Source organism: Aulonocara sp. 'chitande type north' Nkhata Bay, linkage group LG8, assembly GCF_057382095.1.
Source record: "Aulonocara sp. 'chitande type north' Nkhata Bay isolate Kocher_YH1m ecotype deep benthic linkage group LG8, A_spYH_male_GT1.1, whole genome shotgun sequence".
Classification (NCBI taxonomy): domain Eukaryota; kingdom Metazoa; phylum Chordata; class Actinopteri; order Cichliformes; family Cichlidae; genus Aulonocara; species Aulonocara sp. 'chitande type north' Nkhata Bay.
Window position 1 is genome coordinate 25,192,333 of NC_141351.1, and position 144,179 is coordinate 25,336,511.

A 144,179-nucleotide genomic window follows, 5' to 3' on the forward strand; every position below is an offset into this window, starting at 1 on the left:
AAATAATTTATCTCTTTAATTTCTCTTTAAGCTGGGAGTGTCAAACATAAGGTCCGGGGGGCCAGAATTGGGCTGGCAAAGACTCCAATCGGGTCCCTTTTTTTAATCTTATAATAAAATATCTCAGCAGTTAAACATCTTTACACTGACAGAGAGAAGAGCTCCACTCATGTGGCCCACTCACGATCAAAGTGGCATGTACAGCATGTGGTGTTCTTTAACATAGATGAAGTCTGAAAAAAAAGCAAGTACTAAAACCAGAGGTGGAGCATTTATGCACCAAGAACTGCTGTGGTTTTACTGGGAAAGCACTCCAGGCAGTAACACCGCCCAACTAAGAAAAAGTCTGCTGAACCACAAGCAAGAAATAAGCATTAACTGGTGAGCATCAAAGATGGCGGCAGTAGGACGCTGAATTCTGTTGTACCTTGGGGAGGTAGGGTCATGCTGAGCTGAGAGATCTACCACACACACACTTGAATCAAAGGTCAGGCCGGATCTCCACATCGTGTAGCATCACATCCTCTTATTTTCATTGACAAACTAACAACTTCATCTGGAGGAGATTTCAGGTCTTTTTTTGATCAGGAGAAACAAACAGTCCACACGAGCGAAGCATCTGTAACGGAGGCTGCTCGCTCCAAAAGGTCCATTACCCGCACTTGCTGAGCTGGTCTTTGGCTGAGCTGAGGGGCTGACCTGAAGTGAACTTCAGCCACATCAACCTTTGAACAGCTTTGGGTTTAAATGGATCGATGAGTCACTAGAGAAAGAAGCACAAAAATAATACAGAAGACGACACTGTATTCAGTTTTAGAGCTCATGTCGGGAGTAGTTGGCAGATAAATGGGGAAATAAAAAGTCCCTTTTGGGGATTTGTTGACAGACCTCCAATCAAACCCTGCACTTCATCTGATTTACTTCCATCTGTATTTACAGAGTGAAACACGGAGCTCGAGTTTTTCAAAAGCAGTGAATCTATTTTTATTGTTTTGTGTCTTGCTAGCTAATAATAACACAGATTAGATGCTTTAAAAGACCTCAGAGACTCGCCGGGTGTCTGATTTATCCCCAGAAATGAATAACGGAGGTTTAGGGAAGTTTAGATAAACTCGATGTGAAGCCAGAGTTCCTCTAGCTGAGCTGCCTGTAACAGCTGGAGAAGAGCAGCTGCTCCATAATGAGGTGAGGACACTGTTTAGACACCAGCAGCTCCATTAACTCCTGGCGCCTTTACGTATCAGACTAAACGAGCTTCCCTTTATCCTCATGAATGTACGTTTAAACTGCTGTATGTTTCCATTTCTGTGCAGCTTCTGATGTATGCAGAGGGGCTGCTGAGATTATTAATATTATTATTATTTTCACTCCCACATTTATGTGAAGACGTTTCCCTTATTGGTCTTTATTTTAAAATAATGTTAAACCGATTTTATTATTTTCAGTCTTGAAGTTTATTTTTTCCAAAGGTACCTGCATTCATTTTATACTTGGTTGTATGTATTAAGCTCTGTCTTTGGGCTGCGTTACACGCCGCTCCTCTGAGACAGCAACACCCAATCTGAGGCAGAAGCTTTTTGGATGGAACTTTAGATCTTACTAGCATCCAAAGGAATGCATTATGAATAAAGTCATGCCTCTCCACAGTTATCATGAAAGGAAATTATCCGTAGAAATCAAAACCATTACTTATAGCAGGAGCTAAACATGTTTATTTCTGCTCTAAACTTGTACATTTTAACATGAGAGTCTATGGGGACCGATGGAGACTGAGGCATTTTTGGAGCCCCCAGTGGCCAATAGAGGAACTGCACTTTTGGCATTTACCCTTCATTTCTGAGCCCAGGGGGCCACACTACAACTACTTGGATGGTGGTGTGCGTTTAAAGCTGAGTGTGGAGCAGCATACACTCTGAATGGTCACTGTCTATTACACTGGTGACTGTCCCACGTGGCAGCGGCAGGTTTATGGCCATGAAACGTGGCATAAAAAGAAACCGAGAAACTCGCCAGCCCTACAAACAGATTAAAGTCTGCTAGAACTTGAACATCCTCAGCATGCACGGGAACACAGACACTCCCTGATGGCTCATAGCTGAGCTGGTGAAACAAGGTCAACACACTATTAGGCAATGAGTTTTTATGTGATACAGATTTGTATGGAGCTGCTTTATCCTTCCCCACAGTTATGCAGTCAGCCCCCCCCCCCCCCCGAGAGCAGTCCAACTTAGATTCATTACTGCAGTCTGAGTGAGCCAATGGGGGACGTGCTCTCTGCATCGAGCGTCCACTCAGATTAATCACACATCTTATGTAACTCTTCACGGTGCTAAGGGACTGATGCTCAGGAAATCATGACCTAATGACCAGCGAGCACCTCACAAGAGTTCGTTTGGAGAGCCTCCACCCGATGAAACCACTGCATGAAGAATGGAGGCTTCTTCCAACTGTAAGTCAGGACAAAGTGCCTAAAGGGAGGCACCTACGTGTGTGAGGAGGCTTACAGCATACAGCTCAGTGACACCTAGTGGACACACTTGCACATGCACTGCTATTTCTCTGTCTACTCTGGCATGTGTTGTATTCACTGTTATCTGCGCTTCACCACTCGGAATGATTACAAAGTGTCTCTGAGCTTACCTCAGCATGAGACTGTATATAAAAGACAGAAGCCTTACACTGGAGCCAGAGGTCAGAGTTGGTCTGCAGGACACAGGAAGTCACATGATTTATCAGAAATGTTAAAAATGCACTAACAGCACAAAGAGGTCCATTTCAGTGAGTCCAGTTCTCACAGCAGCATCACACATACACCGATCAGTCACTCGAGGAGCAGAAGTGCAAACTTTGAACCCTCAGGATCTGCCGTCATTTCCCAGTCTCAGCCAGCACCGCACATCCCTGTGGTTTCACCTCCATGCACAGGCACAAGCAGGTCCCGCACAAACATTAGGCAGGTGTTTTATTTTTTTGTAGTCCTGTAGAAAATGATACTTCCTGTTTGAATACTTCTTTAAATGACTGGTTCTCGTATGTCTCCAATAGGTGCAGAGATGTCATAAAATATTGAATTCATGATAAAATTCAGAAGCTAAAGTCTAAAATCAAAAGCAGCTTTTACTTTTTAAGGTCTTGTGAAATCAGCCTGCACGTCGGTGTAAACCTCAGTGGCTCCAGCAGGACTAAACTTTGCCCTGTTATTTGTCCTACAGTAACTTCCTGTTTTACTTTGAAGTTTAGTTTTCGCATTATATACTGCGCAAAAAATGAAAGCAACAAATTGGATTATAGAATCACATCAGTGAAACTCCTGGGATATTGATGGTCGGTTGCACAGGTAGTCCAACAGCCAGAAGGTTCGCTGTGTCTCTCAGCACAGTCTTAAAGTCAGTGACTTCAGGAGAGCTGCACGGCGACCATAGAAGGCCATTAACCCATCATCAGGACTGGTATCTGCTCCTTTGTGCCAGAGCTACAAAATGACCTCCAGCAGGCCACTGTTGTGTATAAGTCTCTGACCAAACCATCAGAAAGAAAATTCGTGGCCTGAGGGCTCGACACCCTCTAGTGGTCTCCGTGCTCACTGCCCGGCACCGTGAGGCCGGTAGAACATCAGCTGTTGCCCTGAGCTTTTCACAGATGAGAGCAGGTTCACCCCGAGCACACGTGACAGACATGAAAGGGTCTGGAGAAGCCGTGGAGAACATTACGCTGGCTGTAACATCGTTCAGCTAACGTACAGACCTCTACAGGCAACGGCACCCTGACTACCATTAGGTGTCAGGATGAAATCCAGACCCCACGCTGGTGCAGTGAGTGCTGGGTTCCTCCTCTCTGGCCAAGTCACGTGCTGAGAGTATGCAGGTAGATTCTAGAGGATGAAGCAATCACTGCCACTGACTGATCCCCACACAGTAGGAGTACGCCCCGATGTTCTCACAAATGCATGCTTCCAGCACATCGGGGCTGTCCAAACTACTCAGGACCATTTTCTGTTGCTGCAATGACATTTCAGAAAAACTGACCTCCTGCATCACTTTTTCAGGGTTTCTTTGAATTCAGCCCTCTGAAGCTTGATCATGTTCATGTGTTTTATTTTGTTCCTTCTGTCTTCATTGGATGGTCTCTTCAGCCTCCCGCTTCCTGTTTGTTTTGTTCAATTTCCTTCTCAACTTTGGCAAAAGTGCCAGAAATGTCGTCTGTGTAATAATTAGTGTGCAGTCCATAAAAGTAAATGGCCTGTATTTATATAGCGCTTTACTAGTCCCTAAGGACCCCAAAGCGCTTTACTTATCCATTCACACACACATTCACACACTGGTGATGGCAAGCACAGCCACCCTGGGGCGCACTGACAGAGGCGAGACTGCCGGACACTGGCGCCACCGGGCCCTCTGACCACCACCAGTAGGCAACGGGTGAAGTGTCTTGCCCAAGGACACAACGACCGAGACTATCCAAGCCGGGGCTCGAACCGGCAACCTTCCGATTAAAAGGCGAACTCCCAACTCTTGAGCCACGATCGCCCCATAAAAGTAAAGTAAAGTAAAGCAGACACATGAACCAGTTCAAATTATTCCAAATTTCTTTTAATAAATAGAGTACATGTTTTTAGAATCATGTTCACACTAAAAAGGGTCAAAAGAGCTCATCGTTATATCATTTTTCTTAGTAAGAACAAGGCAGGCACTTTAACCAGCTTATGGTGAACGGGGAACAACAGGAAGGAGGGCCGTGTGCGTGCACTCGCGCACACGTGTTTAAAAAAACTCAGTAAACAACATATATGTTTCATCACTGTAAATAATATCATCATAGAAACTAAAAGCACATCGAAACCGAAGAAAAAGAAACACCCACAACCAGAGCTCGCAGCCGGACGCCGAGAGGAACGAAAACCTGCCGCCGAGCGTTAGAGTCTCATTTACACGTCCAGTTTGGTTTCACGTCCCCACATCTTACAGCCAAAGACTGAAACAAATACGGCATCAGTTAGAAAGCAGTACAGCGGCGCGGATGTGCAGTGAGGGAGAGGACAGAAGCAACAGTCACACTTGGAGTCTGAACACAGCTTCAGCCAGACTCATTTTCTCTTTTGGATTTTAAAAAAATATGATAAATCTGGAAATGTGGCAAAGCAGCAACTGGACCGCAGATGGAAGGTTTCGGCTTTATTAATAAGAAATTAAATTCACTGCTGAAACTGGACAGAGCTGAGATAAAGAGCGCTGTGCGATCTCACTAATTACAGCCGCTGCAGTTTCAACAGCCGAGCACGTTTTCAGTCCTGACGCCAGAGCAAAGATTCCCAACCGCAGGATTCAGAGGCGTAAACGTCTGAAGACTTAAACTCTGTGGACGCACAAAAGTCGACAAAGCCTCGGGTGCTTCAGGGTTATTTAGTAATCATGGTTGAATTTTAGGCTTATGTGCAAGTCTGAGGATCAGATAACATGAACAGGAATCAAAGTAAGAGGCACCGATTCACATCAAGCCATCTCAAGGCGCTTTAAGATAAAACCCAGACGATCAAACAATCCCCTACAAGCAAATAAACGGAGAGAAACTCGTTTTTGAACAGCTGGAGGCCTCCAACAGAGCCAGGAGAAGGACTTGACCTTGGATAAAAACAAAGGACAGCAGAAGCTTTCTGTTAAAGCCCATCTTAGATTTTTCACCTCCTTGATCAGGCTTCACTCGCTTAAAACAGGCCAGAGCGCCGCGTTTTACCACCAGAGGCGCTTTTCTTTCTTTCAAAGCTGCACTGGAGTCTTGCTGATGTTTGGAGCACCTTGGCGGCTACTTAGCAAGCTAACTGGTAACGTGCTGGTGCTGAGAGACAAATAAAAAAGCTTGCTGGTTTGGAGATACCAGTTAGCATGCTGGAAAGAAGAAGTAACCTCACAGACGTTAGCAGCGTTCTCGAAGGACGGTGATGAGAAACTGAAATAAACCTTCACTGACTGCAGCTTTCAAATAAACTTCTTTGGTTAAATAAGCGCTTAAAAAAGGAGGTGGAAACGCTGCAAACAGAGGTCACGACACACTTGACAAACGGAAGTTCCATCATAGCCTAAATTTACCGGTTATTTGAATTCTTATTACAGTCATTCCGAAAGTGTGCGCCCCCTGGTGGACTCCGGAGGTGCTACAGTATGTACAGTCACATATTAATATAAATGTATTTCTTTATATAACAAGTGATTTAAAATTGCTAATATGACATGGCCAGTTAGTGATATCACTCATTACTCTGACCTGAATTTACTGCTCGGTGCTGAAGTTTCACACATTGGAGCCAATTTGATTTTTGTATTTTTTTTTTAAATATAATTTTTAAGCAAATACATCACTTGTATTTTGATTTTTGGTGAAGATTTAAGATTGGGCGTGCTCCATGTGAGTTTCCCGTCTTTAAACGGGCTGCAGCACACTTCACTTTGGGAATGCCTGCTTCATTAAAGAGCTTTAAATCTTCCATAGCAAACATGAAGCAGATGATTGTCTTTCATCGCAGAGGCTCTAAAGCACTGTAGTCGCGGTGACCAAATATGAAGTAAATGAACTAAAGCTGGAAGCTTAATCAAATCTATCGGGGGAGGCTTCTGCAGAGGCGTATTTCCTCTATTTTCCTTCAGACAAACAGCTATTATTTTATTCTCAAGGCTAGGCCGTCCTTCTGCATTTCAGGGATCAGAAGCCACCCAGAGTTTCTCAATGCGGGACTTTCCCTGCAGCAGGATCACCCGTGGCGGACACAGATGCCTGCATGACCCTGCTGCGTGACTTGTGTTCAGTGCTGTCTTATGAACGAGACAGACCAGCATCTTTTCTAATCTAAGAAAATGACACATTTTTCCATCACTGACGACGGGAAATATTCAGTAAGCGTGACCTCTGGAAACCTGCTCATGAAAGCTGGCCGCTCAGCGACCTCTGCTCAGTGAATCTGGACCTCGAGCTTCTCTGCGCGAGTTTAAAATGAAAAACACCGAGATGTGGGATTAGTCAGTCTCTCAGTCAGTCTTCCATGCTGCTGGAAGCAAACACACAAACTTTGGTGCATCACAGGAAGTGAGAGTCGCGGCGCCGCTGAAACGTGTAACAGCAAGCCGTGTTTGTCGTTTGCCTGGAGTGACAGACTGTAGGATACAAGGGAAGACAAGGAGAAGGGAAAACAGCGGAGGAAGGTCCCATCCCAAAAAAACAAAACAAAGAACTGGTCCCAGGAGGTTCAGCAGGACACGCAGAGTCTGACAGTGTGCACAAGTGTGTGTGTGTGTGTGTGTCCATTAGAGTTTGTCAGAACAGGGTTATGTGCACATCTTGATCCTCAGCCAGGAGGAGCTGGGACCCGGAGACACCGCTGGGGCTTCCCCACGCCAGCTTGTCCTCCTCTTTCACTTTGAAGGCTGCAGCGTCTCCTGCAGGGACAGGCGGGAGCGCGCCGGGGGAAGGGGCACCATCACGGACTGGACCCCGCTCAGCCTCCAGGGGAGGAGGCCCAGGAAGTTGTCCCGATGGCGCGTGTCCAGAGCGAGGCTGAGCACTCTCTGGGGACTGCGAGTCTTGGGGTTCCTCATCGACTGGGAGGTAGAAGGTGGAGGTGGAAGGGGAGTGGTCACTGTGCTCCTGAGGAGACGGAGGGAAGAGAAGGAGGAGGTGAGGCAGAAGCGGTGACTATGAATGACAGATGGAGAGATGGATGGATGGAGGGCTCGGTGGGTGGATGGATGAGTGTGTGATGGAGATGGAAAAGAGGAAACGCTGTCAGAGTCATTCAGGCCCGAGCTTCCCATCAAGCTGCAGCTCAGCCACATTATTTTTCTTCCTCTACAGAAAACTGAAAGTCTAAACTAAAACTTTGCTGCTAAAAACTTGACGTTTCCTACATTTTCTTCAAAACAGCATTAAAACTAAAACTCCGTGTCTTTGTGTGACCACATGTCCTCGTCAGCTCCCTGGATTAAAGTAGACTAAACTCCTGAAACTGCTCTGGAAAGTATTGACATTAGACTCCTTGTGTTGGCTCAGGAAAATGTAAAGCTCGAGTCACAGAATCAGTGAAAACGTGGAGCTTACAGCCAATTTAATCGGAAACATCCGGATCAGGCTCTGTGAAACGAAAGCTGCTCGCTTGATATTAAAGATGCTCATCAGTCATCACCATCTTCTAATCCTTATTTTAGATTAGAATCAGACCTGATTGATCAGCCTGCATATTTAGGGTTCCCATTAAATACACAATAATCCCTATTGCTAGGCAAAAGTAGCAGACAGACAAGTGGCAGCAAAAGCAAAGAAGCTTCCTCAGTGTTATAATAATAATATTAGTTGTTATTAGGCAGTGCTTGGACAGTAAGCTTTCAGGGAGGGTGCAATGAACACTGTAAAAGATGATGATTAGTTACTCTAGCAAGGACAGCTTACAGAGGTGAAGCCAAGGACGTTCTCTTTGATGATTTAACAGCACGGGCAGCCACATTAAAGCACCGTGACCTTCTTTTGCCACTTTAATGGAGAGAGGGGGTTCTAAACACTACAGTACCCACAATCCTCCAGCTGGCTAACCTGCTCTCAATGGACAAACAGTTACACACGAGTGAAATGCTGTGAGTTTAAACAAGGCTTCATGCAGATACAAGCAACACGTACGAATGGGTGGCGCCGCAGCCGCCAGGGAGCAGGGCGGGATCAAGCAGCAGGTGCTAAGAAGCTGAGGCATCGGGGCTTGGTGATTGGACGATGAGCAGCAGCAGGCGGAGGAGGAGGGACAGGAAGAAGGCGGCGGTGGGGCTCATTTGGGGAAGGTTAGTACGTCACTGTCACACCTTACTCTCTGTAAGGCAAACGCGCGCACACACACACACACACACACACACGGAGGAAAAACAGAAAGACAAAGTGTTAGCGGGATAAAAAAGAGAGACTCGGGATGAGTTAGGCTCTTGTGGAGTCCTGCTGGGAGTCGGGAACGCTGTAAATCTGAATCAGGAGTGAAGAATGAAACAACGTGAAACCCTCAGAGATGATGGTGCAGGTGGTGCAGGATGATGTTCATGAGCGGGTGGAGCTGAAGTTTCTGCCTACACGAGAGCGTGTTGGATCAATAAAAGAAAGACAGAGAGACGAGCTGTGATGTGAGAGGATGGACGTGTTAATCCAAGGCAGTCGATGGAGGACCAGAGAGAAAAGTCAACGTGTTACGAGGAGGACGCTGCCAAAACAACAGTGTACGAAGAAATCGTCAGTGTCGATGTGGAGGAAGCATCTCAGCCTGTGAGCTACAGTTAAAGGTCAAAGGTCAGCTGATCAACTCAATTTCAGAGTTTTTTCCAGCTGCATCAAGCTGAGGGCAGCACGACTGTGACTGGACAACACTGTGGCACAAACCCATCCACAGGATATAAATATGTAAGGAAGACTGGAAATAATCTGATCATCTAGGTTGTTCATTTTTTTAATCATGAGTTTAAGTTCAGTCTAATCTGGATGTGAATCATTCAGAAGGTCTGAAATGAAGCGTCAAACCCAAAAACCCTGAATTATTCCATAAAGTGGCTTCTTCATGAACAAAATGCATTTCGATGAAGGCAGAAAGAAAATCTGAACTTTCACTATTTAGAGCCATGAGTCACAAAGTGCAGGCTGTCACCCCCTGGTGGGCTTTAAGGGTACTGCACAAGGGTCTACATGGGTCATTTCCAATAAATTCAATTAAGTATTTAATTAGATTCAGATACCATAATCCTGTAGAATAAATCTTAAACATTTAGATTTGAACAAATGAAACAAGGCTATGGATTTAAAATCCCTTTTTTATTACTATTCTTACTTTTTCTAACCTGTTTTTGATACTGAACTAGTCTTATATCTTTTCATTAGCTGAAAAGAACTTAAATCAACAGAAGATCTGAATAAATCACATAAACAGGAAGGAAATACTTGATTTTTATGCTTCTGTGATAATCAGAGTTCTGACTAAAGGTTTGGGTGAGATCCAGGCATGAACTGTAAACTCTCAAACTCTGAATGTTTCTGAGATTCATCCAAACGCACAAACTATCCAGCTGCACGTGCTGCAGGCTCCAGATGTGGCTACAAAGACCTGCTGCTTGAGCAACAGCTGGAGTGACTGTTCAGCCTGGCTGTAGCTTTAGGATGGATGAACACTACAGCGTCGACGCACAGAGAGCTCAGAGTGAGGAAGGACCACAACGCGTCTGTTGTGGTGCGCAGGGTGAAGGCTCGGTGAGGGGGAAGCTGTGGTGAATGGGTCGGGGTGCAGGGGTTGGGGGTAAAGGGCACGGGGGTCACATACGTGCTGCATTCACCGCTGCAGAATGGCGTATACCTCTGTATACAAGGACTGGACAGCCTTCTGGCCTGACGGATCTGAAAACAACAGTTTACAGCACAACTCAGTTACAGCGCGGAAGAGAGCTCCTATTCAAGCGAAGCCACACATCCACCCATCCATCCATCCATCTATCCGTCCATCCATCCACCCATCTATCCGTCCATCCATCCACCCACATATCCATCCAGCCATCCACCCACACATCCATCCATCCATCCACCCATCTATCCGTCCATCCATCCACCCACATATCCATCCAGCCATCCACCCACACATCCGTCCATCCATCCACCCATCTATCCGTCCATCCATCCACCCACATATCCGTCCAGCCATCCACCCACACATCCGTCCATCCATCCACCCACACATCCGTCCATCCATCCACCCACATATCCATCCAGCCATCCACCCACACATCCATCCATCCATCCATCCATCCATCCACCCATCTATCCATCCATCCATCCACCCACATATTTATCCAGCCATCCACCCACATATCCATCCAGCCATCCACCCACACATCCATCTATCCATCCATCCATCCATCCACCCACCCATCTATCCATCCATCCATCCATCCACCCACATATCCATCCATCCATCCATCCACCCACATATCCATCCATCCATCCATCCATCCACATATCCATCCATCCATCCATCCACCCACACATCCATCCATCCAGCTATCCACCCACACATCCATCCATCCATCCATCCATCCACCCACCCATCTATCCATCCATCCATCCATCCATCCATCCACACATCCACCCATCTATCCCTCCATCCATCCATCATCCACACCTTACACAGACAGAAACCAGCCAACCTGCTTTTATTTCTTGTGACAAACATCTGTGTGAGGTGTGATCCAGACATTCTGAGGACAGCTCAATTAAAAGTTGCTAATCCCCCTTCAGGGTCATGGTTACTGGAAGTTTAGGGCCAGTGAAAAGAGTGAGGAGTCTTTTGGAATTTTTTCCCAGAATTCTGAGAAAGAAATCCCCAAATTCCCCCATTTTTTTCAGCGGCTGTAATCCTCTTCTGGGCAGGTTCACACAGCTTCCAGCTCTGCTGCTGTTTGTGAAATCTGTGCTCGGACGTCCCGTTCTGAACACTTGCACTGTGCAATCGGTGATTTCACCATCAGTCATGGACTTCTGCTTTGGTCGGCCTGAATTTCCTCTGATGGGGGGACCTCTGACTACAGCTGAGCAGTTTTCACTTGGAGTTAATAGTTTCCAAACTTAGTTATAGCTTCAGGCGAGGAGCGTTACCGGGAGAATGGCGGGTTTTTATAAGGTCTGATACACTGGAGCAGCAATCACAGATGCACAAGTACAAGAGGACATGACGGGACTTTCACAGAGAGATCTAAGATAACAGCTGCCCAGAGGTGCTTGTTGTCTAAGCTGTCTGTGGTCTGCTTCTTCCACCAGTTACAAGGGTAAAGATAACAATGTTGTTTTGCATCAGAAACCTTTAAAATGTCTGAAATCGACGTCTTTTAGAGCTTTTCCATAAACTGGTTTGTTTTTCTCTTACAAACCAGTTTGTGTGTGTGTGTGTGTGTGTGTGTGTGTGTGTGTGTGTGTGTGTGTGTGTGTGTGTGTGTGTGTGTGTGTGTGTGTGTGTGTGTGTGTGTGAGAGCGAGAAAGATTTAACAGAAATGCACAAAAACACATGCATCAGTCACGGTCATCATCATCTGTGAAAGTGTCACAAAATCACGAGCAGGGTATTAAAATCACAAACACACAAATGACTTCACACTCAGTCTCATCCCGAATGACAGATTTACAATTAAAATATTCCCACACTGGGTTAAGCACCCAAATCATCTGAAGATTGTTTTGTTAATAAAAATCTTTGAATTAATTAAAGAAATCTAATAAAGGTTTACAGAGTTATAGACCTCATTAAGCTGCTGCAGTGCTGTGTTTCTGCCACATGGTGGCACTGCTGCACTCGCTCATGCAGCCACATGTTGCTGCAGCGTGAAGTGAGCAGGAAGAAACACTTCATATCATTTTAAAGACCAATGAGAAGAAGGAATGCATCTTCAATTATGGCAGCATCTTTGTACCATCTTAGTTAAACTGAATTATTCATGTTCTAAAACTGCTACATCTGTCCTGCTAAATCAAACTCATCCTTTTCCATGTCACCTAAACCTCTTTTACCAAGTAGCTTCACCTGAGATGATACGTACAGTGTTAGCGGAGCGCCCGGGACCGCGCTGGGCCACGATGGCGCCTGAGATGGCCTTAATCCAGCTGTGCATGTCCTCTGGACTGTCAGCCTGACAGAGAGAAACACAGGAATGTAAATGAATGCACGCTATGATTCTAAACACGTACATATGACATAATACGGTGACTTTAACTCGATTAAACAAAGTCTTCCTGTCAGTAAATCACTCCTTCTCAGTAGTTGAGTTAGAAGAGTTGGAAAGAACAAAGACGACCAAATGTCCCATCAGTACATCCTCATCAGTATCTCATGTGGAGACAGCGGAGAGAGTAAATCCTTCAGAAGATGGAGGCGTGGAGCAATCATCCAAATGTTGAATCTAATTTACACTCATTTGGCTCAAAGCAGAACAGATGAGACAACGGTGCAGAAAGAGCTTCTCCTGACTGATGACCGCGTCCTCCTCATGCGTGTTACCTGTATGTAGAAGGTTCTTGAGCTGGTGACCATCTCGAACAGGTTGTCCCTCATCATGTGCTCGCTGGAGGACACAGAGGAGACGTTTTAGTGAACTTCCCCTGAATCAACCCAAACACAGAGCTGACAGGGAGGCTGACTGACCTCTGCTTGCACTCCTGCACTTTGTGGATCTCCTTCAGCGGGATGGCTCTCAGCGGCTCCCTCTCCTGAGACGACAGAGGAGAGGAAGTACATATCAAAAGCAAACCGAAACACGTGACCTCGTCACGATGGGTCGGGTAATATTTAGTGTCTGCGTTTGATTTCATTTAAATTTTGTGAGAAAAAAACCTCTGCTTAAATCTTTGCTGTGGTCAGTCGAGTGAACAAAACGTCAGTCGTCTCACAGCGATTGGAAACGCGACTCTAAGTCAGACGTTTAGATATCCGACACAGCTCTGCAGCGCGGCGGCTTCACTGCAATCAAAGGACGACTCACGCCACGGCTGAGCTGACGAACTTTCATATTCACACTCTGTCAAACCACAGAAGGCAGTGAGCGGCATGCTTTTACACTGATCAGAGATCATCACCTCGGCTTACACCAACATACATACATAACATACGCAGCAAGGGTGTCAAACGTAAGGCCCAAGGGCCAGAACCGGCCCAGCGAAGACTCTAATCCGGCCCACTGCAATAAAATGTGAACGAGTGCATCAATTTTAGACTTTTAACTGTATTTTTGAATCAATAAAGACCTCGCCATGGACACTCATGGTGCACCAAGTAGTAAAATAATCGTTAAACAATTAAATGACAGAAAAGTTCCTCTTTTTCTACTATCCACTCTGCTACAGACGTTTTTGATTTTTTTACAGTGGCTCCAGGGTTAAAAAAAGGCCATGTGAGCAATGAGCTGCCAGAACATTGACTGTAATTTTACACATTTATCAGGTAGAAAACTGAGATGTATTGTTGAACCTGCACTTATATTTCATGTATTAAGACATTTCAGGGATTAAATGTTTGATGAAATGTCTTTACGCTGTCAGAAACACCACCTTCCCTGGTTTGGCCCAGTTAAGATCAAACTGGGGCGCACGTGACCACGATGGAAGATTAGTCTGACATCCCTGATGTGCAGCATCACCTGGCTTAACGAGCTGCCTATAATCAGCACTTGGCGACGCTAACTAAGTAAATCACCTATAAACGGTGCTCAGTGTGTGCTATTGCTGAAGGCTGGGGTTATTTGACTGTCAGATAGTTCGCCCGTGTGTCATTCGGATCAGCATCCATGAAGACACGCGTGTGCTGATGATATGCATGATCTAAATGCTTGATCGTGTCGGTCTGTATGACTCGCAGTCAGCGGCGATAGCATGCAAACAAATGTCCTCTGCAGCAGCTGCACTCACTCAGGACATGATTACACATAAAAAGGTGTGAACACTCAGCCAGACACACATATATGTACGCACACACACACACGGGGTGTGCCCATATATGTGCACAGACAGGCCGTAGTTAGGGCTAATCTGTCCACACGTAGATGACATGAGGAGGTATTCAGGACGCATGCCTCTGCATGTGGAGACACGCAGCAAGTTTTGCAACAAGCACAGATTTTTTTCACTCTCTTCTTCTTCAGTGTCTGTTTGGGAGCAACGTGATGCGTCTTTGAGCACTGATGTCACCGTGTTTGAGCTCTTCACCGTTTCCTCACCATGTCAGTTTTGTAGTAGTTGAGAGAATTTTCATCCAGGACGAAGTACCGCCTCTTCCAGTTCTTCATCTGAGAGGAAGAAGCAAAGCACGTTTCAAAGTTTCTGTTTAGCTGCTTTCTGTTTTATTTTGAAATACAGTTAGGTTAGTTCTACGCCTGCCACTTCCTTCTGTTTTCTAACATTTTTGTGCCGCACCTGTACATACGGTGTATTTATAAGGCACCAGACTGTATTCTTACTGTGGTTATTGTTCACTTTTGGAAAGAAATATTTTCTGTTAAAAAACATTATTTTAATATGGCAGGTAACTGCAGCGAAAGGTTTACTTTGTTTTTCTAAGATTGAAACCAGTGACAGAGTTATTTTCAAAGATTTTTCTCTTCTGAACATCGACTGTTGCTCATTAATAACACAAAAGTATTTTTATCTGATTACTGTGTGAGATTTTATCCAACCAAACGTGATGGTTCATTATGACGACACTGAATAACCCTGAGTGTGTGTGTGTGTCTCACCACAGCTCCTTGTTTCACACAGTATCCCGCTTTGATGATGGCCTGATCCTGCGCTCCTCTGGACAGGAAGTAGGGCATTTGATTCTGAGCCCGCTTTACGCCTCCACGATCAGCTCCATTGTGCCCCTCTCCCTGCTCCTTAAACACACACACACACACACACACACACACACGAACATTAGACTTCATCTGGATTCATTTTACGGGATTTTCTCACATATATAAAACACTGAAGTCTTAAAGTTTCAACTGATTTCTAAAGTCGTCCTCTGCTGAAGAGTTTGTGGACTTTTTACTTCCACACTGAGCCGTGTCCAGTCAGCACGTCCACACTTCATTTCTCCAATTCAAACTGCTCTGAACACTCAGTTTCACACAGTTTTTTTTTTTTTACTTCTGACACCCGGTGATGTCATCGAGAGGGGATACCCCTACCACGACACACCGGCCACCTGCCAGCCCATTGATCCAATCTTGCGTTTTGAAGGGCAGCCAATCAGAAGAAAGCTGAAAGACTTTAAGAGGGAGGAGCTAAACGTGTTGTTTTCACACAGAGGATGAACTGAGGGGCAGCATGAAAGCCCGGTGTAAAACAAATAAGGATTATTATGAACTCTGAATCATCCAAAGCTACTCTAAGAGAGTCCAAGAATAAAAATAAGACGACAGTCAGCGATGATATTTTTAATCCATGCATTCTTCCTGTTCTTGTCATTGTTTTCAATGATATATTACCCATAATGCAACTCCTCTGACTGGGGTCGCTAGTCTCAATCATAAACAAACGATGGATTACAAAGATTTTGCAGTTTTACTTCCTAAAACCGGCGTAACAATCACAGATGTGCAAAACTGTCAGAGGTCCCCTTTAACAAATAAAAACAAACCTCAGCTATCAGCAGCTAAATGTCGATGCGTGTTCCCCTCGATATTTTTAAAACCTCCGACTCATAATTAAACCAGCCTTAACTCGCCTGTGTTCCTGCGAGCTGACTCATATTTGCAGCTGCATACCAGCACAGGCAGGACCGGACCTGCCGAGCTGCTCCTGCCGCTCGCAGCTGTGAGCGTTACCTGAGTGGCCGTGATGATGGGGACTCCTCCGATGATCTCAGTTTTGTAGGAGACCTGTTTCACGGTTCCAAGCAGCTCCTGGGGAGTCTCTGCGTGGGTGTTGTGGCCCTCGCCAGGCTTTGGCACCTGAAAACAGAGCAAAAAGGCTCCACATCTCACTATTTTTAAGAGCTTGGGCTTTATTTCACCTTTTTTCTTAACTCTCTGAATGTTATTTATCATAGGAATTCACATTACATTAGCAATGCTAATTAAATAGAGATAAAAGCTATTAGGATCAGTTATTGGCTTTGGTCTTAAAGAGTGACGATGGTTATTTTCACACCTTGAACTGGAGCAGAGGTCTGAGTCTGACAGGAAGCTCATTCTGCAACCAGCATGTTACATATGTACCATTCCTTTAAAGGAGAGGTGCTCACAGCTTAAAATAACAAGCAGACACCAGAAATTAACTTTAAAATCAGTGCTGTTTTAGACTCCTTCCTGGACTCTGATAGATGGAAAAGGAATAAACGATAAAAGGATGGGTGGTGTGAATCTGCCACTCCCAGCTAATCATTTTTCAGTAAGCAGTGTTACTGCTGTGATGGGTATTACTTTTCCCACTATGCTCCCTCCACCCCTGTGATTTAATAACCTCGACTTTGTAGTTTAGCAGCCAATACTGTAACACCCTGCGTGTTAAGGCACTAAAGCCTCACAGGAAACATGACATTACACGTACAGGTGGTCTAAACTGTATGAGGACTGACCTGGTGACTAGTTATAGAGCTGTTGTTAGCCTAGTATAAGCACATCAGCACAGGGAAGACATGACGAGGATCGCTCTCAGTAGAAGCAGAGGTAAACACTGAAAACAGACTTCAGACTTCAGCCAGAGCGTCTGAGGTTATTCATCCACAGCATGGCGTCGGTCAGCCTATTCTAGCTGCTACTGAGACTGCACATAGTGGCATGACATCTGCTGGTGAAAACCACACTGTGGTGTAGTTTTGGCAGCAAGTGCGCCTTTCTGCTTAGCAGCCGGCTAATGCAGTAATCTAATGCAGGTGGCCTGCTGGGTTTTAGCGTGTACGACTGTCAGTTTTTACCACCAAAACTCGAAAGTCAAAATCAGGAGCAAAGTGATTTCAGTGGTTTTTAACATCTCCTGTGCTGACGTGGATGTACTCCGGAGAATAGCCCAAGGACCTTAGCGCTGGTATAAATGGTACAGAGCTGTGGCGACGTCACTGTTTGCACGTAACCCGACCAATGCTGCGAGTCCTTTAGTGAGGCTAATGCACTTGCTGTTGTCGCCCTTGCAAAGAATGGTGCACACAAAAAGGAAAATGGCATCTGCTGACACAAGCGACGTCTCGGTGTCATTTCAGCTGGCCGTGCATCTCTACAGGACCCTCCATTTGCAACCCAACAGATTTTTGCCCGCCTGCTCAACTCAGCAGCGGCCAGCGCAGCACGTGCGTCGATATCGGCGCACGAGTTCGGAGATTCCTTGATTATAGAGAGGCAGGGAGTTTGAAAAGGTGAAAGTGTGCACAGAAAACTTGTCAGCTGACTGCAGACCACAGCAGCTGCAGGTGGCCTTAATGCTGTTGTGTCTTTACACGCTGCTACGCCTGCACTGATCTTTATCACAGTGGCCTGATGTGTAACTTTCCATTTGCTGCAGCCCGAGGCTGAAGACAGAGCGACACACAACAACGATGGATCTGTGTGTGTGTGTGTGTGTGTGTGTGTGTGTGTGTGTGTGTGTGTGTGTGTGTGTGTGTGTGTTGCTCACAGTAATCTTGATGGCATTGTTGAGAACACTGATCCATTCTACCAAATCCTGCTGGTCGTTGGCCTGTAGGTAAAACTTCCTCATTCCTGCATTTATAACTGTGAACGAATGAGAGGGAGAGAGAGGAATGTGTAAGGCTCGAAAGCACAAGAGGAAGAAGAGAAACGAGCTCCATGGGTATCTAAAAATATCGTCTTATTTCTGTTTCAGAGCCAGAGGATGTGTGTGTGCCATTATCCCATCCAGATGCAAATACACACACAGAGGTCAGGTCTTTGTCATTGTACAGTTTCCTCCTATTGAGTGACAAAGGCCTACTGTTTGACAGCAGAGGAACAACAAGTAGCAAGGGACAAAAGAGAGGAAATAAACCGCACAGATGAGGAAAAGAGGGAGGAAGGGAGTGAGAAAGAAAAGAGGTAGGGCAGAACGACGAGGAAGGAAGGAAACAAGGAAGGATTGAGGACAAAGGAGACTGGGAAGGAAGTGAGGAAGGAGTGGGGTCTGAGGGCTCTGTGCAGGCCGGTTGTGTTCTCGTACACAGCTGTTTGCACACAGGTACATTGTGATGTTGAAACAGGAAAGGGACAATCTGCTGCCACAAAGTTACAAGCATGCTATTGTTTAAAACGTCAGCGTGTTGGAGCACCGATAGTTCCTCTCACTGGAAACAAAGCCACACACAAACAGGTCAAAAGCAAAGCAAAGAGAAATGTATGTGGCCAGAGTCACTACGCAGGTAAAGAGGAAGGAGGCAGAGAGACGCAGTGCAGGGTGAGAGGGAATAAAGATGAACTTACCAAAGCAGAACTCTGCCTTTGGTCTTTGTTTGGTGGCATCATTGACCTTAGCGAGAGAGAAGAGTAAAGGGTGAATGTGTCAGCACAACCCACCAAAAACATGAACCCACTCATCTGTGATAATTCTATGCTGCTAATGGCAGAGTACGGGACGGATAAATCCTGGCACCGCTGTCATTTAGCCGATGTAAGGTGGACTTGTGGCTGGGACAAGACGAATGTGGCCTACAGAAAACCACACATTTGGGAAAAACTCAGGAAAACGACATCCATCCATCCATCCATCCGCTTCCGCCTATCCTTTTCAGGGTCGCGGGGGGCGCTGGAGCCTATCCCAGCTGTCATAGGGCGAAAGGCGGGGTGCACCCTGGACAGGTCGCCAGTCTGTCGCAGGGCCAACACACAGGGACAGACAACCATTTGCACTCACATTCACAGCTAGTGGCAATTTGGATTATCCAATTAACCTATCCCCACAAACTGCATGTCTTTGGACGGTGGGAGGAAGCCAGAGAGAACCCACGCAAACACGGGGAGAACATGCAAACTCCACACAGAAAGACCCCGGCCTGATGGTGGAATTGAACTCAGGACCTTCTTGCTGTGAGGCAACGGTGCTAGCCACCGTGCCACCGTGCTGCAAACGACATATCATACTATAAAGATGCTACACTCACAGCAGTGGTCTGAATCTTAGCTGTCAGACTCCAGTTTGTTCACACGCTGAGGTTAATTATGGAGTTCCACAGGGTTCAGTGCTGGGACCAGTTCTGTTTACATTATACATGCTTCCCTTCAGCAGTATTATTACAAGGCACAGAAAACATTTTCACTTCTATGCCCATCTTAGAATAAGGTTTAACTTCCTGCTTCAAAATTCATATAAAAATGTGGTATCTAAACAGATGCTAACTCTGGATGGCATTACCTCGGCCTCCAGTAACACTTTGAGGAATCTCGGCGTTGTCCTTCAATGCACATATTGAAAAAACTGTAGGCTTGCTTTCTTGTATTTGTGCAACATCTCTAAAATTAGAAAAGTCCAATTTATTATTAATCGCTGGCTCTCTTCCACAGTGTATCGTCTGTCCTGTCTCCCTCACCTCACCCCCAACTGGTCGTGGCAGATGGCTGCCTCTCCCTGAGCCCTGTTCCTCTGGAGGTTTCTTCCTGTTCTGAAGCATCTATTTACTGTGTGACTTTCAAATGAATTTCTGAATTTATTCGGTTGTTGTGATATAACATTTCATTTTTTTGAGTTTAAAATCCGGCTGACGCCACAGGAATTCGACAGGCTTTAGGATAGAGTCATGAAAAGGAAGAGGCGATAATCCAGCAGATGTTCTGTTCAGTCTACAGCTGGTAACAAGAGAAATCACACGCCAAAATAACAACGGATTTTACAGATTTAAGCACGTTTGTACGCACAGAGAGTGCAGGTGAAACGGTGTGTGTGGAAGAGTGAGGACTAACCTTGGAGATGTAGGAAAGATTGAGAGAGCCCACATTTCCTGCACCTTTGGGCAGATTCTGAAGAGAAAAAGCACAAATGTACACAAATGTATAAGCATCAGCCATTCATGATTGCATCGAGAAGACGTAGAACTAACAGAAGTGAACAAGGTCGTAGCGCTAGCATCACTGCTGCCTGCTATGATGGAAATCAACAACAGTATTTCCTGCGTTTATTTACAGATTTCACAACATGATATTTAAAAACATTAATTATTCTTTTTCTTAAATTTATGATCTTAAGAAGAGTTTGCTTTTTTCCCCTTTCAGTAATGTTCAGTAAAAATGACAAAATAATGTAAAAGACGATGATGTGGAGTCATAAGAGAGCTTAACTTCATCCAAAGAGTCAGATATGAATAAAAAAAATGGTCAGAACTGGTTTCAGTCTTCTCTGATCTCACAATACTTGTTATAAACATCTATGTGGGAAGATCATCTGGAAAATACCAAAGCTCTGTGCGCTGGCAGTCCGACCAGCTTTCTGCATGAGGATGCGACGAGTTTTAGAAATTCCCCAACAGTAGGAAATCTCAGTGCTATCGCTAACCTGTTTCTGTTCTGGTTCCCGTTTGTCTGCTTGGTTTCATGCAGAGGTGAGACTACTCAATCAGATTTCAGATTTGAACAGTGAAGCCAAGGAGGAAGTGCCCTAATCCTGCATTCTTTCTAAAGTAACCGTTGCTTAACAAAACCCTTTAATGAAGTATAAGGTGCAGAAAAGCCAAAGTGTAACGTCCTCATATGAGGGGGGAGGGTCTCAGGGGGCTGTACGGCTCCAGCGCCTCTGAAAAACACATCAGTGGTGTGATTCACGTGTCTGACATGTCCCTTCATCACAATGAGCTCGCACACAGAGGAGTTCATTTTGACTCACTCCCACACACACCATCCTGCTGCACAGCAGAGTGTGAAAGTGAATTAAAATGTATTCCCCGGTGCAACAGCGTCTACTTCCTCCTGTTGCAAAAAAGCAGTGGGCTTCAGAGTCACGGGCAGAGACGTCTGCAGCACCTTTTCAGGTAGTAGAAAAATGCAGAACAATACGAGAGCCGAAAAATGCTGCTGTAGCATAAAGACTTTGATGCTTCATGCAGCTGATTCTTAAGGTGCATCTAAAATATGAGCTGTGCAACAATGTGATGGATTACATCCCTGAAGCGATTCAAGTCCCTGCATGATGATTTTCACGAGCTGTTTATTGCCACTTGGAGGTAAGAAAACCAAAGTCAATACCTGTAATGGCTTCTGAACTTCAAAATAAAAGGCCTACATTTATGTTCTTACTACACACCCCAAGACATCATGACCCAGACCTCAGATGAAAACACCTATAAAAACAGTTTCTTTTCAGATGATAAAGATGTTTTCAGCTCATAAACAGCCTTACCTGGGGGTTATCCATGTACCACAGCAGGCTGCCCTGCTCAGTGTCCAGGATGAAGTAACGGCGCAAGAACCTGCCGCTGTTCTCATTCTCCTCGATGTCCAGGAAGCCGCAGAAGCGATTCTGTCGGTCCACGTAAGGCATCGCAACCCCGACCAGCTCAGCCCGCTCTGGGGCATCACAGGAACTCTGCACACACATTTAGACACAAGTGTCAAGGCAGGTTAAAGGTGCTAGGTTTGGAATTTATGACTGATCTATGGCTGATCTATGACTAGTGAACAATGCACATTTCTTTACACTGCTGACTCAGTACAGACATACGGGTCTAATTAACAGTGGTTGGCAGCTTGGGTGTTTTTCTGTTTTTACAAAGTCTGTTGCTTTTCTGTTTTATCTTATTGCTAAACTTGTATCCCAAAAACATGTAGAGAAAGTGAAACAAGTGAAAGTTTGTGTTCCATTTTTCCAGTAAGGATGGGAAGACTGGTTTGCCTGCCAGATCTGGTTTTTCGTGACGTCCAGCTTCCAGTTTGCCGCTGAGTAGGTAAAAACTGACAGGAATGAGAATGAGCAAGTCTGACGTCACTCTGTAGTGGGAAGGAGTTGCTGCTTTAGGTGGAGGAGTTCAAGTATCTTGGGTTCCTGTTTGTGAGTGGGTGCTGCAGAGCTCAGTCCTTCAGCAGGAACTCATGGAGAGCTGCAACTCCTCCACAATAAAAGGAGCCAATTAAGTTGGTTTGGCCTGGTTCTGGAGGAGGTCTCTTCCTTCTAAAGGGGAGTTTTTTCTTTCTACTTTTGCCAAGTGCTTGCACATTTGGGGCGTTCTCATTTTTTCTTCTTCTTTGTATTACTGCATCGTCTTTACCTTTCCACATAAACTGCTCTCTCTGTGCACTCTCTGTCCCCAAAGTTTTTTTAATGTTTCTGAAGGGTCACTCTTCCAGTGGGAGTGGACTTTACTGGACTGCATGTTTCACCTGCTTTTAACTGTAACCTCAAAGTTTAATTTTAAATAAAAAACAATTACAGCAATTTACTGCCGGCTGCTAAGATTCATGTCTTTCAAAAGCCTCAGTCCCCTCCGAGTTTCTACTGGCAGGTAAGTCGCTGAAACGCCTGCAGCCTTTTCATAGCTAATGAAGCCCAGCATGAAGTTTTCCAGATAAGGAAGATAACACTAATCCAACCTTCACTTTCAGAATCTACTTTTTCTTCACCAGTTTCCTTCATGCATAGTGCATACCACTGTCTTTAAGTAGGGGAAACATGAACGCTCATTCCTGTGCAGAATCCTTTGTGCACCGGATTCCTTTCATACATAAATGACAGTTTTCTTCACATCAAATACACAACGTGTCATTGAAACATGCAGATGTAAAGTGTGGTTTGTCACACTAAAAACTTTCAGGCACGCACGCACACACACACACACACACACACACACACACACACACACACACACACACACACACACACACACACACACACACACACACACACACACACACACACACACACACACACACACACACCCCCTAAGAGGTAAAAGACTATTGTTTTCCATTTCCAGCTCTGTGATTTACTCTCACACTGCAATGCCAGAATCAACATGTCTGCTGAAATCAATCATACAGACATTTATTTTGTGTCTTCACCCCAGAGCGGCTTCAAACCTCACCATGTATCAACATTTTCAATGACTGGTTTAATTGCCTTGAATGTCTGGTCCAAACTGAACTTCAACTTTGCTCCAGCCATCAGGAGTAACGAGATTTTTGCATTTCACGTTTCTTATGTCATGTCCAGCTTTGCTCAATTTTCCTTTAAAGCAGGAGGAAAAGCCAAACGTGTTCCCTTTCTTTCCAATTGCTGCCTGAGCATTTTGGCCAACAAAGAGTTTTAACACCCAGATTCAAGTTCAGATACCTGCAAAATTCTAGTTTAGCTACTCCCACGGGTGTTACAATAAATACATATTATAAACATATTCTCACATTCCCAAGAAAAGGGAATATACAACATTAAGCCAAGTTACAATTACAATTAAATTATCTAATTGGTTTCCATCTGAAGATGATATATCTGACTTAAGTATTTCTAAAAAAAACACTAAACACGCAGTTCTGCTTTAACTTTGGATGTAAACAAAGATGAAAACTAACCTGCAGCACTTGAAAGGTTAGTGATGCCTGGTGACCTACAGAGCTATGGTTAGGCTAATATTCACATGTTAGCATCTAAAAAGCAGATAACAAAGATGGATGTTGAGAAAAAAAGATGTTAACGACCCACAAAAAACTCTCTAAACATAGTCCAACTGCTAACTTAATTTAGTACTTGAGTAAACATTTTCCTGAAGAGTTTAAGGCTTCAATCGCTACAACAATGATGTTCGTTTTGTCATTTCTGCAGACTTAAACAGGCAATAAGGCCGGGCATGCTTCAGGGGACCGACCCCCAGATGGTGTCCAAGGAACAATGGTGTGACTTCAGACAAGAGTAGGTGAGCCTTGAATTTTTTGACAGCCATATATCACATGCTGTATTCTGCATAATGTACTGTACTGTATCAGTACTTTATACACAGTCACTTCCCCTAAAATACTGCTTTAAAAAATGTGTGTCAAAGGAAAACCACAGCCCATTCCCATTATTGCACAATGGTGGGAATTATTAGAACATAACACATCAAAGGCCCTGATTGACAATAAAAGGGAAATAGATCATTTTCTTAAATGGAAAACTGCAATTTGCCAGTGCAGCTAACAAAGCGACTGACTAAGAAGTGGGGGGAAAGCTAAAGCTACTGGAAGCTGGAGTGGGGATGTCAGTCATTTTCAGAGTGTGTTATCTGGGTAATGCTAACATAGCGCCGAACAAACTAAACAGCCAGTCTGAAAACAAACATTCCCTCTGAGACAAACTTGGTCTAGTCAAGTCTGAAGCAGACGCTGCAGGACTGGTCCACTGAGCTGTGTCTGATAAGACGTCGGAGGCAACCTTTATGCTAATGCGTTGGCATAAAAGAGTCGTGCACGGTCAAGAAACCACAAAAGACAATCAAAAGAACAACTGATGGCACGCTAGATGACTCTGATGTTATTTTGAGCAGAAAACAGGTGTGGCTTCAAATTAGGGCAGACAGTTTGCTGTGGCTTGTGCACAAAAAGCCTGAAAACCACTGCTTCAGGGTGTGACTACCCTGTCGCTGACGAGTCACCGCTGTAAGAGTGTGCAATTTCCTCAGTGTCTCAGGCACACCCACCCATCATGGGATGAGTAAAATTTGGTCCGTAAAAGCCAAAAAAACAGCAGAAGCAGGTTAGAAGTTTCACAGGGAGGCGGCTCGCTGTCACAGAGCTCGACTTTGTGGTTTTCATTTTCAATTTCAAAGTGAAAAAATCCTGTTGGAACAGTTCAGAGCACCGCCGAAGGATGAATATATCTTACACCTGATTTCATGCCTTTAGATTTCTTCAACTTTCTTTAAATTTGGTGAAAATGCCTAAACAATGACAAACTTGTATGAATATTAGTTTAATGTACACGGTTGACAGTGAGGTGATGCTACAGTTTTAAGGGGGAATGAATCTTGAATGATCTTACAGTTTTAAGATCTCTATTGACTTAGAGATCAATAGAAAACATGAAGCCATGAGAGTTTTAGAATAGCACAAAAATCAGAAAAACAACTAAAAATTAGCTTTTTTTCCACTTTAACCTTTTGTTTGATTAAAGGAAAATAACATAACGCAGGAGTTGCTGAAAGACAGAAAGCTAGCAAAGGTACGGGAATGCAAATTTAGAACACAATAAGTGTGAATGAATGTTAGCAATGCAAGTCCATCCATTCATTTTCTTCCACCTACCCTGGTCTGAGTTGTACAGCAGATAAGTGGCAGACACTCATAAGGTTCTCTTTCTAAAAAGTCTCTAAGAGCTTCATACTGTTGCCTTTCCTTCCTCAGCTAACAGGGGAAGTATTGGTGTCACCAGTTAGGACTGTTTGGATGAGTGTTAAAAAACACAAACGCAGTTCCTCGAATTTTCACTTTGAATTACTTGAGCAAAAAAAGATTTGGGTTATTTTTGGAAATGTGCAAATATTCAGCACACGAGTAGAGAAGGAGTAAAACAAACTGGGATCAGGTAAAAGAAACGGCTCAGTGCAAAAGTCTCAAGACACCCCTCATGCTTCTTACAATGTCTTCAGCCATCTGTGAAACACAGTGAAGGCTCTGTAACAGTTTGACGGCAGCTTTGTCAAAACTGATGGAATTATGTAATCCCATTACTGGAACTGAAGAGCTCTGAATGTTCTTGGAGAAGCCTGGGGAGATATTCCCGAAGACTACTTAAAGAAGGGACAAGAAAGCCGCCTCAGAGAGTTCAGACTGTGTTAAATAATAAAAGAGGTCATACCACATGTTGACTTTCACTTGTCATTCATTCATGCAAGCTCTCAAATTCAACAATGGCAGATGCAAAGCTTCAAAACCATAATCCACAGACCAGTAAGTGATGTCACGGTGGCTATTTTAAGTCCACGGTTTTTCCGGCTCAGCAGCTCCTCAGTGATTGAAATCTTAAACACCAAAAAACCCAGTGACACTCAGGTAACTCCCCCTTCGTTCGTTAAATTAGCACAAATTACAGAGAATTAATTGTTCTGTGTTAAATCTGTGTTGTACTCTGAAACCCTACACTGTAAATAGAAATATAAGCAGATGATGCATCTCCATCGAATTATTCCACTGTCCAAACTACTAGAAGAGAATGGATCGACTTGAAGGCAGCAATTCTACCACCAACTAGTGTTTTGGTGCCAACACAGCTTTTCCTTTCTTATTATTTTGCATATTTATAACTACATAGTAAGTATTGGGCGATCGTGGCTCAGGAGTTGTCAGTTCATCTTGTGATCGGAAGGTTGCCGGTTCGAGCCCCGGCTCGGACAGTCTCGGTCGTTGTGTCCTTGGGCAAGACACTTCACCTACCGCCTACTGGTGTTGGCAGAGGGGCCGATGGTGCGATATGGCAGCCTCGCCTCTGTCAGTCTGCCCCAGGGCAGCTGTGGCTACACCTGTAGCCTCCACCAGTGTGTGAATGTGAGAGAAAAGGGCTATATAAATGCAATCCATTATGATTATGATTATTATTATTATTATTGGAGCTATTTGCTTAACAGTATTCACATTTATAAGGTCTACAACTGAAAATTATTAAGCCCCTAATGATGATTGTCGTAAAAAAAGAGTGTGCAACACCCTCGGCCTCAGCTAGCTGTCTATGGTTACCCTTGTGACAAAGTAATTAGCTCGCTCTGAATTAGCAGGTAGATTTGTTAGCTAAGCGTTTCTTATTAATTAATAAAATACTGATATTTGGTGTCCCTGTATTGATACTATAGCTGTGTTCTATATGACAGGAAGAGCAAACAGTACATGGAAATTACTGATGGGGGTTAAACAGCAGCTTTAAAATCCTGACCCAAGATTCTTTTTTAAATCCTCCACAACGATATTTTTCACTTTCAGTTTTAAGACGTGCAGAAGGCTTTCTGTTGAGATCACAAGGTTGATGTACTGTTACTGTAAACTTGTTAAGAAGTTACATTCAACTGCTACTTCAAGTTCTCAGGGGAAAACACGGCTATTCTCTTGTTCTCACATCTGACTGATGATGTCACAGTACATACTGCTGACCTGATGACCCCTAACTTTGACTTTAAAACTTCTGTGCTTATATAGGACTATAATTTTTGATTAAGCAACAGAATAGACTAGAATGAATGTTTTTGTCATCGTACAGGTGTACAATGAACATCTGCCCGAGTGATGCATTCAAATACGGCACATCAAATAAAAACTTTATACAGACCCTACAAAGACTTCCTTTATGAAACAAATAAAATACATGTATAAATAAAAGAATGTAATAATTTAAAGTAAAGGGAAAATAAAAAGTATAAATTCAAATACACACAAAGGAAGGACAAGAAGTGCACTCGATTGGACACTCTTATCGATATTCCACAGAAAGCTCTGAGTCTAAATACTCGTTTCACGACCTGAACAATTATTCAGAACAAAAAATTATTCACTTCTTCTCGTGTAAGAACATTTGCATGAAGCCACAGGGCAGCACGTAAGCCTAAAAATACCTCCTAATCTTTTTAATACTAATTTTCTACATTGTATTTATTTCAGATCAGGTATTCTGATTTCCTCTGGGCCTTCAATATATAATAACTTGTTTATCAAAAAAGATGGAAAAACTAAAACAAACAAAACAGCCAAAATGAGCTGAAATCAAACAAATAGTAAAACAAGAAACTAAAGTAAATTAAACATTAATAAAGTTAAAGACAGAAAAAGGAAAAATAAAACATAAAGGACAAAATAAATCTGAAAACACGATGTAAGAGCTGAATAACATAAGTAGCACAAATATTAAAAATCAAGTACACTAATATATAAGTAGTGTTCTTGGTCCCTGTGCCACCCTATGAGAATCCTACAGTCGCTCCTGGTAATATATGAACCTTTTACAGACAAAGCTGAATAAACCCTGATTTTACAGCTCTTTCACCTCATGAATCAGATCAACCTGGATCAGTTAAGGTGTTTCTGCTGTGAATCCGCTGCTTTTCATTTCCCGTGTTTGGTACAGATATAATACTCACGGTGGTAAATATACCTATTAAACTGTCACCAGTGCTCAATTCCTCCCCGTGGAGCTCAAACTGTAGTCACAGGCCTAAAAACATCGACCCATTTCCTCTCCCGCCTACATTAACCGTCTCTCCGACAGCCTGTGGCCCTGAACCAGGCCGCTGCTGCCCGGGTAAACCATCCCTACAAACACGGTCTGACCGTCTGGAGGCAGGAAAAGCGACGGATTTCAGGTTTACTTACACAGTCCGGCTCAGTCCGAGTCCAGTGTGGAAGCTGTCCGGCACCAGCGTCAAGTTAAACCACAATAAACCCACACTGCTTCCGCTTACAGCCTTTAGAAATAAAAGCTTCTGCTGACGACCGCGTTACGTCCGTCTGGACTTCAAAATAAAGTAAATAAAGTAAATAAAGTAAACGTTTGCTTCAATTTTCTTTCTTTTGTCTGAGAATAGTTTTGCTCTCTTTTTAAATTGAGCCTTTCCTACTCGATTGTATGGGATTACATTCAGTTTTATTATCTAAACTTAAATTCTTAAATTATTATTATTATTATTTTTTAATACTGATGAGATATTTTATTTTGTAATTGTGTTTTATTGCCTTTTTATTAATTTTTTGTTACTGTTTTCTTCACTGTTTTAGTTCCTGTAACACAGACAGCTGATGTCATCTTACCTCATTGAAAACCTTGATGATGAGTTTAATGCACAAAGTTTAAATGAAACAATTTTTCTAATTTATGGGGGAAATGTATTTTATGTAAAGGGTGCTAATGGGGAGGCTAATTCATGTTTTCCTAGTTTACAGTGATTATGGGGGAAAATCTGCTCAAACACTGTTTTGCCAAATGTCAAATTTCTGCTGTAAAGAAGAAAAACCTTAAACTATGTCATATTTTATTCACATTTATTTTTGAAATAGCAATACAGTCCAAGACAGACAAGTGAATGAATCAACATAGGTCTACATTCCTTTCTTTATTAAAATTTTCACATATTGTTTCCAGTGCTCATAATTCATAGAAACATATAAATGTAGTCCGAATTTTGTCTGAATGGTCACATTTCTGCTTTTATTTTGAAGGGAGCATAGATGTGACACATTCCTACTGTTGGCAGCTTGATCATGTTGCAGATTTCCAGCCAATCAACTGAGATGAAGTTTTTTTCCCTCCTCGTCTCTCGCTCTCTTTGCAAAGGATTATGGTAGATGCACAGAAACAATAACAGAGCTGTAAGCACGGAGGCCTGTGCAGCAGGATGTCAGCAGGTCAGCTGAAGGACAGCGAGCACAGAGTCTGCGACGTGCTTAAGAGGGGCTCTTCAGCAGGACGTATTTATCCAGATCTATGTGCACAAGGAAACGTTTCAAGCTGTGATATTACAATCCTGAGGCCTGGAACTAATGACTGTTTGTTTTAATGTTTTATGTTACTGCAAACATCCAAAGTAAATGCATACCCCACATGATCTGGTATACCATTTCATACACAACCAGGGGACTTCCCAGAGCCCGCGACTGGCCTTAAGTGTGTGTGGGTGTTGTTTCATTTGTTTGCTCGTGTGGATAGTCTCTTTGTGAGGACGATGAGGAGGAGGAAGAAAACAAAACCAACACACACACACACACACACACACACACACACACACACACAGGACGGAGCCGAATAAACAGGTGGGCGAACAAACGTGCAAACACACACAGGCAGGCGGTGTTTACAGTCACCTCTCTCAGACCTGATAGTCTTCATTTGTCTAAACTAAAGGCTGCGAGCACTTCTAATAAAAACACTCCCTTCTACACAACATCTTCTTATGAACTGAACATAACATGTTTGGACGGGCTGCCAGGAGAAAACATCTGCTGTCTAAAAAGAGCACACAGCACCTATAAGCACAGTGGAGCAGGCATGATGATTTGGGCACCTTGTCACTCATTTGACCATGAACTCGTCTGCATAACAAATTATTCTTGAGGCAAATGTGAGGCCACCTGCTTCACAGCTAAAGCTTGGCCAAAATGAGGTCATGAAAGCAGAGCAGCAAGTCTACAAGAACATGGCAGAAAAAGAACTGATGTGGTGCAACCTTCAGAGAGCTGTGCATAAACGAACACTGAAAACCTCTTTGAAGTCAAGCAGTGTGAGACAAAATTCCTCCACAGCAACAAAGTCGTGCAGACATCAATGACTTTGACTTACTGCTGCTGAAGGAGCCTCTACAAGCTGCTGAGCTGTGGGTTGTATTTCGTTTTTCACAGCACTGCAGAGAGACCTGTGAAAGTTTGACCACACATGAACTCTAAGCCTCAAACCAACGACAGGTAACATTAAGACACAATCATCGCGTCATTGCTCAACTGTGCATTTTGTGCTCCCACCCCAAATATCCAAAATTTTTATTTTTCCCTGATTTTTTAAATGCAACTCATTCTTTTTTTTTTGCATTTTTTAATATTTTCCTTTATATGCTATTAGTATGAGAAGCTGTCACAATGCACATCTCTACCCCTGAAACACACTGACAGAAACTGAGACATCAGCAGCTCCAAAATGAAGGAAAAATAAAAAGGCTGAAGGCAGAAGAACAAGACGATGAAGCAGAAATAGATTATTTGTAAATTCTGACATCTAGTGGTGAGAGACTAGAATCACAGTGACGAAATGCCTTTTCTTTCACATCTACAGCTGGAAGTGTTGCAAAACTGACCCAAACTTCCCCGAGACTCCTGCTCAATCACAGCATAGAATAGCTAAAAGCTTTCTTTGAGCTCACTCACTCTGTGGCAACATGACTGCAGTGATAAATCCATCACTAAGGCCTAACAGGAGGATGTACCTGTGTATATCTGTGTGGAAGGATGTGTGAGGGGGAAAACATGTATTTAGAACCACTTTCAGGTCGATCAACATTCCTGCCTTCACCTACAGCACAGCCACAGACTGTAAATAGTGACTGAAAGCCTGACAGTCATTGAAGAGGCCCACAGGGTAGAGCCTCGTGTCCAGCTGGGAGGAGCAGACCTACAACCTGGGAATGCCTCTGTGTCCTGAATGTTGTTCGGTATGTTTCAGCTGCTGATATTATGGGTTTTCAGCCACTATGTATGTGTTTTACCACCTATTAAAAGGGCCCAAACAAGGCTTTCCATGTCACTTTTTGTCCAGAAGCCTAATATTTCCAGCTCTGAGGGTCTTAAAATCAAACTTTAACAGAGAATAGGTTGCATAGTTAGCCAAAAAAACAAAAAAACAAAATCTATATTGGTTCACATCATAAAAGCCAGGAGCAGAGATTCATTTATTCAGATAGTTTTGCTTCCTTTGGTAAAAGCAGTCACTAACACTATGATCCAGCTCCAGTGTAACAAAGCAGTTTGTGAAATATTTGACGTGGACACTGAACACCTCCCACTTCCTGTTCATGCTGTACCTCATTTTCTTCACATAAAAGCTATTGTAATAAAACAAACAGGCTGCCTGTGAGTGTGATGTTTTGCTTCGTGACCAAGCTGTCTTTGTTAGTTTAGTGTTTTGGGTTTTTTTTTGACAAATGGTTATTCTGTAACTAAAAGTTTCTTTGTATGCAGACGATGATTTATTATATGTCAGTTTCAGCCCTTAGATGTTTGTTCTGTCGGCTGTTAGCAGACTGACTGTATTGCCCAGAATCCTCTATTTTAATCTCTTTAAGAAAGTGAGTTGATTGGGTGGTAAGTCATTTGGCTGCACTCATCTTTCTCTTTGTCTGTCTGCCGAATGTCAAAGGCCTAATTGTTTTTAAAGAAGCCACTGCCAGCGCTGCTGCCAGCTGCTGTGCCAGCTTATTCTTCAGAGCTGTGTGAAGCCTGAACTCTCCAGGTGTCACTGCAAAGCTCTGCCAGGTTCTCAACAACCAGCTCCTGCTCAGGGAGCGTTTGGCAACAGCGCGAAGATCTGAAATCTGTTTATTGTCAGAATATCAAACCCCCACCTCCTCCTGGTACAGTAACTTTTGGTCTGAAGGCTGGCAGGAAGGCTGATGCTGGCACAGGGGCCACAGCATGCCACTCAGGGACTTCATCCAGGCTTAGTGCTCCTCAGTAACTGTTGGAAAGATTTTTCAGGGTCGCTGCCAACATGACCTGAGTGGCCCGGAGAAACAGACAGCCACAGCGGGGTGCATGTCAACAAGTACTGGGACATCCATCCATCTCTGATGTTGTCCCCCCATCTCTCTTCAAAAACTAGTTTTTCACAAAGCATTCAAATGCAAAATTCTCATTTGGTGCTCAAAAATAATCATTCTGCATCTTAATCTGGGCCGCATCCATGTTATGGACATTATGATTTGAATCTTTGGCCATATTTAATACAGACATCCACCATCAGAGGTGTACACAGAATATGAGGAGAAGCAGAACAGATCACATTCAGTGACACATAATGGAGGCACGGCTTCAACTTCGTGGAAAAATTTTGCTTCTTGAAAATTCTTGTTTGCTTTATGGTAATACATCTATGGTGTAATGCAGTAGCATGTAACATGTAGCCTGCTGGGTGTGTGTGAGGCAGGTCTGACTTAGCGTTAGTTAGGAACATACCGGATAGCCCAGTTTTTTGCCTCCTCCACACCTTCCTCCTTTTAAAGTGAAGTTGAGTCAGCATACCTGCAAGCTTTGTGTTCAAGCTGAAACACTTTCCACTTTAACATCTCCCACGTGTTTCTGCACATGCAGCAACCAAAGGGAAGCATCTTCAGCTCCCATAATTTGGCTTTTTTCAAGCAAAACAAACCATGTCAGACATCAGAGCAGCAGAGCGTGTCTGCAGACAGCATGCTCGCTTCTTAGAAATGCCACTGTACTGCAATTTATTGAAATGACACCAGGGGGTGCGCTGTGAGATGGACAAAATAAATATGTGGAACAAAGCTCCTCAAACTGTGTGCTCAGCCCCACCGACATGCAGCAGGTGAGGCAAAGACAACCAGGGAGAAAAATAGGAAGTCATTGTGTATTTAAGTTCAATAAAGGAGATTTTTGTGGCAAACTAACCAAAAAGGAGTTTTCTTACACTTATTGAGATGAAAACTTTACAGCTAAAACGTCTTGATGCATTCTCAACCGTCCAGGTAAGTAGATCCCAGAAGGTTGATTCTGTTCAACCTTTGGAGATTTACAGCTGAAACAAACATATTTAAAGCCTGAATAGTTTCTTTCTGCAGCTTCGCCTGGATACTGAAGTTAAGTGCGTGGTCTCTTTGACTGACAGGTGTTCTGACACAGCTTGGACCTCTCCAATGTGCTCGTGCCGCTTGGAGCATTTCTTTAAAGGAATTCTGTGGCGTACAGAAGCTTCCATTTTTAGAGAGTGCACTTTTCTTATTTATTACTCCGTTACTTTGCACTGATTAGCAGACATCTGTGTTTATGGAAGAAGCTGAACTTATCAGTCCGCTCTCTCATCCAAGAGATGCTGTAGATCTCATGATCTCATTTAACGGATCTACAGCATGCTCACACATGCCGCTGGTGTCTGTGCATGACTGAAAGCTAAGAGCATGTGGAAGGTGCAAGCACCTGCAGTTTCCAGAGAGCGGTGTAAGAGAAGTCTCTGGAGTGTTACAGTTATTTGACAGAGCTCCACCCACTCTGGCTCACCTGACAAACACGACTATCAGGAAACACGACTTCTTGACAGTAAAGGGAAGGAAAGCGTCACCTTTACACTGACGCGCTGAGCAGCAGCAAGAATACCGGGAGCACTGGGATCTTACAAATTAAGAACGCTTGAAGGAAAGATTTTGCCGAAGACTTGTTGGGAAGGTTTTGGCACTGCCTCCTCCCTGCTGTCTGTCTCTGCCAGGTGTCTTTGTCGCTGAGGGGAAAATGGCTTTCCGTTCAGAGGAGGATTTATGCTGCCCTGCCTGTCATGACATTTTTAAAGATCCCGTCCTCCTCTTGTGTAGCCACAGCTTCTGTAAAGCCTGTCTGCAGAGCTGGTGGAAAGAGAAGCAAATCAAAGAGTGCCTGGTTTGTCGGACAGTGTGCGAGTGGAGTGATCCACCTTGTAACCGGGCACTGAAGAACCTCTGTGAGGGATTTTTGCAGAGTCAGAGAGCTTCATCGGGGTCTGACAGTCTCTGCAGTCTGCACTCTGAAAAGCTCAAACTCTTCTGTCTGGACCATGAGCAGCCCGCGTGTATCATCTGTCGGGATGCAAAAATCCACGCCGACCATCAGTTCAGACCCATTGATGAAGTTGCACAGGAACACAGAGAGGAGCTTCACACGTTCCTGAACCCTCTGCAGCACAAGCTGAAGCTTTTTAATGAAGTTAAAGTGAACTTACATCAAACAGCAGAGCACATTAAAGTGCAGGCTCTGCAGATAGAAAGGAGGCTTAAGGAGCAGTTTAAGAAGCTTCACCAGTTCCTAGAGGAGGAAGAGGAGGAACGGATGTTAGCTCTGCGGGAGGAAGAGGCGCAGAAGAGCCAAGTGATGAAGGAGAAGATGGAGGCTCTGTGTAGGGAGATGGCGAATCTTTCAGACACAGTCAGAGCCACAGAGGAGCACCTCAGAGCTGGAGATCCATCCTTCCTGAGGACCTACAAGGCTGTGGTGGAAAGAGTCCAGCAGCACCCCCAGCTGGATGATCCACAGCTGGGCTCAGGAGCATTGATAGATGTGGCCAAACACCTGGGCAACCTGACCTTCAACATCTGGAATAAGATGACAGACATGGTCTCCTACAGTCCTGTGATTCTGGATCCAAATTCAGCCAATCCAGAGCTCATTCTGTCTGAAGATCTGACTGGCGTGAGGCACGGAAAGAGAAGGCTCCTTCCAGAAAACCCGGAGAGGTTTGAATTCTGGGATTCTGTCCTGGGCTCTGAGGGCTTTAACTCGGGAACTCACAGCTGGGACGTGGAGGTTGGAGACAACAAGGACTGGGAGGTTGGGGTGATAGCAGAGTCTATGTGCAGGAGAGAATTTGTGGGCTCCACAGTGTGGAGCGTAGAATGCAGCCATGCCGGATACAGAGCGTTCTCCCCAACCAACAAATACATCGCTCTCTCCATCACAGAGAAGGTCAAGAAGGTCAGAGTTCATCTGGACTGGGACGAAGGGAAGCTGTCTTTTTTGGAGCCTGATACAAACACACACATTCACACTTTCACACACATATTCACTGAAAAACTGTGCCCCTATCTTTGCACCAGGAACCCACAGCTTCTGAAAATAGTGCCTGTAAAAGTGTGTGTGAGAAAGCTGACAGATCAGGAGGAGTGAAGTTACGGCTAGCTGGGCTTTAACCATGTAAGAGCACAGCTTTAATCACAGATTAGAAACAGGACAGATGGAGGCACAGTCACGATTACACAAATCTGGCATCCTTCGTCAACGTGCTCATAGCCCGAAATGGTTTCATAAAGCCTTGTCAGGGCGCGTTGTTACTGTGTAAATACTGCTGCTCTTCAGTTTGCACATGCTGGCAAGCTGAAGTGCAAATATACACTATATACACTGTGCTACCTTAGTTGACATTTCGTAGTTTGCTACCAGGAGTGTTTCCAGGATTGTTCAGTGACCAGAACTGGAGCAGAAAACAGACTCGTGCAGATGATAAGAAGTGTAGTCAATAACATTTTACAATGACTCTTTACCTAAGCAAAAGTAATAGTAGTACAAAAGTTTAAGCAGCAGATGATTTTACCAACGTCTATATGAATGTGAAGCTTTGTCCCCCACAACACAGCACAATAATTTAATAGATCTATATTTTAAAATTTGAAAAATAAGAATTAGCTTAAGCTTTAAGTGTAGAATATAATGGTTGTAAGTAGAATGAAATAGTAAATAGTATTTAAATAAGTTTCCCGTCACACAGGCCTAAAGTCAGTGAGCCCCTGGGTTGTTCACGAGTGGCTTACAAACTTTGCTGGCACGAAAGTGTTTTTTAAAGAAGTGCATGGAGCTGCACCAGGATCTCCTCTAAATTGTTTGATCATAGCAGGTTGCCGCGGTAACCAGTAGTTTCCATAGAGAAGGCCAAATGTTCTGCCAACTCTCACACTTTTACTAAAGTTTTACTAAAGCTCGGAGAGTAAGTGTGAAGTTTTTGTGTCCTTAATGCAAACTCTAGTTAACAGCAGCAGTCTGCCAGCGACCGCAGCAACAACACGGAGAGCTCTGTTGCAGAACTGTCTGCTACCAATTTCACCTGGTGACAGCCAGAAGGTCGAGCAACCAGGTGAAACTGGTACAGGTGAAAACACGAGAAAATAAGGAAAACTAGAACAAGAATCATACAAAGGTATTAATTAAGGAACGTTTCTTCACTTTGACAGATTGTAATTGCTTAACAAGTGTGAATGTGTGTGTGAATGGGTGAATGACTGATTGTAGTGTAAAGCGCTTTGGGGTCCTCAGGGACTAAGTAAAGCACTATACAAATACAGGCCATTTACCATCACTCTCCAAATGGTCGGAGAATACAGATTTTTCCCTAGCAACCAGAGGTTGCCAGCGGGTCTCTAGGCCTGTGTGATTGAGGCCTAAAAGCACTGAGTTAAATTCCACACTACTATTCAGTGGTGTAAGATTAACAGTAGCCCGGCAGCATGGGTGTGGGTGGCATGGGCACAAATTATATTTCCAGGTGAGCCGGTGACACCCTCTGTGGAAACACTGCTGACACAACACAGCACCAAGTGCGACAGCCTTCAAAAGGAGCAGAGACCTTTCAACAATAACTGTATACTGATGATGGCCCTGATATTCTCCAAGGAAGTTCCAGTAACTTGAAGAGGTTAAAGCAGAAGCAGCACTCGGAGTTTAAAGTGTTGATGAAACGAGTAAGTAAAGGATTTGTTCAGTGCACTTCCAGCGTCGCTGGAACTTTATACTCTTCAGACTCTGTGCTCGACTCCCTGCACCAGCAGGTGAAGTTGTGCCGAAAACATCTATTGAACTTCATTAATTTTGGAAAAGCAAAAAGAGAGGCTTCTCCATTCTGTGACAACAACACCGTAGAACTGAAAATCCAATAGTCCCATGTTTTGGGTCACCACAGAGGGAATGCTCATTACAAATTAATGCAAGGTTGTTTGAAGTGATTATTTTTAATCTTTGATAAAGCATCCTTTCCTAATGGGAGGGGTCTCTTCCTGGATGACAATACAGTTCACATAGAGCTCAGTGATCATATGCTGTGACCTTGATCGTCAAAGCACCAAATGGGGGACCAGAAGCAGCGAATCTTCTTAAGACTCTTTTATTTGTCATCGTTCTGTCTGTTCCTCAAAGAGACACTCATCACCATCACGAATATGGATTTTGACACAATTATATGAAGTATAACTACCATCTAGTGTTCAGTTGTTTCATCATCTTAATGTTTCTTTTTTGATGCTATCATTAATCTTATGTAATCTTTTTGATTTTCAGGGCATATCACATAATCAAAGTAGCGCTCAACAGTCCAGAATACAAACACAAAGATGCTGCTTCATGTTCTGAGATGTTATTCTTTCTATCGTGTTTGATGGATTTAGAGAGAAGAGAAGAGTGTGTTATATTTTATTGATAAGGGGAAGCTTGTCTTTGAAACAGTGGACAAATTGTCACACAGTGTAGCTTTTCCATTTAGAGACAGGACATTACCCCCTCCACCCAGCACAGGTGTGACAGTGGCATTGTTTTCCTCCAGCTAACGAGTTTCAAGCCTCTAACAAGTAACGTGGAGACTGCCGTGGCCTCAGTCTGGTTGATCGATACCACTCTCTCATGTGGGACTGCACCACGGGACACAACAGAGGATATTGAATATTTCCATCCAGAACTGGGCCAGTTTGGGTTACAGCTGTTGCATGAAACACACAACAGAGGAACTATTTGTGTTGCACAACAAATGATTTTGACTTTAAATGTAATCTTGCCAAATGTTGTACCTTAAATGAACACTTTGAAAATATTTATAAGACCTGTATAAATCACAGTAGGGATCTGTTTACAGAAGGCAACAATGAACACTGCTGCTTGTTCGACGCTGGTTTGTGTATTATTTATGTGAACGGCTAAACAAGGTGCACTAATGAATTTGAGTATTTTTGCATTGATTCTGTTGCTTTTTATTTAAAAGCTGATGAACAGCCTGGTGAACAGTGGAAGATTGCTTTTTCAGTAAACTGCTCATCGTGTATATCACTGTGGTTTTTCTTTTTTAAACTGTGACTACCAAGTAAACAAAAAGTACAGTAGTTTTGCATTTTCAGTGAATTATTAACAATAAGTTACTAACAATACGTTAGTAATTCACTAGATTGGTTTAAATTATTAACTTGGTGATTCTTGAACTCATTTGGATTTTTTTGCAGACTTTAAAAGCCTCTACAATTATTTGTGTCGCATTTAGTGTCTACGATAGTGAATTTTGCGAGTTTACCTGAACGCAGCATTTGAAACGATAAGATTCATGAAGCCACTTGTGTGAAGTTTGAAACGTAACGTAAAGCAGTTCCGCTTAATGTAAAAAATGTAAAATTGGACAAAAAACTTCGCTTTTACAGAAACTTAGCAAAATAATAAATCCGCGTCACAGTGAATAATATATAGACGAATAGTTCACCATTAAATCCACATTTTCGAATTGCTCCGTCTTTACAAAAGCGTTCAGATCAGTTACTTTTAAAGGAAATTACGTTCACATGCGCCAATTTTACGCTTTTACTTTGAAATGTCGGCCGCGTGACTTCCGGTTACAGTATTTTCGCGGCTAGCTTGACACCGCGGGGGAGTCCAATGGAAGCCTTCGTCGCAGCCCGGAGGAGACAATCGAGTGAGATTTAACTCGAAAGCAGAGCTGATTTCATTAGATGGATCTTTAAAGGGCTTCTTTTCTCAACAGCCTTGGTCTGTGGTTTGTCACATTCGGTTTCAAACTCACCGATCGGCCTCTAACGGCGTCCGTTCGGCCTTGTTTATACTGTGCAGGGCTGCTTGAATCGGGGAAGCAGGCCCGGCTCTCCTGTGCCCGTTTAACGGCCGTCCTGCGGCTGGAGCGTGTTTTGTGCGGATCGGCCCTTTAGCTCACCAAGTAAGTGAAAATACCAGAAAACAGACAGCGCCAGTTTTAATGCAGGATATTCTCTGAGTTTTTCTTTTGGAGTTTCGACGTAACGCCATGTCAGTTTTTAGTTATTGTTAGCCATTAGCCTCGAGCTAACTCCGCTCTCTGTGTTGAGCTTACTGGTTATGCTAACGGCTGACACTCGACTTGCTTGAATACCAACTTCAGGGATGTAGAAGAGCTCTCACCGCGCATTTAAATGGAAACCCAGTCTGCTCTACGTGATATCAACTTGTAAAATTTGTTATGTTTTCATTAATATTTATGCTAGCGACCAACCTGTGCAGAAAGCTGCAAATGAGCACGGTTAGCATGGTGCTAAGCTAATGGTAGCCTTGTTTTGTATAACCAGCTGGCTGAGAAGTACTCCGGCTGTTAGCTGGCACTTCTGCCCTGTGTTAACCTAAGAATAAACGACTTTCTTTTTCAAAAAATATGTTTTTTTTAATTGTCAGTTTGCCTGTAAATAAAATTTAAAAAAGCAGAGCTTCATTTTACAGATGTTGATTGATTCTGTGTATTTCTCTTGGCGGCTCCGGATCAAGTTGTAAATTACATTTAGAGAATCACATACATGTTCGTCTCGCCTAAGATGCCCTCTCTTTCTACTCCTTGGTCCTCCTCTTTCAGAGAATATGACCCAGATGCAACAATGACATCTAGATTTGGTAAAACCTACAGCCGCAAGGGTGGTGAGGGCACGTCCAAGTTTGACGAAGTTCTCTCCACCAAGAGAGGCACCCTGAGCACCAAATGGGGTGACACCACCTACAAGGCCAAGGTGGGCTCAAAGCGTGCTGGCGCTCCCAAGAATGACTCAGTCCTGGAGGTGTATAAGAGGCCCCGTCCATGCGGGGAAGGTTTGGATGACCCGTTTGGGTTTGACAGTGATGAGGAATCCAAGCCCGTGTCGTCCCGGAGCGGGAGCAAGTCGTCTCCCGCCAAGCCAGCCTCAGCAGAGCCGCCCCAGGCAGAACGACCTGGGGTGTCCCCGGATACAGGGAGCAGGTCCAGCTTCCAGGGAGCATCTAAGACCCAGCCGAGGGCGATGGACGACACCCTTCGGTTCTTCAACAGCAGCAGTGCCAGCACAGGTAATACACAGTCTGTTAAGATTTTCCTGAAAGTTAAATCTGCAGTGTGTCAGTGTAACGCCAAAGAGGTGACATTCACAGCCTTGCTAGTTTAAATGAGCCAGCTAGTAAGCTCAGGACACGGGTGTCTTGCATCGCATGTCAAGCACATCAGGGTGAAGTCATTTAAACTTGGAAGAAAAGTCTAATGTTCGTTATTTTCTTCCAGCTGCTTCCCTTTCAGTTGGCAGTGATATCATTTCAGACACAGAGAAATCAGTTTCCCCGTTTGTACCCCTCTCAGCCGTTCCCTGTCAGCTTGACTCGCTTTCAGCTTTCTGTGACTGCTTCTGGCTGCCTGCCAGAGATGTGAGCTCGCTCCTCACAGCGAGCTTTGCCCCAGCGAGCACCTCAGATGGCTCAGAGGGCTGTTTTCACACTGATGGTACACCGAGCCACACTGACGGGAAGCTAGCATGACACTGAAGTTAAACCCTGCCATAAACATGTGTATTATCTGCATACAAAGGCTGCAGATGTTGACTCGATAAATATGATAATGTCATTGATGAAATGGTTCTTTTTATAAAATAAAGGGCTGACGACGGCTTCTTTCAGAGTGGTCTGTTTGTACAGTTAAACAAGTCAATAGCACGTGGCTGTGAATCAAAAGTACATTTAAGCTTGTCAGCTTACAAAGGGCTGTAAAGATTGTGAGTAACAAGCACATTTGGCTGGCTTTATTACACCACAGGTACGCTGAACGTGCCACCGTTGTGTTTGCAGTGGTGAGATGAGGGGTATTGTGGTTTTTAAACAGACTCCAGCAAGGTTAGCTGCAGGCTGTTTACTTTCCTGTTCTTGAAGGCAGATGTCTAACCCTCATCACTTTCCTCCTTTCAAACTCTAATGTCTTATGGGACCTACATAACATTGGTGTGGTTGTATTTAACAAGGATTTAATATGAGCAGAGGCACACACCTCTCTCAGGTCTCCTTCAGCAAAGATGTCACAAAACAGCTCATCCAGGAGGCGTCCTGTCGGATTCCCGAACTGCTTTATCAGCCTCATGGAAGAGCAGCAGCTCTACTCTGAGCTCTTCACCCTCTGGAGTAGAATTGTGGTTGAGTGGGGTTAGCGTCTTTGCAGTCCAGTGGCGGTCTGTGGATGGTCCGTCTACCTGCAGAGAAAGCTGTTGTCGATTGAGGTTGTGCTACACAGGTCTGAGCTACCATCAGTCAGCTCTGCAGAAGAGCAAAGTGAAGAAGAGTGTTAAAAACAATGAAAAGCGTCCACTGCAGCCACCATCTGCTTTTCAGGCTGCATTTTTGATCTTCAAAGTTTTTCCCACGGACTCTGCCGTTGTTCTGTTCCCTGTTTTGGCCCATAAGAGTGCGCTGAAGTGAGGTTTTGCCTCATATACCCACAGATATTCGCCGCCAGCATACAACTCATAGCTGATTCGAGTTACTGAAACATTTCTAGAAATTGTAGGAAGTTCTGTGATTTGTTTTCCCGCTCTTCCCCGAATGCTCTCCTTTTTTATGTCCATATCGTCTGATCCTCAGCAGCATTGGGAGACTCCCAGATGATTACCTTCTTCAATGCAAAATACAAAACAATCTGACCACATGCAGGACTGGTTTACATATGTGTACATGCAAACCTGAATAATTACTGGTCATTTAAACACCATATATTAAGTTCAGTTTCACCAAACAGATTTTTCCCTTAGAAAAAGCTTTCTGTGGAAACAAATGTCTAAAACTAATACGAGTGCACGAATCGCCCGATACGCACAGATCACCTCACATGTCCTCGTGGTGCACAGATGCACGAATGTAGGCTTTGTTGACGTCCCAGTGTAAAACTGGGACCTCTGCAGGGGCCTAGAAAGCAGGGATAGGCCACTCCAGGCCTCGAGTGCCAGTGTCCTGCAGGGTTTAGATGTGTCCTTGATCGAACACAGCTGATTTAAATGGCTAAATGACCTCCTCAACATGTATTGACGTTCTTCAGAGGCCTGGTAATGACCTAATCATCTGAGTCAGGTGTGATGACCCAGAGTGAGATCCAAAACCTGCAGGACACCGGCCCTCGAGGCCTGGAGTTTCCTACCCCGGCTATAAAGGTTAAAATATTATTTAAATAAGCTGCTGCAACGTGCTGGTTGTTTTTCTGCTGGGTCAGTGCACAGCTCCAGATGGAGGGAGCGTAATGGTTGAGCTCTGCAGTGAGTATATGCAGCTGATCTCTGTACCGTTTGAATATACATGTAATCCAGGCAATGGAAATAGCACTTTGATGCTAATCTTACTATTCTGTAATAACAGCAGGCTTACATTATTGTTAGCTTAATGTCTAATCCTGAACATTTCAGGATGCAGCAGCTTATTTAAGCCATGTATTAACTGTCACAGGCTAATGAGTAGTTTCTGTAATTGTTAACTCTGTTTCTAGTCGACGGTCACAGGCTGTTCTGTTTATTTAGGATTGCCTGCTTTCTTTGAACAAACAAACAAAGAAAACCAATAAATCAGCAGCTTACATTTGTGGATCTGTGCAAAGCTGGCAGCATGAAATTTGTGTCCAAACCCCACGAGGGCATGTGACGTGATCTGTGCGTGTCAGGCGATGCGTCCACACGCAGTTAAGCTTTTGTGAGTGACGGGGATGCTACGTTTAGTTTTAGACATTTGCGTTCAAAGAAAGGTCTTAGAAAGAGAAAATAATCTGATTAGTAAAGCTGAACTTCAGAAATTGTGTTTAAGTGATCAGTATTTATTCAGGTTTGCATTGAGGCACGTTTTACGCGCAGTTAAATTGCATCATAAGCCGCAGACGTTTACGAGTCCTCAAACGTTGCACACAAATCACTACACATATTTGTAAATCTTTGCGTACGCTTGTGGATCATACCGTAGCATTAGCTATTTTGAGTCAAATTTCTCCCCATACCGTTCGCACTTAATGATGAGGAAGTGCTTTCTGAGATGTGGTGATGTGACGGGCAACGATAGAAACTAGGGCTGGGTGTCGTCACTGATTTCTAGAATCGATTTGATTCCGATTCACAAGGTCCAGAATCGATTTTAATCGATAAACCGATTATTAAAAACCCACCCCTAATAGAAACTATCAAAGACTCGCCACTGATGTGAACAGAGGAGAAGACGGTTCAGGATTCAATTTGCAGGAGAAAATGTTTTAGCGGGATCACTCAGCTGAGCTCGATTCTTCTGTTGCCACAGACGATCAGAAATTGGGCTTCTTGTGTCAACATTTACTGAGAGTCAGAGTCGGGGGAAGAAGGTGGTGGTGGTGGTGCAGTTGTGCTGTTTTGAAAGGGCGCTCTGAAGCTGAAGGGACTCGGATTGTCCGATAAACTGAGCAATTCGAAACCAGGTGGTTAATAATCAGCTGAGCAAATGCAAACTACTGTACTGTACTACTGCAGTGTGAGGGTGAGTCAGAGTGAAGTCTTTCTTTTTTTTTTTTTTTTTTAAGATGCAGCTTTATTTTGAACTTTAATGAGAAAATTTGCTTTGTTTGTCATATTTGGCATTCTGAGAAGCTACACCTGTTCATTTAGCGCTGCTGCGTCATCGTTTAAAACCGTTTGGAGGAATAAAATTAAATTTATCTGCCACAGAATTTTTTTGGGCAAGTTCAGATACAATGAATCTAAGAAGAATCTTAATGGTTACATTCACTCTTATCTGCCCGTCACAGACGTGTTGCGCTCTCAGAGTTCAGAGTCACTTTCTGTGACGTTTCACTGCTGTAGAAAGAATCCAACTTACTGGAGCTCACAAAGTTGCTGCGTTTGAAGGCATTTTAATAAAATGAAGACAAGTTATTGCCAAAGACGAGAGCCTAAACCAAACACTAAACTCGGTCCTAAACTAATGCTGATTTTAAAAAAAAAAAGAAAAAGGGGGGAAAAAAAAGGGAAACTAATGAAGCCGACTGGTGACAAACCAAGTCTTCGTTGATGGGGGAAATGGCTGGCTCCACAGTTAATGAACACGGGTTATTAAATGATATTGAGGGTAACAGAGAGTAGGACTCTTCTTCCTTTAGTGAAGGAATCTTTAAACTTTTAGTTCAAGACAAACATTTGGAGGCTCGTGCAGGTTGGAGCCCAGAGTCCTTCTGACTTGGTGGTTCTTACCTGGTTAAAGATTAAACACAGAGTACCTCTGTGCTGCCTAATTTTTGTTTTTAATACACCGCTCTGCAAACCCTTTAGACAGTCGCACACCCACACAGGCTGGAACACATACTGACATCAAGCCCCATCTGCCTCGCAAAGCCAAAGTACGCAAACTGCCGGCTTTGCACCTTCCCGAGGTGTCACCTCTCCAGACTCTTATTTTTATCTGCCCGGCTTTAAAGGAATGCAAGGCGATCAGCTTCCATCATCAAACGGCTTCAGAGCAACATTTTGAGTTTCTCGTAGGCTACAGAACACTGTGTGTGTGTGTGTGTGTGTGTGTGTGTGTGTGTGTGTGTGTGTGTGTGTGTGTTGCTCCTCGCTCTGCCATCTGCCAAAGAACTGAAAGTGTGTTAATCACTAGAACATTTTGCAACCGCGTCAGCAGTAAAAACAGCACATGACTGGAAAAACAAACCCGAGCCCTTTGGTTTCCAAAAACGCCAAACTCAGAGCTTATCTGGGGATCCTTTAGTTAAGACTTGACGTTTTACACGTGCACGTTCAAAAGAAGGGGATTGGAGGGCGCTCAGAAAGGCCTGCTTCCAACCCTGCTTGTGGTTAGCCGTCATGAAGGTGTCCGATAATTAATTTATGTGTTAGGTTAATTTAGTCAGAATAACTTGAGTGTTTTTCGTAGAACTGGCAGACACTAATAGCTAACCCGTGTCTGTACCTGAGTTGTAGCCACGGAAACCCTCAGAGCTGCACGGCGTCGTTCACGTGGACTTGTTTTGATAAAGTTAGAAGAAATCGTTGGAGGGCTGAGAAGAAAAGACTAAATGACTCATCTGCAGCTCTCGGTTCACGTCACGCTTTGAAAGGACAGTAAAATATTTGAAGTCATGGAGGAATCATAGCACTTTATACGTTTTACACTCAGTTGATATCAGATTAAACACTTTGGGGAAAAAACGAACAAACAGCATTTAGATCTTAACCAGAAAAAGACCTGTGTCCACAGACGTACACACCTTGGTGGCGTTGGAGTGTGGGGCCTTTAAGGACCTTTAGCAGTCCTCTGGGGGCCTCGCTCGTTCTGTGTGTTTGATCTTCTCTCTTTATTTTTAATTTGTCAAATAAAGTCTGAATCATAAGCTGAAGTAACTGAAATTGCCTCCATTCCAGATTTGCTACCAATCAACCTTGAATCAAAAACCGCAGAAGCTGATATTATGTGACGCTACAGCGTGAAGCAATTTCCTGTTTGCTCAGAGGGGAAAGTGAAGCATTGTGAGTTATGTGCCACGGCAGAAGTGACACAAATAACCGGGGGTGCTAATAACCAAACGGCATGAATTGTCCTGGAAGTGGCTCCAGACCCATTTTGATTCTCTTGAAGAATTACAGCTGCTGGCAAATGACTGTTTGCTGTGAGACCTGGCTGCTGTTCCAGGTGTGTGTGTGTGTGTGTGTGTGTGTGTGTGTGTGTGTGTGTGTGTGTGTGTGTGTGTGTGTGTGTGTGTGTGTGTGTGTGTGTGTGTGTGTGTGTGTGTGTGTGTGTGTGTGTGTGTGTGTGTGTGTGTGACCTGCTTTTATTGCGTAACGGTGTTTTTTGAAATGGTGTAAGCTTTGGGTGCATCATCATTGTGCCGAGGTGTCTGTGAAGTTCAGCGGTAAAATGTAAAGTGAATGTAGGGCATATAGAGTGTGTGTGTGGTTGGGGGGCTTTCTTTTTTCAAATTTAAAGAAATAAAATGAGGGGGAATTATTTGGCAAGCAGATGTTTAAGCAGATCTAAGCTGCTTAAACAAGTTTGAGCATTCGGTTTCAAGAACATATCATGCAGAACCACGCGGTGTCTCATTCCTTCGAGTCCGGCTCAGAGAACATTGGAGGTGGAAGTTGGCAGAAAAGTTTCTCAGTTTAACCAACATGTTCTTGTCTAGTTTTTAAATTCTGTGTTTTCTGGTTTGTAGACAAACTGCAGCAGGTTTCAAAAGCAAAGCCTCACCTTTAAACCCTGAAGTTTATTGTCAGTTTACTTACTGATTATAAGAGTAATAGTCACAAACTGCAGGGTAAATTTCCTTCAGTAGCATAAATTCCAGTTAAAATTCTAATGAACCTGAAAGTCAGTATTGGGTGTGGCCACCTTTAACCTTCGGCACAGCCTGAACTCTCTGAGGCAACTTTCCTATCGTAGTCTTCAGGGATAGTTTCAGTAACGTTGAGGTGTGTGTGTGTGTGTGTGTGTGTGTGTGTGTCCAGGTGTAATGCATTGGCTGTGTGTTTGGGTTCATTGTCATGGTGAGAATGAAGCTGCAGTTATTATATTTTTTTTAATTAGTTGTTATTATGATTATTCCTATTTTTCTGTTTTTAATTCACTTTGCTGGCTTCAGACAAGGTTCTGTGTGAAGGTCTTTTCTTTTCCCCCCTCCAGGCATATAAAGACTGACATTTTATGTGTATATTTATCTTCTTTTCATTATTTTTATAAGCACACAGGTCTAGTTTTTATGTTTTTTCAGTCAGCAAAGATGTATTTTCATTGTTGTTCTAGTTATTTGTGCAGCACCTTTTCCTCTTTCAAATATTAAAGTTTAGTCCATTTGATCTTTAATACAAATTTGCTTGTGAAAACTGGAACTGGACCAGCATAAAAATGACCGGTACCTTCAGTGACTTTGATGCACTGACTCTGACTCTGTTTTCATTCTCAGGAAAGTCCAAGCAGAGCTTGTTGTCCTCGTCGTCAGAGAACCAGCACAGCTACACGTGGTACCAAAACGTTTCTGAGAGCGACAAGAAGCCCCTCGCCCAGACCACCACCCTGAAGACTGGCTCCAAGGCAGAATCCACCTATGACTCGTGGGATGTTATAATGGGCCTCCGGCCACCTTCTCCCACACAGGAACCCCGCAACCCTGCCCCTACTCTGTCATGGGCTTCGGCGGGCGTCACGACGGCAGGCGGCTGTGACCCGGTGCAAACTCGGCACGAGAAGACCCCCTCTCCTCCACAGCTGCTCCTCAGCGACAGCGACGACCTGCAGGGCAACCCTGACCTCACTGAGACGTCGGATTACTCCCAGATGTCGACCTCATCGTCACTTGAAAGGAACTCGAACTGTCGGACATACAGGAGGCCCAACAAACAGGGCAAAGCCTCGGACTCCAGCAGCTTCGCAGCCACTGTTTTTGGCTCAGATCTTCCCAAATCCGCATCTGACAGCAATAACAAAACGACAGGTGGCAGAGGGAGCCAGGGCAGGACGAGGGACTACACAGTGTTGCACCCATCCTCCATATCTATGTGTAACGTCACCATCCAGGACCGAGTGGTGGAGGAGTTTGGGACTGATGCAGCACCCGCTTGTGGTAGCGGTAGCGCCGGTTCAGGCAGCACGACGCAGCTGGGAGAGGCCGGGTGGCAGCGGAAGAAGTTGGAACAACAGAATACAAGGTTGGTTAACGGGCACCGGCGGTCCTTGTGTGTCAGGGTGTTCCACAGTGTGGACAGTTTGATGTGTAACTGCCTACACCTGCTGATATCCCACAAGAACTACAGGAAGTCTAAAGTATCCCAGTTTTCCATCTAACAGATTCAATTCAATTCAGTTTTATTTATATAGCGCCAAATCACAACATAAGTCGCCTCAAGGCGCTTCATAGATACAGAGAAAAAAACCCAACAATCATATGACCCCCTATGAGCAAGCACTTTGGTGACAGTGGGAAGGAAAAACTCCCTTTTAACAGGAAGAAACCTCCGGCAGATCCAGGCTCAGGGAGGGGCGGGGCCATCTGCTGCGACCGGTTGGGGTGAGAGAAGGAAGACGGGATAAAAGACATGCTGTGGAAGAGAGACAGAGGTTAATAACAGATATGATTCAATGCAGAGAGGTCTGTTAATACATAGTGAGTGAGAAAGGTGACTGGAAAGGAAAAACTCAGTGCATCATGGGAATCCCCGGCAGCCTACGTCTATTGCAGCATAACTAAGGGAGGATTCAGGGTCACCTGGTCCAGCCCTAACTATATGCTTTAGCAAAAAGGAAAGTTTTAAGCCTAATCTTAAAGTAGAGATAGTGTCTGTCTCCTGAATCCAAACTGGAAGCTGGTTCCACAGAAGAGGGGCCTGAAAACTGAAGGCTCTGCCTCCCATTCTACTTTTAAATACTCTAGGAACAACAGATCGACCTCATCCCTCAGTCAAACAACTCGCTCTGTCTCTTTTTTTTCTTTTTCTTTTTTAAGTAACTGAGTTGTGCGACATCTGGTGATGGACACAAAGCTTGATGATCATTCTCTTGAGTCCACATCCACAGCAGACCTGTAGAAAGTGATTCAGTAGGTCCATAAACAGAACCTGGATGCTGAACATGCCAGCACGAAGCACCCAGAGTACTTCATTTGAAATTGCAGCCACTAAAAGCATATTTTGAGTTTTAATATTTTATATTAAACTGCTTAATAAAATATTTGTAACAGACTTGGAGAGAAAATACAGATTTAAATCAGACTGTTTCAAAGTAGTTTATTATAACAAGCAAAGAGTCATTTAATATCAGGTTTGAGACGTTTGAGAGGAGAAAAACATAAAGCAAATACATAAAAATGCATGTAGGTAGTTGTTTATGCTGTGTGACTTCTCACAGGCACGGGGACATATTATTCAGTGAAAACCATCTATGATGCCTTTCATTTCACACATTTTACATCTTTACCATATCTCCGTCTCAGCGTGAGGCCGTGGGCCTCTTTGGTCTCATTTCAGTTGCTGAGACTTCATTTACTTCCACTCCACTGTAATATTTTGGCAGTTAGCGTAATGCCCTTTGTTTTGCCAAGAAGAACGAGCGCTCGGTGATTTAATTTTTTTCATTTGAATTAAATGACCTTGGTCACAGAAAAAAGTCCATCCATCTGAATTGCAGGGTTTTTTTTCTTTTAAAATGCTGCAAGAAATCAAATTGATATTGATTTTGCTTTCATTACCTGGGCTGAAAACGATACATTTTATGAGGGAAAGTGTTAACTAGAATATGGTGGTTTGCCATTTCATGTTCGTGCTAATCATGAAACACGTTAGACTGAAGCCTGAAATGAAAAATCCTCTCCACAAGTATACTTTTACACATTAACATTCAGTTTTAATTAAGTCGTCTCAGCAGAATATTAACGCCGTTCCTCTGGATGTCCTCTCCGCAGGTTCAGGCAGACCCAGACCAAGTCGAAGAAGGACAGTAAGCTGGACCTGTTTGGCTTTGAGGACTCGGAGGCCCAGCAGGAGGAGAACAGTAGCGACAGCGCGGATGGCCGGTCCAGTTACAAAATCAAATACTTCGGTTTCGACGACATGAGCGACAGCGACGGCGCTGAAGACGACGGCGGCAGGGCTAAGGAGAGGAGGAGGGCCAAAAAGAAGGCCGCCATCACCACAGCGACCCCGGTGGTCACCATAGAGGAAATGCCAGCTGATGACCCGCCAGATCCGTTTGAAAGGCTGGAGGTCCAGGAGATGCTGGAGGTCCAGGAAAGGCCGGCAGTCAAGGAGAGCAAGAAGAACTCTGAGAAGCAGGAGAGCAGGATACGAACAGGTTAAAACACCAACACTGCCTGACTGATAACGCCGATGTAGTGATGAGGATATCTCGTGAAACCACCTTTTTTACAAAATCAGCCACAGAGCCGTGTGCAAAGTGTTACGGTAACATGAGCAGGCTTGTTGTTTTAATCCTGTGCATATCATCCAATTAATTAAGGAAGGACTGAGCTGAGTATCAAATAACATTCTGATCCCAGCTCGCCGACCTGGATCAGGTGTCTTGATTATGGACCTCTCCTTCAGTTTGACCTTTCCTTCAAGGTCAACACATTGATCTGCAGGTCAAAGTGATGATAATGATTTATAGAGCTACTTAAAAAGCATTCTCCGAGTGCTTCTTGTCTTTTCATATTTAAAATTTCTGATTTAAGTATAATCTGTGGTAACGTAAGCCAACACGACTGAAAAGCGTCGGCTCGACTCGCTCACTCGATCTCTTCAGTGTAACACTTGTTGGGAAGGTCCTGTTGTGTTATTTCATGTCTGGCGCCTCTGTTTGCTTCACACTGTGTGTGAGGTGTGTGCTCAGAGAGCAGGGAGAGGGGAACGGACTGCAGCGACAGCAGTGAAGACCGAAATGAAACTCTGGCGAATAAATTGGTCGAATAACATTTATTTGTTTTGCAAAGTTGAAACGATGTTCAAGTTTAGTTGGACGTCGCCTTATATGTGAAGTAGAGCTGGGCGATAGAACGATAACGATATGTATCGCGATATAACTTTTACTCGATAGAGAAATTAAGCTATCGCGATAGACCTCGCCGCTCTTGTCCTCTTAAAATAAAAAAAAATAAAAGTTTAGCCAATCCAAACTAAGTAGCACAGAGCCGAACCAATCACAGCCGCAGCGTCACGTCGCGTGACTTGTTACGTACAGCACAAGTGCCAAGCCGCACGTGTGTTTGTTTGGGAAGCAGCCAGCGGGTAATGGAGGAAATGAGTGTGCCGACTAGAAAAATCAACCGAGCGTGACCGAAGAGAAAACAGATGATGGTTCCAACGCCGGAGAGATTGTCGAACGGAAGAGCCATAGAAGTTCCGTAGTGTGAAGGTATTTCGGCTATTTCAAGTCTGACAAAAACAGAGTAGCGTGCACTGTAAATTGTGCCGAAAGCAAGTCTGGAAATACAATAAACTGGTGCATGCGTCACACTGTGCGCCACGTTATTGTTTCGGTGAAATGAATTTCTACAATACTGTTAATTCTACTCTCTGCAGTGTTTAAATGCTTACATATACACACAGTTACTGTCCCTCCACACATACGACTCGGTTCTGCTTCTATGCCCCAGCTTTGTTTACTTTTTCCCACCGAGGCTTCTAGACTTCTGATTGGCCAACATTTCGGTACGGTTAGGAATCTAGCGCCACCTGCTGCTTTGGCATGTTCATAGCAGCGTTTTCCTTCATTTCTGCCTTTATGTGTGGACGGGATTATTTTTTAAAACGAAAACGGAAAATCTCCGTTTTCAAAAATACCCGTGTACGTGTGGACGTAGCCTCAGTCTCTGACTGGAAGCGCTAATTCGTCATTCGGCTTTTGTCAGACTAAAGTAACTGTTACAACTGTTTGAAAAGCTAAGCTATACAACAAGGAGAGATTGAGAATTTCCTTTTAGTTCTCAGTTTATTTGATGTTGACAAAAGTTAGTCAGTTTTGTCTGTTCTTCTGTAAAACAAACTAAGATTTATTTTTAGAATTAATATTTTGTTTCTAAGTGGAATTGACAATTTAGTCTGTTTCGTTTGTTCTATTTTGAAACTTAAACGCTTTAGCGGCTGCCTTTTGTGTAGTTTGCAATATTTGCCTTTATTTATCTGAAAAAGTCTCATGTTCCTTAAGTACATCTACCCTGTTGAACTTATTATAGGAAATAAATATTTAAATAAAAACAAGCTGCTGATTATTTCACATTTTACTTGTGAGCAACGGCACATTTAAATCTTACAAATATAGTTATTTGGCTTATATCGTGATAGATATCGTTATCGCCTGAAATGAAAAAAACATATCGTGATATGAAAAAATCTCATATCGCCCAGCTCTAATGTGAAGCGATGATAAAACGGGGTTGTTGCACGCCTGCCCTGAGCCTGTTGACACATGCCTGTCTGAGTCTGACTGGGAAAACCCTCTGACACCAGTTTGCCAGTCGCGCTGTTTCTGGAACAGCCTTTTAAAGAGAGAGTGAGATTCTTAGCGGTCCTCCAGTGAACACAGATTTTTATTTTGTCATTATTTTAAGGTCACATCATAGAGTCTGTAGCTACGACAGTGTGCCGTAATTCCATATGAAATGGAATAAGATGAGATACACTTCATTTATTCCAAAAGTAAGGAAGTTACTGTGTAACAGCAGCCAAAACATTAAGCACAGCTTGTTTAAAAAGGGAAATGCAAAGATTTTAATAGGTTTGAACAGTTTATTTTAGTGGGTTAGCGTCACAAAATACACCAACACATTTTGCCCTGCACCTCATTCAGCTCGTAGGGTTTTTTCTTTTTCGTGTCTCTTGCACACTAAAGCAAACACCTTTTATTACATCAAACTCTGAGTCTCTGAATCTGGATTTTCCTTTTTATTACAGTATTTCCTTCTATGAGCGCAGGTGGTTTGAGGAGCATTCACATTACTCATCTTAAATGCAGAAGAATATAACAGCTCAATAGAATATATTTACAAAACGACAAGACGAAAAAAGCTGAATAAAGTAAAAATGGCACGATCGGGTGGAATAAAACTGGAGCTGTGTGTGCTTTTCTTGTTGTTTTGTGTATGGATAAACATTAGAGAAAGCCAACACGCCAGCATAGACTGAACACACGGACACACTCTAACAACAAACACAATCAGCTAATCCTGTTTCACTATCCAGCAGGCGCTCACTGTTAGGACTGCTGGAAATGAGCTAAAGCTCACAAACACACAGTTTCATTTGACCTTGTTTCTAATAACATCGTTTTTTTTTCTCTCTCATGTGGAAAAACTCCTGGATTTAAACATGATGAAGAAGCGTGTGCTTTCAGATTCAGGCAGCTCATGAGCATATTGCTTCTTTCTATGTGTGCTGTTAAAAATAATTAGTTTGGCCAGGAGAAGGGCTTTAAAAGTATAAATAGATGTGACATAATCTCAAATTTAATTACTTAAAAAAAAAATGTTTCCCTGCAGATGTCCTGGACTTCTCAGAGGACAGCCTCAGGGTGGTGGCCAGCGGCCCGAGGAGGCCGCCTCAGGGCAAACCTGCAGAGAAGAACCCGGACACCCTCCGGAGGATCTTCAGTGCACAAAAGAAGGTCAGACGTGACACCGCTGCTGAGTCACATGAGGGTTTGCAGTGTTTATGTGACAGGCTGAGTGACTTAAGTGTGTTGAAATGTCACCTGGATGCACTGCAAACGTGTGGGCCAGGAAATCTCGTGCAGAGAGCCAGACTAAAACTTTATTTTGCCTTTATTTAACCAGGAAGCCCCTTGGCAGTAAAATCCTTTACAGCGGAGACAGGTCCAAAGAAGCACACAGTTACAGAGCTGCAAAGATATGAAACATAAACATCAGAAAACATGGAGGATAATAGAAAGTCTGGCTCAGCAGTTACACAATAAAGGTCATACAAGTAATGGTCTAGTTAAACTTAAGAGTTAGGATTTGAGGAGCCACTGAGAAGAGCCAAAATCATAATACGGTTCATGCATTATGGATTAGTAAATAAAATCTACTGGTGCTGTTGTCTCCTTTAGGCTTAGTTAGAGGCCAAGTAGCAGATCATTGCGTACAGTTGTAATATTCGTGCTGGATAATGAGAAGGATAACATGAATTGTGATATGCAGAGATTAGAGTCAAAGTGTCACCATAATTATAATCAGGAGCATTTAACAAAGTGCTCACTAGAAGAAAGCATGTCATCCAACCTGATAGCAAACATTTGTAGGATGAATGAGAGTGAAGAGCCCGTAAAACCAATCAGTGAACATCTTCATAAAACAAGAATTCAGACGGAATGAGCGGATGAAAATCAGCTGAAACCAAACACAAAGGAGTTTCATCAAGAAGCTCGTTAATCCATATGAACCTCTTCAGAGAAACATCCTCATCTCTAAATGTAAAACCAGGACTTGTTACAGAAAGAGATCTCAATGTACCTGTGGGGACGAGACTGTCCACCCACGTCCTGTATGACTCAGTACTGTGTGTGTGTGTGTGTGTGTGCGCGGGGGCGGGCAGAGCTGAGGTTTATCAGTGCATCGATGAGGGACAGACAGAGTTGTTTCTGAACATTTCTTGACTCCTAGTCTTTTATTTATCTGCCTGCTAATGGCCTCTACCTCCCCGTCTGCAAATCAGACTATTGATCTCATAAGAGCCGGGTCCCCGTTTCATAGCGAAGACGGATCGATGCTAGCGAGCCGCAGCGGTGGAAGTGCACATCTTAATATTACTGTAAATGAGTTGCCAGCGTCTCATACCTGAGGCGGTGTTTATCTCCTGTCCTCTCATCAGGTGAAAAACTTGAAGTGAGAGATTAATTGGACTTACTTGCATTAAACTGTAGGAGTGTTTTTAATCAGGCCTCTCTGCCGCTTCCGTACTTTTCCGAGTTTGTCCTAATGAGCTCTGCGACGCCTCTCTATTACAGCCGCGTGTTAATTGTGTTCTCTTTAGTTTGCAGGCGTTTTAACTTTGTTTGAAAAGGTGACGTGTGATTATCGTTTTAATTAGTAAGACTGATTTCTGCATCCAAATTAGTTTTGCGGCAGCGTGTCAGGATTTGTTGGAATGTGGTAATTTGTACCAGAGTTTCTGCCTCTGGAGTTAATACCGCAGGCTGCTTTTGCTCCGCTGATTGTCCTTTTAGTGCCCTATCTTTGGGAATCTGCTGATCCAGTATTGTTTTCCCCTCACTTTAACATGCTGCAAATGCATTGGAGTCATCTTATTATAAGGTTGTGTAAGGCAAAGGACTGCTGCAGCACTGTGAGCAGACTCAGCAGAGCCAATAAAGGAATTAAAGTTGTAGCTGAAATCCTGAAACTCGATTAAAAAGAAAGATGTGTTGATCGCAGCTGATCTTATCTGCCTAATTAGCCTCATATTTGCCTCATGCAACCTCATATGCTCTTTCAGCATGTCAGGTGGGTCCCATGCCAAAATGATCTATGTGAGGCATTATCTAAATTAACTTTCATTTCAGTGGCAGGGGTTTTCCACCTGGAAGTTGTTCTTCCATCCCATCTTTGCAGCTGGAGACTTGCTTTCAGCTCAGGATTCGTTGAATGTTCGATGTCTCTTATACTGTCAACAAACCCTCAAGTTAAGAAAAAAATCTGCAGTTCCTCTAATGTCCACTTGAGGCTCCCTCTAAAAGTTACGGTTGAATTTTGCAGCAGGCAAAGACTCCATGGTGTTCTTCTTATTGCTCACCTGTTTAATTTTTCCTATAGAGGCATGACTGCTTTCAGTGATAGCTACCTGTGTTTTAGCTTTTTGAGTTTTCATGGCCTCCTTTCTAATTATTAGGGTTGGACGATTGGACGAATATAACGACTACTTTTTACAAGGGGGATTTATTTATCTGATTGCCCATGAGTGAGTTTGCTAATAATGATGGCGCTAATAAAAGCAGTCAACAGAAAAAAAAAATAATAGCGCTGTTTTAACAGCACCCTCTTTCATCTGCGAGCAAATGCCCCCACCTCAGCGTGCGCCCAAGTGCTTGTTGATGGAGCTGTAGAAGCTGGTGATAGCCTAGCATAGCACGTGCATGCTCATGCAAGTTAGTAGTGTTTGAGTACTTTGCTCGCACCATACATCTGCACGAGCGGCACACAGCTTTGGTTACATCCTTTGGCTTTAAACCAAATAAAAGACGTAAACCTAAGAAATCCCAAATTGGTGACTTTATTATTATTATTATTATTTTTAGCGCTGTCAGCGTTAATGCGCCGTCATCACGACTAAAGCGATTAACAATTAACCCATCTGGAGTCAAAATCCCTGAAATGTCTCTTGTCAACGCATTTTGGCAGTTTGTCCTAATTTTGTTAATTCTGCGCTCAAGATGGGTCGAGAGCGTTAAAAATTGTAATCGTGATGACCGCGTTTAAACCACGTTAGCGCTGACAGCGGGTTTTTGGGGGGGGATTAGTTCGTCTATGTTTGGACGACTTCTGTGTTGTAAACGCACAAATCAGTCTGCGCGTGATTACATTGCTCCGCCCATCAAAAAGTCTGCACATGCGCGAATATATCGTCCATCGGCGATTGTTGGACTGACGATTGCGGGTTGGCAAATTTGTACATATTGCCCAACCCTACTAATTATATGTAAACTTTACAGTCATACCTCATAGATCTCCGATACATACAGGTTGTATGACATGAAAAAGGAACTTTGGAGGTGGGAAACATACTAACTTCACACCGAATCACAAGACACTTTAAAACTGAAATTCTTCAGAATCCACAGCACTTCCAGCAGCCTTCTTTTATATACAGGCTTTGCTTTAGAAAGGGGAAATGCTTTGCTCATTTTGCTCCTCGTGTCTTCTGCACAAACGTATTTATTGCACTGCAGTCTAGTTGCACGCTTTGAAATGACCTGATTGGTTTGCTCTGATAGTCTGAAGCCTGTCCTGGGTATGAGATAGCTTTTGAATCTGTGCACCTGCAGAGAACTTTTGAAGTGCCAAAGTATGAAGTTAATTTCCTCCCTGTTACAGACAAGCAGTAATGGCATTAGAAGACACGGTGCCCATAGGAGCATAATAACGCACTTAATGTACTCTCTCATCCTCTCTTCTTCTCCAGTTTCATGCTCTGACTCCTAAAATAACTTTCCTCCCTCTCAGTTGAATTTCTGTCTCCATCGCTTTGTCTTGACCGCTTCATCATACTATTTACCTCCCTGTATTACCCCCTCCCCCGGGCCGCAGTACAGCCCAGATCTCGCTCCATCTCCCATTAACGTGATCGAGAGCGAGAGAGGAGTGCAGCTCATTATAAAAATAATAACCCTCGGAAGTGAGCGGCCTACGGTGGAGTCGTCAGAACTCTGCTTTGATTACAGTAAACTGTACGTCTGTGCCATCAGATGAGCCTGGGCGTTGTTAGGTTATTGAGCTGAGGACTCTGGGAGATATTAGATGTTACCATAATGACAACACTTGGACAGGCTCATCCATATTTAGGAGATGGCGCTGGCTTTGTTTGGGGAATGTTTTTAAGGGACGAGCGGTTATTACATCCATAACAGTGACCCTCTCCACTGTCCTAATGTCGTTCATTCCACTGCTGTACCATAAAGACTCTTGTATAAAATCTACAAAATTACCACACACACACACAGGATGGGTGCTGGGGGTGAAACAAGCACACAACAGCATAACTGGAGCGTGCCTGCTCTTTAACACAAAGTAACACGCGGCATCGCCGCCTTAACTTCCATGGTTCGGTCACACGGCGCTGGTATCCGCTTCACATAGGATTTGATTTTACTTTCCGCCTCCGTGAGTCTGCTGCTGTGCAGGTGGCAAAGCACCAACTGTGCGTGTGCTCTAAGCAGTGAGCTCCAGAGAAGGATGACAGGAATGAGTAATCACCCGTCCTGCCGATGGACACAGTCACGATGACGTCGCCACGGCAAAGTTTTTTTGTGATTGCAGTCCTGATGTTTGGGGAGTCTTTACTGCAGACTGAGTGTTATTTACGGCCCAAACACGCAGAGAGGAGCGGACAGACGGGAGAAATGAAACGATGTTCATCAAGTTAACATCAACGTGTTACGTTGGCGCCAGTGCAGCGAAAGCTTACCAATCAGTGGTAACCGAGCATAATGAGAGGGAGAAGCTGACGGGGAGAGAAAAGTTTATCAGAGAAAATCTGTAGGCATGCATGAAATGTCTCCAAACTGTTGGCCCTTTGCTCTTCGCTTTCTCAGTTCCATGTTCACTCTGGCACTGGGCCCTGGTGGGAAAGCCAGAATCAGAGAGCTGTCCGAACCAAATATGCTCCCCACACTACACTAGTTTCATATTCTGATCATGGTTTTCCTGCCATTCTGACCCCTCCGGTGAAGTCGGGATAACTAATTCACGAGGTTTGGCAGTGAAGTTGTAGTTTGCTCCTAATGCACACCCGCAATGCCAAAAACAGCGTGTTTTTGTTTTTTCTAATATTTTTAATCTGGCCCATAGCAGAGACACGGCACGTTCACCCCCCTCTCATCTGTCCCATACTTCTTAGCAGCAGGTGGGCGGGGCGGGTGGGCTGGGTGTCTGCCTGTGTCATTCAGATTACTGTCGCAGGCTTTAATTTGGTGTGTTGATGTTCCAGCACAGCAAAGCTCATCCCCAAACTCCCCTTTGTCTCTGCTTATTAACCCCGCGGTGCAGAAATCCCCTCCCGCCCCACCTCCTCACCGCTCCTCTCCTCAGCCAACTCTCTCCGCTCGTCCTCTTTTGTTTTTCATTATGAATGCCCCGGCAACCACCAACCACAGGTTTGGCAAAAATATACAAAGAGGACAGGAGATGAGCCAAGGATGAGGGTGGACGGTGGCGTGGGAGGCTGTGTGTGTTTGTTTTTTAAGTGTGTGTGCGTGTGTGTGTCCTGCTGTTTGATCAACGCTGGCAAACTCTGCTCAGTTTAATGCGCTTCCCCTCCTCCGTTTCTGCTTCACCCTGAGCATCAGTTTCTATCCACTATGTTCTCTTTTATTTATCTGCTCTCCTCGATTGTTTCAAGTCGATTTTATTTATTGATTTTTATTCCAAAAGTTCTTTTAAAAAATCATAAAGATACAAAAGAACAGTTGGTCCACGGTGAACAGCAAAGGCTTCTGTCTGGTGACACAGTAAAAATACAGAACTTGAAATATTGAATTTAATATTTTTAGAAATTTGGAGAAAATCAGGAGTCAGAAAAGGTTTAAAAAATATAAATTAAGTCAGTTTTCTTCTTCTCCCCCCCCCCCCCCCCCCCCCCCCCCTGAGAATGGCACGTCGACTGCACGTGTGCAGAAATGCATGTCATACCAGTTATAACAGGTTCCAGATAAATGGAGCGGAGTTCACAACGGCTGCTTAGTTTTTGTTCTCATTTAAAATAAATATTGACCCTGTACCATATTGCCCTAAAAATCCTCTGCTGTGGGTTCTCACATTAAACACTTTGGTTCAGAACATGTCTGGATTCGAGCGTCTTGGTTTCTGTCTGTTATCCACCAAACTCTCCTGAATTTGAGATGCTTTGCTTTAGTAACAGTTGAATTATTCAGTGTAATCTTCTCACACTTTAGTTTTGTTTGGTTTGTTGGCTCCGGTTTTGAAGCCTTGACTTTAACTACGGTGTTAGATTTGTACAAGTGCATCCTTTTGCTGGTGCTGTGCAAACACACACATATTTGTGTGCTCAGTAGCATCCCACGACACAGCAGGGCTCGTTGTTTGTCAGGTATTTCATTAATACTGCTGTAAAAAGCACCCACAGCACAGTGCACGCTGAAGCCTCAAGTGGCCATTTGAGGAACTGCATGTCTGTTTCCAGCTTCTGCGATGTTTATGTTTTTATATGTTTGTTTGTTTTTCAGTCTCCCACCAAAGCGGTGTACAACGCCAGGCACTGGACATTGGAGAGCGAAGAAGAGCCCCTTCCGCCTTTCTTCGCGCGATCACAGACGACTCCCGTAAGTCTCGCTTTCAGACCAAACATTCGATTTCAGTCTGCATCAAAAACAAAGCAGCTGCAGCTTACTCATGTCAACCTTGCTCCGTCTCCAGGCCTCAGCCTCAGCTGGAGGCTCCAGTAAGGAGCCCTCTAACTCTCAGAAGGACGATGGTGTGTTCAAGGCTCCGCCCCCTCCTCCAAAGGTCACAAAGTGTGTCACTGTCCCTACAGATCCATACCAGGACACCGTCACTGCACTCAAGTGTCACAAAGAACATAAAGAGGTGCACAGAAAATGTTCTCCTTGAGCTCGTTGCACATCACGCTGAAGAAACACCAGAAACATCAACATGTCTCTCATTGTGCTTTGCAGCTGTACACAGTCGTCCAACACGTGAAGCATTTCAACGACGTGGTGGAGTTCGGGGAAAACCAGGAGTTCACCGATGACTTTGAATACCTAGCTACTGGTTTGAAGAGCGGACAGCCTCTCAACACGCGATGCCTTAGGTGAGAGTCTCCACGTTCCATGGGAAGTTAAAATGTTCCCATATTTACCAACAACAGTCCAGCAGCCAGTGATTACAGGTGATATTTACACCCCTCGTACACTCACTTTCTGGTTATAACAACAATACAAATGAGATGAAACCAGCTGTGGAGGTTGCCTTGCAGTGTCTAACACGTATCGGAGTTCAGATTTGGGAAGTGGGATATAAAGTGTTTGAAATTTGGGATGAGCATCGGGGCGCTAATGAAGGAGGCAGAGCGTTACATTTTCAACATTTAAACCTCGTTTTCACACTTACAAACACTCATTTTGTGTGTTGATGTTCTGTGTTGTGTCTTTAGTGTGATCAGCCTGGCTACACGCTGCGCCATGCCCAGCTTCAGGATGCACCTCAGGGCCAGAGGGAAGGTGGCTCAGGTCTTCAAAACGCTCAACGATGCCCCACAGCACCCGGTGAGGGTCAGCAGCTGAGCACTGAGCCCCGACTCAGTGCTGTTCACTTTTGTTATTTGTTGTTTTACATCCAAAATTCAGAATTTGTTGTTTAACAGAATGAACAAATAATTTGGTGAGAACTGATTCTGGGTCAGGTTAGTGAGTAAATACGCTGAAATCCAGTGTCTGTAATCTGGAAACAAATGTTCAAAAAAACCAAAGAAGGCGACCTCTGAGAGAGCTGAAGGAAGTTTGAGAACAACAGTAAATAATTTAAAGTTTCTTTTTCTGTCTCCTCTGCAGAACTTGGCTCTGTGTACAGCCTCTCTCATGTACATCCTGAGCAGAGACCGGCTCAACATGGATCTGGACCGGTCCTGCCTGGACCTGATGCTCCGCCTGCTCGAACTGGACCAGGACCAGGGGGGCGGGAATGGGGCGGACTCCACGGTCCATTTCAGTGCCAAGGAGATCGCCAAAATAAAGGAGAAGATCAGGAAGCTGTGCGACACGGTGCACAACAAGCACCTGGACCTGCAGAACATCACGGTACACAAACGCACGCGGTGGCGACGTTAACATTACACGTGTTCAGAGGGCGGAAAAAGCTTTGAGCGATTATTTCGACTGCTCCAGTCGGGGTGACTCACAGACTCCCACATGTGTCAGGATGTTTCTCACAGATCTGTTAGAGATGAGCCAGAAAAACACAAAATTCAACTTCTACAACCACAGGAAGCGGCCCACGGTGCACAGAATAACTCCAACGTGTTAAACGTGTGAAGTGATGCTTGAGAGTTTAGATTTAAGCTCCTGACTCCTCCTCCTTCTCCCTACAGACGGGTCATTTGGCCATGGAGACGTTGCTGTCTCTGACTTCGAAACGAGCAGGTGACTGGTTCAAAGAGGAGCTGCGGCTGCTGGGAGGACTGGACCACATAGTAGACAAAGGTCGACCATTACACAGAAGTCCAGCAGAAAGAGGAAAACTGTCAAGCGTTTCATTTCTCACCTCGTGTCCTTGTTTTGGTTTCTCTGCCCACAGTGAAGGAATGTGTGGATAACTTGAACCAAGAGGACGATAAGGAGAAGCTGGTGTCGTCTTTGTGGGGGGCTGAGCGGTGTTTACGCGTGCTGGAGAGTGTAAGTGCCAAATCAAAATAAGAAAAGACGTGACAGGGTTTTGTTTTTAAAGTCCACTTGTGTTCTTTTTTTATAAGCCTGCGAGGCTCAGAGCAAAATGTAATTGGAAATAAAAAAACAGATATACACACACATTATTACTTTGATGCCAAAAACAGAGAATATAAAGTATCAAAGTGAAAAGAAGCGTTCAGTTAAACTCGGCTGGTGCGAACAGGCGAGGAAGTTTGAGCCGACATGCTTCCTTCGCTGGGAGACATGTTTGTTGTTCTACACAAAGACAAATTAAATTATGGGAGGGGGAAATGAACTGTGAGGAAACCTTATTAAAGTTTTACAATTATCTTTGGGCCTGCTGACGTCCACTTACTCAAATGTTTTGTACCAGTGACGACCGTGACAAGCAGACCACCGACTACAACCTCTCAGCTCCCTGAGTGTGGCAAAGTGGCATCGCTGCACAAATGCTGTTTACACCCTGTGCCCCTCCCGATCACATAGTACGACTACGTTAAATCTGTAGTGTTTGTTTATTTATTTCTTTACAGCTGAGCCAGAAAGCACCAAAAAGTTTGGTCTGGCCAAAAACATCCAAACAACAGAAATGCCTCCTTTCCACGAGCACCTGCTCTGCTCGGCTCCACTCGCCTCTGGTAGTTTTCTGTTACGACTGAGTACCACTTAAATAGGGTGCTGTTGTTATAGCAACGCAGACCAAAAGCCCCGTACCGTCACGGCAATGGAGGACGCCGAGGTGATGCTAAATCAGTGCTGGACCATGGCACTGGTTTGTGTGCGGTCATTTCCCTCGTTGTTTGGGGGTTTGATTCGTGCGGCGTCGCCGCTCTCATGACTCATCTAGTGATGTCACTCCCTGGCCAATCAGCAGTTTGCTGTCTGTTTATTGCATTCTCAGCTTGCTTGGAGCCCCACCTGAGCAGGCACCAAAACCAGGCTTTACCACCTAATGAGCAACGCTAAAAACCAAGTCAAGCCAAGCTGAGTAGGTACTTGTGGAAAAGAGGCTTAAGATGATACTGATGAAGAGTTAGGTTCTTCCTAGCTAGCATAAAACTACTGGTTCTTTTGAACCATCAATGAGCTATTTGCTGACCTCTTTGATCGTACAGCTGGGGCAGTTTGATTAGACGTGGAGGTCTGGGTCCCACCCGCTCAGTCACGTTGAAGCTTCTGTCAGCTTCTGCTCGTCGTCACGTTTCCCGACATGTTTGTTCAGAAAAGGTTTAACACCTGTTTTGATGTTTGAAAATCAAAACCATCACTCAATTTGACAGTTGGCTTGAACGTGATGATGGTGTTTCAAACGTATTCTGTTTGGAGAAGCGTCCTCACACTGGAGCAGAGAGCCAGGGTAAAAATAGCGAGTTCATTAGTGCTCTCCTGCTGACTGTGTGTTTGCACTCATAGGTGACCGTCCACAACCCCGAGAACCAGAGCTACCTGATCGCCTACAAGGACTCGCTGCTCATCATCTCTTCTGCAAAGTGAGTGATTACACACGCTCCTCACCCCTGATGTGTTCGTGTGGAGCCGCTCGGCTCTGTGTGCTTAGATGCAGCAGTTTTTATCAGGTGGCACGTCTGCTGAAAACTTCTACTTTGTACTCGCTGTTTTGTTGCCTTTTCCTCTTTTATCATCTTTTTGTGCCGTTCCAGTCGGGTTTCTGAGCAGAGATGGACGCAAGCTCTCCACTGTTATTGTGAAAATCAGTAAATGTGGTGATGTAACAGCAGAATCTTTAAACCCGGTCACATTGAGCCCAGATTACCTCAGCTGCTGTACAGGGAGTGCAGAATTATTAGGCAAGTTGTATTTTTGAGGAATAATGTTATTATTGAACAACAACCATGTTCTCAATGAACCCAAAAAACTCATTAATATCAAAGCTGAATGTTTTTGGAAGTAGTTTTTAGTTTGTTTTTAGTTTTAGCTATTTTAGGGGGATATCTGTGTGTGCAGGTGACTATTACTGTGCATAATTATTAAGCAACTCAACAAAAAACAAATATATACCCATTTCAATTATTTATTTTTACCAGTGAAACCAATATAACATCTCCACATTCACAAATATACATTTCTGACATTCAAAAACAAAACAAAAACAAATCAGCGACCAATATAGCCACCTTTCTTTGCAAGAACACTCAAAAGCCTGCCATCCATGGATTCTGTCAGTGTTTTGATCTGTTCACCATCAACATTGCGTGCAGCAGCAACCACAGCCTCCCAGACACTGTTCAGAGAGGTGTACTGTTTTCCCTCCTTGTAAATCTCACATTTGATGATGGACCACAGGTTCTCAATGGGGTTCAGATCAGGTGAACAAGGAGGCCATGTCATTAGTTTTTCTTCTTTTATACCCTTTCTTGCCAGCCACGCTGTGGAGTACTTAGACGCGTGTGATGGAGCATTGTCCTGCATGAAAATCATGTTTTTCTTGAAGGATGCAGACTTCTTCCTGTACCACTGCTTGAAGAAGGTGTCTTCCAGAAACTGGCAGTAGGACTGGGAGTTGAGCTTGACTCCACCCTCAACCTGATCTTTGATGATACCAGCCCAAACCAGTACTCCACCTTGCTGGCGTCTGAGTGGGACTGGAGCTCTCTGCCCTTTACCAATCCAGCCACGGGCCCATCCATCTGGCCCATCAAGACTCACTCTCATTTCATCAGTCCATAAAACCTTAGAAAAACCAGTCTTGAGATATTTCTTGGCCCAGTCTTGACGTTTCAGCTTGTGTGTCTTGTTCAGTGGTGGTCGTCTTTCAGCCTTTCTTACCTTGGCCATGTCTCTGAGTATTGCACACCTTGTGCTTTTGGGCACTCCAGTGATGTTGCAGCTCTGAAATATGGCCAAACTGGTGGCAAGTGGCATCTTGGCAGCTGCACGCTTGACTTTTCTCAGTTCATGGGCAGTTATTTTGCGCCTTGGTTTTTCCACACGCTTCTTGCGACCCTGTTGACTATTTTGAATGAAACGCTTGATTGTTCGATGATCACGCTTCAGAAGCTTTGCAATTTTGAGACTGCTGCATCCCTCTGCAAGATATCTCACTATTTTTGACTTTTCTGAGCCTGTCAAGTCCTTCTTTTGACCCATTTTGCCAAAGGAAAGGACGTTGCCTAATAATTATGCACACCTGATATAGGGTGTTGGTGTCATTAGACCACACCCCTTCTCATTACAGAGATGCACATCACCTAATATGCTTAATTGGTAGTAGGCTTTTGAGCCTATACAGCTTGGAGTAAGACAACATGCACGAAGAGGATGATGTGGACAAAATACTCATTTGCCTAATAATTCTGCACTCCCTGTATATCCTGTGTGTGTCATCGCCATCATCTTTTTGTTGCTTCATTTCCTGGTTGTGACATCCTGTCAGTCATAGCGGTGACCTTTCGACCCTGACCCCTGCTGTCAGCAGAGTCTCCGCTTTGGTCTCTGTTCATTCTTTAGTGTGTTTTAGTCGTCGAGGTGTTCTGATTCATACAGACAGACCAGATTTTGTGCGTTTACGGTTTATTTTATACATTGGTTGAATTTAATTATAATTCATACTAAATAAACAAAGAGAACTTATTAGTGAGCTTCCTCAAACTCTAAGTTTGAGGAAATTTTACAGCTGGCTGTGTCAGCGCTGCTGTCTACAGCAGTGAAATGCTCTGTTTTGTATTGAAGAATAAACAGTTAAAATCTTCCCTCTAATCATTTGTGGATTCATCACATTTCTGTCCTGTGACGTCTGATTTTCCACCAGCTTTCCAGGTTTTACATGTACGACTGGCACAAAGTGCTTTTCTGGTCTTTATGACCACTTTATCCAGCAAGTCGCATTCACCCGTTCTCACATTCACACCTCTGGCCGTGTTGCACCATTTAATCTCACCTGAATCTTTGGCCTGTGGGAGGGGCTTAACGCAGTCACCTGGAGAACATGCGCGGCACAGCGAGGCCCAGCTGATCCGACTACGTAAACATGAACCGGTCAAGTGAGCACCTGACGTCAGCCCAGCCTCGGGTCCCTCCGTCGGTAAACTGAAGCTCCTCTCAGCTGCAGAATGATGCACCAATCTCTGTACTCACTGTTCATCAAGTCAAACTCCAGCATCTGTCACGCTGCGCTGAGTTAATTTACCTTCTTGCGTCCTTTGTGTGACCGGACCTTTGCCCTCTGCAGAAGGTCTGCAGTGAGGGTGGGGGTCGAGGAGGATGAAGGTCGAATGGCTCGACAAAGAGCTGCTGTTCCCTCAGGCGGGTGACACAGGCCTCAGTCTGAGCCTTCAGCTGTCCGCTGCGCTAACTCGATTAACCCCAGAAACTGCGGGGTGAGTGGGAGAGCGAGCACCGCCATCTAAGCTCTCTCTCTCACACACGCAGCTGAAACTGTGAAGTTACTCTCACACACTCCAACAGTGTTTACTCTTCATCACTCACTCCTGTTTTCCTCCTCTTCCTCCTGACTCCTCCTGGTTCCCGCACACGCTGCCCTCATTGTTTCAAACCAAACTCGACCCTGAGCTGCTTTGAGACTTTCAGCTGTCTGCAGGATTAATTTAATAAGCCCCGTAACAACCCCATCTCTCTCTCTCACACACACACACACACACACACACACACACACACACACACACACACACACACACACACACACCCCCGTCCTTTTGCTTATTGACGAGCCTCGTCTGCATCTGGACACAAACGCATCACTCTGTTAAATTAAGCAGAGCGAAATGTAAAAGTTGTGAATATGAAGCCTGTCACAGAGCGCCCAGCTGTGTGCTGCACCCTCCTGACCCGGACTCATTGCTGATAGAATTATCATATAAAGGAAGTTAATGATGCTCCTTGTTTTATTTTTGCCTGCACTTGTTGTCTTGACTGTATTTCCCTGTAAGTGAACCAGAAGAGTGAAAGCCCAGCTTAAGGCCAGACTTAGCAAATCTGGAACTGTTGAACTCTGATGAAGCACCTCTGAGCTGCAGCGAGACGATGAATGCGATGAGCTCGTTCAGTCCTGGTGTCGGTTCCACGCCCCATAAATGGGAGATTTAAGGCAGGAGGGACACTCGGCATAAACTCTGTGTCGGAGCAAACCTGCTAACAGGGCCGTCTGTAGCGTGTTTTAACAGATGGATGTAGCCACCATACAGTCACATCTTTGACCCTTTTTGTCTCAGTGTTAGTATTTTGGTCACAATCATGTTGGGTTTTCCACCCAGAGGCACTTAGCTGAGCTATCAAACAACACAAACAGTGTTGTTCATCACACAGATAACCTGGAGCTCAGGTTTCTCGGATGGTCTTTGAGCAAAATTAACTGCACAGCAGGTCTTATTATTTGACAGACAATTGCATTAAAATGCTCTAAAAGGCTACAGTAGCACAAGCACGGTGCAGAGGTGCAGTTCACTGACGGCCATCCGTGTCAGTACAATGAGTCGCGCACCTAATAATGCAAACTTTAAGCCTTAAAACAGTTTAAATGTCTTGATTTTCAGAAAGGGGTCGATTGAGAGGACTAAACCGTATTTCTGTATCAGGCTGTGAACATGTTCATTCCTGCTGTACAGTTGGATATTTGAACACTGCAGTCTGTGGGGACTGACTCACTCATGGAGCCGGCCCCGAGTGGACATTTGAGGAACTGCAGTTTTTAGCATTTGCAAGTTTCCACGTTAATTTTCCAAAGGTGGACCAAGTATTTCTGCCTCATTTTTACATTCATGTCTAAGTCATTTCTCCTCTTTTCCCTTCTCTGTACCCCACAATCAGTTTCCTGTGACACACCACCTGCCATTTTTTTTTTCTCCTTCCTCTCGTTGTGTCCTGATGTTCAGACTCTGGTTTCTGCTCTGTTTTCAGTCACCACTGTCATTAGATTTAATTTGGTTATTTACATCAGGCTGCTGCCCTGCCTTGCCCCTCTGCGGTTGCAGCCGTCCTCAAGAAAGAGTGAGTGTGTGTGAATGCTGCTCTGTTTTATGATGGAGTAGAAAAGGAAGCAGGCGAGTCATGTTCAGACATCTGGATGTGAGCGCAGTTTGCACTGATGACGATCAAGTGACTGTAAATGAAAAGGAGGACCAGGTGAACCCGCATGGACCGGCTCATTTTAGCTTGAATTTCTTGGTAACACAAAGGTTTATGGGACATTTGTTCAGAGTTATCAGTGTGCAGCCCTTTCAGTTATGTGTTTAGCACTTGGTAAGTAAGGTCAGTAATTATTTGGAAGAAATATTGAGCCTAGTTCTGTGAAGTTACCGGGCCTCTCTTTGTCTGTCAGGGCGCTGAGCAGGTGTGAGGAGATGATCCAGCGTTACAGCAGGGAGGTGAAGTCCGACAGAGCCGCGGTGGGGAAAGCGGTGGAGGACTGCATGAGGGCCATCATAGGAGTCCTGCTCAACCTGACACATGACAACGGTTAGTGCACCAAAACACTCCAAACACACTTTACTGCGGCTTATTGAAACACTTAAACATTATTAATCTGATGGATAAACGTGTGTGAAACTCGGTCTGCAGAGTGGGGCAGCACGAAGACGGGAGAGCAGGAGGATTTGATAGTGACGGCTCTGAACTGTGTTCTCAAAGTCCCTCAGTATCTTCCTCAGGAGCAGAGGTTCGACATCAGAGTACTGGTGCGTATTAAACATGAGTGATGTGACCGTTTCCATCACAGGTTTGGGTTAAAATTAGACTTAAAGTGGTATTAATGTTGACAGCAGTGAAAACAGAGTTAAAATGACTGACCCATGAGTGCCACTGTGTGTTTGCTGCGTTCAGGGTCTGGGTTTGCTCATCAACCTGGTGGAGTACAGTGCCAGGAACAGGTACTGCCTTATGGAGATGGAGATGGAAGGGGGCCAGGGTCCCTGCGACTCCACCGTCCTGCTCAACCCTCAGCACCAGGACATCGCCAGCACGGGCCCGCTGAGCGCCATCGCTGCTCTTGTACAGGTACAAACTCAGGAGTGGATGGAAAAACCCAAAGAAGAGTACGATAAACGTGTGTGAAACTCGGTCTGCAGAGTGGGGCAGCACGAAAACGGGAGAGCAGGAGGATTTGATAGTGACGGCTCTGAACTGTGTTCTCAAAGTCCCTCAGTATCTTCCTCAGGAGCAGAGGTTCGACATCAGAGTACTGAAGTGAAGTCGCCACTTTACAAACATAAATGTCCATATTTTAGGAACAAACTATCAAAATGTTTTGTTTTTGTAAATCCGGTTATTTTTTTTAAAGTTTTCGTTTGTATTAAAACTTTCTGCAGCTCAGAGAGGAGCGAGTGTGGATCTGCTGCACTCTCTGTCACTTCTGTTGGTTTATTTCACCAGAAAAGGGGAAATTTCCCTCCCAGAATAGGCTCTAAAATAATACTGGATGCTTTTAAATTCTTTCTCACATGCCGACCTTCATTCAGATTCATCTCGGTGCTCAGTGTGGACCCTTCTCAGTTTGGAAGGAGAAAATAAACCTTTGTATGAGCGACGTCTCGTCGTGGGTAGTTTTGGTGTCATCTGTCAGGTGTAGAGTTTAGTTTTCTGCTTCCCTCTAAAACAGTTAAGATCAGACTGAATTGAATTTGTCTCCTGGTGTTCAGACGATTCACAGCATTAAAAGAAAAGGCTGATCATTCCCTCACTGCGTCTTTGATTAATGGAGCACAATCATGATTAATGTCTCCAGCAGCAGCTGTGAGGAATATTTCAAGCTCACTTTTATGTTTTAGTGTGAAAATTAATGCTCGCGTGATCCTCTGAGTTGAGTTTGTCTCGTCTGCGTTTTGTTCTCTTCTGCCGTCTTACTCAGCGTTTCCCATGAGCTCCATTAAGTCGGTCCTAAATATCAGTCACTGCCTGTCAGGAAACCATCTGTGAACTGTTTTCATGGATGTAGTTTCTGCATTTGAAAAGTGCATAAACCTGCTCTTTTATTCTGTCCAGCAGGGGGCGACCCCTCTGCTGTAAAAACAATCAGATGGTATCGAAATCTGAGAGGAAGTTATTGGGAAACTTTGGCTAGCTTCAAATCTTATTGAACACAAAATGATGATCGTGTATATACAGCCTATAAATCGCTTGGCGTTGGTTCTGATGTTCTCTGCCGCCCTCAGCTGTTCCTGCAGCGGGAGCGGGCCGCCGTCCTGGCCGAGGCCCAGACCGACGACCTCATAAAGGAGGCGCCGAAAGCTGCTTTGGACCAGAGCGGCCAGTGGCAGGAGACGGGCGGCGAGATCCAGTGGGTCGCCAACGACAACGACTCCGACAAACAGGACGAAGGCAAGAAGAAGAAGGAGGACGAGGAGGACGAGGAGCTGGACCTAAACAAAGGTACAACCAGAGTGTGGCTTTGATCACTCCTGACGATCGTTACCATCGAGCAGCAAAAAGTGAGACATGATCCTCGTTTCTGTCCCAGCTCTGCAGCATGCAGGGAAGCACATGGAGGACAGTATTGTGGCCTCCTACACGGCACTGCTGCTGGGCTGCCTATGCCAGGGGAGCCCGGTGAGTCTGTCACACACACACACACACACACACACACACACACACACACACACACACACACACACACACACACACACACACACACACACACACAGTTGTGTATCTGTAAGTTGAGAAGACGTCACCCTGACTCATTTATTTCCTGGAGACTAACATCAAAACATGAATGAATTGCATGCTGGGTATGTGCTTTATGTCCCCATAATGCGACTCTGACAGATTTGTGTGTCTGTAGGCAGTTTCTCAAAGTTTTCACCTGCATTTTAAACACAGTAGAAACACATTTACCCTCAAAAACACATAAATGCAGCCTCATGACACACTGAGGCGTACAGTTCACAGCAGCACTTGTTGTTCTGAGGCTTCAGAGCTCGTTTGTATTTGTCTGATTCATCTTCGTGTGTGTGATTGATTTCTTTTGACTGTCCTGCAGATGAATGTGACTACTGTGAGAGAGAACCTGCCTAAAGGAGATTTCTCCATCATGACAGAAATGCTGAAAAAGTTCCTCAACTTCATGAACCTCACTGTGAGTCACAGCTTCAATAAAAGAATCCCTGTAATGTGTTTAGTTCTGTTCTAGTGAGCACGGAGAGAAAAGTCCTGATGACTCTGATCCAAACGTACTCTGAATATGTTTGGGGATCATTTATGTATTTTTTTAAATTAAAGCTTAAAACTTCTTGTGGAGATGATCATCGTTTTACATAAAGAAATGTTGCTGAAGCAGATAAGAAACAAAAATGTTGAAATTTTGACCCCTGGCCTTTTTTATAAGCTAGTTTATCAAATCACCGTATATCCTGCTCATGTTGGACACATAAACCCGGAAGCGCGGGTCGTTTTACCCAAATACATGAAGGGGGGAAGATTTCAGAACCGAGCGAGTTTGTAGAAACGCATCAGAGCTGCGAAAAAACACGGTATAAAGGAGGGACGTCGCTACGCTGACGCCAACTATTCTGAAGCCATCTTGTCACAAAAAACTGGATGTGACAAGGAGGGGTGGGTCTCATCCTGAAATCACTTGCTCATTGGCTAAAGACTTGTCAATCACAAGCCATTAGCCAATGAGCAAGCACCACTGGCTTTGTTGAAACGTGGCATGACCAAGATTTACGAAAGCAGGAAATTGTGTACTGAGGCTTAGACGGGGAGCCGTTTTCCCATAGGATGCTTTAGGACCACAAGTCGACTTGCAACCACAGTTATCGCCATCTGGTGGTCATCAGATAGAATGCAGGTTTTTAGGCACTTCGGAACTGGCTTTGTTTTTATGAATGAAGCTACATCTACGCTTGTTTTCACTGTGAAGGCAATAAAAACGGCATACGTTTACTCTGACAGCATACTGGCTGTTATGCGTTACATTAATGGACACATTAGCTACAATTCCAGCATTTGCTTGTTCAACATAATGTGTTTATACTAGAGATGGACCGATCCGATATTACGTATCGGTCCGATACTGACCTAAATTACTGGATCAGATATCGGAGAAAAATAAAAAAGTAATCCGATCCATTAAATATCACGAAAGCACCTCACAAAATTTGCAACACGCCGTAACTCGCCTCAGAACGTTAGCACGTCGGAGCAGTATGCATCACGTGATAGAGCGGCTGTGGCATGCGGGACCTGTCGGTGGTCTGGATAGCATTTGGAGCTTCGCTACCAACCCGGCATTTCATCTCCGACAAAGTTATCCCCGAGAGAAGTAAAGCAAGTGTGTAAGTCAATCTCTGAATGTTTGTAAAGCATTCCTGCGTTAAGCTTAACAAGCGACTGCCTCTCGCTCTCCGGCTGCTACTTCAATCATGAAACTGCTTAAATGATCAGCTGATCGGCTCTCTTGTTTGTTTTTGGCCCACTTTGCACCAGAAAGAGGAAACCAGCGGCCGAACAACAGCAGCACGTTTAAGCTTGATCAGCTGTTGTTAGAATTTATTTAATATTACTTTCTACTCCAGGATCTTTTTCTACAGCTGACGCTGGTAACTGTGCAGGGGCGGATCTAGCAAAGTTTAGCCAGGGGGGCCGATAGGGCATTAACAGGGAAAAGGGGGCACAAAGACATACTTTTCTTTCTTATTCTCATTTAAAATGTCGAGCTTTTAATAAATAATTATCTGACAGCCAAAGTTTTAATTTGATGTAAAATGAATAGAAGTCAATTACTGTATATAGTAACTATTAAGTCTAATATATATACCCTAGTAAGCTATAGTACATTTTCCTTTGGGAAGGTACCATCTGTGCAGTCTGCAATTTTGTTGAAGAAAGATGTTGAATCTATTTAATATTTCTTGAAAAATAATTGATTTCTGTGCATTTTTTTTCACACTGCATCAAATTAAGGTTGATTACGTCGATTAAGCATCATGAGGTGGAGCGTGAGGGGTGGTTCCCTATTTTTTATTTTTTTATTTTTGTTGTTGCTGGGAGTTGGAACCCTATTAGTTAGGTTGCTTAATATTTACGCTAAGTACTCTTTAAAATACCAGAATAGGGAGGATGGTGTAGGTCTAAGTTTATTAGATTGATCAGTATTGCTGAACTATGAAATATTTTTTTTGCATACAGGTATAACAGAATAGCTTTAGTGTAGTTGTTGTTTTAAACTTGAGTATGAACTTATACAAAATGCAGCAAGATATTTAAAAAAAACAACAACAATTTTGTTGATTAAAAAACACTATATCGGATTCATATCGGTATCGGCAGATATCCAAATTTATGATATCGGTATCGGACATAAAAAAGTGGTATCGTGCCATCTCTAGTTTATACATCATCATTACCTCCAAGCAGAACTATCACAGCTGTTGCTGACTGCGAAACGTAGTCGCTGTTTCACAAAGGTGGACGTGAGGCTGCTGTAAGTCCAGACTAACGCAACACTGAAACTCGTTCCACAATATCAAACTGATATATTCTGATTAGTGTTCGACGTAATCCTTCATCTGCCCTGTGCTGCTCTCCGCCCGACGTCTGTCAGACGCAGACTAATGAGAGAAAATGCTCATTATTCAACGACGATTATCAGACAAGTTTATTCAAGAGTAAAATCTGTGATTTAAATAAAAAACCAGCAGTGAGTTTGTTGAAATGGTGAGAAAGAAACGATCTGCACGTCTAATTTTCCAGGTGTGTGTGTGTGTGTTCTGACCCCTGCTTCCTCTCTGCAGTGTGACGTCGGCACCACAGGACAGAAGTCCATCTCCCGGGTCATTGACTATCTGGAGCACTGCTAGAGAGAAGTCTGTCTCAAATACGTACTCACACAAAAAGACACATACAACACAACCATCTCCTTCATCATCGTTACCACCATCACCACCACCTCAGAGTCGACCGCTGGAGTAAACTAACGGGACGTCGTCCTCTTCCTCCTTTTAAAGGAGCTTCACCTCGGCAGCGCTGGAAACAGCTCGTTTCCTCTGTGACTTTAAAGGATAAACCCTTTGAAGCTGCAGCAGAGATCACATGCTTTTGTTTTTCTGAAGAATCCAAGTCAGTATTTGGTTGTTATTTCTTCCTTTTTCCTCAGTTTAAAAAAGTTGCTCAGAGCGATGTTTTTCTTCTTCTCTGATAAATTCCATTTCAAAGCGTCTCCTCACCTTCTCAGCCCCTCCCTCGTGAAAACCCCTTTCGTATTGAGCAATGGCAGATTGGAGTGAAGCTGCCCCCCCCCCCCCCCCCCCCCCCCCAGCCTGCCATCAAAGCCTCGCGGCCCTGAGCGCGGCCTTTTGGAGCTGATAACTGCCAAACAAACAAGCTGAGCTCTTTAAAAAGAAGAGATGGCTTTTACTTTGAAAACGTCGACCCCAGCTCCTCACAGGCCGCCTCATTTCTCTCACGCTGTGTTCTTCTTCTCCTCTTTGCTGCTGTAACCTCTTGGCTCTGTTTGAAGGAGGTGCTTTAGCGCTGAGAAACCACGCGTATTGATCATTTGTGGGCGGAGGGTGGGAAGCCTGACCCGCGGTGAAGTCGAGGTGGGACTGCTTGCCTTTGTATGACACCTCGTTTCGTGGCGGCGCCTTTGTGCCGACTTCACACCTGACTCTCAAAGCTTTTGGGGGTTTTAGAAACTTTGGACAACCTCTGCTTCCAAAAAGCAGAAAGTTTTTCCCTTTCAAACGATCGATCTCGCCCAACATCAAAAACTTCGTGTCTCAGCGGGTTCCCGAGCCCTCTGGGCCAGAACCGGTCCTCCTCCTGCTCCTTTCAATTACCGCCAGGCCTTTGAGCTCGCCGCTCATGGTGGAGACTTCAGTTACAGTAAAGACGGCCGAGTAAGCCCCCCCAGTCTGACAGGCTCGTTGCTTTTGAACTGGGCCGCCAGCAGAGGGGTTTTCACAGAGGAGGTCGATTGTTTGTCCCTCCTGCTCAGGTGTTTTTAGGAGGAAACACTGTAGCTGGAGCTCAAGATCCTCAAACCCGCAGTTTAACTCCAAATCCTGTGTTTGGACTTTCCAAGAGTGCATCACTCTCTAACGTACATTTCAGCGATGCTGAGGTTGGATTGGGAATTTGTAAATGATAGAAATCGGCCCCGTGCTTTTCCGTTGGACCTTCTGTGGTTTTCATCTTTGAAGCCTTTTCAGATGGCGCACCTGTGAAGAAGTCAAAACTCCAGCAGCGCTTACAGTACAAACAGCCACTCATTACACGTCAGCCATTGCACTTGTAGCTTTAACCCGCCCCGGCCTTTCCTGTCCTCTGTGCACCGTCAGTGCAGCTGAAGTTCCAGAGATGTTCCCTGATGGGGGAAAGGGAAGTCTGGAGCCTTAAACGAGTCATTTCTGTTCCTCCTTCCTTCAAGTGCAGCGTTGTAACTAAAGGCTTTATTAATAGAATAAATAGATATGAGTTAGTTTGAAAAGATTTCCAGCCTCATTGTTGTTAAAAAGCTAAAAAAAAAGTTATTTAAGTTTAGTGTCACATTTCGTCAGTTTGGAGACTCTCAAAAGAGCGAAACTCCAGGGGAACATGTGAGTCTTTCACACAATAGAAACACTGTTTTTTCCAATAATTTCATTGGAAGATGTCTCGGATAAGCCCCGCCCACTCCATTAAAACCATACAGCCTTGGTCTAACTCTCACTGGGCGCCTCAAACTGAGGCGTCCCTTCAGTTGCTTTATTAACCCTTTAATGACCTCCAGCTAATAAGCTTGTTATAAAGGAAACCTGAATAAGAAAGAAAAGAAGAAAGATGGCCGTGAGCATCGTTTTAGTGTTGGCTCTTTGTCTGCAGCCACGCTCAGGTCCCCACAGTCGCTCATCAACGCTGAAACGCAAACCCGTGGCACTAAAGGTCACTGCTGTGAGATAAAGGACACAGACGCTGTCCATAGAGGCCAAAACAGGTTTTTAAATTCCAGCAGGCTGCGCGTGTTAATTACTGCTGTAAATCTGTCACATTTTAATGCGAGTGTGTGGGGACCCACTCGCTTTTGGAGCCTCAAGTGGATGCTAGAGGACCTGCAGTGGTTGACGCTAGCTTGGTTTCCTTCGTTCCTGCTTTAAGCTAAAGATTCGCCTTTGAATTTCTTTTCTCGAAAACAGATTTTTTTAAAGGTCCAGATTAAGAGAGAGAGAGCATCGTCTGAGCAAGCTAACGTTGAAAGTTGTCACGTCTGTTCCTTTGTGCTCTGTGGCGTTTGTCATCAGCGCCGTGAGCTCCTGCTGCTGTTTGATTTCATCTTTAGAGCTGGAAAAAAAATGACATTGAATTGACCTTTAAAGATTGTGTCATTGTTCATGTGGTTTTGTATTTGTTTGTCTGTGGACATCAGCGCGCGCGCACACACACACACACACACACACACGTTAAAACTTCACACTCCTTTATGAAAAGTTTACAAGAGCTTTATTCACAGACGTCTGGAAGAATGAATGGAAGAGCTTTTTGTACATAGTTTCCTGTAAATAGATTGGACCTCCTCATGTAGGAGGGGAGCGATGGAGGGAGTTTGGGACGGAGGGGGCAGTTTGGGGAGGGTCGTGGGTGGGCCGGGGTTAAATTTAAATTTAGACCGTAGACTCTACTTTTCTGAATCTGATTCTATTTTTTCTTTTTTCTAAGCCTTTTTCTCCCAGCCGTGTTGTTGTTTTTGGACAGACAGAGAGCTTCTTAACGAGCCGCCTGCAGGAAAACTTGATCTTTGTACCAATTTGCAGACCGATGTCTTTGGTTACCTGTACATAATTTTAAAATAATAAAAATTGATACTTTGAGTAATTCTGGCACAGAGTTTTTCTTTCTGTCGTCCTCGGTGTCTGAGTCCTCGAACACGTGAAACACGTTTTGGTCCTTTAATGTCTGACGCTGAAAGAATCACAGATATTCACGTCCCCCCTGCACGTCCTCCTCGGGGCACCCCGGGCCTCCGCCGCTGCTCCTGGCCGTGTGGAAGTGCCTCTCGGGCCGAGGCAGATCCCCGGCCGCCGGCGCTTTGTCGGTGCCCGGGCTGCGTGCTCCGCCCGCGCCCTGCTGCAGCAGCTCGCTGAGGGTGGAGATGTAGATCTGCGCCATCTGCAGGGTCTCGGACTTGGACAGCTTCCGGTCGCTGTCCGTGTTGGGAATAACGCTGCGGAGCCGGTCAAAGGCCACGTTCAGTCCGAGCATCCTGCGCCGCTCGCGGGCATTGGCCGCTAGACGCCGGCGTCTCTGTGCGCGCTCTAGAGCGCTCGTGTCCGGCGGCAGGTAATGCAGCGCGCCCCCGGCGGGACCAAGCCGGAGCTCCACGATGGCGCGCGGGGGGTCCCGGTAGTCCCCGGAGCGGTCCGGTGCGAGGCTCCGCTGCAGCAGCGCGTGGAGATCCGCATGGAGAGCCGAGGCCGCGGGACCGCACTCAGAGTCCACGGACACGAAGGGAGCGAAGAGGCTTTTACGCGGAGGCATCTCTGCTCCTCCTCCGCTCTCCCCTTTCTCCTTGTCCTACTGTCTACTTCTTCCTCTTCTCCTCCTCTTGTCTCCTTCTCCTCCTTCACCAAACGGCCACAGCCGCTGAGCCTCACCGGGACCCTTCACGTTTCTCAGCATTGATGGGAGAATTTATGGAGTGGGGGGCCTTGCGTGCTTCGGGGGCGTGGACAGGGTCGTGTGCTGCTCAGTGAACTTTGCCAGATGCGCAGCTGGAAGTCGATTAACCGAGTTCATCAAAAGAGGATTAGAAGCGTCTCAGTGCGCCGCTGAGGGCTGAAGAGGAGGAGGACGGAGAGCGCCAGCAGCCACGGTGTGAAGTTTCACTCACACAAACTTCACGTTTGTAATAAGAGTTTGGAGCTGAAAGCAAACTTGTGTCGTGCAGCAGATCATTTAAGAAGCAGTGAAACATTTTAGCGCTCAGATTTAAAGAAAACGTGTTTGTATGTTAGTCTGAGTACAGCTGGTACACTTCGCACTGCTTCCATCACCACACAGATGTTAGTGAAGGAAGTATTTCTCTGTTCTGTCACCAGAAATCTGCACAATTAGTTTCTTTCCCACACAGAAACATTCATCCCAACATGGAACAGTTGGAACAATCATTCATGCTGAGAAGCTGCACGACCAGTTTAATGCAAACACATTTAAAAAAAGTCAAAATTTCAGTTATGAATTAATTTGATGAAGATCAGTGAAAAGGGATCATTTGTAAAACAAACAGCAGATGAATAGATTCTCTCTTCTTCATTCAAACATTATTACTCTGCAGAGTAAAATTAAAATAAAAAAACAAACATGAAAATAAAACCGAAAAGAAAAAAAATCTACATGTGGTTTGGGACCAGAACTGGCCTGCCAGAGGGCGCACTGTGGTCCACACAGGACGGAGCATCATTCATTCAGTATTCAAAGATGAAGGAAATTCTACATCAACAATTTTTTTTCTTGTTGTTTATGTTTGTTGTTGTTGTTTTAAATCATCCTCCTCTGAAGGTTTTGTGTTTCAGAAAATCACATTTTAAATGTGAACTTTGTAAAAGAGACGCAGGTTATTAACTCTAAGGTTCAGCTGACCATCGAGTGAAGGTTTGGGAGCAAATAATTAATAAATTCCCAATTTGCGCATGTTTAAATGGAAAGTTTGAGGCCGCCCTGTCACACAGCAGCCATGTTTAATGATCTCTAATCGTGATTAATCAGATGTTTTCACTGGTTTTTGTCTTATTTTCTGTTATTTGATTGAAAGTTGACATCACATCTGTTTCTTTTTCACGTGTTGAGGCAGAAACTTTATTCAAATTCAAGATTGTACTTGTTTTCTTACTTCTGTGGTGATGAAACACCGGCGCGCTCAGTGAGGAAGAGTCCACAGTGTTTATATTTCTTACAGAAATATAATTTCCCTCATAATCGGTCATTTAGGATCTTGTTTTTCATGTGGCTTTTTTTAAGTTACCTGTAATATCCCCACATAATTCAGGTAACTTTTTTTTCTGCGAACACATTTGTCCTTCAGATCAGAATTAATCTAAGTTTTGTCTGTAATGAGCTGGGAGAAAACTTCAATCCTTCTTTTTGTGTCCAGACTAAACAGATTCTCCCTCCATGCCGGTGTTGGGACATTTAAGCTTGCAGCAGAGAACCCTGGTTTGAAAACTGTGAAACAAATGATGTTTGGATCATCTTTAGAACCAAGTTCTAAGAAGTTAGGCCTCTTCTCTGTTTCAGCAAAGGACAAAAATGTCTCCCCGCCTCTCTACAGGTGGACAAGTCGCCTGGACAGGTGGAGTAGAGGACATGATGATTACTACATCGCCTCCAGGTCCCTGGAACAACATCTGTTTCCTTAAACCGCACTTTCACTGGAGAAATCGTTTTGACTGCAGTTGAATAAATTCTTATTTTGTTCCACTTTGCAACTAAACGTGTAAATATAGATTCAAGTCTCCAGCCAGCGAAGGACTAAGGAAGAAGAAGGTTTTCGTCCCAGCCTTGTAATCCTGTCCGACTTTGGGCTGAGCATTAATTATTCATGCAACAGTGACATGAATAAATGCCACACAGAGCACGTAGGTGAAGACATTTTCTTGGTTTAATAGTATTTTTTCCTAAATGGCTGGGGGATGATGTTAGCATCACACACTTGATTAAAAAGCTCAGCGTTTCACGGCTGCAGCGTCCTTGAGTTTCCCTCTGCAGGCTGCTGAGACATTTGTCTGATGTATTAAAGCTCGTCACTGGAACTTGCTTTTAAGGTTAATTAAAAGTGTTGTGCTCCCGGAGGTTAAAGCCTGACGATGACTGACAGCCGCTGGCAGCCTCGTATCCTCTGGACAGACTCTAATGGGATTTAGCAGCGTGTCCCGGCCGCCGTGTGCCAGCGCTCTGGCGGGCCGGGCCTTTGCAAACGCCACAGCGTGCCACCGAGATGCCACAAAAATGGCTGCGTGACACACGGGAGCATAATGGACTCCTTATGGCCGGGGGTGGGGGGGACCCTCGCTGTCTGGGGCCCCTGGCTCATTTTCCTTTTATCCTCCAATCTGGAGCACGTGGGGAGGTTTGGCTTCACGCCTTAGCTGACAGTTGCTGGCACGCTCCGCTTTATTAAAGCCAATGAAACGGCTCATTGCAGCCAGAGAGCGGACACAGCCGCAGATCAAACCCTCCCACCGCTGTGACGCGCCCGTGCAGATGACACGTACACGCCACACCGACCTGCTGCACATCTGCAAGTTTGGCTTTTTCTGGGCTTGTTGCAAAAAGTTTAACTTCTAATTTTTTTAAAGTTAAACAGAAAAACACTTTGTGTGTGTTTCAGCTGATTTCACACAGATCCACAGATCTGAAAGCGCACAAGCTCACATGTTTAAAACATTCCTCTGATATTCTCAAGTTAAACTGATTCTTTTTGTTTAATTCGAATTACTGAGGGGTCTTTTTTTAGCATGCTATTGTTTTTTGGGGAAACTTTATCATTAAGGCCACGACAAACGCTACAGTCTACCTGCAGAGTAAGATGTGCAATTATTGTATTTTCCCACAAAATTACCAAGAAATTACACTGTACTCAAAATTACTTATGCACAACCTAACCTGACATGTTGTTCTGCTTTGTTTGCCTTTAAGTATTTATATGCCAATGCAGTTATTATTATTATTATTATTTGGAAGGAGAGGAAAGCATACAGGTGATCTGCTCCTGTAGATGAAACGGGTAGCAAACATGTCACATGTGCCACCAGCTACAGGTGGGAACATCTTTCACCTTCAGCTTTATTTTTGTTTAAGTTATTTGTGTACACAGTGCAATACGAGGATGTTTCCATTAGTTTTTGGACAAAAAAGGTTTCGAGGCGCGCTCAGTTCACGAGCTGCTCTCCTAAACTGATGTGCAGGTAATTTAACAACAAAAAGCCCTGAAATGAAAAGAATGAATTGCTCTCTGATGCTGACAGAAAGCACATCTGCATTCCTCTGTTTGGGAAGCAAACATGGAACGAGCGGTTATTAGTTAGAGGTAAGAGGTTTGGCTTCACTCGTTAACACGCTGCGCCTTATTAAACCCAATGAGACGGCTCGTTGGAGCCAGCGGACCGACATGGGCTGCAGATCAAACCCTTTTCCCACAGAGTCGCTGAAGCAACACAGCTGAGCTTTCTCTCCACAGTGGACTTTAACACAATAAGTCATTTCTATCCAGATAAACTCAAATCTTTTACCCCACATTTATTCACCACCGTTCAAAGCTACCTGATCCTGGCTCGAGACGGTCACGTTATCACAATGACTCCATTTTCACTGCTGCTGACAAAAAACTATAAAATACCAAAGAGACATGAATTATCTCACAGCTGTAAATACTGGGACCAAAAAAAGATTTCTAAAATCATAAATGTCCGCCTGGGCGAAGCATGCGTTTCATCTTTGTCTGCTTCTTTTTGTTGAGTTTGGAATAAAAGCCTGCAGTGTGAACAGGAAGCCCAGCGTGTCAGTAACAGACAGGCTGAATGTCAGTCACCATGACCGCAGTGGTATCACTCTGTAATTTTTAATGTTCATTTCAGTGTCTTGTGTCAGAGACCAGCTGTCTGATAAATGCTTACATTTTTTTGCTTCTCTTTGCAGGTTATTTTCACTCAGTCTGTCGACCTGAAAACCCATCTGCCAAAAGCTGAAATCTTAACAAGCTTCCTCATTTTTCCAGGCACCATTACACTCTAAAAGTCACCCAAATTGGCTAAAAAGCAAACCAGTCTGAGTCAATTTAGCACCAAACACACTAATGTGATAGTTCACTCCGGGCAGAGTGACCAGATCCCGAAACGTGAATGTGGAGCAAAGAGTGTGTTTTTGTAGGACGACGTGAGAGCTGTTACTAATGCTGAGAAAAGTCAGAAGTTTGTGATAAAGTTTGACACTTTCATTAAAAAAGACAATAAAATGTATTTAATTCTCAATTCAATTCAGTTTTATTTATATAGCACCAAATCACAACAACAGCCACCTCAAGGTGCTTTATATTGTAAGGTCGACCCTACAATAATACACACAGAGAAAACCCAACAATCATATGCCCCCCTATGAGCAGCACTTTGGCGACAGTGGGAAGGAAAAACTCCCTTTTAACAGGAAGAAACCTCCGGCAGAACCAGGCTCAGGGAGGGGCGGGGCCATCTGCTGTGATTGGTTGGGGTGAGAGAAGGAAGACAGGATAAAGACATGCTGTGGAAGAGAGACAGAGGTTAATAACAGATATGATTCAGTGCAGAGAGGTCTGTTAACACGTGTTCAGTGAGAAAGCTGACTGGACATGTTTAATCCCAAGACTCAGTTTCAATGAGCATTAATGGAATTAAAGGTCTTGAAGGTCCCCTCCTGCCTATCACAGTAACTGGTTTGATTTAGTGTGAACACTGTTCTCATAGATTGGCACATCACTTCTGAGTCACACCCTACAAAGCAGGATTTCAGTTGTGGTCAGACATTTCTGTCCAACCATCGGCATGAAGGTCAGAGTCATTCTGGGCCTTTAATTAATTTTTTTTCACATCATGCTGAAGGTTCTACAGTATCTTTGACCGTGATTGACTAACATTGGTAGTTTCTCTTTGCAGCATAAAAATGGCAGCACTCGTTGGACTGATGAATACTCAGAACAGTTTAAAAGTCCAAGTAACTCAGTGGAGATCAGAACTGTCGAAGTGTGGAAGCTCTCTTGGAGCCATTTCTAAACAACTGCAGATCCCAAAATCAAACAATTCACATTTGTGAAACAAACAATTTTACGTAAGAACAATATGTATGTATTCTAGTGTGTCATCCAAGTAACTTGGCTCTTCTTCTAGAACTTGCCAAACTGTCTTTTGGTAAAGTTTTGTACAGTCAGATAAAACTACTGTACCAAGCATGGTGGTGGAAGCATCGTGTTCGGGGGCTGTTTTGGTACTGGTGACACTGGCAGAAGAAGAAGAAGGACCACCTCCAAATTCTTTAACTTCACCTCAAATCAATGGCTAGATGGAGAACAGCCAAGCCAACTTTATTTATAAAGCACGTTAAAAACAGTGAGCATTCACATGGAGTAGTCATTTTTCTTTTTTTATACTTATACTTAAGTACTTATACTAAGCCCTTTAAGACTGTACCTAAACAGTGACAATAAACCAACTAATTAAAATCAATTCTAAAAATCAAATATCCACCAAGAAAATGCCAGAAACTTGTTGATGGAAACCAAAACTGTCTGATCGAGGTGTAATTTAACCAAATGTTGGTATATTTGAGCCTCTATGTTACCTTTGAACCTGTGTTGTTCCTGTAGACCCTGTAGAAAAATTCAAACTTGTGCACCTATTTCGTGTTTTTTTTAAAGTCATTAAACTTCTGACCATAACTGTATGTCACTAACCGTCGTCTACACATTATTGTAACAGCTGTGGAGAGAACAGTGATCTTTTATTTCAGGAATTTTGACCAATTTGAAGTTTTGATTTTGAACCGAAGAAGCGTTCGGAGCTGGAAACATCTAAAGATGTCGGACTGAACGAGGAGACAGAACTAAGAAAGAAGGAAACAAGCCGAACCAGCCGACCATGTTCTGTGTGTGTCATCTGTCTCATATAACAAACATGACTACAAAGTTTCGGCTGCACAAAAGATGAAAAAGAAAGAAAAGGGAGCCAATCAAAGAGGTGCAATTTGACATGCTGACAGAGCCACACAGGAAGCGCTACAGGTGACGGTCGTCCACACACGACGGCCGCCGGCTCGGTGTGTGTCAGGAGTGACAAAAATGCTTTGATACTGTGATTACACAGGAACCACCAACACACACACAGAAAACAAGCGCAGATCAATAGCCAAACACCTATGGAAGAACAGCCTCACACTACAGTGAACACACACATACACAAAGCCCCCGACACACTCATTTGTCTCATTTCACACCACTGAACCTTCCTTCCTCCCTCATTGTGTCTTTCTTTAGATGCACACACACTTATTTGTTTCACTACACATCACAGGAGCCTCCTGCTCTCTCTCCCTGCAGGTCCAATCATTAATCATTGATCAGTCCAGCTCAGTGTTGTGTGTGTGTGTGTGTGTGTGTGTGTGTGTGTGTGTGTGTGTGTGTGTGTGTGTGTGTGTGTGTGTGGCCACGAGGAGTTTAATCAGGCGTGTTGCCCCACTAATGAAAGATCGGCCTCCTCTATCGCCCCCTCAGGACGTTTGCAGTCTCTGTGTGTGTGTGTGTGTGTGTGTGTGTGTGTGCATGTTAGAGAGTAAAAAGTGAGTTTTTATTTTATTAATGGTTTGTTTCTCGACTGTGCTGTGATGCATTCACTGTCACTCCTGAAGCAAATGTACATTTGTGCTTCTGTGTTTGCAAGACTCCTTGTTGGCTTATGTCACAGTCACATTATAAAGAGCAGCAGTTGGAGACTGCAGCAAAATCCCTCGACTGTGTGCATTAAAGTTGCAATAGTTGTTTTGAAAACAGGGACTTTGTCTGTGATCACTTAAACTTGATTTAGACCAGTGGTGTCCAAACCCAGGCCTCGAGGGCCGGTGTCCTGCAGGGTTTAGATGTGTCCTTGATCCATCACAGATGATTCAAATGGCTAAATGACCTCCTCAACATGTCTTGAAGTTCTCCAGAGGCCTGGTAATGAACTAATCATGTGATTCAGGTGTGCTGACCCAGGGTGATCTAAAACCTGCAGGACACCAGCCCTCGAGGCCTGGAGTTGGCCAAGCCTGATGATGTCGTAACTGGAAATGCCTTTTATCCGTACACCGCAACCTTCCGCAGCATTCATGTCATTGTGGACCCGATGTGTACTTAAATTTATCAGGATCTGCACGTCAGGTTACGTAGAAGGATGATGTGTAGGGTTAAAATGGGGTTTCAGTTGTGGCATAAGTTACAACAGTGGTTCCCAAACCTTTTTTGCTAGCCCCCCCCCCCTTTGTTTTACAAGAAAAATGTTCGCGCAGTGCTCGTTTTTAAAACTACTCTTTTGCGTTTACGTGTGGACGAGGAATACAGAGTTCGTCACGCAACGTTGAAGGTATGTGCCTTTTTTCACGTCACGCTGTGCGCCACGTTATTGTTTACATGAGATGAATTGCAGAATAGCAGAAAAATTAACAGTATTTTGTCTCTATCTTCAGTTTTACACGCTTACATACACACGCAGTTACTGTCCCTCCATTTAGAACCCTATCTCTGAGTTACAACATGGCAAAAGCAGCTAGATGTAGCTGTTGTTTTCATTTGGTGCTTAATAAATAAAATTGAATTGAATGCAACATATCTCTGATATAGAAGTATAATTCCTGTGTCATGGTCAGTTGCCATCTTCAAAGAGACTTTGGTGCATAAAGGCAGTAATAAAACAGCATGAAGACAGACAGAAAGACCTCCCAATTCAAGTGAATAATCCTCACTACGGTGACTGCTATAGGACAAACAAGTTTTAGTCAGTCAAGAAAGATCAAGGGTAGTAAATACAGACTGTACTTGCTGGTTTCTCCTACTGTTTGAATAATATCAGCACAACTAAATCAGGAAATAAGACATGGATCCGCTCCATTAATGGTCAGTTACACATTTTGCAGTATTTTACATTTTTCACCCCAGTGTCCCTGACAAGCCTTCATCTGTAGTAAGTGCACTTAAATAGCAAAGTGACTCTGGACTGGATCCAAAGTTTTTCCATAGCTCTGCAAGGCTGTCAGGCTACTGTTTACCTCAGCTGACAATGCCGGGTGACACATGTCCTCCTTTATTTACTCTGGGGACGGCTGTAAAACTGGGAAAGGAGTCTAATATGAGCCGAAGAGTCACTGAAGCTCACTTCTGTCCAGTGACATTGATACTGCGGTGAGTTATCGAGCATAGCCTAAACTTTTCTCTTGGTAAGCTGCTGCTAGTCTCTGTTAGCTGCTGCTAGCCTGCATCAATTAATGACTTTGAAGTTTATCTAACATTGTTGTCTTTTAATACTTAGTGAATAAACTCTCATATCATGTCAGAACATAACCAAACTCTTTATCACAGGGAATCTGTGATCTTTAGGACACTTGAGTCTAACATTAGCTGGCATAATGTTAGCTTATAACCAGCTGTTGTTTAGTTATAGGACATCGTGGATGTTTGAACACCAACGACTTCTGTTGTCTTTCACTTTTGGCATACTACACGTGTGTCTGGTTTTTGGCCAGATATGTAAAACATGGTTAGTTGGAATGTATATTTGTACTGTCTTTCCCTCTTCACACTGCACAGAAGAGGAACCGGCAGCAAGGTTCAACACTTTTCTTCCATCAAGACTCTGAAGACCATTACTCTTTGTCCACAGGTTTAATGATGTAGAAAGTGTGAAACTGAAACAAACATAACACAATTATAATTACAGTATATTCTTTAAATCTTACATATACACTGTACCTACAAGTCTACAATAATCTAAATCAACATAGCGTAGCACTTTAGCTGCAAGAATAAGCATTAGCCGTGCTCTAAACATGTGGTTTCAACAACGTATCAAAGTTACACATTAAACTTCCCTCATGTCACAAAATACAACCACAGAACTACAGATAAGCATCAAATAAACAATATACATACAGACGATGCTCCAAAAGACAAAGGATTGAAGGCAGATGCATGTGGATTCATGGCAGTCTCCTTGGCCATGTGCAAACTTCACTAAACCTTACTACTTCCTGCTTCCTGTGATGTCACCAGGTATCAGAACTCTTAAAGGGACAGCTGCCCTAACACTATCGGCACAATATTCATCCTTTATTCTATTAAATAACCTCTTAAAATGACTAACTATATGTAGCATATCCACCACATATTTAAGTGCAAAATCATTTAAAGCTTTAAACACAAACAGTGCCACTTCGTACAGGACTGTAGTGCACAGGGAACCAGTGCAAGGCTCTAACACTGCAGGGATGTGTTTTTGTCTTAGTTGGCAAACGTTTTGCAGATGAGTCACACTCATCAACCAACTGACTCAGATCGATTGGAAGTGTTGCCAATCTGTCTAAATTTGAAACCTGAAATGCAATTACGTGCAAAATAGAGTGTAATTGAACTCGGTCTGAGTCAGACTGCTATTGTTTGGAGACAGGTTGCCTCCCACCAGGTGACCTGGGTGATCAGGTGGAGATGTTGCATGCTCAGCCTCTGGTTGGTCACCAGAACTACCTGCAGTTCATCTCTGAAAGCAAATAAATTCAGTGCAACAGGCGATTTATCCCTGTCACAAGGAGGTTGTCATCCTATCATTGAGTCAGTTCTTTTATTTCTCAGCCACCGAACATGACGAGTGAGCTGGCTTTTTACAAACGCATCTGCTGAGTCATACTGAATGTTTGAGCCATAACAGTGTCCTCACAGAATGAAAGTAACATAACTTTGGTGCATAAGAGAAATGATGCCAACGCCCACTTTCACCAGAAGACGCCGTCCTGAGATGGAAACATGTTATGACTGCCTGCATGTGACATGTTAGCAGAAATCTGCAAACTGCAGCTATAACAAACAAAGTGTTTGTCGTTGCACCGACATCACTCCCACCTCCTCCTTTGTACCTCACATCCCACCCTTCCACTCCTGCTGCTGCCATTTCCAATTTCCTTTTATCCGCTGTTTATTGACCTCGCTCCTCCTCCCTGCCACTCTGAACTCTGCGTCTCTCCCACTTTTCTCAGCTGTCTCCGCCTTTGACAGACGATCCGTGTTTTTCTCACTGTGATAACTTGACCCTCTGGCCTCTACCTGTTTCTCCCCGACTGACGCTGCTCCTGTAACCTCCACCAACCAGCGATTAATTATAGAAGCGCGAGGCAGGAGGGAGAGGAGATGACAGAAACGTCAGCCTGGATTATGAATACTGCCTGAGAGGAGAGAGAGGGAGTCCATCAGAGGAAGCGGAGTCAAATTACAACTTTGAATGTTCACTTTTCTCTTCGTGTTTCTATTAATGTGTTTCTGCCTTAAAATAATTGTGTTTGTAAGTAAAATTAAATGGAGGATGTTATAGTTGGATGTTTGGATATGAATATGTAGATCTGGAAAGCGAGGGACTAGATTTTTGGGTTGTATAAACTCTTCTTTTGTTGTCCAAGATCATCAAGATGGCTCTTTCTTGCAAGCACAGTCAGCCTGCTTGGATAGCAGATATCCATTTTTACGAGGGTCTTCTAAGAGCACCATTAGCCATATTAGGTTCCCTTTATTGGCTCATACAAAATCTTAAATACCTCGTAGACGGAGGTACCGCTCTCTGTGTGAATGGGAGGCAGAGCCTTCAGCTATGAGGCCCCTCTCCTGTGGTCATTGGATGGCTGGGCTTGGTCCTGTTTGAGGTCTCTTCCTGTTAAATGGGAGTTCTTTCTCCCTACAGTTTCCAAGTGCTGCCCATAGCACATAATGTGAGAATAATACATTCAAAACTTTCTTGAATAATACATTTCATAGACGACAAATGACTCGATGATGATCATGATGATGCCTGATGTCAATATCTCACCTCCATGCTTCCCAGCCTCTCTCCGTTAATGATGTCCAATGAAACCAACATAACTTGGAAAAAAGGGAAGGACATGTCCTCATTTAGAAATGAGGACATGTACAGAAAATTTCAAAATAAAAAAAAAAATGGATAAAATGTCAAGATAATTTTTGGGAAGTTTAAGAAAGGTGAGAGAGCATGGGAATCTAACAAGTGCGCTGCCAAAATGAGGACATTTATGGAAAGTAGTGATAATCAGACCGAGATCCTTTTGGAAGTGAAGAGTTGGGGAGAGTGGGATTATTTTATACAGTTACCTCAGAGGGGTCCTCACAAGTAAAAGAGTGCACGAGCGATCCGAAGGAGGGAGCTGTGGCTCTGAGAAACTGTCTGACAGGACTGAGAGGAGGAGGAGGAGGAGGATGGGAGTCTTTAGGGCTTTGTGGGAGAGACACAGAAACATGTTGAGAGGATTTAGTAGTGAATAGTGAGCTCTGACCATTTTAACACTTTCATTGTTGTTAATTTAGCATGAATGGAAACATCAGGTGTCCAAAGGTCCCTGAATGCACCAAAGGAGGCAAATGACTGTATTAGAAGGTGATATTCTTTAAAATGAAGTAGAATTATTGGAAGTACAATACTTCTAAAAACTAAAAAAAATAAACTAAATACTAAAGTGGATGGCAGGACTGGATAAATCTGCCTCTGATGTGTCGTATTATGTGTTTCTAATAAATTGGAAACCGCACCTCCCCTTCACTGTGCACTGTGGTTATAAATGATGCTGTACTGGGTATAATAGCTCCCTGTGTGCAGTCCAGGAGCATCCATCCTGTTTAATGTGACAGTGTGTGTCTCCGTCCCGCCGGGTCGATACCCTGAATGAAGACAGGGTGCTGCGTTCAGGCAGCGTGTGGAGTTATGGCCACAAAATGAGCTTTAGTTTAGTTTCCTGGTTCTTATTCTTCGTTGTAGATTTATCTTAGAATATGTTTCTTAAAAATCACATTTAGAGATCTTTGATCTGAGGTGGTTTGGGTACTTCTGGGTCATCCTGGGTCATCCGTGGAGGAGCTCAGTCCACTCATTTGGAAGTGAAACAAGTAGAATCAGGCAGATAAAAAATATTACATCAGTTATGAACAACTGAAGAAAACTTTGACCTGAATTTTTAAAAATGGCAGAGGTGGGAAGTAGCAAAGTAGAATTTTCAGGTATCTGTACTCTACTTGAGTATTTATTTTTCTGACTACTTTATACTTTGACTCGTGACATTTTTAAACAAGTATCTGTAGTTTCTACTTCTCACACTTTAAAAACAGGCTTTTGGTTTAACGGATTTTAGTGGAGTTATTGTTTGACGTCACTGCGAGCCTCTAAACATCAAACTGATTTGAGCCTAAACAGGAAAAACGTGAAAGGAAGTGCTGTTCATTTATTAATCACCAGGAGATCAAAGCTGTGTGTCATAGTGGGTCGGGTTGTCTTTCTTTATCTTTGGGCACAACACTGGAACGACTGCAGGTGTCCCATAAGTTGTGCTACCTCAGCATCGAGCTAGTGCTAGAGAAAACAAGCGAGTGTTTTTTAAGTGTTAGGTAATTTGAAATGCAGCATTTCTATCAGCAAACACACAAACTGTTTGTGTGCAGTAAACACTCTTTCAGTGATGAGGATGTAACATCCTGGACAGGGAGGAACGCTGGTTTGAGGGCGGAGTCAAAGAGGCCATTGATGTGAAAAGGGAAAGACCATCTCTGAATCGAGGAGGGGCCTAAGGGTACATCTGTCCCCATCTTACAATGCTGTGATTGCAGCCATTCCCCAACTCTCTGTTAATGGGACTCATGGCCATCGATGAATGATCAGTGGCTGTGGATAAAGGAACTGCCCTCCCAGCCCATTGTTCCTTCACTGGGCTGGTTTCAGTCATTATGCAAATGTTCTGTTTATAAGATTGAAGCCTGCAGTCAGCTGAGACTGAAGACGTCACCTGGATGAGTGATGAAACGTTTCTCCCACTGAAAACGCTACATCCAGATGAACAGACTCAGCCTTTTAGGATGCTTGTGTGCAGTTTGTCTCACAGTGTGTTTCTAGCAAAACTGCTGTATTTCAGGGGGAGAGAAAAGAAGGAGAGCAAACGTCACTCAGAGACGGAGAAAGATAAGAAAGACGGGACAGGAGAGGAAGAAGAAAGCTTAGATTTAAAGGGAAGGACTGCTCCAGGCGGAGCGTGCTCCTTCTCTGCGCCCTCATGGCCTCCATATTTTATTCCACAGCTTAGACACTCTCATTATTATATCCTCATGACACGTGCACATAGGTCCTTGGGCTCAGCCCACTAGCTCCCTCCCTGACGGGGCCTGGGCCCCCTGGGCCTTTCTGTTAACTTTCTATCTTAAAAAATATTAAGAAAGTTAAAAAGTACAAATTTAGTCAAAGGAAAGGCAAAACTAATCTTAGACCTCTTTATGCACTTTATGTGCCTTGTAATCAGGGGAAAACAACGTCACTCCGAGAGGGGGAAGGACTGAAAACACAGAACTTATTTACAGTGATGTAAAGAAACAGTTTACAGTGTCCTTCAAAAAGGGAAGACATCCACTGTCTCTGTGTACAATATCCAAGCTGATGATTGGATAGATTCCACTACGTCTCTTTTTCCTTGTGGAAAACAGGTCAGGCTCCTGGACAGAAGAGAGAATGATGAGAGGCGCGCACACATGAACACAGGTGAGCATCTACTGCACCTAGTTTAACACCTAATCACAGGCTGAAGGAATGTTCTCAGTCAATCGGTCAGATGAAGAGCAGGTGAGTTGATTACTCCTGGTGTGACAGACAGGAAGGCGGGGACTAAGAGGATCCCGCCTCTGAAAGGTAGGGCGCTGTTACCATGGACACATACACAGAGAGGAGAGAGAGCGTGAAAAACAGGCAGGTGTAACAGGAGGACTGAAGGGCTGTGACAAACAAATATCTGACAGGTTATGGAAAATAAATAAATTATGACCTATCAGTTTTATTCTTTTAGATATAGAAATGTGATTTCCACCTGCACACAGCAGGTTTCAAAGTGTTATTGTTGGCCAATAGAGGGCGCTGTTTGTACAGAGTTGATGGATTAAACACTTCTCACACTTTAAGTGTAAAAGTAGCGATGCTGATGTTTGTCAGTGTGTGATTGTGCTCTGACCGTCAGACTCATTTAAGGTGTGTGTGTGTGTGTGTGTGTGTGTGTGTGTGTGTGTGTGTGTGTGTGTGTGTGTACCAGAGTGAGAAATTTCTAGTTTTAACTGCTCACTAGATTCATGTTCATGGTTAAGAAAGCTGTCTTCTGGTTACAGTAAGGCGTATTAATAGAATAGCCTTTATTGTCATTGTACAGAGTACAACGAAATTGGAGTGCCACTCCCTTGGTGCAAGTTTCAATAATAAATGTAAAATATAAAAAGTACAAAAAACAATCGTAAGTACTCAAACAATAGTATGTACAATATATACAGGATAGCAGCATTAATATAATGACAGTGACGGTATGGAATAGGTTCACTTGTTTTTGTGCTTATTTACTACGGTGATAGCTCTGGGAAAGAAGCTATCCCTGAATCTGTTTGTCCTGGTTTTATGTGACCTGTACCGTCGGCCTGACGGTAATAGTTCAAACAGTTGGTTGCTGGGGTGAGAGTGGTCCTTGATGATATTGCCAGCTCTGCTGAGGTACCGAGAGTTTGCAGTGACCTCCAGGCTGGGCAGAGAGCAGCCAGTGATCTTCTGGGCTGTGTTGATGACCCTCTGCAGTACTTTCCTGTCTGCAGCTGAGCACCCTGCATACCATGTTGTTATGCCGTACGTTAGGATGCTCTCTATGGTGGCTCTGTAAAATGTCACCAGCAGCCTCTCCTCCAGGTTGTTCCTCCTGAGCACTCTCAGAAAGTGGAGACGCTGCTGGGCCTTTTTAACCACCGCCGTGGTATTTGCAGTCCAGGAGAGGTCATCGGAGATCTGCACGCCCAGAAACCTCATGGAGCGTACCCTCTCCACACAGCTCCCGTGGATGTAGAGTGGGGCCGGGTCTGCTCTGCCCTTCCTGAAGTCCAAGATAAGTTCTTTAGTTTTCGTGGTGTTCAGTTGGAGGTTGTTAACTGAACACCACTTAGTCAGTCTGTTGACCTCATCTCTGTAGTCCGACTCATCACCCCTTGAGATGAGTCCAACCACTGTGGTGTCATCCGCGAACTTTATGATGGTGTTTGAGAGATGGGTAGGGGAGCAGTCGGATGTGTAGAGCGTAAACAGGAGGGGACTCAAAACACATCCTTGTGGAGACCCGGTGCTGAGTGTGATGGTGCTGGACCGGTGGGGGCCGAGTCTGACAGACTGTGGTCTATTTGTCAGGAAGTCCTTGATCCAGAGGCAGATGGGGTGGAGAGTCCCAGGTGAGACAGTTTCTGGACCAGGATCTCCGGGATGATATGATTGAATGCTGAGCTGAAGTCCAGAAAGAGCATTCTCACATAGCTTCCTCGGTGCTCCAGGTGACTCAGCGCAGTGTGGAGCGCTATGGTGATAGCGTCCTCGGTGGATCGATTTGTCCTGTAGGCAAATTGGTGGGGGTCCAGAGTGGGAGGCACACCGGCCCTGATGTGCTGACAGACCAGCCTCTCAAAGCACTTCATCACTACAGGCGTAAGTGCAACAGGCCTGTAGTCATTTGGGCTGGCCACAGCTGTCTTCTTGGCGATGGGGATGATGGTGGAGGTTTTGAGGCAGGGCGGGACGGTGTTTGATGGAAAGGTTGAAGATTTTAGTGAAGACTCCGGTCAGTTTGTCAGCACATGCTCTGAGAACCTAATCTATTCACACCTCGTATCAACATGTAACTTTTGTAGCTATGAAGATATGAAGATAACCAGGTTAAATGTAGCGTCATGGAAAAAGCAGCAGCCACACAACTCCATGTCCGTATGTCGTCAAAATAACTAAAGACACTCTCACTGCTGCTGACAGCTCTCCTGGTTTCGGTCCAAGCTCTCCAACTGAGCACAGTTTGCCACTATGAGAGGCTCCGAGGAAGTCCCTCAAGGTTCTGTGCTTGGACCCCTTCTTTACCGTCTCCGCGCTCCCCTTTAGCTCATCTGACGCGATGGTCTCTGCTTCCATTCCTCTGCTGACGACACACAACTTTGTCTCAGTACCGAATCCTCCACTGAACTTTCCCCACTGACACTTGTCAACTTGTCGACTCTCTGCTGGTCTGGGCTCTGCTGACTGTGTTAGCCTGAGCTGTGATGTTACAGAGAATCTCAGACCAGACACACAGTCTCTGTGATTGTTGTGCCCCTGCAGCTACTAAACATATAGAATTTTGTCATTTCAAGCCAACTTTTCACTCTCATCATGCTGTCTTTTTTTTTTTTTTTTTTTTTTTTCTTTCTTTTTTTTAAATGACATCAGAAACAGCAGTATGCGACATTACGTGATGGCAGAGCTTCAGTTCATCCTTTGTCTTTTTTTTTTTTTTTTTTTTTTTTTTTTTTAATAAATAGGACAGGGGGAATGAATGAGAGAAAGAGGGGGAGAGAAAGAAAGAAAACCAAAGGGGAGAAGAGACGGTGAGAAGGGGGGGGAAGAGAGAGAAAAAAAAAAAAGAACTCCTGGGTCACCTGTATGGAGAAAAAAAAAACAAACAAAAAAAACAAACAGAGGAGACAGCAAACAACAAAGAGCAACATAATAATAGAGAAAACAAAGCACCATCACAATAAACTAGCTAGTCATAGATATCAATATTTACTAAATAATAAACGATATTGTGCAGCACGCAAGATAGACAGCGCACAGTGTGCTTTGAGGCAGCAGCCAAGAAAGCTTTAGTCCGCGTCTGTGAATACCCATGTGTGCATACCTGTGTGGATCAGCATGCTTGCATTCCAAAGGTTTCTCCATGTAATGATCTGCTAGGGAGTGTGGGGGGGCCACAGCCCCGTCCTCCAGGGTGTGAAGCGGGTATGGAGGAGATCAAAACTCCAGACATCCAGAGGCCCCCAGAACACAAGAGACCAAGGAAGACCAACAGAGGGGCAGCCGCGCCACTGTCCCAGTAAGAGCTGAGGAGAGTCCCAGATGAGGGCTCGCCCAGCAGCCGCGGAGCAGAAGTCAGGGGGAGTTGCAGTGACGCGCCCGTGAGCTCCGCCGGCCCCCAGCTGCGCCTGAGTGACCGAGCCCCAGGCCGAGAGGCCGGGGGCACCCCACCTCCAAAGGGGCCCGAGCGAGCCCCAGGCCCCAGGCCCCGACAAGCGGCCGCCAAGGAGTGAGCCGGTGTGTACCCGGACGCCCACCCCCAGACACAAAGAACCACCAACACACCGACACCTGAGGGAGTCCGCCACCGGCAGGGGAAGTGGTGGTGGGTGGAGATAGGCCTCCAAACCTTGGAGGGCCTGAGGTGTCCCCAGAGAGGTGGCGTCTGATACCCAACCTGACATATAGACACAGACATACAGGCACACACAGACACAAACATCCATTCCCACCCTCATGCTCTCATATGCACTCACTCCACACTCAACCAACGTGGAGACAGACATAAAGAGACGCTGTACACACGATCACACTCCCCAAGCGTACTCTACAAACCGGGTCTAGGTACCCTTGCCCCTGGAGGGGGGAATTGCACCCAGACCCAGGTGGTGTTACCCTTTTCCCTGCGGTGGGGAGAGGCAGACCACCCCGACTCCGCAGCAGCAGGGAGGCCCCACACTCCAGACCGCAGTCGGACGGCCAACTCCTCCTACTAGCCCTCCCGCTCCAGCAGGCCGCAGAGAATGGGGGTGGGAGAAGACTCCAAACCTCCCTCCACCCGCTCATTGTAGTGTTGATGCATATGTGTTCTAAGGTGCAATTAAAACCCAGGAGGGCATGGAGCTACCTGCCAAGGAGCAGCAGGTAAGCGCATAGTCCCTCCTGCTAACCCTCAATGACTAAGTGTATTTAAAATTGAGAGGTGGGCAACGACGTCTCATCATGCTGTCTGTTTAGCAGCTCTGCTAATTAATCACCCTAATACAACAGCTAACACTCTCATTAGACCCGTGGACGTATGCGCATGTAGCTTGAAATTGGCACCTAGAGGCTTGTGTGGTTCACTGCTCAGTCTGTGATGTGCGTTTCATAAAAAATGACACCGCACCTGTTTCTGGATCCAACATCTCCTTTTCCTGACCCGTGTGGCTTGAAATGACTGAGCCAGGCACTAGCACGGTTTCATCAGTTCCTGCTGCAGTCACTTGAACGGTGCACCTGTGGGCAGTCGCCACTAAAAGCTCCCTGCTCATTGGTGTTTTTAAAGCCGTACGGTACCGTGTGTGGAAAATCGATTCCCTCAATTTTGAAATTCCAGGCTAGTTAAAGGCACCAGGGAGCTGAAAGTAGGGCCGGTGATGAGCTCTGTGTGTGTGAGTGTGTCCTGCTGCTATAGCTCCAGCTGGGAATGAGATGCTGATTTGATTGCCTGGCATAACTAGCTGTGTGTGAGTGTGTGTGAATGTTCAGTGGAAAAGCGAGTGAAGCAGGTAAATATTGAGCTGAAAAAACGAGGCGACAATTTGTCTGTTTGAGGGGAAAATCGTACAAATTGTCAGCACACTGACTGCAGCAGCATTTTCTCTGATGGAAACAGAAGAGCCGATGAAGTGAGATTACTGAAAGTGGCGGTAGAGACTTGATCCACTCACACAGGTGTTTTCAGTTAGATTATATCACTGACAGGCTGTGGTTGAATGGTTACCATAGAAGCAGGGGTGTTACAGGTAATATCAGTAAGTGCCCGGCGAGGCAGCTGGAACCTAAAACACTGAGCATCTTTTGGAAGGTGTGCCTGGCCTCGCTGCTTTAACATCGCTGTACCTGCACTCTGAGCTCAAGCATGGAGCACACAGGAAGGAGACAAGTTCAGTGGACTGGTTCCATCATCTGCTACAGTGGGTTGGATTTCTGGAAACGGGAGGTTTGCAGAATGTCTGTCAAATACAGCCTGTCCCACTGATATTAGGCTTATTAGCTTCCGAGTGTGAACAGAGACTGATGAACTGATGGGTCACTTTTGGAAAACTATCTTCGTGCTCTATAGCTGTGTTTTAAAGATGATCGACCTCTAGAACAAATATTTGACGTTTTTAGGGTGGCTGGGCTCAACCTTAGAGGGGGCGGAGCTTGAACATCAGCTGCTTCAGTCCTGAATGCTTTCCTCTTGGGAGAAGACCCTGAGTCGGGCCTGGAGAGATTATATTTGTCTCATTTGGCCTGAGAGGGTCTCAGGAATAACCAGGAGGAACTAGAAAGCTTTGCTGAGCAGAAGGACCTGAGTCTGGACAAGCAGAGTGCGATGACTGGGGTTTCCCCTTTTAGATGTGGCAGTTACCCTTTTAAAAGAAGGAAAGTGAGCTTTTTAACATTTAGTTAACGTTGTAAAAAGCTTTACCAGATGCCTCGTCCATCTCAGCGTTTCACACAAAGTGTCTTTTTGTTTTGCTGTCTTGATGCACCAACAATAACAGCCCGATTTTATAGACCTGCAAAGACTGCATTAGGAGGCTGGAGGGGTGGCGGTGGAATAAGTCCCGGGTTTATTAGTCAGGGGAGCGCCATTCTCATCCCCTGCAGATCTCAGCGCTTTGTACTCGGTTTTGCCTTTTGCCCACTTGCCAATTATTTTCACTCTCACTCACTTTTTATTTTTCTAGGACTTGTTTTCTTCTACGCCTTGCAAACCTCTGCAAGTTTGAGCTGAGTATTTTTAAAGAAAAGATGGCATGTAGTAAAGATCATCCGTGAAGTTTGTACGGATTAACATGTGCTAGTGTTGACTGAAAACTTTGTTCTCTGCAGATATTCTCACTTTTAGCTGCAAACCCGACATGGCAGCAGGCAAAGCTCAAATGATGAAGCTTAAAAAATCAGAAATGGTGACATAAGATGTAAAAATCACATCATGCATTTTGATGACTAACAATTTTAAAAAAAGAAAAGCCTTCACAGGTCATTGGATGTATAGTAAAAATAAAAACAATCGTTTGCAGAACAGTTGGAGTGTTTCAGTTTGAGGCCAGAGAAAGGAACCACAGCTCTGCAGTTAGTTTTCTAACTCTGCGTATCTGCAATGCAGAGACTCATCCTCACGTACAGACTGAGGATGACATGTGTGCTAAATTAAACAACAAAAACTGTGTTGCAGCTGTGGACTGGCAGTGTGCAGTAGTGTGTGTGGGTTGGGTTGAATAGCCTTGGGGGTAATTCTGTCCATCTCTGTTTGATACCTGTGGGTGTTCGTGTATGTAACAGACTTTGCTTCTGTGTGTTGTCTCTCGGCAGCAGGTAAACAAGCAGTACAGGCTTAATGAGCAGTGATTGGCTCCCACCTGGTCACAAAAGGCCACGGCCTGCTCGGTGACCAGTCGAGTGTTGGCTCGTACAGACTGCACGCTGACAGCGTTGGAGCCTCAACCTTCTTGTGAGTCAGTCTGACACAGGAGTGTGAAACTTTATTTAAAGAGCTGGAGTCAGAGAGGAAGAAGCAGGAGTGAAGCTGTACAAAGACACGTGGTGAACTGGTTTTACTGAAGAATTGATTTCCATCAAGAAAGAGAAACACAGGCTGCAGCAGCTGCAGTATTTTTCCTCTCAGGTCAACCTGATTTACCTGAGAAGTGAAACCCCGGGCAAAAATCACTCCAACTCACTCACCGCTGCTTATTAAAGCTTATTGTATTTCAGCTCTACTTATTTCAGGTTTATTTGGTTTATTTGCAGGCTGTTCAATGTTGGCTGCACCGTGTCACTAAAAAAGACAGGATGTCCCTTCCCAGCCTGTCATTTAGGGAGTGTATTAAACTTAAACCTAATAACAAAGTCATTGTTAGTGACTATTACTAGCCAAGCAAGTGGAATCATGAAACCAGGTCCCAGCCTATTATCTCTTGGCAGCCAATATTTTCTGCATCAAAGCACCGACACCAAAGATGCGTCACGTGCAGTGCACGACGGCAGCATCTGACAAAACAACATATAACGTTGCAACAGAAATCAGGACTCTGGAAATTGAACCTTTGCATGTTTACATGAAGTCTTCCAAAAAAGGAAACAGCTCTTAGCCTGATGGTGCTGCTGCTGATGGTGGTGGTGCTGCTGATGGTGGTGGTGCTGCTGATGGTGGTGGTGTGTGTAAATGGCTTGGATGAGAAATGATTCTGCGACATATAACAAAGCGACACTCACCATCATTCTGCTATAATAATTAAAAGGGCTGAAACTTTAAAAAAACCCAACAAAAAACATAAAAATCTGAAAAACTTCAAAGTCAAAATTACATAAAGTAAAAACTGATACAGCCATGTGCCGGGCTCGCACACAGGGGACTTACCAGACTGAGGAGACACAGAAATGGAGACCATTTCAAATGAAAAAGCATTGAGACTATTGGATGTGTGGTCCTTAGTCTTAATATCAGGTCATGTTCTTGTTTAATCATCAAAAAAAAGAAACCCTGTGTCGTCCTCTTTTTTTTTTTTTTTTTAACTTTGTTGGTGTTTGATTGTTTTGGTTAAAGTCTCTGTTTGGTGACGTGTTGCTGAACTCTCGGCGGAGCCTTTGGTAGCGACGTGACCTCTGATGGGTGTTGTGGCTCCGCGCTTTTCTCATCTATATTACTACATATACTGAGATGTATTGTGATGTATCTTATTTTTGTTCATTTCCACCTCTTAAACAGTAACTCCTGCTCACTGGCATACCAGATCTCATCTCATATTCCTCAGCAGCATCCGGGTTTGAGATGTGTCATCGCTTCTTCTGTTTTCCTGCTGTGGGGGGAAAAAAGCGATTTAGTCGCTTCTCCCTTCTCCATCGCGGCCTCGGCTACGGCGCGTTTGATTGACAGCTGTTGCTCTGCATCTGCTGCTCACGCGTCTGTCAGAGCGGCGATGAAGGAAACGGAGTCGGTGTTTCTTCAGCAGTCGAAGGCAAACTTTTTAGTGAATTCAATATGACATGTTTTGACGTCCTGTCAAAGCGTCCTTCATTATTCATAGACTAAAGAATTCCTGCAGTGTATCCTGCTGCTCTACCTCTGTCATTTACACCGCGTAATGTAAAGATGTTCCAGCTGGAATCTGGGCGAGATGAAGACAGAAGTGACCAAAATCCAGTTTACAGGAAACCAGAGAAAATCTGACCTTCGATTGATCCGGTCATGGTTTTGTGTTTCTGTTTGGCAACTTCCTGTTTAATTTGGAAACCTGTTTGTATATATTTTAAACTTTTTAAAATGTCACTGAGGGAGAAGATTTAACAACAGATCTTTACAAGAAAAGAAAATCAAAGCATAATAGTCCGCTCTAATGGCCGTCTGATGCACACACATTCACTTTAAAGGGAAAACAAACACAAACCAAATATGCTTCTTATTCTGTTTCACACACTTCATCTATTTCTTCTTCTTGCCTTTTTTTTTGTTGTTGTGTGTGCTGCATCTGTTTCCAGCCAGTTAATCACTTACTCACAGAGGAAAAAGACAAAGGTAACTCAACAGCCATCTGGGAACAAATCTGGTGAGTTAATTTGAAGCTCTGTCCTAAACAAGACGTCGATAAATTTCCTTTCATGTAAAGAATCGCCAGACAAATCTCATAAAAGCTTTGAAAACTTGTGAGACTTGACATTTTAAAAAAGGCCCCCATTCTACTCAGGATGTGTTTGGATTAATTCTTTCTGGCTCTCTGTGCAAAATGGGTTTAAAAATGTAAACAACTGTTGGATCCTGTTTGTCTGTGATTTGAACAGCCCAGCACTCCTCCCGACGAAGGGAAAACCAGTCCTGCAGGGAGACCGACCTCGGCACCTGTGCAGGTGAAGCCAAAGGGCAGATTTGCTCCAACATATTTTCTAGTCTTTGGCTTAGAATGAAGTTGGTTTGGAAACATATTCAGCGATGCCTCATCTCCTGCTTTGCGTTTGTGTGGGCGCCCCGTGCTGGCAGTGTCCAAGCGTTTTTTTTTTTGTTTTTTTTCCCCTTTTCATATATAACGGTATAACTTGAATTTCTATTAATTGGTCAGGAAATGACTAAATTAACTTCTTAACTGTAACAGAGTTGGGAGTGACTTCCTCATCACGAATGACCTTCCACATAAGCGGATTTTCTGAGTTTTGTTGTAGCTTCTTTTGTAGCTTTTTCAAATGCATGGAGAGCTGTCAGTTTTCTAAATGCCTATCAATGAGGAAGGGTACAGCACCTCTTCCTCCTCCTCTTCTCAGATTAACATAAAGCACCATGGTGAGACTGAACATTATCCCCAGACTTGGGGAACACACTGGTGTAGCAGCAGAAGAAGATGGGCAAACTGGGAGTCTGTTAAATCTTTGAAAGATGAGAGAAAATCTTACTGTTTCTTTTGTGTAGCTGTGATGAAGCAGCGGGGACAGTGGGAATAAACTGGAAGGGAATGTGGGATTAAACAGCGACGATGCTCCTCTCAGCCTGAAAGGAGACGAGACAAATATCGCACCTTCTGCACACGCCGACGTGAATCAAAAAACGCGTTTAACAAAGCGACACTCACCATCTGGACCGACGGGAGAGTCCAAAAGTTGTCCGCAATCGCTTTATTAACGGTTAATTAGTCAATGAAACAATGGGAGCAGAAATCAAGTGACTAATGTGGAATGAAAATAAGTTTGGAGTGAAGTTAGGCTGTTGTGAAAGCGTAACGAACAGTTCTGAGGTGGGAAATAATGACTGTCTTTGTTCTTGTCTGTGCTCTAAGGAGTGTGTGTGTGTGTGTGTGTGTGTGTGTGTGTGTGTGTGTGTGCGCGTGTGCTCATCCGTTGAACTCCCCTGTGGCAGTAAAGAGCACAGCATTGTGTTAGTGAGGCTGTGTTGTCTAATAACCAGGCTGACAGACTGAGAGTGCAGCTTAAACCAGCTGCTGTTCCACTTTTAATGCTCAGCAGGGACACACACACACACACACACACACACACACACACACACACACACACACACACACACACACACTATTGTGTATTCACAACCTTCATAATGAGGGAGGCCACAGTCTGAAGGGCTCACACCGGCAGTGCGTTCACTGCGGTGTTAAATGTGTGAGGACATCATGAAAGTAAGCTGCCAATTAAAATGAAATATTTCAGAAAGGAAAGCAGTGTTTTAAGAGTTTCTAAAATAAAAGCAAATTCATGAACTTCTCCAGAGAGGGCGAAGAGCGCGTCTTTAAAAATGTCACCTTGGGGTCTGATAAATGGCTCAGATGCACCTGCAGATTCTTTCCACAGAGACTCCAGAGTTAAAGTAATGGTTCAAATGAGGCATGTGTGGTGTTGGGCATGACAGAAGGAGAGCTGCACACAAATGACAATTAAAAGAAATGGTGCATTCAATGTCAGTGAATTACTGTAAGCTGTAGTTTCAGTGTGTCAGTAGAATTCAGCTGAGGGGGCAGAGTGACTGTACTGGGCGGGTCTGGACCCCCCGAGGCTCGTCCATAACAACAACGCTGCTTTCTAAAGAACGTCTTGTCTGAACTACACGATTGGCCGATTGAAGTAATTTTATCAAAGGAAATGAAACAAAAAATGTAATGACAGTAATATAAAACAGAAAATGTGTCACAAACGTATCGCAGTTATCTCTGTAGGAGAGAGAACTTTGCTGACGGCTGTTTGAGGATTAAGAGAATCAGGGTGAAGTGCTGGACAAAATTGGAGACTTGGGGAGATCATTGCCATTAAATGTCCTCACAAAACTGCTCAACAGTCACTGTCTCAACAACACGCCCATCAAGACTGAACAGTTGTTGAGCAGTTACAGACAAAGTTAAAGCTTGTTTTCATTGTCCAGTCACTGTTAATATGTTAATAACTAGCTCATCAAGGTAGCCACTAATTTAGGACATGAAGGATCAGATGAAAAATGGAGATTTAAATGCGCTAATTTATTGAATCTAACAGTTCAAATAAGCCACTCTTTGGTCATTAGACTGCCCCCGTGTGGGCAAATCCTATTAATGCTGCTCTATCTGTCATGTTTTCAGTTATCTCCTCCCGAGTGTTCGTTTCTTTCCTTCTTGGAGCCAGAGAAATTCTTTTCTTATTTTTTTTTCATGTTGAATAAAAATGTACAGATAAATAAAACAATATCTTTCTCAGGGTTTTGTGGAAAGATCAATACCTCAGTCGATACTGCGACCTTCCTCCATCCTCTGTACGTACCAGCCGTGATGAATGTTTCACAGCTGTAAACAGTTTAAATAAGTGAGTTTTTCAGTGTGGAAAAGCACAAACTATCACTGCAGCATTCCTGTTTTGGTCTTCTGAGTCCTTCAAACCAATTCCATGTTAGTGTAAAAATCGAACGTTTGTATTGAATCTTTGTCTAATGAGTCTTTCAGGCTGTGGAGAAGAAGTGATGACTGATCCACTTTCAACAAGCTCGACACCTGTTTGCTTAAGTTTGAAGGAGGGGAAAAAATCAGCAAACGCAGGGCGTCTACTTAAAAGTTCAGGATCTTGGTGATTCTTTACATCATCTAATTTTAATAGTAGGTGTGATTCTGTTGACTCCTCGTGCTGGCATGGTTTGCAGCCAAGTGCAAAGTGGCGGGAATGAGAATGAGCATCTTCTCACGTGGAGGCATCTCAGGGTCTTCTTCATAAGAGTGGCCACTACAGAGCCTGCACCTCTCTGTTGTTTGAGGTTTAGAGTTGAGTGTGAGAGTGAAGCTGTCGTGATTAGAAGTAAAGGCAGTGAACCTTAGAGTGAGGACCTTGTTCATTCAGATTGAGCTCAGTGAAGCGAGGTGGTTTAGATATTTGACTAGGATGCCTCTGAGGTGAGATGTTTCATGCATGTTTCATATTGTAGAGATTTTGTCTCCGTGCTGGCTTGGGAGCATCTCAGTCTCCCCCCTGAAGAGATGGAGGAGGGAGGAGGCCATTTGCTGTGGAGAGTTTAATTAGAAATCTGGTATCTGCAGGGATATTAGCAATCTACCTGGTAGAAACATGACAAGCAAAATGATGTGGTGCAGCTCTGAACCTGGGTCGACATGCAGAGTGCTGCACGAGGGTTTTTAAAAAAGAGACTAAAGTGGTTTCAGACGCAGAGTAAAGCTACACCAGGTCAAGGCATGAAGAAAATGCTTAAAAATGGATGAAAGATGGAAGTGCATCCCCGCTGCAGGGCCAAGTGATGGGTCAAAATGTCATTAAAAATGAAGGCTCGCCCTTTTGGCACATTTCATCGTGTCTACTGAATACCACATACGGCCCCTCGTGGCGTTAGCAGGGCGTTTCTTTGAATTATATCCTGAGGCGTCTTTGTTGTTTGCAGCAGGCTGTGAATTATTTTTGTGATACTTCCAATTATTAATTAATTTTTCATGAAGGTTGGAGGTGTTGAAATGTGGATCCCTGTTTTTGTGTATTGGATCATAGAAATAAACCTCGTATGAGATTGAGTGGAACGTGTGGAACTCAAATAGAAGGTCAGACTTTAAAAGTTCTGGTAATAAGCCAAATAAAACCCATCTTTACACTTTTCCAGTCTCTACTCCAACAGCGTCTCCTTGAGCATTACCAGTCGAGCTGTTAATACTACTGATGATATGTTTACATCTCTGCTAAGCATGTTGAGATGCTTCTGTGCTGGGCAGCAATCCTTCATCTTGACTTGTGTTGGTGTAACCTGCACTCTGAGGAGACAAAGGAGGACATGCAGAGTAGATTGGATGTTTCTGTTGAATGTGCTCCCTCAGGTCATTACAGTAGAATCTGTCTGGATCCGGGGGGGGGGCGCGAATTCTTGGTGAACAAACCTGTGAATGTCAGGAAAAAATGCAGAGCATGCATCAAGTCTCACTCCTGACCTGCTGTCTTCAGGCTTGGAGACGGTAACCTCTCCATCTCTGTTACTGCCTCTGCAACAGTTGTCAGTTGGAGACTGAGCTCAACACAGAGTGAGTAGTGTAAATGGACAGAAGCATATTTCCATGAAGAGATGCACTAGAAGGTGATCTTGAAAGGGAGAGAAGGCCAAATTCAAATCAGGTAAGCTTTTAGATTTTTCTATAAACCCGTTATCAAAACTATTCAGTAACGCCTCAACATGTGAACATATTTTCATGTACCTCTGCATTCATGTGGACGATGAGATAATTAGTACTAATTATAGGAGCGCTGTGCGCTAAGTAGCTGTAAAAAAGCTTTCTGTACCGAAACTCTTCAAGCATCTTCTTGCACATCTGAGCCAGCGAGTCGAGATCTGTTAAACACAGACTGCAGATCTGACACAAGGTTGAAGAGTTTCCAATTTCCAGCACATAAATAAAAAATAAGGCGTGTAAATATACTGGTGAATAATTAATGCATACCAAGCTGTGGTTTTGGAGATGGTAGGAGGATGCCAGCAACAGCGAATATTTATATTCTCAATTTTTTTTTTATCATGAATTACTTTGTGGTTTTATATAAAGTTTTTCTACGTTAGTGCCGCTGCTAAAATCATTTCCTGAAAGTGGCCCTTTAAGACTGAAGATGATGCAAAATTTCTTCACCTGGAGTTGAGATGTTTTTGTCCTACAAGCTTTTTCTCAGGTTGCGAATGACTTTTGAACTTTTCTTTTAAGTCAGAGGGCACAAGAAGCCCTAAAAGCGCCCAGATAAGAGCTCTGAGAAAGAAACTGTAACTTTCATTCAAGTTTTTAATATAAAGTGCTGTGAACTCTGCAGCCTCAAGGGGTCACTGTTTCCATTTGGGCTGCAATACACAATAGTGTGTGTGTGTGTGTGTGTGTGTGTGTGTGTGTGTGTGTGTGTGTGTGTGTGTGTGTGTGTGTGTGTGTTTTGTACTATTTCTAGTAAGATTTCATAGAGAGCATGTAAATTGTATATGTGTGTCGTCATGTAAGAGCCCATCTGCAGTGTGCGGAGATGTAGACTGAGTCCTCTGAGACTTTGGTTTTCTCTCAGTGTCCCTCAGCACGAAGCCTCAGGGGGGGAAGAAAAGCAGAGCAAGGGGAGTCATCAATAATTTATCGTGCAATGTTGAAATCTGTCCCCCCTGGAGTTTCTCTGTGGATAGAAAAGTAGGTCCCTGCCTGTCCACAGTTTCGAAGAGGGAGAACCAGGACAGACAGAGAACGTCTCTCTGTCTGACAGACGGATGAAGGAGATGGAGGAGAACGAGCAGAGTCGGGGGAATTCTTCAAGTTTTTGCACAACAGTAAGTGGCTGCAGCGCTGCAGAGGTAAAAGTTTCACAGCGTTAGAAGAGGAGTGAGGTGGTGGAGCACACAGAGAGAGGTCCTGCAAAACAAAGTGAAAATAGACTGGCTCAGTGAAAGGAGGAGGAAACTGCACGGAAATGTTCCAAAAGTATGTAGACACCAGAATATTCCAGCTTCTCTCTATCTGATGGTTCGATGAGTGTGAACTGTCATAGAGCTTTCACTCTTCTGGTGTCTTTCCATCCAACACAATGTCGCAGCAGTTTGTGAAACTTTAGAAATTCATATCATCTCTAAAATCTGGAATTAGAAGATAAAAATGGTGGTTTCTGGTGGTTGCACTTTAGCTTCATCACCTAGATCACTCAGTCCGGCGAGTGGGAGATGGGACAAGGCTCAAATCGCCCTGCAGAACCCTGGCCAGGTCTACTGCATCTCCACCCAGGGAACACAGGGGAGAGGAAAGCAAACACCTGCACAGAAAACGCTCATCAAAGGCCCGGGGCTGTAACAGGGTCCAGTCTGGAACGTGTGGACGTTATCAGGAAACATTAGTTTAGTAACTCACTAATAAAATACCAAAACTTAACTCCCCAAACTGGAGCTCTGACTTCTCGGATGGCACCGTAAGCCCTGCAATTTTCGGTAATTCCATTAAAATTACTCCAAGAGGCGCCAACAGCACAAACGCAGTGAAGAGGTCCAGCACAGCGACTCGCATACATGAGGGCGAAACCTCACAGGGTCCAAATCCAAACAGCACACTTCATCCAGATGAATGAGTTATAAAAACATTCACTGCCATAAAAGAAACATATCCATAGAGGTCAAAACAATGAAACTGCAATAATTAAACTTTATGGAAGTTTGTAACGATGTTTCAAGGTTGTAACAGGAAAAAAGTCCATTTGTGTTCACCTAAGTAAACAAATAGTTTCCTTCACTCACGCTTCGCCATGAGGCCGGTCTACTCCACCGCCATGTTTCTTTTTTTGGGCATTTTTCAATTAAATACGAGATTTAAAGTGCGAATGACAGCATTTAGAGTGGGGATGGTGGGCTGTGGCACAAACTCTTTTTTTCCTCACTGAGCCAGACAGCTTCTCATGGCTGAGTTTTGGGCTCAGATTAGACACACGTCTGATCAGGAGACAGTCCTGTTGGGAGGTATCCTGGGAGGAGGCCCTGGGGCAGATCCTGAACATGCTGCAGGGAACACGCTGCACTTCTTATTTGGCCTGGAAAAAGCCAGACCACCAGCAGGAGGAGCTGGTAAATCAGTCTGTGGCGAAGGCTTGATGTGAGCTGAGCAGTGGAAAACCAATCGATGGGTGATTAAACATGTGCTTTTGAGAAAGTGACTGCAGACGTAACAACATAAACGTAAGTTTTGAACAAATACCAATAAAAATGTCAATGTCTTTTATAGCCGCAGCCGTCCAGATAGGATTCGTTTAGCCTTTTTGAAAATACAATGGCCTGGATCAAAGGCCTGTTTGTGTTTTAATCACTTTATGATGTTGTTTCTTAAAATGATCTTTTTCTTTGTGAATCTGAAATAAAGTCGAGTAACAAGTTTTAGAAACGGTGCTGCCATGCTCGTAGCGCTCACCTAGAGAGGATCGTTTAACCAACTTGAGGTCGTCAGGTGGTTTTGAGGGCGTTATTAGAGAGCCAACATTTTAATGAGGCCTGTGCATGAAAAATACGCACATCATCACTTTGTTGATGACTAGAGTTCAGTTTAGAGATTATTTCAATGGATAAAGCACTAATTTGCCTCCTTGGCCTGTGACCTGGAGGTTAATCTCAGGGATATCTCACTGTGCACTGAGCTGTAACCCTCGACGTGTTTCTGCTGCTCACAGTTGGAATGTAAAAGCCACGGTGGGAGGAGGACTCTTCAAACAGCTCATCTTTTTATTCATCTGGTGTTTCACATCTATGAGATGATGAAGAGCATCAAACGTTCTGCCCTTCACTCCTGCTGTGTGGTTTTCAGAAAAGGTCACATATCTTGAGCACTGTTTCGTGTGAGATTGTTTAAAAAAAAAAAAAAACAGCCAGTACTTCATTGTTTTTCTCCTGTCAAGCATTATTTAACTGACCTCACTTTAAAATGAGGCTCCACAGCAACCAGGTCTGCCTCCACTCCTCTGTGTGCGTAGCTCTACCTCGTCTCCTCTGTTACATTTCAGTCCTAGCTGTGCGTCCTGTGAGGCTCTTTATTAGTTTCAGTTCTGTGTTTCCTGCCTGCTCTGCTGTCTCTGTTATCAGCTGCAGTTATTCTGTGTTACTTTCACACTGCTTTATTTTCCTGCTTTGTTGTTGCACTAATTGTATTCACCTGTGCTGATTATGTTCAGCCACGCCTCGTCGGCCTCTGTGTTTCTTTGCTGCGCTGTTTTGTACTCGTGAGTTTGGACTCCGGCTTGTTGAACTTGAAATATTTCAGCTTATTTTTGGTTCCCTTGAGTCTCCATTTGGCTTCTTCCACATCTGCAGCCTAACAAGAGGGATTTCTACCGTCTGCTCCACCCTCTGTGTTTTCACGCTGTTCATTAATGCCACCTTTATTTTGGTGTATAAATAGTCCAGTCTTCTCTCTTTTTGGCTGTTTCTCACCTGTTTGTCTCAGTTCTCGGTGCCTAACTGCTTCTTGGTCTGTGCTCCCACTTTAGTAATCAGCTTTTTATTAAAGTTATAGTGTGCAAAGTTTTTTACCACAACATATCAGTAGATGTCTGATGTTTTAGTCAACTAAGAAAACATTAGTTTCTACTGCTGTTTGGATAAAAATACATTATTTTACATGCTTGTAGAAATTGGAATAATATTTGAATAATGTTTATATAATATCAAACTTGGCAAGAAATAAGGAAATAAAAAACAGTCAGTTATATATTTTGCACTATTTTTTTTATTTTTATTTTTATTTTTTTATTATTATTATTTTATTTTATCCCAGAGTCACCTCCTAAATTCTGGCTCATCTTCAGTTGTTCTCAGATATCAAAGTGACTCTGGACCAGACGTTTTTCCCTCCCTGTGGAAGGCGTTCGGTTCCCTGTTTACCTCAGCTGTCAGTGCTGGATGAGCTTTATATGCTGTGGAGGAGGCTGTAAAACTTTGAGAGGAGTCAGTGAAGCAGTTATCTGATGCTAGTCAGCATTACTGAAACTGAAGAGTGTTACCAGGGAGTTTATTCATTACGCTTAGTGAATAAACTCTCACACAATATGAGAATGAAAGTGTTTATCAGAGGGAAATTGTATTGAAGGACACTTGTGCATAATCGGCTGGAGTAATTGTAGCTTACAGCCAGCTGTTGTCAGCTGTCCAGAAATGGGAGAGTTGCATGTCTGATCTGTTGACAACTGCAACAACATCAGGAATAAATGAGCACGTTTATGCACATTTCATGTGTCAGAGCCCCGACTTTAGGTCAGGAGATGAGGACGACGAAGATGACACTTATTGGTTTATGACAATGTGCCAGTTTGTTGGAAAATGTAATCGCACACGAATCAATGTATATTTATGAGTATAACAGATTTTTTTTCAATAAAGAACCTAAAAAATTACAGACTTGACCTTTAAACTCACTTTTCTTCTTTATCAGCATTTAAATCACATCGTGCATGCAGATGTGTTCTCTGTTGTGAAGATAAAGATGTGTGTAATTGCTGTAAACAGTTTGTACTGTCTTACAGTACTGGGGTGACACACACACAGTCCTCCTGTGGGATTGGTGTAAAGATAAATTAATAATTGAAAGCCAAACTTGCTTCAGGCATGGCCTGCTGCCTTGAAATTAATTTTTTATAAGCGAGCAGATCTGTCTTCATCTCCCTCTCCCTTCCTCTCTCTCTGTGCCATCGTCTCTCCGTTCTTTCTTTCAATAAACATTTTTAATCTGCTTGCTTATCTATGCACAAGCTGAAAGTTCACAAACACTCTGACTGATCTGTGTTGTAAAACTGGCTGTACTCTCTCTTTGGAAGCTTGACGTGCTCGTGTGACGGGCTGACGCCGTCTCGTGTGATTTTTCTCAGCGTGTGGTGTCGCTGTGATACCATCTGATGCTCCCGACCGTTTTAGTATTCTGATTTTGTCTCGTTCATTTTATACTATTGATGAGCTGGTGGGTTCTGCTCGGCCAATCAGGCTGAGACATTCACTGACTGCTGAACAACCCGGGCTGGCTCTTTTTCTCAGTCGTGCCTGACTTCACTGTGAGGGAGGGGGGAAAGAAAGAAAAACTAAAATCACATCCAGAACAGACTGTTCTCTATCTTCATCATTTTCAACCAGCAGCAGCTGGAAACCAACTGTACACGACCTGCTCAGCACCGAACAGACACACTGAGAGTACAGAGGGCAACTTTTAGTAGCTTTAAGAGACCGATGTTTTCCACACAAGGTGTCAGAAACTCAGACGGATGAAATATGAAGAAATGCAGGAGTGCATTATAAACAGACGTCTTTCTGTTTAAAAATATGACGTTTTATGACCGATTTTAAAAGCCTGACAGCTCTCTGGCCAATAACGCACTTTCCTGAACATCCAGCAAGTTCAATTAACCACATAGGAGTCTCTGCACATTACCTGCTACATATCTATTAAGCACATTGAGGCACCTTGCTAAACAACTCAAATAATCCACCTTTTTAGTCATATATGTTAAAAAAAAACTGACATGTTAAAGTAAAAGATTCAAAGCTGGTCTTCAGTAACCATAAGGGAAGTCACTCCATCCATCCATCCATCCATACAGCGGAGGTCATGTTGCACTTTCTAATGCACTCAAATCTGGGCTGTTCACCCACATTCACACCTTAATATTTGTCTTTAACCTGCCTAGGACCAGGCGTCCACATATCTGGACATCACATTTTGGGTTTTCTAGACCACAATACTAAATTTTGCTTTTGTAAAAAGATAATTCTTTGTTTTTTACATCCATCAGGTCCAAATTAGGCCAAATAGCAAAAGGAAATTAAAAAAGCATGCCATGAAAGAGTTCGGGTCTTAGGATGTTAAAGATACTGTCAGTCCCTTTTTCGAGGTTATGTAACAGCAGCTCTTACTGACAGAAAAGTTAAAGATATCTTCAGTATCACTGTCCACAGAGAGATTTCAGTTCAGTGTGTGAGTGCAGCCCCGAAGTGGACGAACGTTAGTTAAACCAGCTTTAAGGCTGGTCTTTTGTTTCTGAACAAGTGCTGCTTACATTTCTACAAAATTTACAGTTAAAACTTTTCTTTGGATGTAATGTTGGTACTCAATGGAAACTTTCTTGTAAACCTACAGAAAATACTGAAAGAAACCTGAGAAATTACTATGAAGATGAGTCTCACCTGTCAGGACAAACTTTACATTTTCACTGTAGCTCCACTGCTAGTAAGGCTCTAAGACGACCTCATCAGTGTTTGTATGAGCAAAAGGACTTTTTAAAATGTAATATTACAACTGATCAAGATTTTTTTTAGTTTTTATGTAGTTCATATGTGGCTTAAAGCTGTTGTTATTTTATCATGCATGTATGAATACAGTGGAAACTACATGTAAAGGTTTTTCTGCAAATTCAGCTTTTGTGGAGTTTTATTGTTCTATGTTTAATTACAGAACTATACAAATGCAGAAAACAGTGTTAAATGAACATTAATTAAATGATGTTGTGTTTTTATTTTTGTTGATTAGTTAGTGTCTGAAAGTGGATTGATTAGACGACATATTGTGCGAGCTCGTCTGGAGCCTCTCACGCTGCGTGGAGCATTTTCACAAATGACTGTTAAGGACTATTGTATTTAGACAATGTATTTGCAGTGCTAAAACAAACAGTTAGCAAGGGTGGTGTGAGACTCCACATCCACCCACCAAAAAGCTCGCAGATCAATTTAATTTGAAAGCTACATTTTCCTCATACAACATGCAGACCCACAGCGGTGCGTCAGCCTGGAAACAACACGTTTCTAATGTCCAGAGGCTCATGCTAAATTTTCAGGTTGATGTGTGTGTGATGTCAAAAAGGGGGTCATATAATCTGCATCATCTGCAAAAGTTAATCTCTTCTAAACTGAGTTTAGTTACAAAACACTGATGTAATCATGCACACATAGCTAAACCTGCCAATAAACAGACAAGCAAACCAAACCAATCATGTAACCCTCAGTCCAGGAGGTTAAGTGCAGCTTTTGTGCTTTCAAGTGACACCGTGAAGCCAGCTGAGTTAGGACTCATGGTGAGACTTATAGATGAGGTCAGATTGGACGGACAGCTCAGTAATTATAAGGGACTGTGTGTCTGACCCCTTCTACTGTTATGTTGAAATATTTCAACTGATGGACAATTTTCCCTCTTAATGCAGTGAAGGTGCTAGATGAGGGCATGATTTTCAGGTCATTGCAGTAATTATTACTGCAATGTCTGCACGTGTGTGTGTGTGTGTGTGTGTGTGTGTGTGCGCGCGCGCGCATCAGGCGTTTTGCACGTACCTTTGCGTGTGTTTGTGTTTAAGCCCTGCAGCTGGATTCACCTGTCAGTGTGACAGCACAGCTCACGTTAGCTCCTGGCCGCTCGCTCCGATCCTCCTCGACGCTGCTGCCAACTTGGAGCTCAGTCGACCCTCATCTATTCACTTCCCTCAAAGCTACTTTTACAAAGTCGTGGGCTCGCATGTTAATTTAATGTCCCATTATGACAAATTCACTTTGTGGGATTTGACAGCCAGTGTCAGTGGTGAGAAAGAAGTGAGCAGGCAAGTTAAGTTGCACTAAATTATTATTATTATTATTATTATTATTATTATGTTAAAAAGAGATCACACAACTATCCTTTTGCAGAAGAGTGAGAATGAGATGAGTGTGTGCTTCTGTCTCTCATTGACCAGCTGCCTAAATAGTCTGAAGCTTCTGCATGCTTCCACCATGAAGCATGAAGCTGGTGAGCATAGTGGAAATGTGTCATGCTCAGGCTAAACAGGGTCTTATCTTTCTTAAAGATATCCACTTTTTCCCGAGGTATTTTTACAGGTGTTTAATGATAACGATCACTGTGGACGGACAAGCATGTCGTAAAGGCCGAGGCTCACTGATGCATTTGGATTTTCTTGTGTGTGTCGCTTACCTGGAGAACGCCTGGCACCAGGGTGCACTACGGGAAGAAGGCAAGCTGGTGGAGGCAGCGTGATGCTTTGGGTGATGTTCTTCTGAGTAATGGGGCCATGTAGCACCTACCTAAGCATTGTTGCATGCCATGAAGACTGTGGCCTCTTTCAGCAGGATAATGGGCCCTGCCACAAAACAAAAGCAGTTCAGCAATAGTCTAAGGAGCACAGCAACGAGTTTGGGGTATGATGACATTCCCAGAACTGTCCACAAAGGCTCCTTTTCTTTCCCTCGTCTTATAGGCGTATCGAGGTAGTGGCACTTGATCAGGTCAAGTCAAAAATGTTTGGAGGGGGTGGAGGGAGGTGTTATTCCCGTCAGCTTTTGTCTGAGCATCCAGCTGGAGCCAGGGGGGCCGCATGAGATGAAGATGGTAGTTGTTTTGGTTAGTGCGAGCAAACTGCTTCAAATTTTACAGTTGGTCTAATGTCAGTCACTGGTCACCAATTCCCACTGTTCTTCTTCAAGGTCTTATCCATTTAACACAGTCTATCGTGGTTCCGAATTGGTAGATATCATCAGTGTCCTCCATCGAGAGTGTCGCCAGACACGCGACGCAACCGACCATCGAGTATCCGGCAGCAAATGTCTCCGCAGGACAATCGGGCTCTCCCCGGCCCAGGAGTTTTGTCAGTTTCGTTAAGGGACCAGTTGATCAAATCCATAATTCTTCTTTAGGTTTTTAGAGAACAAGTCTGGGAGACTCTTAGGGTTAGAGAATAAGCGAGACTATACAAGAGATAAGAAGATATGAGAAGCCAAGCAGGAAAGATAAGGGAGAGGGAGAAAGTGCGACCGCCTCCGTCAATACCAATCATCACAGAACAAATGAGTAACACTGACAAATGAGAAAGAAACACTAAATGTATATATCATAAAACTACACAATTTATTGTATTTTTACTTTTGCACATGGGAATCTGGTTCATTCATTCCATCACTGACATCTTTGTCACACAGCCACTGCTCTTCCTCGGCCGTGGGTGCCGGTTATGGCTTTAATATTAACCTAAAAATCTGTAGCTTAAGTCAGCGGTCCCCAACCCCCGGGCCTCGGACTGGTACCGGTCCGTGAGTCGTTTGGTACCGGGCCGCGAGAGTTGAGGCTCAGGTATGAAATGTATAGTTTTCAGGGTTTTTATCGGTTTTCAGCGTTGTTTTGTTATCGTTTTTATCGTTTACTCTGTTTTCCTGGGTCTTTTCACGTGTGTTATGAATAAATCTTCTTTTTTTCGGTACCGGTACTAGTTTTATTTTGTTGTATTTATCCGCAACACCTTAAAGGCCGGTCCGTGAAAATATTGTCGGGCATAAACCGGTCCGTGGCGCAAAAAAGGTTGGAGACCGCTGGCTTAAGTCACTGCCACCTCTCAAACTGAAAAGGACTTGCTGCCCTGCACACTCAGGGCCTTCTTACATGCTGTGTCGGTCTCTTCTCCCTCCTAAGCAAACGCGACATCATCTTCTCTGTTGCTGTGAGAATCAACACTCCCAGTGCTCCACCGCTTTCTTGTGTTGTGTTTCTTGATCAGCTGATAGCAGTTCCCGTTTGGGGAATACTGAACTTGTCCTAACCTCCAAATGACTGTGCTTGGATGTGTAAAACAGAGAACTGTTTGCTGATGCTAAACGCCATGAATGCTGTGATTTCAGTTTCCTGTGCTGCTAACAAGTTGCTGGAAAATTCAGTTCGTTCCACAAAATTAGGCTATAAAGTCCAAACTGTTTACGGGAGTGATCTGTCAAACATTTTCACGCTAACTCCTGTGATTTATCATTGTCCACACATAGAAACTCCAAGTGATATTCATTCCAGCTGCAAGAGAAATACAAACACAGGACACATGGGTTAAAATGCATGTTTTCATCCAGGTGAACAGAATCAACTTTTTGGAACAGTAACACCGACCGACATGAATAATCAGCACAAGCCTCACAGTCTGGTAACACACTTCACTTGTTTATTAATTATTATGAAGATGGACTTTGGACTGGAGGGATATGAAGTGAATTTTGTAAATAGAAGGAACAAGAGTGGAGGGGGAGTAGCTGTGTATGTGGATAAAAACCTAAACTACAAGGTGGTAGAAAGTATGACAACTGTAATTGATAATTTACTAGAATGTATAACAATTGAAATTTATAAGGAAAAAGAAAAAAATGTAATAATTAGCTGTATATATAGAACACCTGGCTCTAGTATTCAAGTATTTAATGACTTCATAGAGGAAATATTCTCTAAAACAAATCAAAAAGTTATGTTTATCTGTGGTGATTTTAATATTGACCTGTTGAATCCAAAAAAGCATAAAATGACCGACGAATTCCTAAACACTATGTACAGTTTGAGTTTACATCCTAAAATAACCAGGCCTAGCAGAATTACACCACATTGTGCCACCTTACTTGACAATATTTTCACTAACAATATGGAAAACAACATTGTGAGCGGATTATTAATTAATGACATCAGTGATCACCTACCAGTTTTTGCAGTTTATGACACTAATTATAAGAAAAATCAGCATGAAGAACAACTGAGATACAGACGTGTAAGGACAGAAGAAACGATGACTGCATTTAAGAACGATCTATTAAATCAGGACTGGGACAAGGTGTACAAAGAAGCTGATATTGATATTGCATATGGCATATTTTTAAGAATATTCATGGAGTTGTACGATAAAAACTGTCCAACAATAAAATACAACAGAAAGCACAAATATTCAGATAGACCATGGCTCACTAAGGGTTTACAAAATGCATGTAAAAAGAAAAATACACTCTATAGGGAATACCTAAAACAAAGAACAAAAGAAGCTGAAAATAAATATAAAAAATACAAAAATAAGTTGACCAATATTATACGTGTATGTAGAAAGGAGTATTATAGTAAAATATTGAACAACAATAAACATAATATGAAAGGAATATGGGATGTTTTAAACGGTATCATTAAAAATAATTCTGGACAACAAAGTTATCCACAATACTTTATCGATAATGGCAATATTATGGAAAACACTGCTGATAAGGTCAACAGCTTTAATCATTATTTTGTAAATATTGGACCAAAACTGGCAGAACAAATTCCTGAGTCACTGCCATCAGTAGACTGTAGTGAAAACCTGATTGATAGGAACCCTAACTCAATGTTCCTCACATCAGTGGAGGAAAAAGAAATAATTGACATTGTACACATGTGTAAATATAAAACATCCACTGATTGTAATGATATTGACATGAAAATCGTCAAGAAGGTCATTGAAGGAATTGTAGGACCTCTAACATATATTTGCAACTTATCATTTCAGACGGGAAAAGTGCCAAACAAAATGAAAATAGCTAAAGTTGTGCCGCTGTATAAAACCGGGGATAGACGCCACTTCACAAATTACAGGCCTGTTTCTTTACTACCACAATTCTCCAAAATCCTAGAAAACCTGTTTAATAAACGATTAGACAAATTCTTAGATAAATATAAATTACTCTCTGACAGTCAATATGGATTCAGATCAAAAAGATCAACATCTCTGGCATTAATCGAATCAATTGAGGAGATTACGAATGCTATAGATCAGAAACAGTATGCAGCTGGAGTATTTCTGGATCTCAAGAAAGTATTCGACACAATCAATCATGACATATTAATTAATAAACTGGAACGGTATGGGATTAGGGGGGTTGTACTGCAATGGGTGAAAAATTATTTAAGTGACCGGAAACAATTTGTGAAGCTGGGTGTCCATTCCTCATCATGCTTGGACATTGCTTGTGGTGTTCCACAAGGCTCTGTACTGGGTCCAAAATTATTTATTATTTATATAAATGATATTTGTAAGGCATCTGATATATTAAAATTAGTATTATTTGCAGATGACACAAATATTTTTTGTTCTGGGGGGAATCTAAAGGAGCTGCTGGATACAATTACTTCAGAAATGTGCAAAATTAAAAAATGGTTTAACAGGAACAAACTATCGCTAAATCTAAGTAAAACTAAAATTATCTTATTTGGGAATTCCCTTAGAAATGCACAAGTGCAGATTCATGTAGATGGTGTGGAAATTGAAAGAGTACTTGAACATAAGTTTCTTGGTGTGATTATAGATGATAAATTAAACTGGAAGTCTCATATAAATCATATACATAACAAAATTTCAAGAAGTGTCTCAATCTTGAGTAAAGTAAAACACATTCTGGACCACAAATCACTCCACATTCTCTATTGTTCCCTGATTGCACCGTATTTGAATTACTGTGCAGAGGTTTGGGGCAATACTTACAAATGTTCGCTATCATCAATCTTTATATTACAAAAAAGGGCCATAAGGATAATCCATAAAACTGGTTACAGAGATCATACAAATCCACTATTCTTAAAATCAAAAATTCTAAAATTCACAGATCTGGTTCATTTTCTCACAGCACAAATTATATATAAAGCAATAAATAACCTGCTTCCTGACAATATTCTAAAAATGTTTTCTAAAAGGGAACGGGGATACAATTTGAGGGGGGAATTAAATTTAAAACATCCTCGTATCCGTACAACATTAAAAAGTTTTTGCATCTCTGTGTGTGGAGTGACGCTGTGGAACAGACTAAGTAAAGATATGAAGCAATGTCCAAGCATGGCGCAGTTTAAAAAGCGGTTTAAGGATATGGTTTTTACAGGGTACAGGGAAAAGGTAGAGATTTGATAGGGTGTTCTTGTCTAATATTTTCATGTGTGTGCGCATGCACGGGTTTGTTGGTATGGGTATATATGTATGTGTATATGTATGTATGTGTATATGTGTGTATGTGTATGTGTATATGTATGTATATATATGTATGTATGTATATATGTATGTATATATATATATGTGTATATGTGTATATATATATATATATATATATATATATATATATATAAAATTGTAGGTTGTGTATCCTTCAGGTGTTAATGGGGTTATTGAAAATGTGTATATGTGCGTATGTGTGTATATACGTAGGTATGGATAGATAGAAACATATATGTGTATATATTAAAAAAAAAAAAAAAATTACACATAACATATAATGTAATTACAAGGAGGTATTTCTGTAGTCTATTGATACTAGATAGTGGAAAAGGGGTGGGATTAAATAAGCTTATGCTTCTTCCTGCTCCTTTTTGAACATGGACGTTATTTGGAGTTGTGGTTGCTCGTTTTCCTTTTGTTTGCTTTGTTCATTTGTCTCTTTTAATTCTATTTTTTTTTTATACTTTTTCAACATGTTCAAAATAAAGATTCAATCAATCAATCAATCAATCAATTGTGAGTGAAATGTACAACAAACAGAAACCTGAAGTGATGCAACACACCGAGGTGTCATGTTTGCTGCAGGATTAGTGAACCACAGAGGAAGTAAACATACAGAGCTGAGTCTAGGAGCAAAATCAATAATTCATTTTTAGGATTTGTTCTGCTCTGCAAAGCTGACTATCATAGTGGGCTGCAGCACTAACCTGTGTCTGTGTTCCATCTGTTTACATGGCTCCAACAGCACGAGATGATGCTTTAAGTTCCCACTGGGGCCAGACGTATAGATTTTTTCTTTTATTGCTCTCTGGAGTTTCTATCCTTGAATCACTAAACAGCAAAGTAAAATAAATGGATTTCAGTATTTTTTTCAAATGTTGGATAAGCATTACATGTCTTTGCTCATCATCAGTATCTACAATCCAAAAGCTAATAGGTGCTGTGCGAAACTGTCCTGTAATAAAATGTATTGGGTTACACTGAGAGGAGGTGGGGGTAGATGGATGGCTCATCAGTAAATGTGACTTTTAGAGGAATGCTTTGTCATAATGTTGGCTAAAAACAAATTAAGGTTTTCTTTTCATTCGGTCTGTTATTCCTCTCAAATTTTTACTTTTTCTACTTATGGAGCAAAATATAAAGATGTGCTTCCACCTACAAAAAGGAACAGATATTGCTAAACACAAATAAAACAGAATTCAATTCAATTCAGTTTTATTTATACAGCGACCAATCACAACAGCAGTCACCTCAGGCGCTTTATGTCGTAAGGTCGACCCTACAATAATACATACAGAGAAAACCCCAACAATCATATGACCCCCTATGAGCAGCACTTTGGCGACAGTGGGAAGGAAAAACTCCCTTTTAACAGGAAGAAACCTCCAGTAGAACCAGGCTCAGGGAGGGGCGGGGCCATCTGCTGTGATTGGTTGGGGTGAGAGAAGGAAGACAGGATAAAGGATAAACTATTTTAGTGTAAGTGCTCTGAAGAGCAGTAATAAAGCTCCACAGTGTTGTAAATGTACCTTGTTATGGACTTCATATCGAAACATCTATCTCTTTAACAAGCACTTAAGCGTTGTCATAACTTTGTCTTTGCTCTAATGACTTCTTCAGTCATCATATTAAGATCCTCTGTATTCTTCTGGGTCCTCTGGAGGTCCTTTCCATCCCCACCTGTGCCTGAGGCTTGCTGTGCAGCTTCCCCAGCTAACTTTGCCTAATGAATAGTGAACACTGTTGTCAAGCACGATCAGGGGGAGCAGCAGGAAGCGGGTGAAGACCAGGGTTGGAGAGAGGTGAGGGAGTTTGGATCGGATGGTTACGATGATGAGGAAAGTAGTTTGTGTCAGAGTCGGATCACATTTGCTGCTGAGTTGAAAAAGTGTATTCGTTGAATCAGTTGAACCTGCAAAGTAATGAAAGTTGATTATTGTTGATCTGTGATATACAGTAAAAATGTTTAACGTCTGTTCCACCTTCACTGTGACGTGTCATCAGACCAGCTTTGCTGCATTTGTCTGAATTTATGTGGAAAATACTTCCACACTGCTTCTGTCACATCACCAATAATTGCTGGTGACCCAGTGCTACTGAAAGGCTTGCTTGTCCATATGTCCTCCATGTTTTACAGATGATGTATCTTAAGATCACGAGCTGTTGTGACTCTGCTTCATTTACTTATTTATTTTTGGGATCATTCTGGTTCAGGTTGATCTTAGTTTCATCTTTAAAATACGGTTGTTCGGTTTGTTTGGTCAAATCTGGCCCTTCTAGTCTTCTGATTTTAAGAACGATACATTTTTCTGACCTTTGCTGTGAATGTTCTGTATTTTTTCATGTCTCTTCTCTTTAAAGTAGATTTAGATGACGATTTATCGTCTAAGAGCATCTTCTTTGCTTGGCCTGAAATGTGCGAAGGGCCTATGGAGAGGATCTAGCAATCCTCCACCACCACAGATCTTTGTTGGGGAAGTCCAGGTGGGTCACATAAGTAATGATGTGAGGTACTAATTGAAATATTTAAATAGCCAATCAAAAAAATGAAAAGAAAGTAAAGTACAAAGGTGCTTTGGCTTGGCTTGTCCTTACTCTTTTTAACAAGTCACGAAGTTGGAAATTGTTATTTGGTTTTCAGCAGAGTCGCATCCATTGATGTGCACATGTGTGTCTGAGGCACATTTTCACTTCATGTTCATCTGTGCAAAATAACACATAACTGGAGCAAAATGAACTGTGGTTCAGCCAGTAGTTTCCCAATCTTTATTCCAGCTGCATTTCCTTTTCTTTGTGGCAGTTTCCATCATATTCAGCAAAAAATCACCAAAATTGCAGTGGCTTCAATTTTCCCCATTTGGTGTAGGATAGGCAGCCCAGGGCGGTAATGGCCTTCCATGGTTTCTTTACTTGTCCAGCAGACTATAGAACGATGCTTCACTCTCTCACTCTCGCCTGCTTTTTTGTTTCTCTTCAGTTTTGTACTTACCCGCCTGAATCCCACCTGATCCAAACCCCTGCTGTTGTACTTCCCTGAAGATCTTCCTCGCTGGTCATCATTTTGATTGGTTTTCACTAAAACATCCTAAACTTTTGGAAGTCTTTCGAGTCTTTGGCACACTCAAAATGTCGGGCAGAAAATATGGGATGATGGATCAGGGATGGAGATGCTGTGCAATCCACACTCAGTGGACACTTGGTCACCGTAGGTCAGTCACAGCTTCAAAACGCCAGAGCTTGAATGAACTTCGGCTTTGGTTAAGTTGTGGTGGTGTACAGGGTGCAGGATGCATGATGCACAATACCTGAACATATTTTGGCCCTGCTGCTCTGATACTGGAGACTTTTTTCCATTTGCAATATCTACTATTTTATCGTATGAAAACTAAAAATGAAATCTGAAATGATTCTTGACTTTTTGCTGGTAAAAGTTCATCTGGGCAGCTACGAGGAAAAAACAATCAGTGGTGATAAGAGTTTATCGGCCTCAGTCAGTGGCAGCTGGTGATTATTTACCTGCGTGGCTCTGCAGGTGCTGAGGAGATATCAGGGTTGTTATCTAGCTTAGTGCATTAAGCTTTGACACCAGCTTCAAAAGACTTTCATATCACTGTTTCCCAGTTTTGAGCTGATAAAATCTCAAAGCACAAAAATAAATTTGAAGAAAAAAAATCAGCGAGCAACTCAGCGGCTTTTATAGCTCTGAATATTTAATTACTGTACTGAGCTTCATCATCAAAAATAAAATACCTGATCCGAGTTGTGTAAAAACACACAGCTTTGAAAAATGATCAAACATGCCCTGAGTTTGATGGCGAGACGGTAAAAACATGCAGCTTTTGATGACGATGACGTGGCCACAGAGCTTTGTTACATATTCATGATGCTTGTAAATGTGCTTGGTGATGAATTACTGAGGCTCGCCTTTAGTTATTCTTACAATGTACCGAACAAACAGATAAGCATGTCTGTGTGGACGAAGAATAAACCTGAACCTGACGGAGCAAATGGGTAAATAACTCACTGGACGATTCTTTGATCTCAGCACAATCAAAGCTGCTGAGAATAAAAGTCGTTGCTTATGTCTTCAATGCTGTTATGCACTCATTCTCTAATTTTGTGTATTGTGACTTCTTTGGACCAACTGGGACTAGTATTGTCATACAGTTTGTAACGGAGTGAACAGCAGAGATATCTTTCATCATATTTTAAACCTAAACTGTAATTTCTTTGGGTAACTTACTGCCACAAAGTTGTACATCATGAAAAATTGTGTTTAAAAATCTTCTGTCCACATCATCTGTCTCCATTAGAGGGGGGTGGATTCATCCAAATATTAATAATACTAATACTAATGCTAGTGTTGATATCATAAAAATAATGGAGTGGTAGGTTTGCTTCGGTCCTCTAAGTTCAGTGTGTAAATAATTTGTTTAAAAAAATAAACCTCAGACATGCACCATGAAGAAGGCCTGACTCGTGTTTTATTTATAGCCCATACAAAGAACAGAAGCTCAAAGTGCTTCAGAGACAGATACGTTTACATGGCAGGTCTCCAAAGGTCTCCCCACACCTTTTATTACTTGTCCAGTTTAAGATCACACCAACTAGACATTAAAAATGTCACTTTTTAAAATGTGTTTGTCATGGAACTGAGTCGGTAACCCAGTGTTTTGTGTTTAAGTTACATTCTTGTCATGGTCCTGGGTCAGTGACCCAGCGCTTTTAGTTATCATTTTCTAGTTTATGATGATGATGATTATTATTGTTTGAGTTCTGTGTGTTATATTTGGTCTGCCTTTGAGTCTGTCTCTGTCTATGGTGTCACCCCATCTGTTTGTGAATCTGTCTGTTTAGTTCAATGTCTTGTCTGGTTCCATGTGTCTGAGTTTCCTGTTTTATTGTGAAGGTTTGTGTCATATGTGAGTGTGCTCAGTTACGTTTCCCCTGTCTCGTCAGCTGTGATTTCTCCCAGGTGTGTTCCCCTTCTGTCTCTCATCCCTTGATTACTGCCGTCTGTGTATTTAAGCCCTGTGTTTCTCTGTGTCAGTGTCGCGTCGTACCCTCAACTAGCTGTGTGTTCTGCTTCTATGTTCCTAGTGTTTGGTCTCCTGCTCCAGTTTAGTGTTTCTTTCCAGTGTTTCAGTCCTTGGTTCCTCTGTTCTGACTTTTGGTTTTCTTTTGGTGAGTTTAGTTGTACGAGGTTTTTCCCAGCAATAAAGCTGTGCCTTAAGTTTCACTTCCGTGTCTGAGTTCTGCATTTTGGGTCCACCACTCCTGCTTGCCTGCCACACAGCGATTCATGACAATTCTTTGATTATTGTTATTCGTGGTTTTGGCTTTCTTTATTCTCAGTGATCTTAGTTCTTCCTCCTTCAGTGTTTATCTCGGCCTGTGTTAGTCTCTGTTCCCGTGTCCCACGTTTCATGTCTCTATGTTACCGATGTCCCCCCAGTCACTGTGCTAAGCTTGAGTCTGGGTTTCTTCTGTGTGTTTCCTGTTTTATTTTGATAGTTCCTTGTCCTGTGTTCAGTGTATCCAGTTTTGCTTCCTCCTGGTCTCATTATACCCCCCCTGTTTCCCATTCCCTCATTACTCCCTTGTGTATTTAAACCCTGTGTTTTCCTCCTTGTGTTGTTCACCCTCATTGCCGTGTCGTTCCTCTGTGTTATTAATAATTTCTTAGTTTGAGTTCTGTGTTTCTAGTTGTTAGCTTGTTTGCTTTAGGTTTTTCGTATGGATATTTTGATACCTCCCTTGGTTCATTCCTTTGTTTTTATTCCAGCATTTGGGTCCTACATCCTGCCTGCCACACAGCTAATCATGACTAAATATTAAAAATATTGAAATCCATGTTCAAATGTAAAATAATAATGGTTAAAGTATTTAGAAAGGAATCCTCTTTTAGTCTCTTGGAAAACACATTTCTCAGCTTGTTGTCCATCCCATCATTCCTCACGATTCCTCACAGGATCAAACATAAACAATGAAATGTATGAAAACACTTGTTCTCCACTTGTAATACTAGTCCCATAAAAACAGGGTTAGTTCTTTGTGGATGGATGATTCAGACACCATGAGTTTGTTTTGAAGCACATCTTCATTTATATGGTTACAAAGTTGCGCTCTTCTTGGTGCAGAGACTGTGTGCAAGGTTATCTAACCTCACTGAGCCTGGCATCAGTCATCTTTAGGACTTTTATTTCAGCCTTCCGATTGTGATCAAACTATAAAGTAAATGCGACGCACACAAAAAGGTTAAAAGTAGTTTAAAACTGCAGCGAGAAGGTGGGAGGTGATCCAGAGCAGTTGCTTCTAATTTCACTTGTGGTCCTGCAGAGGGAAAAATAAAGCAGAAGGTTTAAAGGCTGCAGATGCAGCGTGACAGTCAGGATGATGGACGGCTGGATGCTTTCACAGAAACTCCCTTTAATGTGTTTGTCTGAAGATGGAGCAGGGCCTCCTACTCTATGAGGAATACATAGAAATTAAGTTTGACATAAGGACAGTTAGGTTAAAACACAGAGGTTGGATCTTTTGCTACCAGGGAAACCAGACTCACCCTCTCTGTGTGATTTGCCACTTGTCCACTCAGTCACCCTTGATACAGAAAAAATAACATGTGAAGCAGAGAGAGGATGATGGAGGTGTAACAGACGAGGATATGAGGAAGGAAGAGAAGGAAGGAGGATATAGGAGAAATCGAGGAAAGGCAGAGAGGTGGTGAAGATAACAGTATCGCAATACGAGCGTCCCTGTGGGGACTTTTCAAATGTGAGGCACGTCTCAAATCTTGGTGTGCAGAGGTGTTTGAGAATAGCAGACTTATCCAGTGTCATGTTCTGTAGTTCCTCTAACATGGAATCTCACATTAAAATGTCCAGCTTTAATATGCATGTTTACATCCTCCTACAGAACGTGTGCAATTCTTTGATCACTTGATTTGCAGGACAAATGGGCTAAACGGAGTAGTACTTACACAGCACTGGAATAGGAACGTGCTATCTATCATTTGTATCACATTTATAGCCCAATAATATAGTTTTATTGTCTTATGCACATGTGAAACTAACTACATCAGACACAAGACTCACCAAAATAAGTCAGGAAGCAACAACTGAATGGAGAGCCGGGATCAACCTGACCAAAACACAGAGACAAAGACTCAGACAGACCAACACGCTCTCACTCCCTAAGCGTAATATTTTACGCTAGGGGACAAATCGTCAACATTTTACGCTTTCGGGTACCCAACACGTTCCTACATCGGAAAGAGGAGAACATGTGAGAACCGTTTGGACTCAATCTACACACGTTCGTTCATTTTCTTAAAATCGCTTTGGAAAACACTATTTTACGTCATTTAACTGCTGGTTAAAGTTAGGAATAATGTTAGGTTTATTACCGCGGGACCGTCATTCCACTGGAATTCAGCCATAACCCGGCGCGGACCATAAGAACGCGTAAGGTCACCTTTCGCGTCTCTCAGGAACGCCGCGGGACGTGACAAAATGTCGGTATGCTACGCCGCGGGAGTGAGAACGGGCTGGACAGACACACACATGGAAGGGAGGCAGGAGTAATCTGGGATTACATAAACCCAACAGAAACCAAGAACTGTTGCCACAAGAAAGTAGGAAAACCAGAAACAAAGGGTTCTAAGGAAACCCTCAGAGTCCATCACAGAGAACTGAATCTAACCAAACAACACAGAACCAAAAATCCAAAGCTAGTGAAAACTCAAACACATTCATATCCATGAAGCTTATGTGTAAGTTCAATAAGGAAGACCTGGATTCACTCCCCTGTCTGCTTTCCCAGGTGTCTGGCTGCCGTTCTGTTCTTTTACATCACTTCCACTTTCCCACACTGTAAACCTCAAACCTGCTGTTGTCCAATCATCTTTCTGCCCACCTTCTTTAAACCAATCAGTCTCCGCTCTGCATACTTTCAATCTCACTGCTCATCTCTCATCTCTCATTCTCCTTGCAGCCCAACTCCTCTCCATATCAGCCTCGTGCAGTCACTCCATCCAAGCCTCCATCTTATCTTCAGCACCACCAGCGTCTAGACTCCGGGAGGGGTTCTGCCCCAATTTCCATCACTGCTGGGATGTCATTCTGCTGTGATGAGCCATCAGAGTCAGAATCGCCAAATAGCATGACTGAACTTTTCTATGTCAATAAAAAATGTTCAGTTCCTTCTAATAATCTGTCTGCATTGAAATATATTGTATATTTCGTGACTTTAGTTACAGCCTCCATCCGACTGTCTTGGTGTGCATTGCTTCAGCTGCCTTTGCAGCCCAGATTGCAGATTGATTCGTTGATTTGCAGCCATCCTGCTTGGACATCTGCCACATCAGCGGTCCAGAAAGCAGTGTGGGTGATGCTTTGTAAAGAGCACCTCGTTCTTGAGTTCATTCTCGTGACTTTCTGTGGTTGCTTCCTAGTTTGTTACCTTTTCTTCTTCCTGTTACTCGTTGAGTGTTTCTCCGAGCACTGGGACTGCTCAGTTGGTTTGGAAGGCTGACTGGTTTGTGTTTACTGCAAACCTCATTAAGTTTGGTATGAACATAAACTACAGTAGGTCTGTATATTTGACGAGAGTTAGAATCGACACTCTCTCTCTGTCTCTCTGACACCGGCTCATTTCCTGGGTTTCTCTTTCTTTTCCACACGCTGCCACTCATCCATGTATACATCACACTGCCGACCAGCTGGAGAACACATCCTCTTTATTTATGTTTGTAAATAAACCAGACTCTGACAAATGCACCTGTTTGATTTATGAATGCATCTTAAAGCAAGCACCCGAGCATCGGCTGATTACGTGGTTCTTCGCCTTCTTGTCCACTTGTGGTCACTTCTAGCTTGAACAACATTAGACTGAAGCAAAAACGTGATCACTGAGAAAGCAGGTGACATATTGGCTACAGTGTTTTATTTCAGCATTTTACACTGTGTAGCTACAGGCAGATGACCAGCAGCAGGAAACAAGAACGCAAAAACTCCTTGTTATCTGACTGAGTCCGCTTCATTAGGAGCCCAGCTCTTTGTTTTTGCTCCAGAATCACTGCGAGAGGATCTAATGGTAACAATCTAAACATCTGTAATGGTTAAAACTTTTGCACAACGCTGGACAGTATATAACATGCTTACAACAAATGAAGAGTATCATTAAATATTTATGTGTTTGCTCATAAAGAGTCATATGATTTGAGTTTTGCAGAGATGGAGAGTAAAGGGAATGATTGCATTAGCCTGCTTGTGTCGTGTTCAGTGTTTCTTTTCTCTGATGCTGCTGTTGGTGCGAAGCTTTTACCGGCTCAGTTTCTGCTTTCCTGACAGATTATCTGGACCCTAAAGCTCCTCAGAAACGCGCTCTTTATGCTTTCATATGGTAATGACTCTACAGAACTTTGTCAATATTTCACTTTATGTAACCTTAAGATTGTTTTGGTTCAGTCAAATGAAAGCAAAGTGGTGTTCGGCTTGTGAGTGATCTGAGAGGTGCTTACGATCAGTCAAATCAATTCAGCGCTTTACAGACGACTGACGAGTTGATAATAAGACACAATAAAACACTTTCAAATCACAGATCCCCTTTGAGGTTGCATCAGGAAGGTCATTCGGTATAAAACTCCTGGAACGCTGCTGACAAAGGAGCAACTGAAAGAAACTTCAATCAATTTAACCCTTTAAGACCGACCATAGAACCAAGTCCGTCAGAGCTTATATTATATGTTTACCTGCTGTGGAGCCATTTTTGGGAGCATTTCAAGTTGCTGTGCATCAATACAACCATTATAGCCCAGATTGTAATAATATGTCTGCATTAAGTGCATAGTAATTACATAAATTGCAAAAAAGTGCAATAAACTACAAAATAATTGAAAATTGTTTTTGTTTTTTAACATATATTTCTAGTTAGAGAAATTTCAGAGGCTTATCCCTCAAAACTGTAAATACAAAAAAGTTGCACAAAATAGTTTCCCACCACAGGAATTTATTTTGAGTGTCTTCATAGTTTTATTTTTGAAATACACCAATTTTTATATACTGCAGGAAAAATGAAAATAAATATTATAGTGCAAATTTTCAAAAAAGCAGCATATGCATCAAAATAAACTATTTCCAGCAGTGCAATATGAGTCCTCAGCATCCCAGAAACGACACAGAAAGTCATAAAGTCAAACATAACTTTTAAAAACACCAGCATAGACTCATGAGGCCCTGATGGTAAAAAAAACTACATTTCCACAAAAATGACGTCACTTCCGGTTTTGGGCAGGTCATGGCGGACATACGATAGTTCGCTCTGACGTTTATTCCAACATAGGAAGTGTTATGAACAGCTGATCGGATCAGCAAAGCGAGTTTCTGGAATATTATGTTTTTGTTGCTGCAAGCAATTTTTATGCAATGTTTGCAAAGCTATATGTGGAAGGAAACCGTGACCGAGGACAAGCTGATGGCATAAGATGTAAGAACAACTCCTCCGGTTTCATATGCAAAAAAAATTTTTTGCGCTAGCTTACGCGGTTGCAGAGCTACCTGGATCGGTTTTAAAGGGTTAAAAGGCATCACAGTAAACTGTATTTATAGGCAGTGCAGTAACAGTGCATATAACACTATCAAGATTTAGACAAGAAATACAATTGATAAAAATCATAATGATAATGAATAAATAATGTAATCATAGATATATACATTAAGTCTTTTAGCCATATTTCAGGCCTGCTGACAAAACTGAATGACTGGATGAGAATAAGTTGGTGTCAGTGCTTTGTGCCTGTGCAGCTGCTCCTGGAAAAACCTGGAAACTCTTCTAAAGGTCGTCACACCTGTCGGGGCGCTGAGTCTGTGACCCAGCATTTTGAGTTTGTTTTGTATTTTTGATTGTTTGTGATGTATCGGAGAAATGTTAAGCTCTAGTGGTTATTATTAGTATGTCTTAGTTAGGTTTTAATCTAAATAGCGTTATCACTCATGCTTCCTTGTTCGGGCGTCATTTCCTGTTTCATGTGTAAGTCTGTCTTGTCCTCTATGTATGTCTTTTAGTTGTGTCCGTGCCTCGTCCTCCTCATCTGTTCCCATGTTCCTCACCTTGTGTTTCTCCCCAGTCTGTCATGTGTTTCATGTCTGCGTTTTCCACGTCCTGTTGTCCAGCTCGAGTTGTCACAGTCTTTGTCTCGTTACATTTCCTGTTTCATTTTTGACAGTCTCGTGTTTCCATGTTCGGTGTGTTTAGTTCAGCTTTCCTTGTGATGTCATGTTCATTTGTTCCAGCTGTGTTCCCCATGTGCTTCCACTTCCCTCATTACTCTTCTGTGTATTTAGGTCCTCTGTCTCCCTTTGTTCAGTGTTTAGGTTCATGTTCATGTCATAGTTTTCATGTCTAGTTCTAACTGTCCCCAGTTTAGTTTATCATTTAGTCTTTGCCTCTTCTTGCCTTTGTTTTGTTTGTTGATATCAGCCTAAATAAATGGCTCTCTTTTTGTTCTCTTATATTTCAGTTTTGCCTCACATGTGTTTTGCCTTTGGGTCCACACCACAACACACCAGCTGCTCAGCGGTGGCAAAACCACATCTGTACTGCTATACACTAAGGCAGTGTTTCCCAACCACTGAAGATTATCTGGTTCCACCTGATTAGCACTTTAAGCGATCGCGTGAGTAATGGGCAGAACAATTACATTCTCTTCCACTAGAGGGCAGTACAACTACCTGCACTAATTAAATGGATTTCCAACTGCCAGTAAAACAGAAGAAGACAAAGATGAGATTACATAATAGTCATGAGACAACACAAGGCATAATAACAACAGATAAATATTTGAAAAGAAAAAGCAGTCAGTCTGACCGAGATGAAGGCCCTAGCATGAGTGGTGGTCAGAGGAAAGCAAAAAAGGTACAGTGGGGACCAGTGTTGGTCAAGTTACTTGAAAAAAGTAATCAGTAACTAATTACTGATTACTTCCCCAAAAAAGTAATCCGGTTACTTTACTGATTACTTATTTTCAAAAGTAATTAATTACTTAGTTACTTAGTTACTTTTTATAAACACGATTTACAACCTGAAGAGGTGATAAATAGATCTCTCAGCACAATTCTACTTTTTCTGCATAATCATCATACAAAATGTAATCAAATGGAAAAGTCTCTTTTTAAAACTTGTTTTATTAGTTTTTCTTTTAACTTTATGCATCAAGCAAAGATTTAATTATCTGCAACATTCTCTGACTGGAAGAAATTAGTTTAACATGTAAACCTATTTTCTGCACATTCCAGCACATAAAATAAAATATTTTGTGTGTTTACACTCAGTCTTTCAAATAGATGCAAGTAAAACACAGCAGAAAATAAATAAAGTCAAAGACTCAGCGGTCCTGTTGCTCTATTTTCACCTGTAAAGCAGGAGTGGGGTTTGTGGAGGTTTACCCTGGTGCAGGTGTGCCGCGGTCAGTGGAAGAATCCGCGAGTTTCTCTGTGAGTTTCCCATTACGTCGTAGCTACTCGGTGCTTGTTGGAAGTTTAGGGGTTTTTTTCACTGTAAAAAGAAGTTTTCTTCCCACGCACAGCGGACACTAATGTTTTTGTCACTTTTTATGGAATCAAACTCAAAGTAAGGTCAGTACTTCCACGCTTTAAACGCTGCACGCTCATACTCTCTCTGCACTCCATATATGATCCATTGTTGATCTGCACACAGCTGTTGTCACTAACGTCGCACTCGCTTACGTCACTGTCATGAGACATTCTCGCAAAAAATCTCGGTTTTAGTAACACAGTAACGCAGCGTTCCTACGGGAAAGTAACGGTAATCTAATTACCGTTTTTGCAATAGTAATCCCTTACTTTACTCGTTACTTGAAAAAAGTAATCAGATTACAGTAACGCGCCATCTCTGGTGGGGACAAACCAAACCAAGTCTGCTATGCCTGGTACGCAGGGAAAAATGATAAAAATGCTTTTTGTGACATTTTTGTTTGGTGGTGTTTGCTGTGTGACTTTTCTAATGTGAAATATTTGCCTTGGTCCAAATGTTTGGGAAACATTGTACTAAGGTGTAACAACTTATCAAATGTCACCTTTTATGGGGAAGTAGTTATAATGAAAAACACACAATAAACAGTGTGTCCTACTGAGAGGATGTAACAATGCAGTGGCAGATGAAACCACAAAATGCCCACAATGAGACTACAAATTAGATCCAGTGAAGAAAGTAAAGTTGAAGTGAAATAGTGGCTGTAAGGCGGGCTCAGTCTGTAATGCACTAACCTACAAGTTTGATAAGAGTCTGCAGACAGTGGAAGGAGAGCAAAACAAGCCATCAAGTTTCAAGCCTAAATTATCAGGTGTAATTTCCACTCACAGAACAGTCACAAAAAAGTGATCGCGCTGCCCAGCAAGAGGAAAAGCTCCACAGTGAGTCAGCGCTTTGTCCTCTGGAAGTTCAGAGATTTGTTTAATTTCCCTGAAACTCAGGATATGTGTCTGAGGGAAGACTGCTTGTTGCACCTCATCAGTGCACTTGTTTGTACTTTATTTTGTAACTGTGGTAAAAATAAAATAAAGTGCAGTTTTAGGTGGAAAACCATCAGAAAGCATATCTGTCTGTCGGTGAGACGCAGGTGTACAGCCTGCAGTATATTTGTGTATCCACTGCAGCGTTCACACGTCAAACTTTCTGTGACGACGCTTTGTCTCTATTTGACTTGTTAGTGACAGCGGGATTGAGTCGTAGTAATCACAGCTATTATTCCTTTCTCAGTGTTCTTGGAGGTTCTTAAATGCTTCATTTAGTAAATTGCACTTTTAAAAAGATGCTGCACAACACAAACAAATCGGTGTCCTCACGCGCTGCTATTCATCCTGCAAATGAACAATTCAGCAAATGAATAGCAGCAGTTCTTTTCATCAGGCCTCTGGTTCAATCAGTTCCCACATTGTGAAAATATCTTTAAAAGCTGAGAAGGTTTTACTCCAAATACTTTTTTTAAAACGTCAAAACGGGCACGTGTACCTCTAAAAGCAGGACAATCAGGGACGATACACTTCCAGATGAACGTGATGAAAGCGTCAGCATGCTGTCAGTCACACAGATGTCTCTGACCTTTTAAAAGATGGAGGTCATAAGAAACAGCAGAAGATATTTGAAGATAGAGTTATGTTTAATGTGTCAGATTTTGGCTGTAACGTCCAAACAGTCTGTGAACAACTGAAGGGAACGCAGTGCTGAATCCATATCCAGGCTACCCACGCCTCCCGTGGATTTCATGTGGATTTGACTCCGAGTAAACATATTCAGAGCTGATTGAACTCTGACCATCTCCATCTCCGAGTTAATCGGCACAGAGTTTAGAGTCAGAAGCATGAGGTATAAGCTGCTGTAACATAGAGCAGGTTTATTGAACTCTGATTTCTCATTTGTGTTTCTCTGTGGATCAAACTCAGAGAAAACCGATCGTTCCAGCGCACAAGGACAGCACCTCCACAGTGTCATCAGTCAAACAGGTGAGTGGGTGCAGGTGAAGCTGTGGAAATATGAAATTCGTTGTCATCTTGGGAAGCACAACAGAAATCATCTTGTCCATGTTCAGCACATCAACATGTGTTGATCTAAGGAGCCTTCCAAGCCTCCCAAACTCCTCAGACCATCAACATGTGTTCACAAGTTTCTACAACAGATGAATGAATTTGGATTGAACTTCATTTTGATGCAACAAACTTTTTTTTTCACGTACTTCTTCACTTTATTTTAATCTTCATGCAGCAGTTTGAGTTATTATTGCTGCGTGTGGTTCTTTGTATCTTGTAATTAGTTTGGGTTTTGTGTTATTTCTTTCTTGTCATTTCTTTTCACTGTTTATTTTCTTATTTTTATAATTGTAGGATTTATTTATACTCTTTTTTTCGGTCAGCTGATTGGCCCTTTCGCTCTTTTCCACTTGTCTCTCTGGGTAATCAGGGTTTGAACCAGAGTCGCCCAGTTACCACAGTAGCAGTTGTTTTTTCTGGTGGAAACCAGTGAAGTCAGATAATATCAGCCTCTGGTTTAGAAGCTGAAATCAGGCTTTGAATCAGCTGAATGCATCATGAGGAATATTCGCTCTTTCCCTTTTCTGTGCAGCCTTCATGCGGCTGCTCTTCCTTCGAGGTTTGTTTGCATCGTACTTCATGCCGGAGCACAGACAGTCTTTTTAAAGCAGTGTCGTTACAGCCGGCTGTGTATGCAGACCTCTGTGACTAATGCTGTGTGTCCAGGAGGAGGGCAGCTCTTACAGTGCAGTGCTCTGTACATGCCACTACTGTCTGTGTTTGTGAGGAGCTACTGAGGCAGAAAATGGGTAGAACACAGACAGAAGGAGACTAAACAGGTAATTGAATTGAATAAAGAATGAGGTAGAGAGAAAGAGGCGAGGCAGAAGAAGAAGAAATAGGAGCTAGAGGAGCAAGAGAGGTGGATTTGGACAGAAAATCACTATTACCCTCTCATCTGAGCATCATGTAGGTTTCTGTGTTTTATTATCAAAGAATGGAGCCTGTTGTATTCATTTTTTTACTCACTGGTTATTAATTTAGTCCCATTTGTGTGGAAGGTCAGCGGCTTCGAGCACGGAGAGAAATTCTAAACTGGTGAATTAACCAAAGAACAAGTGATTGTGATTTAAAAAGGAGAACACTTGATATTAGGCTACAAATAACCAAATTAACCAGTAACGAGATGCTTATTAACATAGATATTAGCCTTGTGGCACTTCATAAATCATCATAAACCACTTATTGCTGCGTAGCTCATAAATCTACAGCCAACTCCTGAATGAGTTCAGAGATATTTATTATGAGTGTTACTGCTCTTACGCTGCTATCTGTGCCTCTTTTATTAGATATACTGGAACGTTTTCAAAGAGCCTGTGCATCACTGTAAAGACTGCACACTTACTGTGCAGCCAGACGCTGTTCAGACCCACATAAATATTAGTGATGATCCTAAAATGAACCATCCCCGCCTCCCTGGATTACAGCGGTCTAATCTACCACTGGTGGGGCACCAAGGGATTCTCAAGGCCTCCTCCCAGCTGCACATGAAACATCTCACCAATGAGGAAATACCTGAACCACCTCAACCAGCTCCTTTTGTTGGTGAATGATGGAGCTCTCCAGCCTGTCTCTGAGGGTTTGAGTTTCCTCCAAATGCTGTGTGGTCCACACAGCATTTGGAGGAAACTCATTCCTGCTGCCTGCATCAGCGATGTCATTGATTCGGTCACAAACACTACCCAGAGCTTATGGCGATAGGTGAGAGGAGGAAAGCAGATCGACCGGTGACTGAACCGTTTCATCTTCACGCTCTGGCTTCTTTTCAGCTGCAAAGCATCCAGAACAAGAACAACAGTAAATCCATCAATCACAGCTCGCTCCTTCCATCGCTCATAAATAAGATCCAAAGATACCTGAACTCCTCTAATTGGAGCAGCAGATCATTCCCAGTGTTTTAGCCACAAAAGTATTTGGTTAAATATTTATACTGTAGGTTCACTGAGTGGATGTACAGAGCAGAAGAGTGTGATGTGGCACAGCCTCGTGGTTTGGATAAGATTTTGTTTCCACGGTGGAAATGAAGGAGGAGAGTCATATGTATCACCTGCCACACATGTTAGCCGGTTAAATTCAATTAGTGTTAAATACGTTGGGAAAATCACAACACTTGTACAGAGAAAGCTGCTTTTCTCTGCTCGCCTCTAATCTCTTTGATATCTTCATTTCATGTCGTGAATGTGCATGAAGCAAGTGTGAGCAAAGAGAGAAACAAAAAAAGGGAGGAAGGTGGAGGTGTAGAGTCAGCAGGGGAAGAAGAATGAGGTAATAAGTAGGCGCGGTGTTATCAATACGCGTCCAGCTGACTGCCCGGCGCACCGAGCTGTGGTAATTTCTCAGACGATTCATGCTTTTAGGCGGCCGCGTGAAGAGACTCTGCTTCAGAGTGGGTGTTAATCTCCGAGGCAATGCAGCCAGCGAGTTCTCCTTATCTCTCTCTGAATGTTTCACCTCAAAATTACCACACAGCATCTCTGTAGAAGCAGGAAGCTGTGTATGCATGCTCCGAGGTCACAGCACAGAGAGGGAAACATATTTAACACCACCTTACATGTTGCATAAAAAGAAGTAAAGGATGTGACGGTTGGAGTTCGGTTGTAGCTTGCTGGTGCATGACTGTATTGCTGACTTGATTAAACCCTTTGGGTCTTTTGTTAAATGTGAAAAACTTAAGAAATTGAGCTTGAGTTATGGAGGTGGATAACTAAGCAAAGACAAATTATGTATGCAAATAGATGTGTTGTGCACCAGACATTTTTATGAGCACATAAGGTCCATAAGGGTTTGAATCTTCCAGGCAACTCAAAGCTAAACTGAATCACTCTCAAAGCAGGCTTTCTGTTTGCTCCAGAACAGACTCATGCAGCCAAATATTAATGACTACAGACTGTAATGGTTCAGACCGACGTGTATGGTGTTTCATGTAAATAAAGCTTTGGTGGTTTGAGGCAGAAACCTCACTGATAGCATTACTCAGAGCAGGTCACGGACGGGACCTCTGTTTGTCTGATGGATTTGTATTGGCAGGTACAGTGGTGGGTAATATACCTGAGCAAACCCAACATGCATGTGTGGGAGTCACTGCAGAACTAAATGACATTTAAAGGCCTTGTTCTGTTTGAATCTACGCCGTGAGCTCGTTGTAATCCTACACCTGATGATCCAGAACCTAAACTATCATAGAAACTACACGTTGTGTCCATGCAGCCCATAATATTGTGATTGGCCTCTTCACTGCTCTCGATTGTGTTGATTGACTGACTGAGAACACTAATCATTGCCACAGTATGTGGAGTGTCTGCAAGTCCCTGCAGATAAAAGCAGATTGGAGGATTAGAAACGCACAAAGACGTGGACGAACGTGAGGGACAAAGACACTTGTTGTGTTTATTCTGTTTACTTCCTGGCCACAGGTAATTATCATGTAATGAACCACACCGAAGCCTGACTGTAGATCCCAGCGTCAGAGCTACAGAAGCCTAAAATCAGAGCCTTAAACCTGTTTGGCTTCATCTGTGAGTAACTGTGTGAGCAATAACTTGGCAGATGGTGACCGGGCAGCCTTCTATATTCTCCACCCATGTTTCAGGTGTTTGGTTCAGTAACCTTGATAATGAATATTATCGAGCTGCTGTCCGCTCCTCATCGACTGAAGTCTGCAGCTGAGGATTCAGTGCTGCCTCTTTCCTGAGGCTTTGAGCTCGACTGAACTTTGAAAAACACTCCGGAAGTCGTGTCGTGAAATTTTTAGATTATTTTTTTAGCTTGTTGAGACAAATGGATTTTGTCTGTGTGGGGAAAATGATTTAACACCAATTTAAAGCAATTTTAAAATCTTACCAGGATGAACTCAGTCAAAGAGTCCGACTTCACCCGGCTCATTCTTGGCATGTTGTAGGCTTTCTGTTTGCTTCCGACACTTCCAGCTCCTTTCCATTTCCTCTGCCAACAATAAAAGTTATTTTCCATGAAAGTGTCACAGACGTATTGGCGCACACATCTGAGCCCTGCAGCCGTATGAGGAGACCATACCCGACTCTGAACAGCTGCTTCTTTCCAAAATCCATTATTTCACCAGTCTTTTAAGATTAGTTCTTCATTTTTACATCATAGTTATTGCTTTTTAAAATATTTACGTACAGCTCTGTAGACTGGACATTTTGCAGACCTGCATACATACGCATCACCAGTGTGGAACAGCTGTGTTGTTGCATGTCCTTTTACTTTGCCCGAGCCACCAACACGAAGCAGAAACTTTTTCTCATGTGTTTTTTGTGATTCTTGCTCTTTTTGCTGATCTCTGCCGTCCATCCCCTCCCCTCCCTGTTTGAGCCAACTTTTGAGAAAGTTACAGCTCCAGCAACACTCGCAGTATAAAGGACAACTTTATTGCTTTGACCCACAGGTTTCAGGTTTCTGCCTTCACTGAGGTCATCAAAGCCAGCTTTTCAAACTGCATCAACCTCCAGCTTTTTGGAGGACTGCACACAAGTGTGTCTTCCTGCGGTTCTCTCTCCACGGCCAAAGAACAAACAGACACCATAAATCCGCCCTGAGTAACATGTTATTCAGACAACAACTGCAAAAGATTCGTGTTCTTAAATAAAACCATTAATGTTCTTCCTGACGGGGAAATCAAATATGTCACCACACACCATAAACTCAAAGGAATTTAAAATATATCGACATTTTTCTCTTCTTTTTCTCAGCTATGATCAAATAACTGAACAGCTGATCTTTGTTTTGCTTATTTCAGCTCCATATTTTATACTTAAACTTCGCTAGAGTAGCTTTGCATGATTCACAGGTCAAAACTGTCCTCATGAGTCTTACAATTAGTTTTTGTGCGTTTTATGCGAAACCAAGACACGGGCTGAAGATTTCTTGATGATGATGTCATGACCTTCACTGGGCACGATAGGGCCGTCAGTCAGCCAGGACCGATTACATCAGCAGGCCGCTCAGCTGCGTGCAGGCACTAGTTTGTCTCGCTGTAACATCCTTCTGACAGCGATGTCAGCACACACACAGCGGTACATCTGCAGATGCCATCAGCTCATCTTGGAGACGCTTGCAGTGCTTTTCCTCACTCCCCCGTGGCCGCATGCTGCCGCTCGCCTTAATTCACAGCGAACCCACCTGTAACTTAACATCTTCATTTTGATTGGAGCCTTCTGTCTGCAGTAATGTGCAGCAGCCACAGCTCAGTGCAAACGCTTCCCCGTGTGGTTCTTTTGTGCTGAAATGAGTTACAGACTCCCATCTGTCAGCAGAGTCCTCTTCTTTCCCCAGAAACTACTTAAAGGTGCAGATGACAAGCTCGCTCTACCTCTCTGTTGCAGTGTGGCAAACGTCCTGCTTTCAAACGGATATATTAGTAAAATGCACTCATGTAGTGATACAAGCAGGGTCAGAAATTCACACAGGTCAACATGAATATTATAAAAATGGTATGTCATCAGGACCAGCCGCCTTTCCTCTTCCTCCTCGCTGTTCCTCTGCACTTCCTGATGCACTAGCTTCCGTCCATCCTCTTTTTCTTCTTCACTCCTTCCACCCTTTCTGTTAGCACACTCTTCACTTGTCACTTTCCTTTCCAACTTGTCCAGCCAATCAATACAAGTTCTGTGCTAGTGTCCAGCTTCACACACAACTCACTAAAAACATTTTCTTTCCTTGTCAGCAGGCAGGACAGCTCATCAGGTCAGAGTCATATCTTGTCCTTGTATGTGGCAGATGATGTGGAGGCCCTGTGACAGAGCGGTGATGGACCGACCTCTCGTGTACAAGTGTTCCCATTTTCTCAGCTTGAAGTCTGTTCGCTTTGGTCAACCCAGCCTGCTGTTCTTTGCCACACCAGGACAGTTTTCATTCATCGTCTAAAACATTCGCCAGATTTGTCTCTGAATATTAAAGTCAAGCTGAAGGATCACAGTTCTGACATGGAGGAGATCTGGTGCCCATCACAGAGGCGCAGCCACGAGGTGACAAACATCTGTATATTTTTTTACCATCTTTCCTGACTAATGCAGTTTAGTCCAGCCTGAAGCAACACGCTTTGCTCTGATACCAGGAGGTGCTGCTGCCTCTTCCCTTATCCAAAGACCGCAACATTAATGATTAAATGAATTAGTCTCTGCAGTCACGACTATGTTAGATGACTGCAAATCGGCACAGAGTGTGTCCGTATAATTACCTTTACCATCTTCTCTCTTCTTGTTCAACAAGGTTTCATACTGAACAGGAAAAAAAGAACAAGGATGCTTTTTTTTTTCCACTGAATAATTTGTATTTTATCTTCTTTCCTCAAAGCAAATTAAAAATATGAGACAAGAAACTTTAATAAACGACTGTCTGGCACAAAGGAAAAGGACAACTTATTTTTAATATTAATGAGTTTTATTAGTGTTTGAGTAGATTTGTGATAAAGATGAAAATGCTCTAATATATTCTGTGGCTCAGACTGATTATGTGGAAAATCTGAGCCAGGAGACTGCGTAAAACAGAAAAACATCTCAAACCGCCGTTTTTGTGATATTAGACAGCAATATGCATAAAGGCGCATTAAAGTTTCAGCAGCTTGTTTCCCACATGAGGAAAAAAACTCATAATATACAGAGATTATTCAGTGTCGCCTATAATGACAAATATATTTGTTGCTCGAGGTTTTCTCTTGAGGTTGGGGGTGAAATAAGAAAACTTTAAACCTGCACCAGGATAAAGCCACAGCTAACGTTCTCCTCCAAATGTACCGTAGCAGCACATCCTGGTGGATGTAGGAATCTGAGCTCTTCCTCATTTTAAAAAAATATTTTGATAAGAAAATCTAAACTGAAATATTCAAACACAGAGGTTGTTCACTTCTTATGAGCTTAAAAGTGAATATTTAGTGTGACCACCTTTATTCTTCAGCACAGCCTGAACCCTCTGAGGCTGCTTTCTTGTAAGTTTTAAGGAATAGTTCTCCAGACTTCTTGAAGGTCCTTCAAAGCTCTTCTTTGCAGGTTTGTGCTTTTGTTCTGTTCTCAGTCGAGATGATCCCACACTGCTTCACAAATGCTGAGGCCCAGGCTCTGGAGATGCCTATCCATGACTAATAATTTTGGAGAAGACTAGATGGATCAGCTGAAGGTCTAGAGTTGTCTTGCAGGTCCTGTTTCAGTTCTTTGCTGTTCAGCTGCTGGAGATCTGCCACTGAGGGAAGTTTTCACCGATTCTTTTCTTTGCTGCATGTTTTAGGTGTGAAGTAAATAAAGGATTTATATGTGCAGCTTCTGTAAGTCGTACCTTACCTTTGTCAAAGATAAATGTATCCATTTAAAGACTAACTGCTGCAGAGGCTTTTGAGCTTCTGATTTCCTTTAATTTACATTATCAGCTAATTTTATATTTGTTCTTTAACTGATGACAAACAGATTGAAGAAAAATCCTTGTTCTTGGTTGTGTCCATGAAATTCAGCTCAGAAAAGCTTTTCATTTTTTTAATAAATCCTCTTTTCCCCTGAAGAAGGATGTCAGAGTCCAGCTGCTGTTTCAATCTGCTTTTGATTTACTGTGCATAGCTAACAAAGACATGCAGCTGAAGCACTCTGAAGGAGAGATGCAGGGAGGTACAGACAATAGACGAATGGGCTGTGCAGCTCACAAAAGCAGCGAGGAACAGATCGAACACACCGAACACTCCTTACCCGAGCTGAGTGGGTGCAGTCTTCAGCTCTGGGCGTCTCCTCTTATTATCTGCCCTCGGAGCAAATGTGGCTCAAGTGTCGGAGCGGCCTGTCGGCGGATCAATTCCCGGCCGCTCCAGTCTGCCTGTCAAAGTAACCTCAGGCTGCTGAACATTCAGTGTGTAAATATTAGAAAAGCACGTAGGTATAGGTAAGTGCTGTGCGAATATGTGTGCAGCAAGGCAAATGTTTCCCACAGCTGGAGGTTTTCAGCGTGATGCACAGTTTTCCCGGGCAGCGCTGAATCACAGCTCTCTGTTCAGCTTTAGGACACTTCAATTTATTTGTGGGGGAAAACATTGAGAGAGCTGCAGGAGGAGCTATTTGGTTGTTTTTGTTTTATTCACTTCCTCTCTCTTTCCTGATCAAAGAGGCAAAGTTAGTCAGAAATCCTACTTACATGCATCTCTGCATTTAGAACTTTTTCATTATTTTAGTGACTATTCTGCATTTTCAGGAAAGCGTAAGATGCCAAAGAGGAAACGTTCAGTCTCGTGGGACGCTGATCCAGCTGTTTTCTCTGGTTGTGTATTTTTGATAATCGTTATGAAGCCTTCTGTTGGTGCTTATGATGATCCTGTTTGCTGTGGCTTTTGTTCTGTCCTCGCTTTAGTTCATATGTTGTTTCTGTCTCTGTGTAGAGTTCATATGTCTTATTTTCTTATTATTCTCTTGTGCTTTGTATTTTTATAGTTCTGCTTCAGCTCTTCTCTCACCTTTCTCCTGATCCGTCGTTATCCTGTGCGGACACAATGTCTCCGTTCCCTTTGTTGGTTCTCCCTCACAGCGTTCCTCCTTGTTCTGTGTTCTCCAAGAAGATTTGTGGGTGTTTTTAATCCCAGCGGTAAAGCTGTTTTTGAGTTTGCTTCTCGTCTGCTGAGCACACAGCGACCCTGACACTGCAGGAGCTTTGATATGTGATATCATTTTTAAGTGTTGCTTTTCATCTTGTGTGATCTTTAATTAGACACAACTTTTCTTTGTGTTGTTGTTGTTTAAGCTTCTATTGTTTACCTTCTTTATCATCATTATGTTTATTATTTAAGTGCAAAAGGTGGTTATAAAATAAATTTATTAATTAAGATGATATTATGTAATCTGGTTTAAATCTTGTTTTTATTTTTCATATTCTGTACAGATTTTCTGCTGAGGAAGAAAAAAATCTGTAAAGGAATAACCTGTTTTATGTGCACTATATGCAGAGATGGGCAGTAACGCGTTACTGTAATCTGATTACTTTTTTCAGGTAACAAGTAAAGTAAGGGATTACTATTGCAAAAACGGTAATTAGATTACCGTTACTTTCCCGTAGGAACGCTGCATTACTGCGTTACTAAAACTGTGATTTTTTTGCGAGAACGTCTCACGACAGTGACGTAAGCGAGTGCAACGTTCGTGGCAACAGCTGTGTGCAGATCAACAATGGATCACATATCGAGTGCAGAGAGAGTATGAGCGTGCAGCGTTTAAAGTGTGGAAGTACTGACCTTACTTTGAGTTTGATTCCATAAAAAGTGACAAAAACATTAGTGTCCGCTGTGCGTGGGAAGAAAACTTCTTTTTACAGCGAAAAAACCCCTAAACCTCCAACAAGCACCGAGTAGCTACGACGTAATGGGAAACTCACAGAGACACTCGCGGATTCTTCAACTGACCGCGGCACACCTGCACCAGGGTAACCCTCCGCCTACCCCACTCCTGCTTTACAGGTGAAAATAGAGCAACAGGACCGCTGAGTCTTTGACTTTATTTATTTTCTGCTGTGTTTTACTTGCATCTACTTGAAAGACTGAGTGTAAACACACAAAATATTTTATTTTATGAGCTGGAATGTGCAGAAAATAGGTTTAAATGTTAAACTGATTTCTTCCAGTCAGAGAATGTTGCAGATAATTTAATCTTTGCTTGATGCATAAAGTTAAAAGATTAAAACTAATAAAACAAGTTTTAAAAAGAGACTTTTCCATTTGATTACATTTTGTATGATGATTATGCAGAAAAAGTAGAATTGGGCTGAAAGATCTATCGCTTTATCACCTCTTCAGGTTGTAAATCATGTTTTTAAAAAGTAACTAAGTAATTATTTACTTTTGAAAATAAGTAATCAGTAAAGTAACCAGATTACTTCTTTGGGGAAGTAATCTGTAATTAGTTACTGATTACTTTTTTCAAGTAACTTGACCAACACTGACTGTATGAATATAGCACGGGGAAATATATGACTCCCTAATTTCCTTCGGGATTAATAAAGTATTCTGATTATTACTGAGTTTATTACATGTCTGTCAGCTGTGTTTTCACAGTTATTTTTTGCCATAAATGACTGTTTCCCTGTTTTACATTCTGATCAGTATGAAGAAACATCCCCACAGACCTCAGCTGCATGAAAAGTCGAACAAAAAGCTGACAGTGTGTAGCCAATCAGCAGCTGAGCCCTGTCTATTACAGTTTGCTCTCCAGCACTGCCCTGCATTCCCAAAATCACTTGTTTCCTCGTTACAGTCCAACAGTTTCAGAGCCCAGAACAAGTTACAGCTGCAGCTCAAGGTTCTCCTGGAGCTCAGCATCCTGTCTCAGACAGTCTGCACTGCTTTTAAATAATTATTCTCCTGTCTTCTCATTATGACCTCTGCTGAGTCACCACACATGTTTACAGGCATCAATAAATCTCCCGTCTTCTGTGTTTGTTTGGTTTCAGAGTTAAAATGTAACAAGCTGTCGATTATATCCAACATCAGGCTGTGTTTTGCTTTGCTTGGAGAAGTAAAGACATAAACCACCTCAGGGATTCATTAAGTCATCTTCATTCATAAACTGCCCGACTGTAACAGCTTAAAGGTGTTTGAGAAAGATTACTGCGCATGTTCGAAGCTTTCTGCACTTCCACTTGTGCTCTGGGTGACTTTTCGGAATAATCTAAGATAATAACATATCTGCAAACACAGCGGAGTCTGCTGGCAGTTCATGAAATATTTATTATTTATAGTTGTCATGTCCCTCTGCCACGGTCCCTCCCTGCTTGTGTGTGTGTGTGTGTGTGTGTGTGTGTGTGTGTGTGTGTGTGTGTGTGTGTGTGTGTGTGTTAGACTTACCATCACTGTGACCTCCTTTTGGAGGCTCCTGATTGATCTCAGCGGCTCCCTTCCAGACACTCCTGCTCATCATGAAAGGACGTCTCTTTGGCCACTTATCACCAGAATGTTTCAGCTCATTGGGAACCTGACCTCTGAACTTACCTCGGCTACCCACCACATACGTACATGAAATCATATTTTCAGGTAACTACACACTTCCATTTCCACGTTCACAGCAACGTGTCGTATTATTTGCTTTTTTATGCATTATTAATTTCCGGAACGATATTAGTTATCTGTAATTTAAGGCATCTTGTGTTGTCATCAGTTTTATCTTTAAGGTTGTCGATGTGACTTGTGACACAGCTGTTTGGAACTAGAGCCAGGAGAAAGCCACGTGTGGTTCTGAGGTCACGTTGTGTTTTGATGTTTTCATGAGCTCATTTTTAATCATCTCTCAGTCATGCGCTCGATTTTTGTGGGTCTTTAAGATTTAGATGATACACAAAGTGTTAAAGCTTTGACTTCAGCTTGAAATGACTACTGATTCTTTCAAGTGGCCTTTTGTGGAAGATCGTGGTTTTGGTTAACGTACGATAGTTGCCACTTCCTTTATGGCTATTTTCTTGGTTGTTTTGATAAATTCAATATTTACATATATTATAAGCCATTACTTTCAAGGTTCTGCTGACTGTCAAGGAAAAATATGGCAGTTCTTGTGCATCATAGCCAAACATCAGACAAGAAGGTCCAGCAACATTTCCTTAAGATTACTTCGCAAAAAAGTTTAAACTTTATGAAT

General features: G+C 43.2%; 4 protein-coding genes across 9 annotated transcripts; 2 read left to right on the top strand and 2 right to left on the bottom strand.

The window, feature by feature from the left end:
* Positions 1-4,573: 4,573 nt before the first annotated feature.
* Positions 4,574-28,850, bottom strand: plekha1b (pleckstrin homology domain containing A1b). 6 transcript variants are annotated; one of them, XM_086304554.1, is made up of 13 exons: positions 28,743-28,850; positions 21,826-22,011; positions 20,397-20,453; positions 18,924-18,969; positions 18,124-18,221; positions 16,341-16,466; positions 15,267-15,398; positions 14,751-14,819; positions 13,184-13,248; positions 13,040-13,103; positions 12,582-12,671; positions 10,322-10,395; positions 4,574-7,632 (listed from the first exon to the last, which is right to left on the bottom strand). In XM_086304554.1, the coding sequence occupies exons 2-13, from the start codon at positions 21,964-21,966 to the stop codon at positions 7,401-7,403; spliced, it is 1,194 nt and encodes a 397-aa protein (XP_086160680.1). In that variant the 5' UTR covers positions 21,967-22,011; positions 28,743-28,850; the 3' UTR covers positions 4,574-7,400. The 6 variants fall into 6 exon arrangements, 5 of the variants coding, with proteins under 5 accessions (XP_086160680.1, XP_086160681.1, XP_086160679.1 ...); XM_086304555.1 differs by having other exon boundaries at positions 10,355-10,395; positions 15,267-15,404; XM_086304553.1 differs by having other exon boundaries at positions 15,267-15,404.
* A 5,387-nt stretch (positions 28,851-34,237) lies between these two features.
* On the top strand, positions 34,238-38,743 carry LOC147324088 (nuclear factor 7, ovary-like). The gene has a single exon (XM_086304849.1). The coding sequence runs from the start codon at positions 34,371-34,373 to the stop codon at positions 35,772-35,774; it is 1,404 nt and encodes a 467-aa protein (XP_086160975.1). The 5' UTR covers positions 34,238-34,370; the 3' UTR covers positions 35,775-38,743.
* A 527-nt stretch (positions 38,744-39,270) lies between these two features.
* LOC147324089 (wings apart-like protein homolog) lies at positions 39,271-74,451 on the top strand. Its single transcript, XM_086304556.1, has 21 exons — positions 39,271-39,321; positions 39,477-39,579; positions 40,243-40,706; positions 47,569-48,310; positions 50,059-50,447; positions 53,629-53,753; positions 60,045-60,140; positions 60,235-60,405; positions 60,495-60,631; positions 60,974-61,085; positions 61,371-61,616; positions 61,907-62,018; positions 62,113-62,210; positions 63,639-63,715; positions 68,521-68,657; positions 68,760-68,875; positions 69,021-69,194; positions 70,349-70,565; positions 70,654-70,742; positions 71,176-71,271; positions 73,931-74,451. Exons 3-21 carry the CDS (start codon positions 40,265-40,267, stop codon positions 73,994-73,996), a joined length of 3,642 nt encoding a protein of 1,213 aa, XP_086160682.1. The 5' UTR covers positions 39,271-39,321; positions 39,477-39,579; positions 40,243-40,264; the 3' UTR covers positions 73,997-74,451.
* Positions 74,452-76,615: 2,164 nt separating this feature from the next.
* Positions 76,616-77,763, bottom strand: atoh1c (atonal bHLH transcription factor 1c). Its single transcript, XM_086304557.1, has one exon. The coding sequence runs from the start codon at positions 77,649-77,651 to the stop codon at positions 77,085-77,087; it is 567 nt and encodes a 188-aa protein (XP_086160683.1). The 5' UTR covers positions 77,652-77,763; the 3' UTR covers positions 76,616-77,084.
* Between the last annotated feature and the right edge of the window lie 66,416 nt (positions 77,764-144,179).

Coding starts and splice junctions, on each gene's coding strand:
- atoh1c (XM_086304557.1), bottom strand. CDS start 77,651: ATGCCTCCGCGTAAAAGCCTCTTCGCTCCCTTCGTGTCCGTGGACTCT.
- LOC147324089 (XM_086304556.1), top strand. CDS start 40,265: ATGACATCTAGATTTGGTAAAACCTACAGCCGCAAGGGTGGTGAGGGC. Junction 48,311..50,058: donor TTGGAACAACAGAATACAAG/GTTGGTTAACGG, acceptor TCCTCTCCGCAG/GTTCAGGCAGACCCAGACCA. Junction 61,617..61,906: donor TGGACCTGCAGAACATCACG/GTACACAAACGC, acceptor TTCTCCCTACAG/ACGGGTCATTTGGCCATGGA.
- LOC147324088 (XM_086304849.1), top strand. CDS start 34,371: ATGGCTTTCCGTTCAGAGGAGGATTTATGCTGCCCTGCCTGTCATGAC.
- plekha1b (XM_086304550.1), bottom strand. CDS start 21,966: ATGCCTTACGTGGACCGACAGAATCGCTTCTGCGGCTTCCTGGACATC. Junction 14,820..15,266: donor GTGTGAAACAAGGAGCTGTG/GTGAGACACACA, acceptor TCTTCCTCTCAG/ATGAAGAACTGGAAGAGGCG. Junction 13,104..13,183: donor GTGCAGGAGTGCAAGCAGAG/GTCAGTCAGCCT, acceptor TGTGTCCTCCAG/CGAGCACATGATGAGGGACA.